Raw genomic sequence first — 128,912 nt, forward strand, 5'->3', positions numbered from 1 at the left:
GAGAAATCTAGCATTTTTACAGTTTTGAGGGCTTGTTTCACAATGTTTGAGCTCGTAGTTATGTGGACTGTCAATAGATTTTTATTGGAGCAAACATAAGTGTAACCATGTTGTGCAAAATTTGCTTATTTTAATAAATATAATAAAACTAAAACAAGTTAGATAATCTGATGTTACCTGTACGAATATGTGAATAGGTAAAAGTTATTTACACTGTAAAAGATATTAATATGTATATATATTTTTAAAGGTGAAGGTGCTTTAGGGAATTGCGCTTGGGTTGCGCAAGACCAAACACTTCACAAATGTTTTAGGCCCATACATTGTTGGGCAGTTCACTTTTTTCGATAGGTAAATTACGTATATATACATAGTAAGGAGAAATATTTACGAAACGTGACGATAGTTTTCTATTTACAAAGTCTAACATTACAAACCCTATAACAAACATACTTTTTAAAAAAATATTTTATTTTTTTTTAATTTTTTTTTTATTATTTTTTTAGCTCAAAAATTTATGTATGAAAGTTATATGAAGTGTGTATATCTTGCTCAACACTTAAAAAAGTTCGCTTAAAATTTAGTGTATGAAAATGGTATGAAAACTGTATAAAATGTGTATATCTCGTTCAAGGCTTAAAAAATCACCTCAAAATTACATGTATGAAAACGGTATGAAATTTGTATCTCGCTCAAGGATTAGAATTCCGTTCACATTTTCGTGTATAAAGTTCATGTTAGATTTCTCTACAATTAATACAACTACAACAACATTATATACAACTTTGATACAACATTCAAGACTTAAAATAATCGCTTAAATTTTTGTGTATGAAATGTGTATATCTTGCTCAAGGCTTAAAAAATTCGCTCAAATTTTGTGTATGAAAAACGTATGAAATGTCTATATCTCGATCAAGGCTTAAACATTAAACTCAAAATTTTATGTATGAGAGTGGTATGAAATGTGTATATTTCGCTCAAGACTTAGAATTTCATTCACATTTTGTGTATGAAAAATTATAATAAAAATATCGCTGACACATCTAATTTCATACATTTTTCATACACAAAAATTTGAGGTCCTTTGAGCAAAAAAAAAAAAAATCTTTTTTTTTAAAGTTTAAAATAATTTTTAAAATAATTTTTTTTTAAAAGAAATATTTTTAAAAAAATGAAAAATATATGAAAATCCGTCATGTTTCGTAAAATATCGTTATGTTTTGTAAATAAGGAAAACCATCGTCACGTTTTGTAAATATTTCTCCTTAACATGTATATATATATATTAAAATTTACTTGGCATAGCTTACATTATTACCTATTTATGAAACATAACTAAACTTTACAATAATTATATTTAGTAGCTAAAATATAGCATATTTACTTCTTATAGCTACTACTTTCTTACCACTCATCTGATAACTTCCCACACCCCTAAATTTAAGCAAAAAAAAAAAAAAAACGTCCCTCTCTCCTATCCCCCTAAATACATGCCATTATGCCCAATATCCCTTAATTTCCTCCAATTTCAAATCAGTTTTATAATAGTTCAACTTCCTTGTTTATCTCTAATTAACTACTCATTAATTTCACTCATAATTAAAATCTAAATCCCAAAAAAAAGATAAGATTCTATACTGATTTTTATGTTTCACCGTGTATTAACTTATATTTTCGTTTTTCTTTCCACTTTGGATTGATATTTTAATAGTTGTTTTTCATATATATTTTGGCTATATTTTTAATTGTATTTTGATTATTATGTTCAATATTACTTATTCTGGTTTCTGTTGACTATATTTCAGATATATTTTGACTATATTTAGAAAAATTTCAGAAAAAAAAAGTTGTAGTGAAAACATTGTTACCTCAATTATGACTATATTTTGGCTATATTTTAATTGTATTTTTTATTATTACGTTGAATATTACTTATTCTGGTTTCTGTTAACTATATTTTTCAAAATTTCAGAAAAATAAAAAAAATAAAAAAGTTACAGTGAAAACGTTGTTACTTCAATTATGAACTCAACTTGAATTCGATATTTCAACAGATGAATTCAAATATATATTCGTCGTTTAAAACGAGCTATGTTCACTGGTTTGATAATGTTATTTTTCAAAGTTTTTTGATGAACTAGTTTTTGAACTTTTTTTTTTTGGGGGGGGGGGGGGGGGGGGGGGTTAAAAATATGAATGTACTTTTTGAATTCAATTTTTTTTTGAATTTATTAGCTGTTTGAATGAGATATGACATCAGATATGGAATGGGAGGATATTTGCGTGAATCAGGGAATATTAAAAACTGATTTTAATTTAAATTGGAATAGATTTTGTTTCCATAAATATAGCACTTTCAGTTTTCTCAGCGTGTGTATTTCCATTATATTTATCCTATATTTAAGTCGACGCATCTACTAGCTAAATATAGGTCCTCTAGCTACGAATTGTAAATGTAGAACATATAGTTATAGATTGTTAGAAAGAGCTAAAAGGTAGTTGTTTGTGAATTTTTTTACATATATATATATATATGTATGCAGTTTCCCCTTTTTCGAATTGAACCACAATAACTGACACTGGGCCTTCATATGGAATGGACTAGGCCCAAGAGGAACAGAATTATACGGGCTAAGAGTAATTTGGACCCAATTCATGTTCATAGAAAAGTCCCAAGTCTCAAGTCAAAGGAGAAGCAAGACCCAAATCAAGAGAAAATTGTACAGTTGGTAAAACCCAATTAGTTACTCCTTCCATCCCAAAACATTTTTTTGCGCGGATTGTCCTCTTTTTGGGGTGATCTTTAATTTTGTCCCTCAAATTGATGGTCTTTAATATTTGTCCTTCGCTTAACACCCATAGGTCCTAGGTTCGAACTCAGACTCAGTAAAAAAAAAAAAATCGCAAGGCATAAGTTGGATTCGCAGGGCAGAAGTTGGAATGCGCAAGGTATAAGTTGGATTCGTAGGGCAGAAGTTGGGATTCACAAGGCATAAGTTGGATTCGCAGGGCAGAAGTTGGGATTCACAAGGCATAAGTTGGATTCGCAGGGCAGAAGTTGGGATTCGCAACGCATAAGTTGGACCCTAACTTATGCCTTAAGGCAAACCTCTGCCTTCAGGCCTAACTTTTGCACTTTTTCTCAAAGTTAGGCCTTAAGGCAGAGGTTTGTAAAATTCCAACAATTTTTTTTTTGCCTTAAGGCAAAGTTTGAAACCCAGCTTATGTCTTATGCCTCCAACTTATGCCTTGCAAATCCCAACTTATGCCTTGCGATTTTTTTAAAATATTTTTGACTGAGCGGGGGTTCGAACCTGAAACCGAGGGGCTTTTAGCGAAGGGCAAAAATTAAAGACCACTGATTTGAGGGAAAAAATTAAAGACAACCCCAGCGAAGGACAATCCTGCAAATTGCCAGTCCTAAAATAAGTATCACCTTGGCAAAAATAAATGGGCTGTGAATTCAATAAACGTGGTTGAATAGGAGATAAGACGGCTTTGCCAAAAAGATAATGAGATAATCCATAAATGAGAGACAGTTTAAGAGCCCGTTTGGCTTAGCTTAAAAAAAGTGGCTTATAAGCTGGTTTGACAAAAAACAGCTTATAAGCTAAAAAAATAAGTTGGGCTACCCAACTTATTTTTTTTGGCTTATTCTAAGCACTTTTTTTAACTTATAAGCTGGTTTGCCAAACACCTAAAAAATTAAAAAACAGCTTATAAGCTGATTTGATCACTTATAAGCCAATCCAAACGGGCTCTAAGTCTTGAAAATAAACTTCTTTTACTCAAAGCAATGGTCTAAGTCAACTCAAAATATTTTGGGTGAAATGGGCGGTGAATTAAAAAACACACAATCGGTTAGTCAACGGCAAATATTTTAGGTGAAATGGGCAAATAGGCGTTTTAAGTCGTTTTTGTTATGGAGCGTTTTATTCTCAATGTTGAATTATTTGGCGCAAATTCAAATTTAACCGATCCCAAATGCGAGTACCAGACGAATTGCGTGGCAAATCACCAAAACATGGTAGCCATTTTTGGACCGCTAATTAAAATTTCTGCCTCCGTTTCGAAACAATTCAACATTTAACCACATTTTAAAACAAAAATAAAATTCCAAAGAAAATACTCTTAGTTAAAACACGAAAAATGCTCCAACAGGTTAGAAATTTTTGCAAGTAAAATTCTAGCAAAATATGTTCGAAAACTCCAACATTTTATGTTGCAGTTTCAATTTTTTACAACTGAAACTCGAGCACACTGTGCTGAAATTCTATACCAATCCTAGCTAGAACATATATTGCATGTTGCAAATTCACTTCTTTCAACTCTAAGAACTTTCAAATTTAAACAAATTGGCAAGTTTTTGTTTCTTCTAAAGGATAGTTGATGATGGATGACAAGTATGCATGCTCGTCATGTGAAGCCTCCGAGAGAAATCCACAGTGTGTGGCATCTTTGTCATGATTGAGTCATGAGGAAATTAGTACACAAATAAATACCAAAAACCACAACTGTCTTTTACGTGTACATCACATTTGATGTTGTCATAGCATAAAACAAAGACACCTTGCATACTAAATGCCAAAAAACTAATTGTAACGTAAAAAATAAAGTCCATATGTCAGCAAAACAAAATCGTCTCATATAAGGAAAAAGACCCAAAGGACAAGTGTATATGAGACCTTGTGAACCCAACTTTATATTTGGAAGTGGTGTTAGATTCATAAAATGTCACATACTACTAGAGCCTACTAGCTCATTGTTTCCTTTAACTTAATACTCTCTTCGTCTCGGTTATGTGACACTGTTTAATTGAATACGAATTTTTTCTAGAAAAATAATAATTTTAAAATTTGTAAACTTGAGCACAAATTTTTTCACTAGTTGTCCCAAAAAATAAATGTCCAGTCTTTTTATTTTTCTTTTAACTTATAGATCTTTTAAATCAAGTTTTAAAATTTTATTATAAGCAAATTGAAAATTTTTTGAGAGAGCAGAAATAACATAGACTAAAACTTTATAGACGTTGGACAACACTATAATGTTTTGTCAGTTTCAATTACTGTATTTGTACAACTTTTGAAAACACGGACAAAATTTAAATGGTAGCCTAAAAAAATGACATTTGTGTAAATCAACTTAAAACAAGCAATAGACATTTGTATGATCATTAATCAACTCATTAAGAATAAAATGACAAGTTAAAAATTAAATTATTTTGAATATGAATGTGACTATTTTTTCGCGACAGATTAAAAAAACAAGTTCTTTTATTAAAAAGAATGGGACAGAGGAAGTAATCGACAACTATTGATGACGTTTCATAAAATTCTACCAATATTTTCTGACTTTTGCTAATTCTGGAAAACCCTTATAACTTCATCAACACATTTTTTTTTTTTTTTGGAAGAAAAGCTAAAAAGTATGACAAGGAGAAAGAAAATTCTTCAGAACTAAAGTCATCGAAGTGGCTCGTTCCCGTTTAATGGCATTTAATTAGGAGTGTCAAATGGAGATTGCGTCTTTAATTAAGTACTGGATTGGATCAAATATTTTATAGAGGAACTGTCACACTCAATTAGTCAAATTCAAAACTATTGCTTAGAATATTTTTATTACAACATGTGTCGAGAAGTTCTCTATTAATTTATTTAACTTTTAATGTTTTTAGTTAGAAAAGTAAATAACTTGTTGAGTACTTCTTAGACCTTTGGATAATTAGGATTAAAAATCAACTTATTAGGTTGTGCGCATGAACATTAGCAGATGAATTTAGGTACAAACATTTTGTGCTTTTTTATTTAAATATACCTCTAAGAAGAATTTCATAATATTTGCTACTACTTGAATATGTTCATTTCCAATAGTCATTTCAATGTCTCTGCCTTTTTCCTTTTGCACCACATCTAATTTGGTAAAATCGATCATGAATTTGGTCATTAGACCAATGTTATTTTTTTTTAATTAGATTTTCTCACACATAAGCAAGCAATCTACGATAAACTAGGATCGGAACAACTATAAATTTGGTTCTACTAAATATATGATTTATTATAACTACGATATCCCTAAAGAATACTCTTACAGAACCCGTGTTAAAATCGCCTACTAAGGACCTTCGTGACACTCTTTGTTTCTGAGTTTTTTTATTTATTTCTTATTCGGTGTCCGATATTTGTATTAAAATCGCATAATTCAGATTCTCGCTGTGTAGGACCCAATAGGGAGAAGTGTTGCTGAGTTAAATGAAGATCATATATACTTAAAAAATTTATTGTGGCCGTTTAAATTTTAAATCGGAAGTCGTTAAATTAAAATGTTAAATTAAAATATTATAAACGATTACATTTCCTTGAGTCGAGGGTTCCGGAGATAGCCTCTCTATCTTCGAGATAGAGGTAAGGTCTGTTACATTTCCTTGAGTCGAGGGTTCCGGCGACAACCTCTCTATCTTCGAGATAGAGGTAAGGTCTGTTATGGCACTGGTATGTTGTTGTCATGACGACCACTTTATTTGTGTACTTTGCCCACGAGTTATGGCACAGGATCTAAATACATTCTATCATTCTAAAATTTAATTTTTAGGACTACACTGAATATGTTGTTATTGTACATTGCTCAAATAAAAAGGATAAAATGAAACACCTCACTTGTGCGACTACACTATAATGTTGTTAGTTGTACTTTGCCAAAATAAGAAAGGATAAAATGAAACATCTTCTAGTTTAGATTTAAGGAAAAAAACAATTAAGGGAACAAGGGACTCAAAACTTTACAACAGCACAATATTGGCTAGAAACCTCTTAATTTGTATTCTACATCACAAAAGTCTTAACACAATACATCCCCTGCTATATTTGACTACAACATTCAACAGTGTGTACAACAAATATATTATATATGTGCATAGTTGCATGAACAAAATCAGGTCAATTGTTTTGTTTTTTTCTTCACCAACCAAAGAATAAATGCCGCCCTTACCACCTACATAATCAGCACAATATTACCAAATTGGCTGAATTACATTCACATTTTTAGCCCCTTGACCAATGCTTCTACAGTTTTTCTAACCTTTCAATATTTACCCAATAAACCCCATATTTACTGCTTGGGTCGGGTACCGAATCCCAAACGGGTCGGGCACCGAATCCCAACCGGGTCGGGTTGAATTCTCTTGGAAGAAACCCGATTTGTTAACTCGTTGAGCTCTAATCCTGCTGTCGACTTCTTCAGCAACCCGTCCTTCAAACTTCACATCTCCGTGAAAATTTAACGGCGTTTGGTGGACAAAAAAGTCATTGTAACTATTCTGGTTGCTGTTCACATGTTGCACTGGTTCTTGATTTCCCGGTACAGTAGCTTGGCTTCCAGTTGCCATTTCAGGAACCGAATTAAATCCAATTAGAGTAGCCCAATCAAAGTTACCAGAACCCAATTGTTGAAGATTGAGCTTATCATCTTGTTGAAAATTCCTAATAGAGTTCATTCTTGGTAAGCTGAAATCCTGGTCTTCAATTTCTGGTAGCGATTCGAGCATATCGTCGAATTGAGATGACGATGATGGTGATGAACCATGACTTATTTCCTTGTTCTGGAAATCAGAAATATTCGGTTTTGGACCACTCGAATTCTTCTTGTAAATTCGACAAAGCACCCAATCATCCAACTGAAAAATCCCAAAAAAATAAAGCTATTAATGTCACAATTCTGAAAAGAAAAATAATTGTAAGTAAGAGCTCGTTTGGATTAAGCTTTATCCTAAATAGCTGAAAAACATTTTTATTCAAATGAAATAAGAGGTTATGTACATATATACCCTAAAACTTCCATTTTTTCTAGCTGATAAAGAGCTGGGAAAACATTTTTAAGTGCTGAAACAAATTAAATAAACCGTTACGAATGAGAATTAAAAAAGAGGCTATGTGAATAAACCGCAAAACTTCCTTTTTTCTTGATGACTGAAAAACATTTTATAAATAAAAAGTTACACGTGTGGACATACCCTGGAACTTCCAATTTTTCTTGAAGGTTCACTGAGTCTGTATTCGTGCATAATCCAATTGGTCTTTGCTCCTTTAGGTGCTTTACCAATGTAAAACACTAAAGCTTTTTTTATTCCAACTTTTCTTCCTTCAGTAGTAATTACTTTATCAGTTCCAGTTGCTTTCCAATATCCAGAACCAGCTACTCTGTTTGGTCTTGATCCATTTGGATACTTCCTATCTCTTGGACTAAAAAAGTACCATTCTTTTTCTCCAAATATCGCCTTGCCTTTACAAAATCAAGAATAAAACAGTTAATTACTTAATCAAGAATAAAACAGTTAATTACTTAATCAATCAAGACAACACTAAAATTACCCTTTCTATACTACTAATAAAATTCGAATTTCAAGAGCTAAACTTCTTTATTAGCACAGATAAATTGTCCAAATCTGCTCTAAGCTAATTTTTTTTCTTCTGAAAACTACTAAAAAGTAGTGTATAAGTCACAAAAATTATCCTGTTTGACTCTTGAAATCTGAACTGTATCAATTTGAGACAGAGTGAGTAATTAATTTGAAAGAAAAAAAGAAACTTACTAGGAAGATCCCAAGGATTAAATTTGTACAAATCAATATCACCAATGATTCGTAAAGAGAAATCATGACCAGCAACTTTGCGGCATAAGTATTGAACTAAAAGTTCTTCATCAGTCGGGTAAAACCGAAACCCGGGTGGTAAACTTAGCTGTGAAAGAGGATCCATTTCTTGAAGACCCATTTTCACTGGTTATAAAATGCAGAGAGAGAACTGTAGCAAGTATAAAATAGAAAATTGGAGAGAAAAAATTGATATTCTTGATTTTGTTTTTCTAATTTTCTTGAATTGTGGGCTATGGTGGGTGCTTATATAGGCAGAGACTCAGTAAAAAAAAAGTGACTAGAGATAAGTACTGTCGTCCTTTTCGATGGGTCAACAAATATTCACCATGGCGTTTAAAAGTTGACACGTTGAAAAGGTTCTGCATTATCAAGCTGCCGACCTTATCTAATGGACTGGTAAAAGCCATGAGGCAAAGTGCATGAACCCATAGCACTGGAGAAAAAGATTCACATTTTTGAGGTTATTATCATGGACAAAATTTCACTGCTTCGTTATCCCTCCTGATAAAATTTTACTAGTGTTCTAGAAGCTTACGTGATATGGAGGCACGTGGCAGGATGACTCGGTGACATAATAATATATTTGTTGAATTCCTTTTTTCCTCTTATAACCATCAAATATTCAAAATTTGCTTCGCGAACTATTTAGACTTGTTTTTAACCCACACATGAAAAATCCTTATTTAATATAAACTCACCTATGTTTATCATTTGGTGATTCGCCCGACTAAATGGATTCGCTATCCAATTTTTTATAACAAAATACTAAGGACTGAAATTTTATATTACTAGTAATTTTTACTTGTAACGTGGCTGGATTCTCCTCCCTATTCGGGCCTTAAAATTTTGCCTCAAGTTCATCTGGTTAATATGACACTACTGTTAAGCTATTTGCAAGTAGTAACAGTTCTTCAAGGAAATTTATATATTCTATTGACAAAATATTACACAAATCAACCGAGTCTAGTTGTACCTCTGTTCTTCTTTTCATGTATGATGTACTCAGAATACAATTCCCTTAAGCAAACAACTTGATTTTTACAAAGAATACCATAAGAAGTTGGTAGTGATTGCAGGGAAAGTACTTGCCACATCGATAATCAACGTTTCAATCACTTAGTTAATGCAGAGCCAGGATGTGATGATTTTGTTCAAAATTAACTATATTAATCCTCTGCTCAACAAAATTTACACTACTGATCAGTTCTCAGACATTTTCATCAAGACCTACACTAAATTCATTGGAGAGCGGGTCAGGTTAGTAGGGCGAGTCGTAAAAATGGCTAAGTTTATAAATAAGGATTTAACTTTTAAAAAAATTGTCACGTCAGCAAAAGCTGACTAAAATGAGTTGAATGACTTTTGTGTTACAAAAATGAAAGTTGAGTGACTTTCCAGTTACGAAATAAAGTGAAGTGACTTTTGCGTTACAAAAATGAAAGTTGAATGACTTTCCAATTACAAAACAAAGTTAAGTGACTTTTGTGTTACAATGAGAATAGTTGAGTGACCTTTTGAGAAATCAACTCCAAAAATTCTATACCAAATCCCAGTACCTATATTGCATGTTGCAAATTCACTTCTTTCAACACTAAGAGCTTTCAAATTTAACCAAGTTGGCAAGTTTTTATTTCTTCTGAAGGATAGTTGATGATAGATGAAAAGTATGCATGCTCGTCATGGGAAGCCTCCGAGAGAAATCCAGGGTGTGTGGCATCTTTGTCATGATGAGTCATGACGAAATTAGTAGACCCAAATAAATACCAAAAAGCATACTTGTCTTTTATGTGTAAAATCACATTTAATGTTGTATGGTGAAATAAATACCAAAAAACATACTTCGTTATCCTTCCGGTAAAATTTCGCCGCAATGTTTTAGAAGCTTCATTATCTCTCTGGACAAAATTTCACCGTAGTGTTCTATGAACTTAAGTGATATAGAGGCACGTGGCAGGACGACTTGGTGATGATAAGATATTTGTTGAATTCCTTTTTTCCTCTTTTAACCATCAAGTATTTTTAATTATAAAACGAAACCTACATCGAAAAAAGGAGAAAATAAGCATTTTTTAATGCGTGGATTAAAAACACGTCGGCAGAGAATAGGAAAAAAGTAGAGAAGAGTGTAGGACACGTGTGGACAAATGTACACAAGAAAAGGGCTAGTAGTTAACGCTGTTATTACAGATAGAATTTCACCGCTCCTTATGTCTCCGGACAAAATTTCACCGTAGTATTCTAGAAGCTCAAGTGATATAGAGACACGTGACTTGCACATGGCAGGACAAGTCGGTGACTTAATAAGATATTTGTTGAATTCATGTTTTCCTCTTTTAATTATCAAATATTTTTAACTATACAAGGAAACTTAAAGCGAAAAAAGGAAAAAAGAAGAGGCATTTTTCACGCGTGGGTTAAAAACACGTCGGCAGAAATAGGGAAAAAAGAGAGTAGAGTGTAGGACATGTGCGGACACATGGACACAAGAAAAGGGACTGACGTTTTGGAGTTTGGGGATGTTTGCTTTCATTAGAAGGGAATGAGGAAAACGAGTGCAGACAAAATGTGTTGTAACGGCGTCACAATTGATTGACACGTCCCCATTCTTTCCTTTTCTTTTTTCCTTTTTTTCTTCCAACTTGTTTGGTCCCTTTCTTCTTCTTTTTTGGGTGTATTTTGTCCTCTTTTGGTTATTTGTTCTTTCTGATCTCTCTCTATTTGTAATTCCTTTTTATTTATTTTTTAATTTGAAGTTTGGTGGTTGTCCCGTTTATTCTAAATTCGTGTTGTGTAAGCGAATTAAAAAGGAAGTACTCCTCGTCAAATATTTTTTATTTTCGTGGTTTGAAGTCGAGATTTTTAATCGGGAATAGAGATAACATAGAAGGAACGGTTTTGACATAATCCAACAATTTTAGTCAAAATTCTGTATTGTCTTAAATTTTTATTAATATGTGCATATTATTAATTTTAGTTTTGGACACGTGTATACTTAGCATCTTATTACTTAACTTATAGCAGAAAAAATTATTACCTAAACTGCATACATATTCTTGCATATTAAAGATTAATCATTATATCTCAGTTAATATTTTTGAATTTTTCAGTAATCATTTTTTCGTCTGTAAACGTATATGAAGAAAAAAGGAAAGGAAGAATCAATTATCCCTACTGTGAAAACTTTCGAAGCATTTCGGTTATAATTTTCTTAAGCATTTTAGCAACAATTTCTATTATTTTTATATTCTTTTAAGTCAATTAATCAACTAGTAAAAACATTATAAGAGTATTAATTGGTTGAGGGGTAAAAAGGTCTTTCAACATTTCATGGACATTTTGGTAATCTAACTTTAAACTTTGTGGTTTTCCAATTTTAGAATAGTATGATGATGAAAGAACCAAGTAACTCTAGAGAGCTTTAATTCATAATTCATTACTTTAATATCCGAATTCAATTGCCTTTAGAAAAAATAGATGGATCATATTAATCTCATCACGTTTGATGACTTTTCTCCTCTTATGAAGTTCCAGTGAGGAGAAAAATATATTTTGATGGAAATATTTCTAATGCATTTAAAACAATCAAAACATAAAAGTTTTATAACATTTTCCTCTATATATACCGAGTGAAAATTATACCCCTAAGGTAATGTATCAACGCTATAGTGCGTGCAAGTGCATTTGGAAAGATCTCATGGGAATTAAGGCGGAGACTGAAGCTTTCATTCTGTGGGAGTTGAATGAAACTCAAGTATCTTTCTGGTGGGACATTGGTCTGGTATTGGTCCCCTAGCATTATAAATCCTAAAGAGAACAAACCTTTGAACTTTTACTGTTGCAGATTGTTTACAAGGAGATGAGTGGGACACGGAGTACATATTAAAGCTTCTGCATGGGAACATCTGTAAACTCATTCAAAGGGTGGAAATTGGCCCCAGAAACTTAAAGTATCAAGCAATATGGACCATCAACACCACTAGCAAATTTCGTTGTGTCACTGCATTCCAAACTCCCAGAAAAATCATGCTAGAAATGCCTATTTGGAACTACATATGGAACAAAGGAATGTCTATCAAAATGGCTTACATCATTTGGAGAGCCATTAGAAAGAAATTGCCTATGTATGACAAAATCAAGATCTTTACAGGAAACTCTGATCCTATGTGTTGCTGTGGTGAGCAGTCCAAAGAAGAATCTATCTTTCATGTCTTTATTCAGGGGGATATGGCTAATAAAATATGGAAGTTTTTTGAGAATTCAATGGGTATTAATATGCAAGATCAGAGTATCCAACACATGATTATGTCTTGGTGCAACCACATCACCAGGAACTCAATATTTAAATTGGCATTGCCAAAGTATTCCCAGCTTTATTTGCTATGAACTTTAGAAAGCTTGGAGTGCAATTAAGTATGGAAACAAAAGATACTCCGTTTCCAAGATATGTTATGAAGTTAATCAGCATTTGAAGAGTTTCATGGACAAAGTTGAATATATTTTGGTGTAATGACCCAACAAAGTGGGTATCTTGTATTTATAGTACAATTACAATACACAGAATGGAAATGTAATAAATACAAGGCTACATATATGGTAATACAATCAATCATAGTAAATACTAAATATCCTATGAATCTGCTAAATGATTGCAGAATATTTGCAGAATATTTCCTAACACCCTCCCTCAATCTGAGCGGAAGGTTCGAACGTTCAGATTGCTAACCAAATCGGTGAATCTGGTAGAAGGTAATGACTTAGTAAATATATCTGCAAGTTGCTGGGAAGATGAGACATGATGAACTAGAAGATTTCCTGAGGCAACTTTCTCACGAACAAAATGATAGTCTATAGATACATGCTTTGTTCGAGAATACAACACTGGATTTTAAGCAAGATATAATGCGCCAATGTTATCACAGTAAGCTCGAACAGGCTCTTTCAAGAAAATGTGTAAATCACACAATAGTTGTTGAATCCATGTGACTTCAGCCGCAGCAGAGGCTAGAGCACGATATTCCGCTTTAGTACTTGAACGTGCTACTGTGGGCTGCTTTTTAGCTGACCAAGAAATAAGATTCTTTCCAAAGAACACACAATAACCAGAGGTTGAGCGTCGACTAGATTGACATCCCGCCCAATCGGCATCAGAATAAACAAGAAGATTAGGTGATGAATCGCAGTAGAGTTGTAGACCAAAATCAACAGTACCTCGAAGGTAGCGAAAAATTCTCTTGACGTTATGCAGATGAGCATGGCGAGGTTGATGGAGAAACTGTGACGCTAAGTTCACAGCAAACTGGATATCGGGTCGTGTGAAAGCCAAATATTGTAATCCTCCAACCATTTTCTGATATTCAGTCGGATCCTTCAAAAGGGGAGAATCAAGAGTGTGCCAATTTTGCTTACTATGTAAGGGAGTACTCACTGGCTTTGATTCAGACAAATTATGTCAAACCAACAAATCTGAAATATACTTTCTTTGGAGCAGCATTATTCCATCAGAATTAGGAGTGATTTCAACCCCTAAGAAAAATCTCAATGGACCTAAATCCTTCAGGGAGAACTCAGATTTCATAGCATCAATTATCTTCTGAATAAGATGAGGAGAAGAACCAAAGATAGCAATGTCATCAACGTATAAGAGAATAATAATATGAGTACCTGCAGATGAGTATAGAAACATGCTATGATCTGAACGACTTTGGTTGAAACCCAAATCAGAAAGAAATGTGGTAAGACGTTCAAACCAAGCACGAAGAGATTTCTTTAACCCATATAATGCCTTATTAATCTTGCAAACATAATTTGGATAATCTGGATGGATGAAACCACGAGGTTGGCGTATATAAACTGTTTCTGCTAAATTTCCATGCAAGAAGGCATTAGATATGTCTAGTTGGCGCATAGTCCAATTCTGAGAGAGTGCAAGAGAAAGGACCAAGCGTACAGTACAAGGTTTGACAACTGGAGAAAACGTTTGATCATAATCAATTCCAGGTTGTTGGGAAAAACCTTGGGCGACTAAATGAGCCTTGTAGCGCTCAATTTGTCCATCAGCTTTTCTTTTAATCTTGAATACCCATTTATTACCAATCAAATTGTGATGAGGAGAAGGAGGAACTAATGTCCAAGTCTTATTCAAAATGAGAGTGTTATATTCGGCGCTCATGGCATCTCTCCAAGATGGATCTTTTACAGCTAAAGAGTAACAAGAAGGCTCACATGGAATATGAGAGGACACTGCTAGTAAGGAAGGTAAGACTTTTGGCTTCAAAGAACCCGTCATAGAGCGAGTTGTCATCCCATGAATTTTAGAGTGTTGAGCAGCAACCACTCAAGAAGAAGAGGATGATTGGGACGAGTGAGCAGAATTACTAGAGAGAGATGAGTTTAGGGAATTACTTGTGGGAGATGAATTATGAGAATTATTAGTTGAAGAAGAATTTGGACAATTATTAGCGGTAGAACTATTTGGAGAATTAGGAGTATTATTAGAGGCAGAAGAGTTAGAAGAATTATTAGGTGGAGAAGAATTAGGAGAGTTATTAGATGGAGAAGAATTAGGAGAATTATGTAAATCAGAAAGTCTGTTGGCATGAGAATTGGTTGATATTAAAGGAAAAGTAGAATTTGAGTTGGGAAGGGACTTTATATTGGAAGGTGGCATATGAATCCCATAATTTGAGGGGAGAAATACATGGGTAGGTGAAGGAGAAATATTAGGAGATGACGTAGGAAAAGTTGAGTTGTGGAAAAAATCAAAGTTGGCAGGAAATGTAGCAGAACTAGATTCAGGAAACATAGCGGGATAAGGAAACATATCTTCTACAAATTTTACATGCCTAGAAATTAGAACTTTATTAGTTGAGGGATCAAGGCATCTATATCCCTTGTGATCTGGTGAAATCCCCAAAAATAAGCAAGGAGTAGAACGAGGATTGAGTTTCTGGACATGACCATAGGCAGTATGTGGCTAACAAAGACACCCAAATTTTTTTACAAGGGATAAATCTGGTTCTTTTTGGAATAAACATTTAAATGGTGAGGAGAACTTCAAATTTTGACGTGGTAGCCTGTTAATAATATAAGTAGCATAAAGTAGAGCGTCAGGCCAAAACGACGCAGGGACATTAGCTTGAAAAAGTAGGCAACGAATGACATCATTGAGGTGGTGGTGTTTGCGCTCGGCATGACCATTTTGTTGGGGAGTATATGGACAAGAAAATTGGTGAATAATACCCTTATCACGGAAAAAGGATTTAAATTGAGTATTATCGTATTCTTTACCCCCATCAGATTGGAAATATGAAATTAATGAATCAAAGACATTAGATATCATATTATAAAATTCAAGAAATTTGCTATAAGTTTCAGATTTTTGCCGCATGAGATAGGTCCAAGAGAATTTGGTATAATCATCCATAAAAAGCACATAATAACGATAACCAGAGTTGGACACAGTAGGGGAAGTCCAAACATCAGAGTGAACTAGAAAGAATGCTTTATTGGTTGTACTTGTAGAACTTGAAAATGGGAGCCTAGATTGTTTGCCCAAATGACAAACATTACACATAGAAGGATTAAAACATGAAGAACTAGAAATAACTTTATTTCGCGATAATACATCAAGCACAAGTTTTCCAGGATGCCCAAGGTGCTTGTGCCACAATGAACATTGCGAAGCAGATCCAAAGAAAGCAGTGGGACTTGTTGACAGAATGAAGCTTGAAGAAGATGAAAACGGATAGAGAGATCCTGAGTTCCTACATTGGAGCAGTGTGTGGTTGGTCCTCGGATCCTTAACGGAAAAAAGAAGAGTCAGTGAATTTAGCATAACAATTATTGTCGACACAAAGGCGATGAATAGATAATAAATTTTTCTTGAGTTGAGGAATAAGAAGAATATTTTTAAGAAGCAAAGGCTGTTTAGAAGTAGGAAGAAAAGAATAACCAACATGAGAGATAGGAAGTAGATTACCGTTACCAACCATCACTTGCACATTACCCTGATATGGAATGGGATCAGAAAGAACATTCGGATTTCCAGTCATGTGTGAGGAAGCCCTTGTATCAGGATACCAGATTGTTGAAGGTACTTCTTCGAGGCTCAACGCTGCCAAACCTTTGGGAAAATTTTGTGGAAAAAAAGAATGGTTAAAGCGATTGCGACATTCCAAAGCTGTATGATTGTAGTGAAAACAAATCTGACATTGTGTCATCGATTTAGTCGCATTTGGAGTCGGCGGAGGACCAAGTATGCTTGGAGCAACACGAGTAGAATTATTAAAATTTGTATGATAATTGTTCTGGCCAGATTCGCGACCACGATTCTTATTATGAAATCTCCCACGACCACGATTTTGATTAGAGCCACGACCTTGATTTTTTTGAATAAAGCGGCCAGCATCGTTAGTATTTTTGGCTGCAGTAAAGAGCACCACTGATTGCTGAGAATCATCAGATAAAATGGCTTTGATGTGTTCCTCTTCAGTAAGAAGACGAGGACGTAGATCAAAAAATGAGGAAAATGGCCTATTTGCATTTAGTCCAGAAACAAATGTTCTGTATGACGGGGGTAAGCCTTGCAAAGTTTGAGCAACAAGGTCCTCGTCTGATATTGGTTTACCGATGGCAGATAGTGCACTTGATAGAGAATGCAACTGTTGTAAATATTCTTCCATTGAAAGAGATCCTTTCTTGAAATTCTGAAATTTATTTTTAAGATGGATCATAGAAGAAGAAACATGGTCAAGAAAAAGTTTCTCTAGCATGCTCTAAGCTTGATGAGAAGTCTCACAATTGTAATTTAGAAGTGTGTCGAGGACAGATGGCGACAACGTCGCATTGATCCAACTATGAGCAGTTGTGTCACATTGAATCCCTAATGTGTATTGTGGATGAGTGAGTTCGGGGCACGGGACAAAACCTTCCACAAGGTTCAAAAGATTTTGGCTACGCAAGAAAAGTTTGAAAACCTTTTTCCAGGTGAGATAGTTCAAGTAAGTAAGTTCAAGAGGTACAAAATTTTTGATATTAGAAATTGAGGGTGGCTGGAGGGGGAGCACCAAAGTGACGGGTGTGGTGTTTTCCGTAGAGGAAGGAGTGGCGGGTGTGGTGTTTTTTGGAGAAGTGGGTGAAGAAGATGCCATCGTAAAGAAAGAAGAGAAAAAGGATCTCTTTTGGCTCTTGATACCAAGTTGAATATATTTTGGTGTAATGACCCAACAAAGTGGGTATCTTGTATTTATAGTACAATTACAATACACAGAATGGAAATGTAATAAATACAAGGCTACATATATGCTAATACAATCAATCATAGTAAATACTAAATATCCTATGAATCTGCTAAATGATTGCAAAATATTTGCAGAATATTTCCTAACAGACAAGAGAGGTTACAAGGTGGACTACAAACACAACTGGAACAACTTATGCATTTCTATGGAGTCCTATAAGGTCAGGTTAAGCCTGTCATTTGGGACAAACCACCTGATTTGTGTCAACATCAATACTGATGGAAGCAGCTATGCCCAAGAAAAGGACGCTGAGATTGGAGAAATTGCCAGAGACTTCAGAGGAGATATTATCACGGCCTTTATCAAACATATTCTGTTTTGTTCTAACAATGGTACAGAGTTCAAGGTTGCTCTCTTTGGGATCAATTGGATTAAGTTCAAAGATGTCAAAGATAATATTTTGGAAGTTGACTCAATAATGGTTGTGAAATGGCTTGAAGGGTCCTATACGATTCCTTGGGAATTTGTCCATGAAGTAGAGCAAATAAGGAAGATTATTACAATAAGGCACATCAAAGTTCAGCACTGTTTCAAGGACGCAAACACAGTTACTAATGTTATAGCTAAGTATGTAGTTTGATAACTAATATATGTTTAATTCTATGCAGGACCTTCCAAGAGAGGCTAGAGGAGCTGTAAGGATATATAGACAATGCTCAAATAGCCAACCTCAGGATCAGATAAGCAAGAGGAAAATGAAGGACAAAAGTATTCGCAAAATAATCTATATAAGTTTAAATAAAGTTTCAGAATGTATAAAACACTTAGTAAAACCAGATTACACAATCTGTAAAAACTTAAAACCAGTAAATTACAGAAACTGGAAAATGAACAAAAACAGTGTTGAAAAAATATTTTCAGAATATAATCGAGCCTACTTAGTTCAAAGTGTGTCCTTAAGGAAATTATTTCCCTTACAGTACTAGAGGTTGATGGAATATCCCCTCCCAGGATAGAACGATTGTCTTACCAGAATAGTAGTACTCCAAATTCTGGTAGCGGTGAATCACTCAATGGCAGTATATCACACAGAAAAGAAAACTTTTAAGAAGAGTAGAAGGATAGAGAATATGAGAAAATTTATAAGTAATAATCTGAATATTAACTGGAATTTATAGCCATTAATGCACTGGTTGGGAAAAGGTTTGCAGCTTTTCACAAAGGTTTGCAAACTTTCAGAAAATATCCGTTTTTTAAAAAATAAAACGGAGGGAAATTTAAATTAATCCGCGAAGAAACGGGTCGCGGGTCAGACACGCAGATTCGGGTCACTAACAGGTCAGGATCTGGAAATAATTAATTAATTAATAATTAATTAAATTAAAATTAAAGGAATTTTTGTCCAAAAAGATTATCAATCAATCAGATCATTTGACCAAATCCAAATCCAAAGCCAAAGCCGAAGCCGAAGCCGAAGCCGAGCCGAGCCGAGCGAGCGACGACGACGGCGCGAGGGGTCCTTTCCCCTCAACCCTTTTAGCAACTAGAGAAGGTGTAATGTAATATATACACCTCTCTTTTTCCTATGTGGGACAGATGCTTTAACCAAAGCACAAGGGACCTTTTACATTCTCCAAAGCAAAAGGGACCTTTTATATTCTCTTCACTTTTTATCCCATCATTTCTCATTTACCAATATCAAAACCCAACAATCCCCCACATGAATGTGGAATGGCCATAATATAAAAGAATGCGCGCACTAGTGTGATATACAAGCGAAGATTGACTGCATCTGGATAAGTAGGTTTCCCTTTGAACTTTCTGTAGTGAACTTATATCGGATATACTCGATCAATCGGTAGATTTGATATCTTTGAACCGTCGAACTTTGTTGTATACCTAGACAACATAAGTCACACAATCAACCTTCAACCATTTATGGTTCTCACGGTTGTGTTCGTTTCAGCCATGAACACCGCCTGGTTTCATAAGTGCATAGAGAATGGGCCTTCACTGTCATTCCCCTTTTAAAGCGGCTTACACTTAACACTCACATAGGTGATTTCTAAACATGTGGTCCCATAGCCACATTACCTGGTCATACACTGCCAGATTTAGATATTCATTAAAAATCTTAATGTTTTATTAACTTATTAACAAGCCATAAAGTTTTATCCTTATTTCTGAACATTGTCTTCATCCGAGAATGGGTTGAGTTGTTTGACACTGTTGAACCGTCAGTCATAACTTTGTTTGATCTCCTTGAACCTAGCTCTTGGGATCTCCAGTCTTCTAGGTAGAGTTACCGCCATGATGACTTGTCCTTGGCCTTAACCCCATTCCCATTGATGATCTACTAACTCCCTCTCTAGATAAGCCTTTTGTAAGCGGATCCGCTACATTATCTCTTGACTTTACATAGTCAATCGTGATAACGCCACTAGAGAGGAGTTGTCTAACGGTATTGTGTCTCCGTCGTATGTGACGAGATTTTCCGTTATACATTACGCTCCCTGCCCTACCTATCGCTGCTTGACTGTCACAATGTATACATATAGGAGCCAAAGGTTTGGGCCAGAATGGAATATCTTCTAAGAAATTCCAGAGTCATTCAGCTTCTTCACCGGCCTTGTCTAAAGCTATGAATTCAGATTCCATAGTGGAACGGGCGATGCAAGTCTGTTTGGATGATTTCGAAGACACTGCTTCACTCCTAATTGTGAAAACATATCCACTCGTGGATTTAACTTCAGACGATCCAGTGATCCAATTTGCATCACTATATCCCTCAATCACTTCGGGATATTTATTATAATGCAAAGCATAGTCTTGAGTATGTTTCAGATACCCCAAAACGCGTTTCATTGCCATCCAATGTGTGTAATTGGGATTACTTGTAAACTGACTCAGTTTGCTAATGGCACGTGCTATATCTGGTCGTGTACAATTCATGATATACATCAGACTTCCCAACACTCTCGCATAGTCCCCTTGTGATTTACTTTCACCTTCATTCTTTTGAAGTGCATAACTCACATCAATTGGAGTTCTGGCAATCTTGAAATCCAAGTAATTGAACTTGTCAAGTAATTTCTCTATGTAGTGAGACTGTGATAATGCTATACCTTGTGGAGTTCTATGAATTCTGATTCCTAGGATTACATCAGCAACTCGTAAGTCTTTTATGTCAAATTTGCTAGCCAGCATGCGCTTTGTAGCATTTATATCTGCCATATCTTTGCTCATTATCAGCATGTCATCAACATACAAACAAACAATGACTTCGTGGCCTGGAGTGTTTTTAATGTAAACACATTTATCACACTCATTGATTTTAAAGCCATTTGCCAACATGGTTTGGTCAAATTTAACATGTCATTGTTTGGGTGCTTGTTTAAGTCCATAAAGTGACTTTACAAGTTTGCACACTTTCTTTTCTTTACCAGGAACCACAAAACCCTCGGGTTGTTCCATGTAAATTTCTTCCTCCAAATCACCATTTAAGAAAGCTGTTTTAACATCCATTTGGTGAATTTCAAGACCATACACGGCGGCCAGAGCCACTAACACCCGAATGGACGTTATTCTTGTTACAGACGAGTATGTGTCAAAATAATCAAGGCCTTCTTTTTGTCTATAACCTTTGAATACAAGTTTTGCCTTATATTTGTCAATAGTGCCATCAGCTTTCATTTTCCTTTTAAAAATCCATTTAGAACCTAAAGGCTAGTTTCCAGGAGGAAGATCAACCACTTCCCATGTGTGGTTATCTAAGATTGATTTTATCTCACTATTGGCTGTCTCTTTCCAAAATGTTGAATCAGAAGAAGACATCGCTGCTTTAAATGTTTGAGGCTCATTTTCAAGCAAGAATGCCACAAAATCTGGTCCAAAAGAAGTAGATGTTCTTTGACGTTTGCTACGCCTTGGATCCTCTTCACTTGGTGTACTTTCCTTTGGTTCTTCCCGCGGTCGTTTGGATCTTTCACTTGACGACTCACATTCAATTTTATACGGATATATATTTTCAAAGAATTCAGCATTATCTGATTCAATTACCGTATTAACATGAATTTCGGGATTGTCGGATTTGTGAACCAAAAATCGACAAGCTTTGTTGTTTGTAGCATATCCAATAAAAACACAATCCACAGTTTTTGGTCCGATTTTTACTCTTTTAAGTAAAGGAACTTGTACCTTTGCTAAACACCCCCACACTTTGAAATATTTCAAGTTGGGTTTTATTCCTTTCCATAGTTCATATGGAATAGATTGTGTTTTGTTGTGGGGCACTCTGTTGAGTATTCGGTTAGCTGTAAGGGTAGCTTCCCCCCACAAGCTCTGCGGTAAACCGGAACTTATTAGTAAAGCATTCATCATTTCTTTCAATGTCCGATTTTTCCTTTTCGCAACTCCATTGGATTGTGGTGTGTAGGGGGCAGTGGTTTGATGAATAATTCCATATTCTAAACATATCTCTGCAAAAGGAGATTCGTATTCTCCACCCCTATCACTTCTAATCATTTTTATCTTTTTATTCAATTGATTTTCGACTTCATTCTTATATTGCTTAAAAGCTTCTATTGCTTCATCCTTACTGTTTAGCAAATAAACATAACAATATCGAGTGCAATCGTCAATAAAAGTTATGAAATACTTTTCCCACCGCGAGATGGTATTGACTTCATATCACAAATGTCAGTGTGGATTAAGTCTAAAGGATTTGAATTCTTTTGAACAGACTTATACGAATGCTTAACAAACTTTGATTCAACACATATTTGACATTTAGATATATTACACTCAAATTTAGGCAATATTTCAAGATTAATCATTTTTCGCAAGGTTTTGTAATTGACATGTCCTAAACGAACATGCCATAAATTATTTGACTCCAATAAGTAAGAAGAAGCAGATTTTCCATTAATACTGGCAACAACCATTACATTAAGTTTGAAAAGGCCCTCGGTAAGGTAGCCCTTTCCTACAAACATATCATTCTTACTAAGTACAAATTTATCACTAACCAGCACGCACTTAAACCCATTTTTCACGAGTAGTGCGGCTGAAACTAGGTTCTTCCTAATTGATTGAACATGCATGACGTTGTTGAGAGTCAGCACCTTGCCGGATGTCATCTTCAACAGAACCTTTCCATATCCCTCAACTTTGGCTGTTGCAGTATTTCCCATGTATAGCTCCTATTCGGGTCCAGCGGGAGTGTAGGTTGTAAATGCTTCCTTAACGGCACACACATGTCGAGTGGTGCCAAAATCAAGCCACCACTCCTTTGGGTTACCAACCAGGTTACACTCAGACAGTATTGCACACAGGTCATCAACATCTTCCACCATGTTTGCCTGACCCTTGTTTTTCTCTTTATCTTTCTTGGGGGCACGACAGTCGGGAGCTTTATGGCCTGCTTTACCACAGTTATAACAGTTGCCCTTGAAATTTTTCTTGTTAGGATACTTCTCCTTTCCAGAATGCCTCTTCCTTTTATTGTTCTTTTTCGGAGCAGCATCTTCAACGACGTTTTCCCTTTCAATCGGTGAACTCTTACGGTACCTCTTATCAACGGTTTTGTTATCTTCCTCGATCTTGAGACGAATCACAAGATCCTCCAACTTCATTTCCTTTCTCTTGTGCTTAAGATAATTCTTGAAATCTTTCCATGAGGACGACAACTTCTCAATCATTGCAGCCACTTGGAACGCTTCATTCACTACCATACCTTCAGCAATAAGGTCATGGAAGATAAGTTGAAGTTCTTGAACTTGGGTTCCAACGGTTTTTCCATCCACCATTTTGTAGTCTAGGAATTTGGCAACCACAAACTTCTTCAAGCAAGCATCTTCTGTTTGTACTTCTTTTCAAGTGCACTCCATAGTTCTTTGGAGGTCTCTACTGCACTGTAGACGTTGTACAAGTCATCTTCTAAGGCATTCAAATGTAGGCTTTGCACAAAAAGTCAGCCTGCTTTCAAGCCTCAGTAACCATGAACTTTTGGTTGTCAGGCATGTCGGCGGCAGGCACGGGAGGATCCTCACTGGTGAACTTTTGCATACCAAGGGTCAGGAGCTGAGCAAGTCTCAGTAATGTAATTAATAATCAGTTACTAGGGTCAGGATCTAGTAGCTGAGCAAGTCTCAGTAATGTAAAAGGGAGTTATTGGAGTAGCCCTCCTTCCATGTATATTTTGGATGTTCAATTAATAAGGCAGGGGGTATTGCCAAACTTCCGATCGCCACATACAAATGTAATATGTGAAATTTGTAAGAAGCCAAGAGATTCTATTTTCTCAGTTTTCTTCTGGTAGGGGCCAAATAGAAGAAAGTAAAAGTAAAGAGAGGAACTGGCAAATGTCAAACATTCGAAGCTTCACATGGAGAATGAAATGGCATAAAGCTAAGAGTCAACATAATAGTTCTGTGTATGATTGGCTCCTTTTTGAACTTTAGTGCACGTGGCAGTGTTTGAGCTACATTGAGCAAAAGCAAAGAGCATATGATTGTCCAAAAGTATATAGCAGATAAGAATTTGCATTTCGCAATTGTTTGGTGGGTCAAAGGGGCACGTCGATTGCTTTTTCGTGATTTATAGTTGTGAAGATGATAATGAGGTTGAGGTTTGTTGAGTTCTTTTATTGCCACGTGCTATAACAAAGTCATGCTCATCTATTCGATCGATTTACTTTTGCTGTTTTCTTACTGGTCCACGATAACATATAACGTTTATATCCTTGTGCGTTCAATTCATTAGGATCACATATCTATAAATAATCGACAAAAATTGATCATGGAGTTTAACTTAGTGAGCTTGTAGAAAGTTGAAATTGATCTCAGACATTCACTGTTTAGTTAAAATAGTCTGTCATCTATTTTTACATGCGAGATGGAGGACAGCTTAGGTATAGAGTTATTTTCATTAGATTGCTTGTTTCCTCGCTTTGTTCGATATAGCGCATCTATAAAGAGAATTTAATTACTCAAGAAATATAGTTCATGAGTTAATTACTCTTTAATCATTTGTGTTGTTTATCCTAAAAAGAGAACAATTAAATTTATTTGTGGTTTAAAGGATATGTGATTTGATTTGTTATAAATAGTGAATAAAAGCCTATGACAATTACAGAAATCAATTGAATAAAATCAATATGAAATAATAAGCAGTAATGAAATAATTAAGCTTGGACTTCTTTGATCCTTAGAATGAATTCTCTGATGGGAATCCCTCCGGTGGAACGGTAGTGTGCAAGAGCCTTGGGAAAATGCAAAGTATTCCGGTGCAAAAGAGAATGACTAAATAAACAAATTGTTAAGGTTGAGCTATGTAAATGAGTATAAGTAATTAGTGAGTGTTATTCGATTGTGCTTTCAAGGGCCGAACATGTTAGGTTCCTTTTATAGTACAGATATATCAGCTCTTAAGCTGTGATTAAATTCTAATAATGAAAAATAATAGATAATAAATGCTATTTTAATTCTGAACTGTAATGCTTGCTTTGAGTCTGGACCGGTCATACAACGTTATTCTTCCATTAATGACCCGATACAATTGCCTTGGTGGGTTTGTTCAAGATGTATCCGGGGTTTCTCATTCTAATTAAATGAAACCACTAGCAACGTTCCACCTTTAACTGTCACGTGTCGAGCTATATCTTGCCATGTATACGTATATGTGTATCTATGTTTTCAACAAAAATCGAATTGAACTTCAATTTTTTGAATCCCTGAATGAGTAACTGAGACGTTATGCCACAACAATTTGAGACCATTATTGTACTTAGAACAACTAAATCCAAACCAGACTGATATTTTATTTATTAATTAAACATCAATTTTTTGGGGGAAAAAACATTTCAGAGACGTAGGTCAAAGATGTAGTTGGAGAATATGACTATCTTTTGCTGCCACGTACGTGATGATGCTACGTAGAATGAAAATAACGTCAGTGGTAGAATAAAGGTGATGTATTTATTGATCATTGACTGTCTTAAAGAATATACATTTATTTATTTATGTCTACGTGATATGTATGTGGCAGCTTTTCTTTTAAAAACTATTTCGTGCACACTTCATTCTGTTATTATACTTTTGATGGTTTAATTGGATTTAATTAGGACTGTTTACTTGTTCGTACACGAAATTTATGAAAGCGCACGTATTCTCAACATCTGATTTGCTGGACAAAAAACGGCATATACATAAAACATTTTTTGAAAAATGTTTTTCAATTTTCTCATATTTGTTTGGTCAAAATTTTTTTTTTTTTTTTTTAAATTAGCTCTTTAAAAATAGAAAAAATGACTTCCCTAATCAAAATAGGGAAAACAAGTCTACAATTGGCATTTCACCAATCACCCTACCAATACCCAACCACCAAACCCTCCGTGCCTCCCCTCCCCCTACCCACCCCACCCGCAATTTTTTTTTGGACCCTTCCCCCCCAACTTCTCCAAAAAAAAAAATATTTTTTTCTTTAAAAAAAGTTTTTTTGTTTGGTTTTTTACACCACCCACCCCCACAACACCCCCTCCAAAAAAGTAATTTTCTTGTTAAAAAAGTTTTAAAAAGCTTTTTTTTTATTTTTTGTTTTCTACGACACCCCTTCCCCCCCCCCCCCCTCCCAAAAAAAAATTCTACTTCATATTTAATTTTATCTTTATAAATAAATTATAAAAATGAAAAATTTGCGCGGTTAAATTATTTGTGGGGTGGGTGGTGGTGCGGTGGATAAGAAATATTTCCATTTTTCATAAAATTTTAAATAAAATATATGAAATAGAAAATTTGGGTGGAGGTGCGTGGGTGGGAGGGTTGGAAAGAGCAGTGGTGTGGGGGTGGGATTAAGGTGGGTGAATGAAGTGGTTGGAGTGTGGTGGTTGGGTGGGGGTGGGATTTCGTTGGGGGGTCAGTGGTGGAGGGTGGGTGCTTGGGGTGGGTGGTGGATGTGAGGGTTGGTGTGGTATGGGGGTGGGGTTGGGGTGGGGTTGGTGGGGCATGGGTGTTATGGCCCGTATTTTGAACGTTTGAATATTTCAAAGTCGTCGCGGAAAGTTAAGGACGAAAACCTTTTCAAATATTGCATTAATGCACAAGTCGTTAAGAATACTATTTATGACCATTATTAGTATGAAAATATTGTGAGAGGCTAAGGGCAAGAAGAGAAATTGCAAAATGATCAATGGAAACAATGTGGAAGGTTAGGGGTAAAATGGTCATATTGAGAAAAGTCGAGGGACGGAACGGGAATTTCACAAAAAAATTCATGAAGGTTCAAAGGGCCACATTGGCCATGTGTTGGAGAACATAGGGGTCAAAGTGCACATGGCAAGACTTAATTCATCTTTTAATTCAAGGAAAATTTCAAGAAAATTAAAGAATCTTCTAGAGAGGGGGGCATGTGCCCCTCACATGCTTGAATTATATGTATATATATATGAGTGCCTAATTAATTCAAGACATGAGAAAAGAAGAGAAAACAAAAAAAAATAGGGTGAGGGTTCGGCTAGGGGCTGGCCGAAACCAGCCCCTCTATTTTGTTCATCAAGGATCATTTTCTTTTGGTTTTTTTGCTAAGTGGAAGGTGCTTGTTAACATGGTGGAGTTGTTGGAAGAAGTAGAACACTTATATGGATGGTTTATGAGCTTTAACCAAGTGGAAAAGTTGAAGAATGAAGGTAAAGAACTAACACTCTTTTATGTGTTATGAATGTTGTTGAAGTGTTGTAGTATGTAAAAATGAGTGAAATTTGTGAAATATGTGTGTGTTGATGTGTGGCCGTGTGTATGGATAGTTGCAAGGCAATGATTCAATTGTTTTATTTAGTATTGTGATTATTGTTTGTGTTATGGGTGATTTGTATATGTTGTAGAATGGAGGAATGGATGGAATGCATGAAAATGTGTATGTAGTGTTGAGGCCGTGTGTGATGTTGTTTATTGAAGGAAGGATGAATTAATTTTATTTAGTATATTAGTTGTGTCGTTGTGGATTTTATAACGCAAAAAGAAGTTTAATGATTCAAAGTTGAGATTATAGTAGTTTATGGTTTGTTGTGGAAACTAATGTGAGCCAAATATAGTTCTTGTAATTTTGATAATAATGTGGTAAAAGTATGGTTTGTGGGTATAGATTGTGAAATTTTGGAGAAAGAAATGTGTTGTGATGGTTCCTATGGAAGTTGGAAGATTTTGGATTCTATGGTGCGTTGTTTGAATTGCTTGACTATTTTGTGGTTTGTCCGAGGCATTTTTGAATCTTGTTCAAATGGTTTATGTTGGTACTTGAACGTATGAGCGTGGGTGTTGGGTCGATCGTATGCGGTTGATTGAATGAAAACGAAATAGCGTCGAATGGTATAATAAAGAGTTATTAATGTTAGAATGAGCTTTGAACCTCTTATTGGTGTTGTTAATATCATTGTTGGTTTGGCCGGGTTACATTCCCGGATGGTTGTTGTTGATTTGGGGCCGAGCCTTATTCTCGGGATTGGTACACTTACAGAGGAAATGCTGCCGAAATTTCGGTAGCAAAGTGTTTCCTTAAGATTTTAACTAAAAGTATACTAATGAAAGTTTTGGTAAAAATGACCAATTCGCAGATTTCGACGAGATTGTGACGTGAATTTGGGATAGCAAAAGGAGCGGAAAGAGGTATGTGAGGCTTCACCCTTCTTTCTATGGCATGTCTTAGTTGTACTAAGTCGGGTACGAGCCTCGGGGACAACCCTATTCCCCGGAACCCGCACCTAAAGTTTTCTACTTTTTGCTCACTAGAATTGAACTAGAAAGGTGCCAAATGATTAAAAGACCTCCTAGACCCCTATAACGTGTATAAATGGGACCCGATTACCCTAAGACCCTCACAAGCAACGCTGTGACACGTGACATGCGTAAATCGTACACGCTACCTCATCCGGCCGGAGGTGGGCCCGTTACCTCCGGATTTTCCTATAATCCTGGTTAATTTAATCGAAGTGAGTCCAAAGGGGACTTTTGATCCCGATCTCCTTACCGAATGATAAGTACTATGACTACTCTTCCGAGAATGTTTCAATGGGGATAATGATAACGACAATGTTAGACAAGAGAATGTGCTCATGATAAGTACGACCGGAATGATCCTATGATTGAGATTTCTAAACTAAGTATCCAATATGAATATGAAATTGATAGACTAATTTCTAAATCGTATTTATATTTCCTAGTTATAACTTTATTTTCTAAGACTCCAAGGCCTATAACTGCCATCCATAATGTCCCCGATTTCATTCCGCGGTTACTGTAACACTATTCTCCGTTGATAGTCTCGCCTTAAAATACTTGTTCCTTCAAGGTGAGACAAAGTTATAACTAGCATTCCATAACGTAATCGGAGGTCACCGACCTTACGTCACTCCGATGGATATATGATTTTCCTTGGCTCTTGTGTGCTTATATGATATATGTATAATAAACAGGTATATGTGTATGGATATGTATATATATAAATAAGATAAGTAATTGTATATGAGACGTGTATATGTATAACAGATAAGCAAATGTATATGTATATGTGTGTGGGGAAAGGGGAAGGGCCACTGTTATATCACCACCTGATTCAGCTGGATTCCATCCTGGACGCGGGATATGGGAGAGCCGTACGCGGCGTCTGTATATATATAATGTATGGTATATGTATGATATGATATGATGGGACACCGTTGGGGAGGGGGTTGGGAGAGCCGATTGTATTCGGCGTCTGTAAATGTGAATAAAAGATACTGTTTACTGAATTGTACTGTTTTCTGTATACGAGAATGAGGGACACCGTGGGGGTGGAGCCGATTGTATTCGGCGTCTGTAAATGTGAGCAAAAGGTACCGTTACAGAAATGTACTGTTTTCTGCACACAAGAATAAGTAATATATAAATGTTAATTCCTATGCTTATGAAAAGAAACGTTTCAAAGACGAAAGGACAAGCCTACATGACAGCCGGCCTGAAAAGGGGCCTTCCTATGTACAGGTTACTTCCTTGCCTCGTTATATGCCCTGTGACTCCGTGATACTATTAATCGTACTCTATGTTACTGCTTGCATTATTTTCCATGCCTTACATACTCGGTACACTATTCGTACTGACGTCCCTTCTTGTGGACGCTGCGTTTCATGCCGCGCAGGTCAGCAGACAGGTGGACTTGATCTTTAGGAGCTTACCAGCAGTACTCTACAGTGCTCCAGCTGTTTCGGAGCCTCACTCCAGCGGTACTATTTTGGGTATGTCTATTGGGGCACGATAGTATTCGGCCCTTTCTATGTATAAGTGAACTATGTCTAGAGGCTCGTAGATAGATATGTACAGTCAGTCAGGTACGGTTAGATATATGGTGTCTTGGCATGGTTGTTGTATAAAGTGATAACGAAGTTACTAGTCTATGTTCATAATGACGCCGCTAATGTTAATGTTAAAAAAAAAATGGCACTGCTTATACGGCTTGCTAAGAGATAAAGGTAATATGATAGACAAGGGGTGCTCGGTACAAGTATCGGGTACTCGTCACGGCCCCTAGTCGGGTCGTGACAGAAGTTGTTATTTTTCAAAAAATATTTTCTACCAATAAACCGAACATGAAAAAATAAGTTAGAAATTCACTTATTTTCCAAGAAACACATTTTTCAAGAAAATATTTTTCGTCATACCGAACGCACCCACAATATAGCCATCAATATTGTTTATGCAAATTAATGATTTTCCTAAGCTAAAGACAAATCAGTGTTATAGTTTTAAAATAACTTATATATATATAACGAAGTTTTCTGTGCTGACTATCCAAAGGTATAAAGGGAAAGAATAGAGTGATATTTCAATTTAGCTCTTGCTCACTGTTTAAGAATGCAGTCTCACGGCCGTATATTTTTCGTGTTGACCAGCAATGATTATAATATCGAATACCCATTTTATATTTATAATCTAGTTCAAACTATGTTTTCAAGCGAGAAAATATCCCCAACAGGAATTAACTTATGAGAACATATATAGAGTTTAAATATGTATTAAGTATTATTTTTCAAAGCTTAGATAAGTATGATAAGTGCATTTATATGAAACTCAAAAACAATTATTTGGGTTCAAATGCACAATCATTGTTTACTGAAAACGCATCATGAATACCAAGGTAAATTTACAGATTATTTTCCAGGATAAAAAGATGAGGCCTAAGTCTTTAAAAAAGAAAAAGAACAGTACTTTATTTTTTTCTGCTTTTTAGTGAAGAAGTTTGGCCTTATCTAGTTACACGTGGAAATTGCATTTCACAGGCACACGTTGATTGTGTTGATTAACTGGAAAAGCATATTCGTAGGATGCGTCAAATTCCGGTTTACGATGCCAGACACTGCGATAAATGATTGTACTAAGAATCACACCGACCAATCAAATTGGCTCAATTATTCAAGAACATAGTCCCCATTGTACTACCGCACGTGCGTTACTGTGGACAGTGTGGACTGTATACTCTTCATCTATTAATTTCACTTTCTATTTTAATTATATTCGTATTAGAGTTTGACTATATTCAGATAGGATCATTCGGTGGTTTCTACCCATTTCATTTCAATACAAGGAAGGAATCTTTTAGCTATACTATTGCCCGCACAATGTTAAGCTATGCTTTTTTATTATTATTATTTTAAAAAATAGAACACCCACAATTTTTTAATTTATCAATAAATTTCATTTAAATACTTAAATTATGACATGTTTAATTAAGCATTTGAACATATAATGGATTGTTTCAAAATTTACAAAAACGTTCCCAGTGAAAACGGCTCATTCTTCGAGAACATAGTCCCCATTGTATTACCGCTCGTGCGTTAAAGGCTATACGCTCTGCAGCTATTAATTTCACTTCACTTCTATTTCAATTTTAGGCCTTACACATCTCATGTCAATACAAATAACAAGACAGAATCTTTAATTTTGAGGTAGCTATACTATTGTCCACTAGAGGTGTGAACTCGATTTTTCGATTTGATTTTACATTGTTTGATTTCAATTTTTAATAAGCACATTTCAATAGAAACCAAAATATCAAATCTCTTAAATATATATATTTTTAATACAAGTCAGGTCTAAAACTCTAAAAACAAAATATCTAAAGGTATATAAACACATGTCAATACCCAAAAGATTGAGACTGAGCTGTTTTATGCTTCGTCAAAAATAGGTCAGTAAGTTAATATTGTTGAAAGTTGATTCAGTGGCAGAGTTAGAATATTCACCTAAGGGGTTCAAAAATATGAATAAGTAAATACACGAAAAAGTCAAGGTGGTTCAACATCTACTATATACACATAAAAATATAATTTAAACCTTATATATATAGTGTAATTTTTATCAAGGGGGTTCGAACCCCCTGGAGCCTACCTAGCTCCGTCCCTGAGTTGAAATACTAAAACTCAAACTCACTTAAATAATAAATGTTAAATTAAATTCAACTTTATTTTTTGATTCAATCCAAATAATGCATCCCCTATTGTCCACGCGGTGTTGTAGCTTGAGGTTGAGATGCAATCTATAATTTGTTCTTCTCCTTGAGGCATTCAGTAGGCTCAATTTATAATTGTTAGCCAATAGTATGGATACTAAAATTAAACTAGTTCGTAGAAACATAACGCATCCTTGTTACGGGTTGCCTTCATTGTGCCTTGGCGCCCGTAACCCTGCATGCCCCGAGCGGGCCAAACGAGTGTCAGCCGCGCTGGCAGTGCCAACCGCACAGGCGCACAGGCAGTGCCAGCCCACAGGCAATGTCAGTCACACAGGCAGTGTCAGCCCCGCAGGCAGTGTCAGTCGTGCGGTGCACCAACATGGGTTCCGAAGGACCGGAGTTCACAATCATCATAGATATGCCCCATTGCATATCCTAAGAGTAGCGAGGAAGTTCAGCAAGGATCTGAGATAAGCCCACGGGTCGTCGACGCACGAGCGACCCCGTGCGAGCCTGAGTGTCAGTCCCGAGCATTTCCGAGCCACAGATGGAATCTTGGGATTTCGGGTGAACACACCCTTCCTAGGATGTTATTGAATATGCTTACCAAGTTTGGCGTCATTTGAACATCATTTACCTAAGGGCTTGACTTAGCCAAGGAGCAGTGTCAGTGTCAAAGCTCCTAAGGCCATATTGCGTTCCACGAGCATGGGAATGAGATGAAACTTCATGGAGGAGTGAAGGAAGTCAATAGAAAGAGTTAGGAACAGACGGCGCTTCATTTGGAGTTCGAATCATCAAGAAAGACCAAGTGTGATTCTCGGGCAGAATCATGTCCAGTGCTAAACCTTGGGCTTTTCTTTTTAAAGCATATATAAGGGGGGCAGAGGTGTTTCAGCTCAGCCAGCCTCCCCCGTACGTGCCACCATCAAGCCGTACTAAGTGAGCATCCTTGGGGGACAACCTCAAGGGCCTGCCTAGGCATCCCCATTGGATCCTAGGTACCCATACGAGTCACGCAACTCTATGGGCGGCGCTCGGCCACAGGCCAGCGTTGGGCGCCCAACGAGGGCCGGAGGCTTGACGTATGGACCGACTATGCCCTGCGGGCTATCCTTGAGAATAAGAAATCCCTCTGTGCCGATTGAACACTCGAGGCATCCATCCTAAGAGCCTCGTGTGTTGACTTGTGAGCTTGGCTCAGGTTCAGCCTAGCGAGCAAGGGTCCGTTGGCCTAGACGTGCAGTCGTAGGGAGACGCTGCACCGTGCAAGATGGAAGTATGTCGCGAGGGCTACATTTAGCAAAGCCGCATCATAGGCATACTACAAAGAACACCCATGACATAGGCCAAGGATTCAAGAGTTGCCCTACTCAGGCGTCGCACCGCTCAGGCGTACAGGCACCCGACCAGTGTCAAGCCAGAGGATTGGACTGTGCGCGCACCCGCGACGCTCAGCTCCTGGCGAGGGACTGTCATGTCCATAGCCAACCCCAAGTGTGAGTGCAGGCAAAGACAGAACATATGAAACCTGCCACAGGGGCATTCTAGCAAGGCAAGGCCAAAGCCTTGACATCGTCTCAGCAGCACCGTTGAAGCTAAGCCTCCAAAGCCATGGACATAAGATCATGCCATGAGTCCTGGGACTATCATTAGGCTGGCTCGTAGTCCGCCTGGACTACGGGCGCCGCACGGGCCATTAGTGTACCACATACACTATAAAGGAGGCGGCCCGTAACAGTTATTTGTCTAAGAGATGGACGAGTTGGGTTGCGTACGTATATTGTTGGCAGAATATTTTAGTTATTGCTAAAACTATCCCATCTAAAAGTTTGAACGAATTGCACTCATATAGCATTAATGGACTTATAAAAGAACCTATCAAAACACATAATGTATTTGATACAACCATAATAAATAGACGAATACTTTTACCAGTTTTGACATGGTAATTAAACATAATACGCCTTCTAAAAGAATAACCGTACAAATGAAAACTAGTATTAAATTGAATCAGTTCAATTATGACTTATTGTTTAGTTCATATTGACAAGCTCACTTAGAAGTTAAGACCTAAGTAAATATCAGATGGATTATAACTCAGCATGTTTAATTAACCCGTCCAAAATAATTCAACTTGTTCAATTGACACCCGTCCCACCAGTGATGAATTTATTGAGGCTTTCGATATCAAATTAAATGCTTCTTGGATGTAAGTTCAGATATTATATTTTAAAGGGTCTAAAATTAGATAAGTCTAAGGCTACTTTCTATAATCGAACTTTACACTTTTGGAAGAGCAAAAACAACTTTAACTTTTGACTAGAGAAATGGATCTCGCGGGACTATTATATTAAGGCACCGTTTTGACATGGTTTGAAACCATTATTTGAAATCATATTTGGACATGTAATTTAAATATTTTAAGAAGTATTTTTTCTTGTAGACATAAAAACTCACAAGTTATGAAAATTATCAAAACATTCTCAATTCTTATACAATCTTACCAAATGAGCAAATCATAATTCATAACAAAATTAATACGCTAATTCATAACAACCGGCTCAAAATTAATACTAGAAGACCCTTCTAAAAATACAACATCAATTGATCAAATTTGAGTTCAATAAATAAAATTGGTAGACATATATAAATTAAAAGGTTGGTAGACATAAATAAAATTTGGTAGAAATTAATGAGATTAGTAAATGATTGATGGGGGTAATTGTTAAAAATATCTACCAACTTATGGGTCTTTTTTTTTTTATAAAATATAAATTTATGAGTTAAATTTTATATTTAAAAAAATTAAATCATGACTGAAAACGCATGTACAAATGCTGATTTGAAACCATAATTTCAAATCATGATTCGAAAATTGATGGTCAAACGCCTACTAAGATAGGGTCCACTGGGCCTGGCCGAACTATATGTACGAGGAAAGATGAATGGATGATATGAAATAGGGACCTATGAAATATCTTAAAAGTTGGGTTGGCTAATTAATTATTCTACCGTCTCAATTTATGTGATATATTTTAATTCGATTACGAAATTTAAGAAAGAAAGAGAGATTTTTAAAATTTATGGTCTAAAATAATTCATAAATATTTATGTAGCTATAAAAGAGTAAGTTTTTAGTTAAATTATTTTTATTTCTAAATATAGAAATGTATCATTATTTTTTGTACAGACTAAAAATGAAAGTGTATCACATAAATTGGAACAGAGGGAGTATCAAATTGGTATTTAAATTTAGTTATCATTTGAAATATTATTAAAAATAGTTAGGTCCCCAGGGATAGTTCCTGGAGTTCTTTAGTATTTAAGCTGGGGTAGTTTTGTTCAAATTTTATTTTTGCATGATAATGCGGCTACACGTTGAATAATTTTTAAAATAGTGATTAAATATTAATTAGTGGTCCAAAAAATGGAAATTCGCCTAATTTTCTAAATGGTAGGGTTGGACCAATGGATGAGTTGTTTTAAACAGCACACGTATCTCATTCTTCAGTAGATAAAGACAGAAGAACTTCAAAATAATTGGTGCAATAAAATACCGATGCTTTTTATGCCTCATTTTGTATATATCTCTTTATTAATAGCCTGTTTGGTCAAGTTTCTAAAAATAATTTATTTTAAAAAGTACTTTTTTCAAAAACACTTTTTAAAAAAGTATTTTTAGCTAAAAACAGTTTGTGTTTGACCAATTAATTTTAAAAAGTACTTTTGAGCAGCAATTAATGTTTGGCCAAACTTTTAAAAAGTTCTTCTAAGTGTAGTTTTCTCAAAAGTACTTTTCAAAAAAAGTGCTTTTGGGCAAAAACTATTTTTTTTAGCTTCTGAAAAACTGCTTCTACTGTTACCCAAAATCACTTATTTTCTCTCAAAAGCTTGGCCAAACACCTTTCTTTTTTTACAATAAGCACTTATTGAAAAAAAAAGTACTTTTGGGGGAAAAATAAACTTGGTCAAACAGGCTATAAGTTAAATAATAGTCAATTAAGACTCGGTAGAATTTAGATTTTGATGCTTTTCTGCTTGATTAATTTATTCAACAAATAAAACCATTGTAGCTTGAACTTTTAAAGAATACTCTGCATGCCTTGTGGAAGACACCGAGATATTTTCTTGTTTAACAAAAATCAACATAAAGTATATGATTGTACTGGACCAAACTACTTTTTGCCCCTTTAAAAGTTAACGAAAAGTGCAAATATACAAAGGAGCGATTCTAACGTAGATTTTTTATTAATAATTCTTCAAAATCACGTTATTTCTTGCTAATATAATGTCAAGATGGATGTGCAACGACACAAGATTGAACAAAATTTATAAATGATTGCATTTGGAGGGTGCCAGTGACACACATAAATGGTAAAATGAATTAAAGTCGCCTGAGATGATTTCATCATATATTGGATAAATATTCAATTGAACTTGAGAGCTTTTCTGCCTCTAATTTCATCGAACTCACTCAAAATAAATGAGTTTTGAATTCTTTCAATCCGCCCCGCCCTGCAACCTCTTGAAGCTTAATTTCTTTCTTCAACTCGCCCGCCCTACCGCACATAGGGTCAACCCACCTGCCCTGTACTCACTTCGCCCCATTTTCATTCCTACCTACAACAAACAACAGCTAATAACATACTCAGTATAATCTCACAAGTGGAGTGTAGGGAAGATAGAATGTACGACAGACCTTACCTCTACCTTTGCGGGTAGATAGGCTGTGACACTCAGCTCTCACAAGTGGAGTGTAGGGAGGATAGAATGTACGACAGATCTTATTTCTACCTTTGCGGGTAGATAGACTGTGACACTCAGCTCAAAAGATATCCCTACAATTTCACTGAAGTAATGTAAATTTAGTTATAAAAATGTATACTAATAGAAACAAACAAATCTTTTTTTAAGAAAGAGCAAGGCAGTAGTGTATATTGATGATGTGGGGACTGGGGAATGATAATGGGAGGTTCAAAAACAGCAAAGAAACAAAACAATTTTTGTGTCGAATTAGGTTAGAAACTTAACATAGTAATTGGTGCAGAGCTTGTGGTCGGATAACTTATGGACATGCCCCAATTATATGAATCTAATAGATCTACCTATGAGTTTGTTAATTAGACGTTATCCTAACTTGTTCCACCTCTTTTGCAACACTCTCCCACGAAACTTTTATTTCTCATGCTTTTTTTTGTGTGTTTCCTTAAAACCAAGAATGTATAAAAGTCTTTCTTTCAATGTACATGATTTTGTATTAGCTTCCATACCGAATTGAGCAATGTTGTGTTAGGTGGGTTTCGTGACACAAGATGATGTGCTTTTTCCATTCACAAGTCTTCTACAGCTGTGTATTAATGATTAGAGGCTGGTTTTGAATTTAAGGGCTTTGAATTCTAGAAAAAGATAATTTACTGCGTTTGAACAAATTACTTTATAAATATTAATGGATTTCTTAATCCAAATATATGATTTTGTCCAAAACTAACGAAACAAATTACTTTTATAGATATTAATGGATTTCTTAATGCAAATATCTGATTTTGTTTAAAACTAACGAGTTCTGCCGAATCCGTAACTAAAATTCTAGCTCAACTTTTGTTAACAACATTGTATGGTGTCTCTATTTGATTAAGGAACAATCCAATGGTTAAGCGAACATAAATTAAGTTGCAGTTTTACGAGTTTAGATTTCAAGTAGTGCTTACTTACAGACAGATTCTCAATCTAAAGTAAATGAGTTCAATCATTACGACTTTTTGTATTTGACTTCAAAATAATGAGTTCGGAATTTAATATTTTTTGAAATTTATATGTTCTTGGAAGAAAATATTGGAATCAGTTTACTGTTATGCATCCGCGTTTGTTCTTAGTGCTGCTTAGTTAAATATTTCATAAAATCCCTTTGCTAACCAAGAGAAAAAAGAAAACATTTTGCTTTATACTGGACCCAAAGTTGTCAAAATAATACTTTTAAAAGATTACCTACAAATAGTTTTGTCCCACCAAATTATAGAAGAAAAAGAAATACAATGTTGTTCTTTGCTTCTAATCTCTCTGATCAGCTGTTCTTAACAAGAGAATAGGTGCTGGCCAGGTACTAAAAACAATATGTTACTACAACAATCATATTGTGGCTGAAAACGAGACACACATACAAAATTTTAATGTCTCAAATATAGATTAAGTGTTTGACAAATCAAAAATTGCAAGTGTATCAGCTTGCATTACTCCTCTTATCAGCTTGTAATTTTTCAATAGTATCTTTATGCCATTCTGCCTTGTACCTAAGTTAGATCCAAGAAAGTAGAACATGAAGATAATATCTTAACTCTTAAATAAATTGGACTTCCAAATATAAAGAAAATTCAATATCTATTTCTTCGTCACACCAAGCCTCATAAGTGCAACATAAGCCAATAACCTGTAACCCACAAGCATTATAGCCAATGCAACAACGGATATTGCTTTATCTCCGAGCCCTACGGACTTTATCGGGGGAATATCTTCGACGTAACAAGTTGCATTTATGCCACAGGGATATGTTTCCCCTGCCTCAAGCTGCGAACCTATCAAGAGCTTGTACGTATACTGACTAATCGATATGTATTTGATCCAGGCAATGAAACTTGGAACACGGCGAACGAAATATCCTCCAACTAGGGTGAATGACAACATGATTACTGACCCGAGTATAGTAGCTGATCTTTGGTTCATGACAAATGCACCAATTGCGAGTCCGAGGCCTTGTGCAACTAGTACACCATAGAGGAGGGTGAATAAGGTAGAGAAAAAATTCGTTGCAAACGGTTTTAGGCCAGTTGTCCAGTATGTTATGATGACAAAGATAGTTGGAAGTACTAGCTCCATGGGAAGATCACCAACGGTTCTTGACATGAAGTATGAAGAGAGTCGATACATGCCTGAAGATCTTTCCTTCTCCAGCATCATCCTTTCTTGCGGGAACGTAAAAATAGCTTGGAAGAGAGGATAGAAGCCCCAGAATGAAGAGTAAAAGAACAAAAGCCCAATCTGCACCAATTGGTAAAATTAGAACTCATAGGGGTCATCTGATTCGAAGACTAGTTATGCAGGGATTGTAACACATACATTAATAACACAAGAATTGTAATGCAGAGATTGTTTCATGTTTGATGTTTTAAGGAAACAGAAGGTATAAATTTGAAGTGTGCGAGAGTATTTTTGTCATTTTCAATTATAATCCATGTATAACTCATAGCTGTATTCTTATTCTACATTCTACCCTGCATAAAATAATACACAAGGTCCTGCATAACTTATGCGTTTATGATTTATGCGGAAAACAAAAAAATAACCAAACAATGTAGCAATATTATATTCAGAGTTTTATGCTATGATAAGCTGTGCTTATTCCACCAACCAAATGGGCTTATGGGCTCTTATTTCTGGTTCATCGGCCCAAAATGGTATCGTGACAACAATAATCACGCCACAAAATTATGGACTCAATTCCCATCGGTTATTTGGTACATTATTAGTTCAAAGGCACAGAAAGAATACCATCTTTTGAGTTAAACTAAGGCGGCTAAACTTTTGTCCGAATTTGGTATGAAAAAGAGGAAGTACCAAGTACCTGATCTTCTATGTCACTAGATTGCCACCATAATAATGCGCATAAGACAGCGACCACTAAGACCTGTCCAATCTTGATGGCCGAGAAAGATTCGTGCTTCCGTTCTTTCATTCCTCTTCTAAACAATACTGAGAATTGCTGCCACCAAGTGTTAGACCATTGACTGAATTTCCCTTTCTGTAGTTTTTCATGAAGTTGACTGTCATCAAATTTTTGCAGTTCTTCCTTCACGCTATCCAACAGATTGGTTTCGAAAGCAGTTACCAAAGTTTGCTTGATTGATGCTTGATCTTCTTTTGGATCATCTAAGACACCTGCACCAATTGAAGATGCACCGGTTCAACTATCATACGAATTTAATTTTCTATAAGACAATGTATGCATGACATTTTTATAAACACGACGAAGAATTTGTCTTGAAAAAGTGAAGGAAATCCCAATCCAAGCGACATTGCCAATAAATGATGGTGTTTGCTGCAACAAAATCCTGTTGAGATTATTCTTATTTGAGAGATGATCATAGTGAACTGATCCATTAGCATAGTTCAATTTTAGGCTAGTGTCTCTGCTATCTTTATGTGCGACTTTCGAAGCCTTAGATCACACAATATTCTAATCCAATAGAAGGTGTAACAAGAGAAAGTTATAAATAAAGTTCAAAACATGTTAATGACGAGAATATAAGCTTAATTAACAAGTGCCCAGCCAGCTAACTATAAAGCTAGCCCCTGCAAGGGCAGAGACATGACAATATCTCAAACTAACGCGAAAATAACTCTTGAGAATACTAGTAAAAGCATAGATGAACATACCATTTGCAAGATCTAACAAGAAGTCGGACGGATTCATAGCGACTAAGGGGGAAAATCCAATACTCGAAAAATATGCCATAACATCTTCGCCTCTCCCAAAGTACAAAGGATTTCCTTCCGATAATAACAACACTTTGTGGAACATGTAAAACAGCCTACTTGAAGGTTGGTGTATTGTCATCACTATTGTTCTCCCACCCTTCACTAATTCCCACAAAGTCGACACAATCTTTTGAGCTGTTGTTGAATCAAGACCGGAAGTTGGTTCATCCAAAAACAACAAACTTGGATTAATAAGCATTTCTTGCCCAATGCTGACTCTTTTCCGCTCCCCTCCAGAAACTCCTCTCAATAGCGGATCTCCAATAATACTATCCTTGCAATTTGTTAATCCCAATTGAGAAATTACAGCCTCAGCGTGCGCGACTTTTTCCCCGTGCGATAAGGTTTTAGGCAATCGAAGCAGGGCAGTGAATACAAGTGTTTCGGTCACTGTGAGGTGAGGGTAAAGAACGTCATCTTGAGTAACAAATCCAGTGTAACGCTTCATGGCATTGGTGAATGGCTTTCCATTGTAAGTTATAGTGCCAGCAAGACACCCACTCAGTCGACCTCCTAATCCAGTTAATAGAGTTGTTTTACCACTGCCCGACGGGCCTAACATGGCCAGCATTTCACCGGGGAACACTATACCCGTTATCCCCTTTAAGATTATTTTCTCTTCGTCCGATGTAGAGGAACCGTAGCACATATCTTCAGTCTTGGGCTTAATCTTGTACACAACATTCTCAAACTGCACATTTTAATCACCCAAAGCATTTTAGCAAGTAACATACTCACTAAATCAAAGTTATGCTAGGATGACTCATGTAAAAATAGAATTTAAAAAAGATTCTGTGGCTTCACGATGGATGATGAGAATCAGTACACAATCATTTCTATTATATATGTGCATATGTTTTTTTCCCCACAAAAGCAAGTACTACTCCCTCTGTCTTATTTAACTTGACTCTTATACTATACATTTTTCTTTTTATTTGTCCATTTTAGCAATTCAAGAGAGATTTATAGTTTTCTTTCAATATTACCCTTATTATTAAGTAATTATATAAAGTAATAGTACTAGTCAAACTTAATTTCCAAGCATAATTAATAAGGATAATTTTAGTAAAACAAACCCCTAAAAAATAATTTCTTAAGGGGAGTGTCAAGTCAACAAGAGCCAAGTAAATTGAAACAGGGGAGTGTTAACTAGGGTGGGGTGCAAACAATGGCGGAAACAAGATTTTCACTGAGAGGATTCGATTCCACATCTACTCTATATAGTTATATAGATATGTAATTTTTTGGCGAACCCCCTTATGGCAGCCTAGCTCCGCGCTGGGATGTAACATAGACTCAACGAATTCAATTGAATATTAAGTTCCAAACCAATAATAATGGCTCGGTAACTAATCCACCATGGTTCATATGAGAGACCGAAGAAGTAAACAAACTACATTAATTGATCAAAAGCAAAACAATGTACTAAAAGAATAATTAAGCGACAATGAAATTGGAGTTTAAAAAAAAATCAAGTATATGCACGATTGGAATTGGAAATTTTTTATATAACAAAACGAATCATCAGACAAAACAAATGTGTTCAAACAAGAATGTTAATTCATTTTTCATTAATTTGAACGAATTTCAGATTCAAACAGATGCATGCATGCAAGTTTTAAGATAATCAATAGAAACTATCATCAGATTATCAGAATAATAATAATTAAATTATACTATAAAATTTAACATGGATCGCATCAATTAATTAATTACCTTGAGAGTGACAGGAAGATTAGTTTTTTTGAAGATGGCGGCGCTTTCAAGCTCCATTTCAATTTAAGCTTTTTCTTTTTCCTCTCTTCCCTGGAGAGGAAAAGAGAGGGAAAAAAAAAGAGAAATGAGATAGACCAGAATTTGATGTCTATATATATCAATTGTAAATGTTGTTGGGTATACGTGAAGTTTGGAAAGTATTGATACGTGTTACAAGATATAAGGAGGAGTAATAAATGATTTAAACTAAAACACTATAGAAGTATGAGAAATTACGCAATTAACGCATAAAACAGGTGTGAATATATATATATATATATATATATATATATATATCATGTAATCTATGTGCATTTTGGGTGAATCCAGGACTGAGAATTAGCTTGACGGAATATAGCACCTTATCTAATGAAAAATCAGTACAGTCAAACCTTTCTAGAACATTACCATTGGATCCGTAATTTTTTGACTGCTTTAGCGAATGACAGTTATACACTAATAATAACATTGACATTTAAATAATATTTTTTTATTATATTCAATTGTAAAGTCGTTAATCTTAATTACAATTTGTATAACAGAGAATTTTTTTAAATGATGAAAATATACATTCATATAATATTCTTTGTCATAAATAATGTATTAAAGTATCAAAATATTTGATCAAAATTTCTAGAGCTATTATTAGTAATCTCTAGACGAAAAGAAGAAGATAGCTGTTGTAGATGAGTAATTTTATAAAAAATGTATTGTTATCAGTGGCGTACGCAGGATATTTCATAAGCGGTGTCGACATTTAAAGAAGTGAACAACTCCCTATCAACATCATATTTAAAAAACACAATTCATTAATACACGCTCCTCGTCGTTTTCTTCTTTTGAAAAAATATTATTAATAGCCTCATTAGAATTATTACTAAATACTTCTTTTTCAATATAAGGTGCCAAACAACTCACTTAGTCTATGCTATTTGGACTCATTGACCCTGTCTTCTAGGTTAGATAAACTTTGTATTGTAACTTAGTTTTCGAAGCTTTCTAATAATATATCTCAATGAAATTTAAGTTAAACTATAAATTAAAATATCATTTTAGAAAAACTTTAAATATAATAAAATTTAGCCCACAAAGAAAACAAAATGTCAGATATCTTTAAAAAAAATCCAATTAAAAAGAAGAAGAAAAAAACTACTAAGAAATGTTGCAATGATAGAAAAGAATGAATAATTTTGTTAAAGTTAGGACTTAATTTTCCTGTATATTCTCAATTCTAGAATGATTCAAATAAGTATTATGAATGTTATAAAATGTTTCAGCTGCTCCTTATTTTGGCAAAAGATCAGTCGTTCGTTGAAGTTGCAACCTAAAGCAGGAGAGAGAGACTAAAAAATTAAAACGCAAGTTATAAGCCAGGTTAAAACCTGGAATCACAAATGCGAGATTTTAAACACATACCAACTAAACTAAAGAACGCTTGTAACGAATTGGTGTCAGTTTATTTTATCTATATATGTAATTCTTTTTTTGGTTATTATCTTGTATACATGTATATTTAATAAAATTTTCCGACGAAGCCGTGTCAGATGACACCCTTGGCCCCATGTGTGTCCGCCCCTGACTGTTATAAAGATCGTTGTTGTCAGTGGCGGAGCCAGGATTTTCACTAAGGGGATTCAAAATATGAAAAAGTAAACACACAAAGATGTCAAAAGGGGTTCAACGTCTACTATATATACATAAAAAATAATTTTAACCATGTATAAATAATGTAATTTTTCGCTGATGAACCCCCTTGGCCCTTCGTTCCTCCGCCCATGGTTGTTGCTATTATAAGTAAAAACTTGTTATAGAGGGGTAAAATATAACATAAAAAATCAGTTTCAAGAAAAACTTGATTATTATAGAGAGATGTTGTTATATGAAGATGACGTTATAAAGAGATCTGACGGTATTTTGGATGCGAAGCATATATACGGTTTTGAATTTATTAGAGACGATAGTAGATTAGCATTGGTATTGCTAGTTTAGTCGATCAGTTATCACATTTTTGTATTCCAAGCCAATCAATTCATGGAATATTTAATTTGCTTGTATTTTTTTCTTTTGGTATTATTATTTTAGTCTTTTTGTTGTATTTCTTTTTTGTCTTTCAAGCATAATTAGAAAGAAGCAATAACATAATGTATTCCAAGCATAATTAGAAAGCAACAATAACATAATTATCTCACGTTACGTTTGACAATGCTGTTGGAGACGCAATAGTCTTTTGGAGGTGCTTAGAATTTTCAATGATAAAGGTTAAATTTTTTTTTTTGGTGAATTACATTTTCAATTTGGTTACTTCCTTTGCAATCATTAGAAATTGGCGGCTTAAAATTCAGTTAAACGGGTCAAGAGGTCGAAAGTCAAAATTTGGCGAATCTTCAACAGGTCAAAAGTCAAAATTTATTAAACTTAAATTCTGTCTATAAAATAAACAAAATAAAAGTTCAAGGCCATTCATCGGACCACCTCCAAAGTCATTCTTGGAAGTAGTTTGATCATGCATGCTAGACTTGCCTATAGACTGGACCAGTCATGTATGGCCTCCATGATGGACTCGAGCCTACTTCGGTTCGGAAAGACAAAATATTAGTAATTCAATCGCTCAAGGATTAGACTTTGAAGATATTGCATGGTTTTCCTTCAAATGGATGCTATTTAATTTTTGCTATAAAATCAAATTCATGTTTAGCGGGGCATAAGTTCCTTAAGGGTGCCGGACATAACTTGTAATATATTATAATGCGGAAATAAAAACATATGTCCTGCCGAAAAGTGTCGTGGGTGGCCAAGAGGGCCCACTTGGAGACTTGGGATCTCAGCAGGAAATGCGAATGTTGCAACAAGTTAATTGTTATGAGGGGTGAAAATTAAAGATCAGCACAAAATAGGGGCCAAAAGTGCAAATGACCCTTTAATTTGCACAATTGTCCTTCGTTGGGGATAGTCTTTAGTTTTTGTCCCTTAATATGCAGGTCTTTAATTTTGGCCCTTCGCCTAAAATATCCTGAGGTTCTGGGTTCGAACCCCCGCTCAGTCATAAAAATAAAAATAAAAAATTGCAAGGCAAGACTTTGCAAATAGTTCTGCCTTATGCGGCATACTTTGCCTTAAGGCATAACTACAAGTCTGTCAGAGAGGGCAAAACTTTGCCTTAAAGTTATGCCTTATGGGGCAGACTTTGCCTTAGGCATCCTATAAGACAGAACGTTTTGTTAAGGCATAACTAAAAGTTGGCCTTATAAGGTAAAGTCTATGCCTTAAGGAAAAGTTTTGCTTTATGGAACAAACTTTTAGTTATGCCTTAAGGCAAAGTCTGTCGTATTAGACAGAACTTTTGCAAAACCTTGTCTTGCGAAATTATTTTTTTTTGACTGAGCGGGAGTTTGAACCTAGAACCTCAGGATATTTTTGGCCACCCTTTCAAGCGAAGGACGAAACTTAAAGACCACCAATTTGAGGGACAGAATTTAAAGACCACCCCAAAAGAAGGTCAATCCGCGCAAAAAAATGTTTCTTTAGACCAGATAAAGCCCAAAGTGAAAATCGATATCTGTTCTTTCCCTGGCCCAATTATTCATCACTTGCATCTGTCGTTTGTTTCCTACGGCGGCCCATCACTGGCCATTGATCAACCAATTTTCCATATTTTTTCCTATTTTTATTGACCTGTTTTCTCATATCATTTGTAGTAAATTAATTAATAAACTGGTCGTTGTGCTTTCAAAATACTAGGTGAAAATAATTGATAGAAAAAGGAACTGGAGAAAGGATAATATATTTGATCCTAGAAAAAATTATTAAGTTGGTAATTAACCTGATTTTGGAATTGAAATGAATTAAGAAGCATTTGTGCATTTGCTTTCTGTTTGAGTAGGTGTTTGGACATTAGAATTGTGAAATTTAGAGAAAAAAAAAGTATTTATTTTTTGACATGAATACAAATTGGAGTTATTTTTAAAATTTTATGAGTAATTTGGAGTGAAAATCGCTTTTTGGAGTTTTTCGAATCCGGAAAATTCTGCAATTCAACTTGTAATAATTCTCTGTCCAAACAGTTTTTGGGTCCTAATAGAGCTCACTAAAATATTTCGAGTTGATTAAAGCTTTAGAGTTTAATTAACATAAATTATCAAAGAACAAGACACTCAATTCAACACTCCTCTGGTTTGTTTAATTATCATTTCACAGTACAAAGATAATACATTTCTTTAAAGTATGGTTGATTATTTAGTGGGATCTTCTAAGTCAGCTTTTATTGAAGGAAGGAGTGTTCTTGACAATGTGATAGTAGCTCATGAACTTATCGAAAGTTACTTTCATAGGTGTCTCTCCTAGATATACATTGAAAATAGATATTAGAAAGGCCTATGACTCATTAGAATCGTGCTTCTTGAATATGTTGTTGCTTGAGTTTGGCTTTCCTATGAAGTTTGTGCAACTAGTGATGGAATGTGTTACCGGTGCTTTTTGGCTATGGAGTACCTTAAAAAATCTCTCAAACAGCTCAGACACATCTCTTATTTCAACTATCATCCTAGGTGTGAGAAAAATTACAACTGGTACATATTCGTTTTGCTGATGATTTGTTGATTTGCTGCAAAGCTGACTAATGGTCTATCCAACTGATGATGAAAGCTTGTAGTCACTTCTCTGAGGTATCAAGCCTTCAATCCAATATGGAGAAGAGTTCTATTTATCTGGCAGGGGCAACTCAAGAAGTGAAGGATCAAATCTTAGCAGAGATGCATTTCACTGTGGGTGAGCTTCCATTCAAGTACTTAGGGGTGTTCCTATCCTCAAGGAAGTTAAATATCCAATAATCCATGCCCTTAGTTGAGAAGATGGTGGCAAGAATCAAATATTGGACCACAAAATTTCTCTTCTGCAGTGGTAGAGTACAACTTATAAAGAGCGTCATCTTTGAGCTGCAAACATACTGGGCTTAAGCGTTCCTGTTACTAAAGAAAATCACTAAACTGATTACTTGTGTTTGTAGAACTTTTTTGTGGACTGGGAGTGCTGACACATCTAAGAGAGCACTAGTGGCATGACAGAAGTTATGCTTGCCAAGGTCAACTGGGGGACTCAACATAATATATGTGTATCAATGAAACTGGGCAGTTATTTGCAAACTACTATGTGCTCTGGCTGCTAAGAAAGTGTCACGACCCAACCAAAGGGCTATGACGGGCACCCGGAATTACTCTACCGAACACCTCTAATCATACGTCTCACAATCATATCTAAGTGGACCACATGGCTAAATCACATTTTCCATAAAATGTACGAGACACGAGTTCAATATATATATGCACGTCCATTTAAACATCATCAACTATACCCAATTGTACAAGCCGGCAAGGCTACCAGAATGATGTATAAAATATGAACCGAAAAGGTTACATAATATCTAACTATAAACATCAATCTACGAGCCTCTACATGGAATATGTAATGTCATAAAGACGGGACAAGACCCCGCCATGCCCATATATACACAAGAGAATAGTACCACTAGACTGCAGCTCCGAGGAAAATGGAGCACTCCTGAGAGATAGCTGATGATGCGCCTAAGGATCTGATCTATCTCCCTACCTACCTGCGGGCATAAACGCAGCGTCCACAAACAAAAGGACGTCAGTATAAATAATGTACTGAGTATGTAAGGCATGAATAGTAACAAAGTGAAATCATGAATATAACATAAGATACAGAGATTAATTTATACCTCTGAGTACCTTTTAAGACGACTGTCATGCGTATTTAACTTTTCTTTAAAGGATATTTTTCATACATATACATATAATAATATCATACCTGGCCATATAGGCTCGGTGTTATACGTACCCAGCTATAATAAGACTCGGTGTCATGCGTACTCGGCCATAACAAGGCTTGGTGTTATCCGTACCCAACTTCAGTGGTGTGCGCGCAATAGATATCATACTCGGCCATATAGGCTCGGTGTCACGACATAGCTTCATACATTTATAACATACATAGGTATCCGAGAGAAACATTACAACACTATCGGGGTGACATAAAGTCTGTAAACCCCCGATTTCTATTATTGAATCACCATCGTCATCAACATCATTATCATCATGACTATTATCGTCATCGTCATCGTCATCATCATTATCATATCACTATTATCATCATCATCATTATCATCATCAATATGAAGAGCTTTCACCAAAAGTATCTCCAGGATCTTGAAAGTCATGAACTTCTAGCATTTCTAGGAATAGGATATTGCGAATATCTTAGATGGCATCTCTAGAATTGAACTTATCATCATAATCGTTATCATTATCGTCACAAAGAACATTGTCAACAATATCATGAAAATCTCAAGAATTATGAACTTATAGCATTTATAGGAGTAGGAATATTGTGGATATCACATACAAGTTCACGATAAGGAAATCATGCCTTTAGAAAGAAGGTTAGCCTTACATACATTTATGTCCTCTTAACTATATAACTTTCTCCTTCAAAGTCCGTAAAATCTACATTCAAGAGGATTTACACTAAGGTTAAGTCTTGAAAACACCCTTAAGTTCAGATTAGCATAATTAACGAGCTAACGAAATTTGGGGAGCACTTCCCCTATTTTATCAACTTCCACCATATTACAGAACAACCCCCAAACAACAATAACAATATCCACAATATCATAATCAAGAAGTTATATTCAATTAAATCTCAAATTTATCCAAAATCCCTTTTCAAGTTCATCTCATAGTCATCTTCTTCACTTCAACACTTTCTGACTTTCCACTTTAATTCTTTTCCTCTCCAAGAGTGATGTGATTCTTTGAGTTAACAAAGAACCAATCGACCAGGATCTTGTTCTTGAAGCGATTGATGGGCAGAATTCAAGAAACAAACGTAAATCAGGCTATACTTCTCGGAATTATGTGATTTCAAGACGAGGAGAAAGACGACGATTTGACTATAAAAATGGCTCTTGAATCATTTAAAACAAGTAAATATTGAGGGTGCAACAATGGAAAGAAAATTAGGGTTCTGGGTATGAAATAGAACAAAATTGTTTTTAAGAAACGTGTTCTTGAATGATCAAGAACCAACAAAGTTCCTAAGTCACCACTTGAAATCAACTTACGTGATGAAGAAACACCACACGCTATTGAAAATAAAATAAAGACTATCACCACCTTGCTTGGAACCAAAAACAAGGATAAAGAAGACCAAATAGAGAAAATAACTCTATTGCAAACTAGGGTTTATGCTAAAAAACATGAGTTTTATATTTACAAGTCATGAGAACCCTTTATATAGGCCTAGGGTCTCTTCTTTTATGACTACAGATCCCTATTCTACTCTAGAAAGAAAATAACTAAAAATAAGGAAATAACTAAAAACAAGGAGAGTAAAATCCCTATTCTATAAGGAAAAGAATAAAGAAAACTGAATCCTACTAGAACTAGGATAAAAGTCCTACTAATAATAGGAAATTAAATCCTACTAAAATATAAATCAAGAAACAAGAAACCTATTTAGAAAAGGATTCTAGAAACAAGAATGGGAAATAATCTTCAAACTTGAGCTTCTTGAACTTTTCTTTTTCTTGAATTTCAGTCTTGTGTTTCTTGATTTTCTTGGATTTCTTGATCTTCTTCATGTTTCATCAAAGAGTTACTAAACCTTTACATCAACTGAGCTATGTAAATAGTATGAAGAACAAACCTTATAATAGAGGAACTTCACCTTTCTCAACTCCTTTCATGGCCAAGTTCATCACAACTTTGAAGAGAAACAAGAACAATCACCTTCCATGGATTACCTTTGATGTTTTGATGTTGATTTTCTCTCTTGATGTTATGGAAAGGTTTGGAGTGTTATGGAACCTTCAAGGACTCCCAAGAACTCTCTAGAAATGTGGGGAAATAAGTGTGGGAGGTTTGATATGAAAATGGGATCTTGTGGGATTTAAAAAGCTGTCAAAATCGCTCCGCCGTACCAATTTGCGGTGGAGATGCGGCTCAGCATATTGGATATGTGGCCGCATCTCCCCTCCTCTCCTTAGGGAGGAGGTTGGGCAGTGAGGGCTGCTAAATTGGTGAGTTTGCGGCTAGTTTGCGGCCGCAAACTCGACCATAAACTCTGACTTTCGCGAAAACGCGTTCTTTTCGATTCGTTTGACCTCCAATCCTTATGGAACCTTCTTGGCACTTATATATAAAACTTCATTAACCATACAAGGGGCCCTATAGCTCCCCTTCGAGGCAATGTTAAGCAATGTATAACTCAAATGACACGAAATCTTCCCAAAACATAACTCAAATTCCAATTCCTTCAACGAACTTGCTTTCACCGATTCATTTAACTCCGAAAACTTAAGGTACACACTTAAAGTTATCAAATACCCTTATTAACCTTATAATGGCTTCATGTACACTTTAGGATAGCGTTAGTTCACTTATAATGCAGACGACACGAAATTTCCAAGGTGTAACAGAAAGGCACTCTATGGATTCATAGTTTCTCTCTTAAGAAGGGGGGGCTGGATGAGATGGTTACATCATCACAAACTAGTTTTCTTGCGAGGAAAGTATTTGATGCAAGGAAATGGTTGAATACAAATAACAGCTTAGTTGTTCTGCAGAGAAACTGTCAGAAGAGCAAGTTCAGCATTAAAAAAGCATATCAGTCTTTTATACCTCACTTCCCCAAGGTGTACTGGAAGGGGATCACTACAAGAGCTAGCACTGTGTCAAGATATCAATTTGTCACATGGCTTGATATTCAGAGAAGACTGGACACTGTTGATAGGCTGAAAAAATGGGTGATTAAAGTGGACAAAGAATGTGTGCTATGTACATCAGGAAGAGCTGAAACACTAGACCTTTTATTAAATGATCGTGCTTATTCAAGTCATATCTGGAGCTCTTTGTTGAGGTGGATGGGTGTTAATAAGCAGATTACAAATTAGGAGGATGAAGTTATCTTGTTGGCAAAACAAGTAACACAATAAAGCTAGAGGAGAGATACTGAAGTTCTTGTTTGATGCAACAGTATACAACGTTTGGATCAAAAGGAACTGCAGAAGGTTTCAAGGGATATCACAACAAGAGAGTTCGAGCACGCTTGAGGGAAATTGCTCTCCAATTACGGGTCAGGGGCAATAAACAGAGGAAGTGGCAGCTTATGCTGCAAAGACTAAGAGCCCGTTTGGATTGGCTTATAAGTTGGCTTATAAGCTGTTTTCAGCTTTTTTGAGTGTTTGGCTGGCCAGCTTAAAGTCATTTTATGCTTAAAATAAGCTCAAAAAAATAATTGGACCCATTTGACTTAGTTTATCTAAAGCAGCTTATAAGCTGAAAACAGCTTATAAGCCAAAAAAAATAAGTTGGACTACCCCAACTTATTTTTTTCAGCTTATAAGCTGCAAACAGCTTTAAGCTGTAAGCCAATCCAAACGGGCTCTAAATAGCTTTCCTGTTTAAAGAACAGCTTAGAGCCTGTTTGGATGGGCTTAAAAAAAGCAGCTTATAAGCTGCTTTATAAGCTGAAAACAACTTATAAGCCAACAAAAAGAAAAGAAAATTAGGGTAGCCCAACTTATTTTTTTGGGCTTATAAGTTGTTTTCAGCTTATAAGCTGTTTTAGATAAGCTAAGCCAAACGGGCCCAATTATTTTTTAGGCTTATTTTAAGCACAAAATTGCTTATAAGCTGGCTAGCCAAACACTCAAAAAAGCTGAAAACAGCTTATACTAATCCAAATGGGCTCTTAGCATGTATAAGATGCAGTTTATTTTCTTAGAACAGTAGAGGTCTTTACTTGTGGTCCGGCTTCTATAGTCCAGAAGGAACTGGCGATTATATATGATTTCACACTTAGTTAAATAAAATTTCCGTATTTGACACGTTTCCTATATTTGTTTCACCAAAATAAAATATCAAAACGTGATCACCATTGTGTATCCATGAAAATATCTTTTCAGTAAGAAATAAAAACACAATAATACTACCTAAAACTACGGTGATTTAATGCCAATGATTGGACCGGCTGTTTATATGATTTGTGATATTAGTAAATGAAATTATTTTATTGATGGCTCACTCACCTACTCCATATTTTATAGTAAGTAATAAATATAATACAGCTACACGCCATTAGTTGCTATACCTGCCTTTGGACCCAACCACTTATTACTTTATTGTTCTATTTTATAAAATATAAAATAATATGTTTAAACAATAATGCATTTATCTTTATTTATAATAATTTCAAAATATTTTTTGTAATAGAAGTGACGTGAATCATTTGAGTATAACACCTTTAATTTAACTATGAGCCCTCTTTGACATAATTTTATTTGTTCAAAAACCCTTTCAATTATACATTGTGTCAATTTTTCACTCTAAACATGAAAAAGAATTACACAAAAAAAAAATAAAAAAATAAGAAAATAAAATTTCTTGGCCTTTTATAATTTGAACAAAAGAAAATGACTTTTTCGGAATTCACTCACATAACTACAATATATTTCAAGTGAAATACTATTCAAACACAACCTTAACTTTTAAATATCTTTAAATACTACTATTTTTTTTTCCAAGCATCATTCAATTTACGTTCAAACACCTACTTAGATTTATTTTTTCTTTTTATATTTTCTAACTTTAGCTCCAGTCAAACACATAAAATTAGATAGGCGAGTAATAATCAAGAGCTGGATCCTGTGGCCCCAGTAGATGTCACGTACCTTAAAAATTCAATATTCTCCAATTGGCTCCTCTGGTAAAAGATGTCTATTTTTTGGTGTTCTTTTTGGATCAATTCACAAAAATAGTACTCTATCCGTTATGTGAACCATTTAATTGAGTATGACATTTAAGAAAAAATGAAGACTTTTAAAATTTGTGATTCAAAATAAATTTTAAATATTTATATGGCCGTAAATAATTTCATAAAGTGAATTTGTTTCCGAATTAGAAAAGAGGTGATTCATTTGATACGCACTAAAAAAAAAAAAAAGGAAATATACGCTAGTAGATTTGGGTCTCTCCAAAAATAGTTAGATTGATAATATTCTGAATGAAATGAAGAGCAGCAATAACTATTTTAGCTGCTTCTTTCTTCTTTGTTTATTGCTATTTGTGTCTGTAAATTCTTTTGAGGAAGAACTGAATGTGAAGAGATCACAATTCCCAGATGGCTTTCTTTTTGGAGCTACCACTTCAGCTTATCAAGTATTTTCTTGCTATTTTTAATATGCCGCTTTGTCATCAAATTATCTTCTTTTTGGAGCTATCACTTCAAATTATCAAGTATATCTGATTCCTATTTTTCAGATTGAAGGGGCAATTCTTGAAGATGGCAAAGGGTTGAGCAATTGGGATGTTTTTAGTCATACTAAAGGTAAATACCCATTTTCATATTATTACATGCTATGTCTGTTGGAGTTTTAAAAATTGGTATATGGTCTCGGTCTCTCGGACAATACTCATATTGGGGAGCCGTTTGAAAGCATGGTTTGAAATCATATTTGGACATGTAATTTGGATATCTTAAGTTGTATTTTTTCTTATAGACATAAAAACTCACAAGTTGTGAAACTATCAAAACATTCCAATTCTTATACAATCTTATCAAATGAGCAAGTCATAATTCATAACAAAATTAATACGCTACTAAAAGACCTTTCTAAAAAATACAACATCAATTGATCAAACTTTAGTTTAATAAAAACGAAAATTTAACATGAATAGTAATGTAACTACTCTTTAATATAATCCTTCCACATGGTAGACATAAATAAAGGTTGGTAAATGGTTGGTGGGAGTGATTTTTAAAAATGTTTACCCACTTATGCGTCAAGTTTTATATTTAAATTTTTTGAAATCATGGTTTGAAACCCCAAATCATGCCTTTTTGGATGATTTGGGGTTTGAAACCATGAGATGAAATGTATGTCCAAACGCTGGTTTCATCTCATGGTTTCAAACCGCATGTCCAAACGCCTACTAGTTCTAGTGAGTTGAGTTACGCCAAAGGTTTGTTTCTTATCATGGTATTAGAGTTCAATTTTGTTCAATTTCTTGGTTTACTCGATGTTAGGTCCCTAGCCCAGGTTTCCTAAAAAATTTCTTGGTTTACTCGATGTTGGATGCCCATGTTATATTTTTGACTCTCCAGATGTCTAGTACTGGGTGTGCGGGTCGTTAGATGCCACATCTCATTTCGGGGTTGAATTAAGCTATGCACACACACTGAGAAAGATTTTCTGATTGTAAATGGTTTTAGGAAGGATAAAGAATGGAGATAATGGAGATATAGCGGATGATCATTACCATCAATTTCAGGTTGTAGCTCTAGATTTTGACTTTTTTTTCTTCTTTTTGTTTTGCCTTATCTTGCCAAAAAAGGAAGGTTATTCCAAAGTTTTATTGAAAAAAATTAGATTTGTTTTCTGATTTTATAAATTATTGCAGGAAGATGTTCAGTTAATGCACTCTACCGGCTTGAATGCGTATCGCTTCTCCATCTCATGGAGCAGAGTCCTTCCTAGTACTTTCTATTATCTTTTTAGGCGTATTTTGTTCCCATCATTACTGTCTTAATCGGATTACTTAATTCGTTTACGTCTTATTAGTCTCTGATGTCTTGAATTGTGATAGGAGGAAGGTTTGGTAAAGTAAATTTTGCTGGTGTTACATTCTACAACAAACTCATTGATTCTCTCTTACACAAAGGTGTAATATTTGCATATAGTAAATATTTTACTTAGTAATTTCTTGGATGTTTGTACGTAGATTACAGAAATTTGGCCTATTAAATTGCAGGAATAACACCATTTGTGACTCTCAATCACCATGACCATCCACAAGAACTTGAGGAAAGATATGGGGGCTGGCTTAATCCTCTCATGCAGTATGTTTCTTTAATGTAAATCTTTATGTTACATTAGGTGGCAATCTTAAGGATGCCCGTTTTAATTGTTTCCCCTTTTTCTCTACAGGGAAGAATTTTTCTATTTTGCTCGAATTTGTTTCGAGAATTTTGGCGATAGAGTGAAGTATTGGACCACGATCAACGAGCCAAATATGTTTGCAGAAATGGCCTATGTAAGAGGAGTTTACCCACCTGCTCACTGTTCCCGGCCTTTTGGCAACTGTTCAGCTGGAAATTCTGATACCGAACCTCTTGTTGCCATGCATAACATGTTATTGGCACATGCCAAGGCTGCAAAAATGTATCGTGAGCATTTCCAGGCAAGTATCTGCTTTCACCTATTCACCTAACTTCTCAAATAGTGTCACATGTGCTAATTACACAAATTTAATGCTACTATATGCAGCCTAAATATGGTGGATTGATAGGAATTGTTGTGCATTCATTTATGTATAAACCTTTGAGGAATAATGACTTTGACCATGACGCTGCTAACAGGGCTATTGCATTTACCGCTGCTTGGTAAGTCTTAAAGACTTGTCAACTTTTCATTGAAATTTTACTTGTCCGTTCCTTGTCCCTCTGCTTATAGTCAAACCGAAGAGTCCATAGGCTTTGTAAAAGGACTTACTACTTGAAGCTTGCGAGTGTGAAGTTTTTCTATTACTAGAACTTGCATTAAAATTATTGATATGCCATTGACTTCTTATGTCAGGGTTTTTGATCCTTTGGTATATGGATATTACCCTCCAGAAATGCGTAAATATCTTGGAAGTGCACTACCGAGGTTCACCTCCGATGAACGAAAACTTATCAAAGATAGTATTGATTTCATGGGAATAAACCACTACGGGACTCTGTATGCTAAGGATTGCATTTATTCTAGTTGTGTTTGCTCCAATTCTAGTTGTATTGCGGGTGGAGATCACCCTATTCATGGATATCTCATTACTCTTGGAGAGAAAGATGGCGTTTCAATTGGAGAACCGGTACAAAATTGCTTCTTAATCCTAAATTATGCTTTCTCCTGACCCGAGCCTTCGCTTTCTCTCCTTGTAATATGTTTTTCTTGTTTTCCGTAGACAGGAATGTCTCGGTTTTTTGTTGTTCCTAAAGGAATGGAGGAGATTGTGGACTATATGAAGAAGAGATATCATAACAAACCTATGTTTCTCACTGAAAATGGTGAATAGTCGAACCTCATTTACCTTACAATATAGTAATTACGTATGATTCATTTGCGTACTTCAGGTGTGCATAGTATCACGATATGAGTTAGTACTGGTGTGGTATCTAAAAATGGAATTCCTGAACCAGTCAAAGTATCAATATGGCTAAAAAGGAAAGATAAATTCCTTATTTTGAGAACGTACCGTGTTTGAGTTAATTTTTATTTTTTTGGGACTTACTTCCTCTGGATTTACTTAGTAATTTTAGTGATGACTTATGAGTGATTGTGGCAGTATTCATAATTTGTTGAAAAGCTAACTTATAATGTGCATTCCAGGCTACTCTTCCCTGAATCCTACCACTGCACAGGCAGAAGAGTTACAGCATGATACTAAGCGAGTCGAATTCCATAAATCATATCTTGCATCATTGGCTCGGGCAATCAGGTAAGTGTACCCCCATCCCATCCTCATGTACTAAAACTACATGCTATGGACAAAACTAGAAGGGGCAAATAAACAGGTTGGGTCAAACTTGGACGGGTCGAGATGTGGAAAAATAATAAACTGAGTCATGACCTAACCAGCCCAAAATTTGCCGCAAAATGAAGAAATGACTGAACTTTGTTGCCTTTGTATGGCACTTACAGGAATGGCGCTGATGTACGCGGTTATTTCATTTGGAGCCTGATGGATAATTTTGAGTGGACGAGTGGATACGAGTTGAAATTTGGTCTATACTACGTTGATCGCTCTACTTTAGGTAGAGTTCCCAAGCTTTCAGCTAAATGGTATAGAGATTTCTTGACTAACAGCAGCATCAATGGTGAAGAAATAGGGAAGGCAATTTTATTCAAGTATACACAAGCAGATCATTTATCAGATAAATAGTCCTGCAAAAAGTATACTATTAATGAGACGACAGCTCTATATTATTGAGAAAAACACAAATTTTTGAGTATTTGTGCATTTGCTTTCTCTTTGAAATTTGAGTAAACAATGTATATACAATAGTTAGAGCCCACTAAAAATATTTTGAAGTTGATTAAAAGTTTTGAGTTTAATTAATATAAATTGTCAAACTCCTCTGGTGCGTTTATCATTTTGCAATACGAAGTTTAACACGTTTCCTCCATTTCTTTCACCAATTAAATATTCAAATGTGATCACCATTGTGTACCCCATGAAAAATACTCCTTCACTTCACTTTTATTTGTTCAGTTTGACTTTGAGCATTCTTTAAAAAACAATAATTGATATGAGTATTATACCATAATTTCATATTAATTAATGTTTAGTATTAAGTCTTTGAAAATAATTTAGGGAATAAGTAATCTATATATATATAAAAGCATGAAAAAGGCCCGCTAACGTGGCATCATAGAAATGCAGGGTTTGTATTTATCCTTTTTTACAATTTTTTGATATTTTCCTATGCAAAAAAAAACCGGTCTGCGCACACAGAAGTGCCGCTTCGGTCGGCAACCCAAACCTTTTCAAAAACTTTCTATTCTACTCCATTCCTTTCCTCTCTCACGGTATTCTTCCATCCATTTCAGTTTCTCTACTCAATTCGCTTCTCCTTCTGTGTCTCTCTGTGTATTCTTCCTCCACTGAACTAAATTAGAATAACGGATACACATCGCTACCGCCTGCAAATTCAACTCCCTGAAAATCCTCATTGGCGGCACAGAAATTCACTCTGTATTATCTATTCGTCGTCGTTTGTATTCCCTAATCGTCATCTGCCTTAGGGTTTTCTAATGACTTTGATCGCCGGCCAACGCTTAACATACTGGAATAACCTTACTCAGAATCATCTTCATTATGAAGGTATAATGCAAGCAAATCTCATTACAAACCACTTTATTTTCCTTTTGTTGCAATGATTCCTCGACCACTCAACTATTCTCTTGAAGATTTTTTTCAAACTACTTTCTTCAAAATAAATTTAGATCTCTCACTCCCATATCTTGAGTATAGCATTATCATTTTCTGGAATTCCCTTTATATTTTACGGGATAAAACTTTTAGACCGTTGATTGTTGGAAAAATTCTCGCTTTAACATTTTCTGGGATTCTCTTTTTTATTCTGCATGATAGACTTTTTAGACCTTTCATTGTTGGAACATCGGTTTCTGAAATCATCTTTAAATTTTGCGGGATATCATTTTTAGACCTTTCATTGTTGGAACATGAATATGTGCAGATTTATTAAGGGATAATTGCGGGTATTAATAGTATCTTTGGAATTTTACTGCAAGTTTTCACTCTGAAGGCTTATCTTCAATGGTCCAATTGTTAACTCAGTAGCTCTAAAGAATTTACATCCATATGAAATGCTGTGAAAATATTTTTCTGTTTTTTTTTTATATCTTTTATCCTTCTAACTGCCTTTTCCTCTTTTCCTATTCTCTGTTTGTATGATAGTATTGTTCGAAAATATCTATTTCTTGTCCTTGGCAAAAGGTTGAAATAAAAGCGTATATTTTCTATGATGGGTGGGAAAGAAGAGTTAACAATGTCGTCAAGAACGTGAGGTTCACACAATGGTTATTGAAGAAATTAGTACAAGCACTCGTGGATATCTTGATAATGGAATCCGGGGACAATCAATGAGGGACAGTCATAATAAGGTTTACAAGTCATTGATGTAATTAAAGGAGGTGAATAGAATCCGATACATAAATCAGTTAACAAAGAATAGAAAAAACTTTTAATGTGTCACTTAAGTTATATAGGAATGCCTGTACCCAAGAGTTCATAAGAATAACATTTGAAAGTTGAATGTCGAGAAATCTTAATTTGCATTTTCTCTTTACTTTCCCCAAGTGTTTAAAATATAACTCCATTTTCCACTTTAGCTTTTCCCCCTACCCATATTTAATAAACACTTTACACATGCCAAGTTAAGTTTGAATATCAAAAGTCGAGTGCTTTTGAGATCCTATAACTTCGTGCTGTGCTCCAATGCAGTCAAGATTCAACAAACTGAGTTGCTTAGTCAATTAATATGAGAAAGAATTTTTTTAATTCCAAGTTCTTGAATTGACAGCATTAGAATGCAATAATTTTATTGAAAAATGTGTCAAAATCTATTTGCTGAGAAAGAGAATGGCTCAGAATGCTGCGATTTAGACCTCACCGAGTAATGCACAAATTTTCCCATACATTCATTTCTGCTTGATGTCAGCTTATGGTTTGAGCACCGTGAGAGTTGACCATTATTGTATTTTGCCAAAGTGTAACTATGAGTGTGTATGATGGTGGTTCAACTTCCTACTACTTCTTATTTTCTTTTTGATTATATAGATTCGTGTGATGTTAGTATTATTATGTCCAGAAAAGTTATGTGATGCATTTTTCATCAACGTTTTCCGAGAAAGTACAAATTGCAGCTTACATATTAATTTATTTTTAAATGAGTATGATTGTTGTTACCTATCTATTCTTCTATTTGACTTACACCCACGTATACATGGTGTTTAGATATATATAGATTTGGAGGAGTCTTTAGACTAAATTTAAGTTTTTGCTATTGTTAAATAGTCAGTTGGGCAATTCATTATGCAAGTTCAAAAAGCTATAATGGCTTGCAACTCAAAACATTAACTAGGATGGATCAAATTGGCTTTTCCTCGAGATTTTTATTGTGCTATCAGATTTAAAGTGCAAAATAGTTGAAGTTAAAGTGTGGGCTTACAATGGTCGAATTGCCTTCCTAACTTATGTGAAGGAAATCCATTGAGGACTCTCAAAAGATTAATAGTACACATGTATGCCGAAGACAATACAGACTTGGAATTCATTTGGCAGATGTAATCGGCAGAACTATCATGAGACAATGAGACAGGTCTACTACTTCAGGATATAAAAAAGACTTAAGAGGGGCATACTCTTGTACAAGTTGGTAGATTATTGCACCAGTTCATTGTGGGCGGTTACATGACAATAGAAGAAGAGAGATTTCGTTATATTTGGAATAATAAAAAAAAAATCTAGATTGATATTTTTTTCTAGACTGATGGATGATTATTAAATGGTAGGAAAAACTATTATTTTGGCTTCGTTACATGTTGGAGGATCTTGATATAAGATACAACATTACCAAGATGCAGTTGCATATGTTAAGCGGTAGGAAAGGTTATTTTCTTGGTTTTGTCACATATTGAGGAACCTTGATATCGGTACGCTGGATATCTGATTGTTACATACTTCCACTTGAGATTGAAAATCTTAACTACATCCATTTCTCTTTCTTTCTAATGTTTTTCGTTTTCATTAAATATTTAACCTGTTTAAGTACTTTAACTGTTCAATTGTACTTTTCGTTGTTGAATTTGTTAATAAGATTTTGAAAAAATAAATTGAAAGAATACATCACGTTTGTTTAGTGAATTTAATTTATTTGTCTTTTTTTGAAACCTGACATTGTCTTCTCTTCCCTTTTTTTTTTTTTTTTTTTTTTTTTTTGCATTTCTTCTTTAGCTAGAGAATTAATACTAAGATTCCAACGATGATTTGAAGAGTCAACTTTACTGGAAAAAAATTGTGCTCAGCAATTTCCAAGTAAGCGTATTGTTAACTTAATTTTTATTTAAACTATAACCCTTGATCTTTATGGTGATGATTTTAGGAAATCTTACGTCATGAAGATTTGAGACAGAGAGTACATAGGTGAGTCATGAAATTGAATATTATATACTTTTCATGGAAATCAATGTTTGATTATTTCATGAAAGATCACTCAAAATTGAGAGCCAATATATCAAGGAACAGATGTTACAATTGGAAAAAATGTAAGTGGAAAGACTTTTGCAATCAAGAGGTTATTGAGATATGTGATAGTGTCAAATCTTGTACTTTTTTGGTGGAATGTCTTCGATGTTTCTAATTTTTTTTTAAAATTACCTTTTTGTTATTTTTAATATTCGGATATTAGGATAGAATTATTCATAAGTTTAATGAGGTCATTCAGGATCGAAGCGCGGGTGAATTACCTAGTTAATGCTAAAGGTACAATATGGAAAAAATTACTCTATGTTTTTCTCTTAATATGTTAAAAGTGACAGGTAAAAATAAAATATATTTTAAGTATAGTGAACAAGTGAAAGTGAACGGAAAGAGTAAATTTTTTGTGAGATATAAAAACATAACTACCTAAAAGTACAGTAATTTAAATGCCAATGATTGGGCCTGCTGTTTTATGTGACTTGTGATATTAGTAAATGATAATTTTATTGATCGTTCACTTACCAACTCCTTATTTAAAATTAATTAACACGTAATATTACTACAGCTTAGGCACCATTCGTTGCTGATACACAAATGTTGGCCAGTTCTCCCTTTTTTTTTTTTTTTTAATAAATTTCACTAGGCTTTTGGGGCCTAGGGCTGCCTTTATAATTTTTTCTCAAAAACAAATCAAATAGTCTTTACAATTGGCCAATTGGCAAATAAACTGCAAAGATGAAATAAGAATTGAACCTAGACTTAAACTAAAACTTGAACCTAAATAACTAAATTCAAAAGTGCTTGAAATGACTCCATGCAGCCTTGTATAATCCATGCACCTTGCATCTAATCTTGAAATTCTGCCAACCATGAAGATTTCAGCTTGCATCAGATGCACCAGCAAGGTGTATATCAGTTGTCCTTTTTTGGGACCATTGTTTAGTAGTAATTTTTTTTTTTGGTAATTTATGGACTTTTTAGATCAAGGTCTATAGATCTAAGAGCCTGTTTGGATGGGCTTAAAAAAACAACTTATAAGCTGCTTTAGATAAAATAAACTAAACAGACTCAATTATTTTTTTAGGCTTATTTTAGGTACAAATGGCTTATAAGTTGGCCAGCCAAACACTCAAAAAAATTATTTTCAGCAACTTATAAATTAATCCAATCGGGCTCTAAGTTATGTTATCACAACTTTTGAAAATAGGAACAAAATCTAAAACGGAGCTAACAGATGGACATTTGCGTCAATCAGTCTGGCTGATACTTATTACTCCATTCATTTAAGTTTATTGGTCTATTTAATAACAATATGTAAAAATGATGTCCTTTTTTATTCAGTAAGTTTTAAATTGTCAACATTCTCATCTTACAAAATGTTTTTTTCAAAAGAAATGACATGATTAGTTGAAGACCACGAGATTAAAATGATAATTTTAATATACTGTACACACCTTTAATTTAAATTTATAGCAAAATTTATTAATTTTTACATTTTTTAATTTTGTGTCCAATCAAATTAAGATGCATAAAATGAAACTGAGTGAGTAATAATCAAGAGTTGGACCCTATGGTCACGGTAATTTCGATTTCTAAAAATACTATATCATTACCGTACCAAATTAATTCAGTATGATTCGGTATTTTAAAGTTCAGTTTCGGAATTTTACGATATAGTAAATCGGTACCATAGTTTATCCGACTTCGACTTACATATACTCATATCGTGGAGAATTATGACTTCTACTTAAGAAATATCTCAATCATTATGTATAAAACACCTTACACATGTAAAAATATTCAAAAGAAAGTACAAGCAATCGCCTTCGTAAATCAATTACACAAAAAAACATAAAAATCAAGATAGAGTAGTTAAAGTTTCAACATTTAAACAATTAATTTTCTAATAATACTAGTTTATATATTTGTTAGTATTATAATACTAAGATATATGAATTGTACATGTATATACTTCGATATTTCGATATTTTCTTTATGAATACCGAACACCATATGGAATACCAAATTTTTAAAAAATGCATACCGAATACCATAATATCAAAACCGCATTATAAAAAAATTCGGTTTCTTCTAGCATATCAAGCCAACCCTAGGTCCCTGTAGATGTTACGTACTTCATTAATATTATCCAATTGTCTCCTCTCCTGTTGTAAGTAATAGTACTATTTTTGGTAGAGAAAACTCAGTAAACTCCATCTAGCTTCAAATTGTTGGTGCTTTTTTTTGGAGCAATTCACATAAATAGTTAATGCTAGTGGATGTGGGTGTCTGCAAAAATAATAAGATTGACAATTATTCTGAGTGAAATGAAAAGTAGAAGCAACTATTTCAGCTGCTTCTTTCTTCTGTGTCTACTCCTATTTGTATCTGTAAATTCTCTTGAGGAACAACAGAATGTGAAGAGTTCACAATTCCCTGATGGGTTTCTTTTTGGAGCTACCACTTCAGCTTATCAAGTATTTTCTGCTCTTTTTATATGTTACTGTTCACCAAAATTATAGTCTTTTATTTTTTATTTTTTATCTCTTATGTTATATCTGATTCCTGTTTTTCAGATTGAAGGAGCATTTCTTGAAGATGGCAAAGGGTTGAGTAATTGGGATGTTTTTAGTCATACTAAAGGTAAATACCCATATCCATATTGTTAGATGCTATATTGGTATGTCGGTTGGGGATTTAAAAATGAGTTTCTTTATATGGTCTCGGACAATCCTCATATTATGAACTAGCTATTGAGTTGAGTTAGGCTAAAGGTTCGTTTTTTATCATAGTATCAGAGTCCAAAGGTTCGTTTTTTATCATAGTATCAGAGTCCAAAGGTTCGTTTTTTATCATAGTATGAAAGTCCAGGTTCAGCCCAATTCCTTGGTTTACTCGTGTTGGGCCCCACCCCAGGTTCATCCCAGTTTCTTGGTTTACTCTGATGTTGGGCGTCCGTGTTATATTGCTGACTCTTGAAATGTCTAGTCCTGGGCGTGTGGGGGGTGTTAGATATGTCACATTTTGGGGATTTAGAGCTGGTTTTCCGAGTTTGAGTTAAGCCAAAGTCCATTTCTCAGATATCTTTTTTGAAGCCTATTTTATTTATTACTATTGTTTTGTTATGCACACACTGACAAGGATTTTCCACTTTTAAATGGTTTTAGGAAGGATAAAGAATGGAGATAATGGAGATATAGCGGATGATCATTACCATAGGTTTCAGGTTTAGTCGCTAGACTTTGACTTCTTGTTTGTTTGTTTTTTTAACCTTCCATAAATAGCAAAGTTATTCAAAAGTTCTCTTAAAAGAAATTAGATTGACTTTCTGATTCGATGGATTATTGCAGGAAGATGTTAAGTTAATGCACTCTATCGGCTTGAATGCCTATCGATTCTCCATCTCATGGAGCAGAGTCCTTCCTAGTACTTTCTGTTATCTTTTTGTTCCGTTGATGGCTGTCTTAATTGGATTGCTTATTTTTGTTTATGTCTTCTAAGTCTCCGTTGTCTTGAATTATGATAGGAGGAAGGTCTGGTAAAGTAAATTTTGCTGGTGTTACGTTCTACAGCAAACTCATTGATTCTCTCTTACTCAAAGGTATAATATTTGCAGATAGTAAGTATTTATTTTTACTTAGTGAATTCTTGGATATTGTACGAAGATTACAGAAATTTGGCCTATAATTGCAGGAATAACACCATTTGTGACTGTCAGTCACCAAGACCATCCACAAGAACTCGAGGAACGATATGGAGGCTGGCTTAATCCTATCATGCAGTATGTTTCTTTGTATAAATATTTATCATTATACATTAGCTGCGATCTCAAGGATGTCCTTTTTAATTGTTTCCCCCTTTTCCCTATAGGGAAGAATTTACCCATTTTGCTCGAATTTGTTTCGAGAGGTTTGGCAATAGAGTGAAGCACTGGACCACAATCAACGAGCCAGACATACTTGCAGAAATGGGCTATGTGAGAGGAAATTACCCGCCTGCTCACTGTTCCCAGCCTTTTGGCAACTGTTCAGCTGGAAATTCTGATACTGAACCTCTTATTGTGATGCACATCATGTTATTGTCACATGCCAAGGCTGCAAAACTATATCGCGACCATTTTCAGGCAAGTATTTGCTTTCACCTGTTCATTCACCTAATCTCTCAAATAGTGTAACATGTGCTTACCCAAATTTGATGCTAATATATGCAGCCTAAACATGGTGGATTGATAGGTATTGTTGCGAATGCATATATGTATAAACCTTTGAGGGATAATGACTTTGACCGTGATGCTGCTAATAGGGCTTTGGTATTTACTACTGCTTGGTAAGTCGTACTGGCTTAAACCTTGGCCTTTAGCAGGCTCGTTCATGTCATTGACAGTATCATATCGTTAACTGCTCCTTAAATGTTGGAAATATAACCAAGGATTTATAAGACATTATCTAGTAGTTGAGTTGTTTTTCTCCATTATAGCACACAAGTTTCCACATCTTTGAGAAAACTCAGGAGATCATTCATATATTGCCTCAGGGCTCAGATGGTGAAGTTTTGTTGGTTGTTTAAAAGATGGCGCAGCACAAAAAAAGGTTAAAAATGATTGGAATTGTCTCTATTTTTTTTAAAACATTGAGGGCTTTAAATTGCCAGCTTCAAACCTGCAGAGAATTTGCAGAATAAAATTCATAAAACCAATCTAACTAAATTTAAATTTAAACAAAGACTCCTCCTGCAACTAAACTACTTATTACTGTCGTAAAGTGGTAGTAACAGAAGCAATTTTAAACAAGTTTAACATATTAACTATCAATTGCCACTATCTCTTGCTAGCACCTAACGTGACTTAGTGTGTTTCTTGCCCTGTTTGTGTTTTGCTTTGATTTTGTTTACTTGGATGATTCCACTATTGGAGGCTTCATTTTCAAATTAAACTCTTTGCTGTAATCGGGCAATAATAACACAAAAATATCAGCATTTCATGCAAATTGTACGTGTCTGTTCTCTTGGTTCCTCTGTGTATAATCAAACCAAAGAGTCCATAGACTTTGTGGAAAGAACTTAGTACTTGAAGCCTGCAAATGTGAAGTTCTTCTATCACTAGAACTTGCACTATAAATTTTGATGTGCCATTACGTCTTATCTCAGGGTTTTTGATCCTTTAGTACTTGGAGATTACCCTCCGGAAATGCGTAAATATCTTGGAAGTTTACTACCGAGGTTCACCTCAGATGAAAGAAATCTTATCAAAAATAGTATTGACTTCATCGGGATAAACCACTATGGGACTCTGTATGCTAAGGATTGCATTTATTCTAGCTGTGTTTGCGCCGATTCTAGTTGTACTGCGGGTGGAGATCACCCTATCCATGGGTATCTCATTACTCTAGGAGAGAAAGATGGTGTTTCTATTGGAGAACCGGTACCTAATTGTTTCTTAATCCTAAATTTTGCTTTCCCTACACTGAAGACCTCGCTTTGTCTCCTAATGAGATGCTTTTCCTACTTCCCATAGACAGGAATGCCTCGATTTTTTGTCGTCCCTAAAGGAATGGAGGAGGTTGTGGACTATATGAAGAAGAGATATCATAACAAACCTATGTTTGTCACTGAAAATGGTGAAGAATTGAGCCTCATTTACCTTGCATTCAATTAATTATGATTCATATTCATACTTCATGTGTGCATAGTATCACGAGATGAGTTAGAACTGGTATCCGGGCTAATAAAAGAATTCCCAAACCAGTCAAAGTATCAACATGACTAAGAGTGTGTTCGGTATGGACGATTTTTTTTTTTTTCACGGAAAATGTTTTCCTAGAAAATGTGTTCTTGGAAAATAAGTGAATTTCTACTTATTTTTTCATGGTCGGTTGGATAGTGGAAAATAAGTGCATTTTTTACTTATGTTCTCATGTTCGGTTGGTTGGTAGAAAACATTTTTCGGAAAATACCCACCCAAACCAGTCATGTTGATAAGAAGGAAGAAAATTCCTAAATTTGAGAATGTGTTATCCTTTAGTCTAATTTTTTATGGGTGCAGATATGATCGATATTTCTTGACATTTCGAAAGCTATGGATTCAGATGAACCCGTAGCTGAAGGGCTACATCCGCTCCTGTCTGGATTTACCTAGTAATTTTAGTTATGACTCGACTGTGGCAGTATTCTTTGTTAGTTGAAATGCTGACTTATGAGGTGCATTTCAGGCTACTCTTCCCTAAATACTACTACTGCACAAGCAGATGAATTGCAACATGATACTAAGCGTGTTGAATTCCATAAAGCATATATTGCAGCATTGGCTAGGGCAATCAGGTAATTCTACTCCCGCCCCCTCCTCATGTACTGAAATGACATGCTATGGGCGAAACTAGAGCCTCTAGTCTAGAGGTGACAAATGACCAAGTTGGGTCAAACTTGGACGGGTCAAAGATGCGGCAAAAGTAATAAACAGAGTCATGACCCAACCAACCCAAATTTTTCCGTGAAATGAAGAAACGACTGAATCTTTGTTGCCTTTGTGTGGCATTTACAGGAATGGTGCTGATGTACGCGGTTATTTTATTTGGAGCCTGATGGATAATTTCGAGTGGGCGAGAGGATACGAGATGAAATTTGGTCTATACTATGTCGATCGCGCTACTTTAGATCGAGTTCCCAAGCTTTCAGCAAAATGGTATAGAGATTTCCTGACTAACAGCAGCCTCAATGGTGAAGAAACAGGGAAGGCAATTTCATCAAGTATACACAAAGCAGACAAATACTATGATGAGATGAGTGCACTATACGATTGAAAAATTTCGATTTTTTTTGTTTAATATTATCTGAGAAACGAGCGCCCTGTACCGCGTACGGTTAAAAAACTTCAATTTTTTTTTTTTATGTATAATATCAGATAATAACACTTCTAAGTAAATGGTGGATTCTGATTATATAATTTACATGATTTTCCTGATTCATAGGTACAAACTTTAGCCACTAGCGTCCATAATATTATATGATAATATGATTGTTAAATGAAAATGATGAATTCGTTCTTGATCATTCATTTTTTACTTTATTGCACCAAAACAATCTCTCTGCCCAACAAAGACAGGAATAAGATCTGGATACATCCTATTCTCCTAGACCTCCTTTTGAGATCATACTGGGTATGTTGTTATTGTATTTTTTTTTTATAACAAAAAAGTTGCACAATTTTACTTAAATATATTGAAATCCATTATACATAATTGCATAATTTTTAATGTTTGTGGCTGACAATTTATCACTATTTCCAAACCTCCATTAGATATGTTTTTTTTTTTAATTGTTGTCTCTGTCACAAGCTAAATATTTTAATGTGGAAAATATCCATAGGATTGTGCATATCCCGTGGAAAATGCGACATGATATGGGAAGTGGATCACCTCAGAACTTTCCATCTAGTAATTAACGTTTAAAGTGTTGATAGATTGTATCTACTGGGTCCGTTTTGCATTAACACTTCTTTATTGCAAGGTGGTTGGACTTTTGAAGGGTAAATACTTATTCATATTAGGTGTTTTTATATCAAATTAATGCAATTTACCGTGGTTAAGTGATTATATGAAGTGAATAAATACACTAATTAATCATGATTAAGTGCTAGTTGAATATATTCAAACACATTTTATTCATACATTAGTTTGGTGTAAACACCCGATTTGAATAAATTTTTACCTTTCTGGAGGGAGATGGGGAAGGAAGTCTATCTCGACGTTTAGGTTAGTCTCTTTAAAACATGTAAAAATAAGTTCTAATATAAAATTTCCTTACATGTGTATGACTTAAATTCTCTAGTTATTATTGTCAATCAACTGATTGACAGAAAATTTTACGAGCGGCCCTTTTGAGGACTGATAGTTAACTTCTCCATGCAATTTTGATTGTTTGGCTGCTGAATTAGGACGGCATTAAAATTAGAGATGGAGTTAGAATTTGGAATTATGTATTTTGAATTTTAGAAAAGTAATTTATTAGGTTCTGGATAAATCATTCTACATATAAAATTAATTTTTAAGCACAGATACAAAGCTTTTACAAAATTTGTTAAATTAAGGACCTACAATACCTTAATTCATCTAAATAATTGACCGCAGATAAGTTTTCACAAACCGTTAAGATTTGTGAATAATTTAATAAGATAGGTGAAATGAAATTAAAATACATACTAGTACTACCAAAGTTTGCCTGTCCAATAAAACTTGTGAACAATTGAACAACACAAACAAATTTAGTCATTAGGTCAAGACTTTTGAACAATATAACAAAATAAGTAAAATGAAGATAGTGTAAAGAATTATCAATCCCGCAAGCACTTTTGTCAATCTAGTAGAATTCGTGAACAATTTGCACTTCAAATTTATGGTCCAATCATAACTTGTGAATAACACAAGTTTTGCCAATTTGACAGAACATTGTAGACAATTTGTGCTAAAATTATGCCGTGAGACTTATTTTGCAAAACAATTCTGAAACGGGTGTAATAGTTAAACCGCGGCAGCAAAGAAGTATCCCATGTGCAAATCTATAAAAGTGAACTGTATCTCATTATCTACATGATGAATTAACGAAATACTAGTAATAGTTTTATCATGAAAATAAAAATATTCGCCATCATGTGTCAAGTTGCCAATGTATTATTTAATATTATCATAATAACAAGTAACAAAAATATATATTAAAAAAAACATGTCATTTAATTTTCTGTCGAGATATAACAGATAGGCACAACCAATCGGATACACTATAAAGATGTTTAAAAAAAATTAAGTCATGATGAATATTGGCCAGATCCCATAAGACCTGCACCAAACTTTTCAAATCCTTTTATCGAAAAAATGAAGAGATGGACCACTAAGATGTACTCTTATTTGATTTGTCTCCTCTTACTATTGCAACATGTTAATTCTGCAAACACTATCATTTATGGCTTGGAACAAGAGGTGAAGAGATCAGAATTCCCAGATGGTTTTCTTTTTGGAACTTCAACTTCTGCCTATCAAGTAATTACATATATATCTCACCTTTAATTTCCTGCTCTTTATTTTGTGTCATATTATAACATCCTAATTTTGCAAATTTTGTTTTGTGTGTGTGTGAGATTGAAGGAGCATACACTGAAGATGGAAGAAGTCTTAGCAACTGGGACGCATATTGTAGTATCAATGGTAACTTTCACATCTTATATTTTAAGAGATATATAGTTGCGCAAGCTACCGAAATCAGCTTATTTTGAGAAATATTTTTTCTCAAAAGTACTTTTGGAGGATAACAAGTTGTATGTAACTAAATCACTTGAAAGGTGCTTTTGTTAGTAGCTTGTGTTAGCCTAATATTTTCAAAACGTGCATTTAAATGTCAAATTACTAAAAAGGGAAGCTACTACTAGTTAATTTGTTTATTGCATAACTAAAACTACAAAATTCTAAGGATGGTGACGAAACACTTTATTTCTTCCTTAAACAACGTGCTTAGTCAAATACTGCTATATAAGCTCAATTTATATCATTTTCGATTTTGTACTTAAATTGGTTTAGGTAGAATACCCAATGGAGGAAGTGGAAACATAGCTGACGACCATTACCATCGTTACTTGGTACTTCACTAAACTAATCATCCAACGTTAATTTGATTTTGACATTTGAAACATATGTTAATTGTGTGTTTAATTTGTTTTAACGAATGATGGCAGGAAGACATTGATACAATGGCCTCTCTTGGAGCAAATGCTTATCGATTCTCCATTTCCTGGAGTAGAATTTTACCTAGTATATATGTTGAATTTTTTTCCCATCTCTTAGTTTTACTTCTTTTACTTGATCTTATTGGATCAGTAAAAAGATACTTTAAATTATGCATATGGTAGTATATGTTTTTGAGTCTTTAATTATGATGGAGATGAACAGGAGGAAAATTTTGGCCTGTGAATCCTGTTGGAATCAAGTTTTACAATAATATCATTGATAGTCTCTTACTCAAAGGTGGTTCTTTACACTTCTTTCTTTCATTAATCTTCTGAGCCAACCCCTTTTTTTTATAATCATTTTTAATTATGGTAGTAATATTATTAGATACATAAAAAAATGCAGGAATAACACCATTTGTGACGATCCACCATTATGACTATCCTCAGGAATTTGAGGACAGATTTGGGGCCTGGCTCAGTCCTCTAATGCAGTAAGTGCATTGTCTAGTTAAACTTAAAGAAATTGTTGTATTGCAAAGTACAAAAACTAATTATATGTTTTAAAAGTGAGTGGTAACAAGAGTAGCACATGTTTATTTATTTTTTCTTTCCATATAAAAGAACAAACTTTTATATCAAGTATGTCCCAACAAGTCATGTCACTATCACGATTAAAGATAAAATAGGCAAAGATTAAATAGTTTGCAAAAAGAGAAAGGTGTTATAAAGAGGAAATTTATTTCATAAATTGAGACGGAGGGAGTATTTCTTTATGGCAAAACTTATATAGAGAGAAGAATATTAACTAATTAGGTGAATATTTAATTATTTATAATAAAGAAATATCATTTTCCATCTTAATTATTTAATTGATCATGTTTGTAGGGAAGAGTTTGTTCACTTTGCTGAAACATGTTTTAAGAGTTTTGGGGACAGAGTGAAATATTGGGCCACTATGAATGAGCCTAATTTATATATGGAAATGGCCTATTTGAAAGGTGTATTCCCACCTTCACATTGTTCTACCCCTTTTGGGGAATGCTCTTCTGGTAATTCAGACATTGAGCCTCTACTTGCTGTCCATAACTCAATATTGGCCCATGCCAAGGCTGTCAATCTCTATCGTCACCAATTTCAGGCAAGTGTGATCATTTTTCAACCTCAATTACTTAGAGGTATTTAATTGTTTCTCTTTCTTTTTTTCAGAATAAATAGCTGAAAATAACAATGCATGCATGATCTGCAGGAAGAACAAGGCGGAATGATAGGAATAGTGGCGAGTGCTTACATGTATAAGCCAATGACGGATAATGAGGCTGACAGGAAAGCTGCAAACAGGGCTTTGGCTTTTCATGTGGCCTGGTAAGTATGTATGTATAGTATTACTTATACCAAGGACTTAATTAGTTATAAGTTTGATAGTGTAAAGATAATTTTAACATGTGATAGTAGGTATTATGTTGGTTATCATTTTTAACCATTTGGTAAATGAATTTTACTGGCCTAACCAATTCAAATTCGTTGTATAGAGAGCCTATCTAGAGGGGATTAAGCGTTTCCTATTAGGAATCTCTTCATACCCGAGGCTCGAATTTGAGACTCTAATTAAAAATAAAGGAATCTCATCCATAAACCACATCGTCTATCTCTCGTGGTCTTTAATTTGACGTCAATATCCGACCTGCTATTTATGTGATTCGTCGTATTAGTATATGAAATTATTTATGGATGGCCCCAGTGTAAATTATTCACCTCGACAATTTTAAATGATCCAACAGGCTTCTAGACCCTCTAGTACATGGAGATTATCCAATAGAAATGCGACAGTACCATGGGAGAAAACTACCAAGATTCAGCTCTGAAGAAGCAATACTTATAAAGAATAGCACCGATTTCATAGGGCTTAATCATTATACAACATGGTTTGCTAAAGATTGCCTTCATTCTAATTGCGCATGCATGGACAGTGATGTTCTTTGTACACATGGTGAAAATCGTGCTATTCGTGGATTTGTGCTCGTCACTGGACAAAAAAATGGTGCCTACATCGGAGATCAAGTATATATTATATTATATTATATTCATGCACACGCCAATTAATTAATTATTTAGATTATTCTTACCAATTACTATGCTATTGTGAAATGACAAATAGCCATATGTTTCAACATCTGTATTTGAAAAATAGCCCTTATCATGAAATTTCACATTCGTCATGACTACAAAAAAAAAAAAAAAAAAGGCAAATTTTCAATGAAAAAATTCTGAACGGAGTCTGTCGAAAACATGTTTCAAATTCGCCACTAATGAAAGCAAGCTAATTTCCAACGGTAAATTCTGAAGGAGGTCCGTTGGAAATCTCATATTTTCAACAGATAATCCATCGAAAAACCAATATTCAGCGGATCTCCCTTGAGAATTTTCGTCGGAAAATATATTTGCTTGTAATAGATTAGTAGTGTTCCACAGTTGAAATTTCAGGACATAGTCCTGAAATTTCACTAGTGGAATTTTTGGATCTCCATGACAATGACTATTTTTTCAAAGACAAGGCTGAAAAGTGGTTCAATTTCATTAGTAATAACACCAAATTAAACGATCGAGCTGATTTTTTTTTTCTTCAGATGGGAATGCCTGGATCGTATGTTGTTCCACTAGGCATGGAAGAGATTGTTGATTATGTAAAGAAGAGATACAATAACATGCCTATATTTGTGACTGAAAATGGTATTGAATAATCTCCTAATTAGTTAAACTCGCGGAATTTCTCACTGATTATATTAATTCTCATGTACTATTGATTTACATAATTGTGGGTAAACTGTGATAATACTTCATGCAGGGTACGCTTCAAATGAGAATAAAGAAGAAGGATATGACTTGGACCAAGACATGAAGCGAATTAAATATCACAAAGCATACTTAGCATCTTTGGCTCGATCAATCAGGTATCCTTAATTTTCCATTAATCTAAAAATTTCTACGTCATTTGAACTGCTCCCTTGCCTATTTCTGTAGTTATAAGTCATTTCATTAAGACTAAAAGGGGATTTTAAAGTTAAGTTATTTCTAATTATAGAAAGATGACATTATTTGACTAAACAGAAAAGCGTGCCACAATAAATTGAGACGAAGGGAGTATAATACAATATATAATGGATCGTAGAATCCAATTATTTTAATATTTGCTGTATGTTTTTTTACATCTTCATATTAAGCTTGATGTTTTTTTTTTTTTTTTTGGTTTAAATATTTGCTCTTTTAACTTGTGGAGTTGTGGTGAGACAGGAATGGTGCTGATGTGCGTGGTTATTTCATTTGGAGCTTGATGGATAATTTCGAGTGGAGATTTGGTTACACTGTCAAATTTGGGCTTTATCATGTGGATCCTCTTACGTTGGATCGAAGCCCAAAACTGTCGGCCCAGTGGTATAGAGATTTTCTCACTAACAGCAGCCTCAACAATATACAAGCAAAGAGCTCAACATAAAACAATTTATTAGACTCACATCAAGTATTAATGATCGATGAGTGCTGATCTGTACGATTGAGAAACTCCAAATTTTATGTGTACTGAATGTCACATAATGATTAATTAATGGCATGTTTAACTAAGTCAATGAGTATTCTGATTTTCTTCTCACAGTCTCACTAGATCGGGAGTTGCATTACCAGTGTCCTTTGTTACATGCAATTTCTTAAACATGAGCGGTACCAGGTATAAGAATACATTATACGAAAAATTAGAATTAGCTACGAATTATATCGTTAATCTATCTTTTATATATATATATATATATATATATAGCTTGTACTTAACAAAATATTTTGATAATGTGTCGCTAAATAGGATAAGCGGCAGATTTTATTGTTTAGCTATAGGATTTATCCGTCGTCAATTTCTGTTTTCTTAGTAGTGATCCTCGCCATGTACTGCAATTCATCACGGTGGCAATTCAAATTTTGTCAATTAAATTAGATTTGGGTTAATTACACAAAACAATCTTGTAATAGGAATCAATTTCGGATGTATCCTTGTATTTTAAAATCAAACACTTATATCTAATATAATACAAAAATTCTACATTTACACCTAGGGGCAGAGCTAGCCCTTCGGGAGTTGGTTCAGCCGAACCCAGTAACTTTGGTCCGAACCATATATTTGTATTAAATATTTTATCAAATATGTACAATATTAATTTAGAACCAAGTCACTTTGAAGAATTAGAATCCCGAACCCACAAACTTCAAATCCTGACTCCGCCTTTGTTTACACCACTTATTAGGTACATTCACAAATATTTATATTATAATAGTTATTAAAAGACAAATTAAAATTATATATATTTTTATGAAATTTAGAAAGAGGATAAACATATTTGTTGAAATCATTATTCACGCCTTTGATTAAAAAGAGAATTAAAACATATTTTTGAAATATGTATCTTTTGAAACTCTTGGATTAGTTTCATACGTGGAGTTTGAAACTCCTTAACAATAGCTATTTTTCAATAACATGAGAACGTTAAAAATCATATATATATATATATATATATATATATATATATATATATATATATATATATATATATATTTTGCTCTAGTTGAAAAAGAAAAGGAAAAGGGACATAAATAAACAATGAAAACATTAAAAAGAATTTTATTGAGGGAACTTTACACATGAACAAACAAACTTGGTAACAAGAGTTAATTAATGACCACAAAGTTAATTCAGTCTCCCCGCCGCATAGTACCAACGGAAACTACTACATGTTGGACATGTTACAACTTACAACAACAACAACAAAAAAATATCTGCTTGTTATACTACAAAGAACAAGATGAATATGTAGTTCACTAAAATCTTTTACTGGAAACGTACAAAATTGATAACTTATTCAAAACAATAATTTCATGTTTGTCATAATTTTAGTACGAATTTGCATGGATCAAAAAACGATAGGAGTAGTCCGTTTTCTGGTTAGCTCAGCTTCTTCAATCTCTATCAAGCTCTCAATGACAACATCAGCTGCTTTTGTCACCACATCCGACCAGTTCCTACAAAATTTAAATGGTAAAAACCATAGTACAATTCCATCCTTAAAATAAGTAAGTGAAATAAAAATCTATTGTCAACATTAGAATTATCGATTCTTCTGCTAGTTAAGGTCATAAGCATCCAATCAGGTGCAAAAGAGTTGATAATGATATTACCGGCACTGGATTAATTCTTACCTTGGATTGTGCAAAACGTATATGAGATATTGATTACCAAAGGAACAACGTGAATGTAGTTAGTTTTATTTAATTAAAACAAATAAAAATAGGTACAATCTTTGCTAGTTTTTTGAAGACTTTAGTACATGAGGTTTTCTTGGGATGAACAATTTTTCACATGCCTTGAACATGAAACTAGTGACTCTTTTGTTTTGCTTATGCATGAATAAGAGACTTGGTGTTTTGTTCGGAAAACAGGTCATATGCATGTGTAACTAATAATTTTACAAAAATATGGATGACAAATAGTTTAAATTCTATATGTACACACACATACTGACATTATAAAAATTTTGTTGCCCTATTAGTTAATTATCTCAAACATAACCATAACTAATAAGTGTGATATATTAGTAATCTAGAAATTAATAAAGCACTTAACCTGCTACATTATGTTAAAATGCATTTATGAGTGTAAAAAGATAATAATCATAACATGAAGACATACCCTTTGTTAGAGCTGAAATCAAGGCCAACGGTGTGTTTAGCTTCTTCAAGTGCCAAATTAAACCTCTCAATTTCATTGGGTCGAAGTGGAAGAATATTTCCCTTGTTTACAACACGAAGCTCAGAGGGCTTAACATCACAAAAAATAGGAATCACTTTTTTCTTTGATTCCACAAATAGAGCCAATTCATGAAGGCAAAAATAAGAATCACAATAACGTGGAGAAAAAACGGCAACACCAACTTTACATTCCTCTATTGCACTGTCGATTTTCTCGAACAATTTGTCACCTGGCTTCATGTTCTTGTTGTCCAAAAATGACCTAATCCTTAAACGTGTCAAATGATCGTATAATAATGAAGCTATTGTTCTCTTTGTGTCGTTTCCTCTGTGGTTAATGAAAACATCACATGCTAATTGTGGTCTAATCATCATTTGTTTTTTGCTAGTCCTATGCCTTTGATGAACTAATTGGCGTTGCACTAAGTTTCTAACAAGCGATGAGCGCTGCATTTTTTTTTTCCTTTTGCTCTTTTATTTAAGAGTAGTTTAATGTTGTTTTGCTAATTTTGTGTGTCGTTGTGCTTGTTATATAGGTTGCTGTATTTCTATAAGAGGGTTATTATTTTTTTAATTTTTTTTTAAAGTCGTAGTTGTGAATAGAACTTATTTGGAGTTTACTATATACTGTAGCTTTGAAAGAGAAAGGAGAATTCCTGAGAAAAGAATTTTGACGAAGAATTGAACTAGAACTTAGGAATATAACCGTGTGATTTGACAGGAGCAATAAAAAGACAAATGATTTAGATAAGTTTGAACTTTTTGACCTCTTCTAAGTTCTTCGTTCTGGTCTAGTCCTTAAGGAAGTTCTTAATTAGGAACCTTCAAATACGTTTAATAGACTCTTTAAACGTGCAATTTAAACAATACGCAGACAACTAGAAGTTAATATGATCACGTTTAATAGACTCTTTAAACGTGCAGTTTAAACAATACGCAGACAACTAGAAGTTAATATGATCAGCACAAATTAGTGACCTTACCGTACTCAAGAATTATATTTACATTAATTTAATGATAATGCATTTGCTAATAGTAAAATACACATTTTAATTCATTTTGCATTATTTTTGGAAAATCAATGCTTACTAGAGACTTGTCTTGAGAATTGAGACTACTCTCAGTGTGATAAAGCTCCGAACGTCCATGGGGTGATGAAACATGTGGCCAAAAGTTTCATGGATATTGTCTTAATATTCTATTTACCTATTTTTGGAATACATAGATACTTATTAGAGATCTTTTCTAAATTGCTGATGTTGGACCAAATCTCTTATGATAATATTAATCACTGGCGTATAAGAGAACTTGTGTTGAAATATAGCTGGTAGAGATGAGTACACAAGTTCGAGATGAAATATAGCTGGTAGAGATGAGTACACAAATTCGAGATGAAATATAGCTGGTAGAGATGAGTACACAAGTTCGAGAGAACTAAATGATTATAAGCGGTCTTGAACAAAACAATTGATTATGTTATTAGAGACATAGCATACAAAGAAGAATACATGCATTGAAGAGAAATAGAAAATAAATAACACAATTTTGTTTTTTCATTTATCTAGCCTTATAACTAAAAGAAGTCTAGAACCCTCTTAAGCTCATGAGATCCTCTTATTCATTGCAGCTCATCATAACTATGACATTTGGTAAATGGATTTCACGACAGGTTTTCTTAACGAAAATCTTAATGAATGTATGTATATATAATAACCAGACATTTTCATGATAAAATGCCAAGAGCATATGTTGTGCAGGCACAATAGGTCTGTTTATGGACTCACAAATGGATCCAAGATAATGTTGGGAGCTCCAGGGAAGAGAATCTAGCTTATTGGTGAGAATTGAATATTCCCAAGGCTTTGACCAAAACATGACTTCAGCTTAATTGAATAATCGCATGGTTACGAAGACATATAGAATGTAAAAGAAGCATTGACATCAAGTGGCTGTAGTTTAGTGGTAAGAATTCCACGTTGTGGCCGTGGAGACCTGGGCTCGAATCCCAGCAGCCACATCAGTTTTATTTCTTAATCTCGTTAAAGTTTGATCAGCAGTTACATAAAAGCCAACTCTACAAGATTATGATTTTCTTATCGCTTTTATTTTTCACTAAACTAAGGCTATACTCAATCATTAACAAATACTTCACCACATTAAACCTTTCACGGCGTCTCCAACTAAATAACTCAATCATTTTCAAGTAAATAATTTAATCGTTAAGTTGTTTCAATTCGGACCAAAATATTAAGAGAACAAATTTTAATCATGTTCTACCTCCATAATTCAAGATGCAATAGTATGAGGTCAAAATAGTCTTCAACAATTGGACTTGTTATTTCCTAATTTCCCGACTATATTTATTTTAGAAGGACATCATACCTGTCAAAAGAAACGAAAAACGAACAAAAACCAGAAGCTGGGCTCATTTGTTTTAATTCTTTCGTCTCCAGTTGAAAATAAAATCTAAAATATCAACTACTCGACCTGCTATTTGGTAATTTCCCAATTCTATAACCTTTAGGAGTATGCCTTATTTGGTTGAATTGGTTATATCTAGTTAAACTTTATTTAAAAATCATCACATTATATTACTATTGATCCACAGTGCGATGATATGAACTGGTAACCTAACGTATTAGCAATTGAAATCAAATGTAACTCGAACCTAACTAAAGTTGCCCATCTATTCATTTTACATGATGGCCGGAATTAAGTTATTTATTTTGACTCGTGTATTATTATCAATAGTGGTAGATCAGAATATCAAAATAATACTAATTGATCTTCTTGTTTGATAGAAAAATATTATATCTAGGCTTAATTTTAAGTACTTTAATAACATGAAAAACTCTGTAAAACTCCTATAAATTAACATTATAATAGTAATATGTTACATTTTCAAAGTAAAAATTATGGGATACAAATTGGTATAAGTTATATGGTATTTTGAGTACTTCTATCTTTTTTTATCCCCTTATGGAAGCCAATATATAGATATTACAAATAGAAATGCGACACTAATATTTCTTTGCATGCCACTTCAATGTATTCTTGAAAACTGAAACTGCAGAGACAAATATTAATTATTGGGCTGTTTGGAGAAGTGATGATGATTACATCATTGTTATCCAGAATATGAAATGAAACTAATTGTCATATGACGACCCAAGATGGTAATAGAATATGGTTACTTAAAATCGCATCAAATTAGTCATAGTAACTTGCTAACTGATTTATGATAGCAACGAAAAAATTAAGATAATCTACGATTAATTCGGCTAAAGATAAATAGATTATAATATGCACTATAAAATAAAATAATAAAAAGTGTACTAACAGATCCAAGGCATGTATATAGACGTTGCTCTCGAAAAAAGACTAAGGGCGTAACGTTTAATCACATGGAGTCCCTTTTAATTTTGCCTTGCCTTTTAATGTTTGTAAATGTAATTTACAAGATTATAAGTCTAGACCAATAAGGATTATGGTGGAGTAATAAGTACATAATTAGAGGTTTTGGGTTTGAATTTCGGATATGGAATAGTCTTTGTTAGGTAGCGTTTTATTCTATAATGTGAGACTATCCGGCACGAATCTGAATTTAGTTGGCCTCAATACGAATACCGAGCAGCGACCAGTGAGAAATTTAAAAAAAAAAAAAAGGTTATAAGTCTAAAACTATCAAGGGAAACATTTTAAGATTCATGTTAGGCAATATTCTAACCTGGGGAAGATGTAGCTGTTAGGTATGATTCCATATTTCAACGCATATCATATATGTATGTGTAAACTTGCTAATATTTCAATAAATACCCATAATTAATAGTGTTGTAACTTTGAAACCCTAAAAGGTAGAACCCATATCAAACTAAAATCTTGGATCCGCTTACCCACCAAATGACGTTAATTGGAATAGAACTCACCTATTATTTTGTTGTCTCTGGTGAAATTTGAATCACTGATATGTATGATGTATCCCATACTTTATGGACCATTAGGCCAATTCTTACTTGCAAATTTCTAATTCATATTATTTGGTCGAGATGCAAGGCATAAAGGGGGATTTTAGCTTGGAAGTTAGTACAAGTGGTGGTGGTTTGCAAATCAAAATCAATGGAACAAAAAAATTAAAATAATCAGGCAGAGTTGAAAATTTGACGAAATTAGAAAGGCATTAGGTCAACATCATCATGGAGAAGGCTGTCCTAATTAATCCAGCTAATTAAAGGGGTAGTTTTTTTTCTATTTCAAACACTCATTCCTTTTTTTTTTTTTTTTTTTTCCATCCACCTTCATGATAAGAGATATTTGTGTTGTTCCATCTTTTCAAATTTCAATAAAAAGGTATGACGTTGCTTGCATAAATTTCATGTCTTTCGCTTTTGTTGGGAAAGTGAAACTTATTGCTAATTAAACTTGCATCTATGAAACTTATTGCTTATTAAACTTGCATTGATTAGATGAAGGCCGTTGATTCTGTCAGTCACAAAAAGTTAGAAATTTCACTGAAGGTGTTCAAAATTTAAATTTATAAAAAGTAATTTTCAATCTATTTATATAATACATAATTTAAAACAAGGAATGTTCTAGTGACTATCCTTCAATTTATGTAACTATGCCATAATATACTATCAAAGGTTTTGTTATTTTGTATTTCTTCTCCTTTTTGTTATTTATTGACAAATTCATCCCCACTTTTAAAAAAAAAAAAACTATCTAATTACACCATTAATACGGTTCTATTTGTCTTCTTTGAGTTAAAGCATAGGACACTAAAAATTTACAAGCAATCCGAAGCAAACAGGAATGGAATTAGCTAGTTATGCCATATTTATTTTTTGGGATAATTGCACTTTTAAATCCCTCAGTTATTCGTAATTCATATTTGAATTTTTGTAAACATAAATCTTGAATTAATTAAAATATGCATTTTTAGTTCTTTTACATAGTAAATGTGTTACACCTTCAAATATAGAGTTAACAAACTAGCAATGCAAGTTTAATATAACAAATAAATAATAACATATTTAGCAGATAATAATTTGATAAATTTGTGAAGATTCATAAGTAGAAGGATAAAAATATGAATACTTCAGTTAGTAAGGATTTAAATATGTTTAACTAAGTATCACCAGGGTCGAGTGGTAATAGTTTACGAGTTTGGCCTAATCCAATAGCTTTTATCCAAATTTAGTAGTGTTTGTCTAACTTTAAAAAATTAGAAGTTTGAACTCATAAACTTTAAAATTTGATTCCACCTCCGTAATATCATAAAGACAAATCAAATTTTATTAAAAGTGCAAATACCCGTTTTAAAGTTTTAGAAGAAATAGTCATAATGATGGGCAAGCGGGAAAGTCTGGTAAATTCGGTAACAGCAGCAATAGTGGGACTATACCCATATGAGTTTTATTATTACACTTGAGAGTGACAGTAAAGCTAAGCAAAATCATATTTTAGAAAAATATCAGAACAAAAATTGAATTACAAGAAGAGCAGAAACTGAAGCAGATGAGGAGCCCGCCATTGTTGCTGTCTTCAACTACAAGAATAAAAGACTTTTGAGACGACCCCTCACCCAACCCCCTACCCCATCCTCACTCAAGCGTTTGGCAGAATTCAATAATTTTGGCTCAATATATTTGTGTTAAATTTTTTGTTTGATATGTATTAAATAATATATCAAGAACCCAACAACAACATCATATACAATGTAATTTCAAAAGTAAGGTCTGGAAAGAGTAGGATATACGTAGATGATTCTGATAGACCCTCGGCTCAAAAAAGTGAAATCAAAGCAATATTGAAAGAAAAATAACGACATCAAAATAAGAAGATGGACAAACCAAAAGAAGCAACATGTTGTAGTAAAAAGTATCAAGAACCTAGTAAACAATAATAATCGTTATTCTGAATCAATAAACTAAAAATCCTGGCTCCGCGCCTATATGCCACTCTCAAGCACCATATTCCAGTATAATATAAGGTATTTTTACTCAAATTTCACAGAGTAATGCTCCAAGATTATATGAATTGTCGGCATTGAAAATGGGAACCCCATTTTTAAATCAACAAATCCCTTTGTGTCTCCGCTTCATTTTTACAGTCTCTCTTTATATTCAGCAATTTTCTTCAAAAAAGACAAGTTTTTTTACTGTTGAAAATAGTGAAATTCTTGTTCTCTCTTTGTGGGTATTCGTTAAGAAGATTCGTTGAAATATCTCTGTACTGAAACAATTATTATAATGGATTCCAGGACCCATCTGGATTATGCTCTGTTTCAGTCTATAAATTCCAATTTTCTTCAAGGAAGACTAGTTTTTTTGTGTTGAAAAGAGTGAAAATCTTGTTCTCTTTTTGCTGATATTTGCTAAGAAGATTCATTGAAGTTATAATGGATTCGAGAACCCGTTTGGATTATGCTCTGTTTCAGCTCACTCCCACAAGAACCAGGTATATTTAATTTGTTTACTGACTCAATAGTCAATTCTTTGTTACAACTGTTCTTGAAATCTCACATTGACGTTGTTTCAATTTTGATTGAATGTTCACAAGATGTGATCTTGTAATCTTTGCTGGTAACAATTCGGAGAAATTAGCTACTGGATTGCTCGACCCATTTCTTGTTCATCTCAAATCAGCTAAAGATCAGATTTCTAAAGGAGGATATTCAATTACTCTTCAACCTTCACCAATTAATGCTTCTTGGTTCACCAAAGCAACTTTACAAAGGTAAATTTACAGCTTCTTCTAAATTTTATTGGGCTTTATAATTACATGGCCAACAAAAAATAGACGTTAATTATGTATAAAATATGTACACTAAGTGTATATTATAATTAGTTTATAAAGAATGTACTTTTGTTGGTGTTATTCTGGTAAGCGGCTATACAATGTAAACTTTTTTATTAGGCTTTCCTGGTTATTTTTCATTTTGTCAAATGATCATGGTTAAAATTGATGAAATCCGGTTCATAGTTTGTAATTTTTGGTTGCTTTGTAAAAGAAAAGACTGATATTTGATGCTCAATGTGCTACTTTTTTTTTAACACTCTCAGGTTTGTGAGGTTTGTTAGTACACCTGAAATTCTCGAGCGATTTGTAACCATTGAAAGAGAAATCACGCAAATTGAGAGTGAACAAGAAAATGCAAGTATCAATGTTGAAGGTATATTTCACCAATATATTCGTATATCAGTCCTTGTTTCTGATGCATATCAGTTGATTCATTGCATTTCTTTTTCTTTTTTTTTTAACACCTGTTGATCTCTATAATGATATACAGGATTTCCAGAATTTTGTAGTCTCTTCCTTTAGGGTGAGAATTGAGATGTATAAGAAACCCGTTGATGCAGCATTTTGAATTTTTATTTTTTTTCAATTGATTCTTGAAATTAGGAGGAAATGCATCAGCTTTTGATGGAGATTCCAAATTCTCCGCTGGTTTTTCAAAGGTAGTATATCAATATCTAGAGTAAATAAAACTACGTTGCATTGCATGTTTACTGGACTTCCTTACTTATTAATAACTGACAATTTGATGCTAAAGTCCAACGGCGGATCTGATGGTATTGGTGATGCTGCACAAGAAGAAAATCCCAAGTAAGCTCGTGTTTTTCTTATCATTACTTATATAATTTATATGGGGTTTTCACTTATATGACTGCATTCTTATTGTTATGGACAGGGTTCGTCTTCAACGCGTTCTAGAAAGCAGAAAAGCAGTTTTAATGAAAGAACAAGCAATGGCTTATGCTCGTGCTTTGGTATCTGGCTTTGATATGGACAACTTGGATGACCTCATATCTTTTTCCAATGCTTTTGGCGCTTTGCGTCTAAGGTACAGTCAAACATCTCTATAACAACATCGTTTGTCCTGGTATCTTTTGATATCTAAATGTTATTATAGGATAACAAATAATATAACATAACATGAAAAGTTGTTCCACAGAAAAGATGGTTGTTTTAAACTTGTAGTGAAATGTTGTTGCCGAGGATGGTTGTTATAGAGAGGTCTAACTGTAGATGCACTATTACAATACCTATTGAAAATATTCTTTGCCTCTATACAGAGAAGCATGCATTAAATTTATGGAGCTGTGCAACAAAAAGAGAGATGACGGAATCTGGATGGACGAAGTGGCAGCCCTTCAAGCCTACTCTCCTTCTGAATTTTCGTATTTTGGGAGATCTGGGATCACGCTTGCTGCTGAACATACTGATGTTACTCAAGATATAATGATGAACAGAAAACAAAATGTTCCTATTGATGCTTCGACGTCTGATACTATTAGTCATGGAAGTTTCGATACTAATCAAGGTACACATGATGATATTCTCCATACTTTTATCATCCTTTGACTTGAATATATTTTGGTGTGATGACCCAACAAAGTGGGTATCTTGTATTTATAGTACAATTACAATACACAGAATGGAAATGTAATAAATACAAGGCTACATATATGGTAATACAATCAATCATAGTAAATACTAAATATCCTATGAATCTGCTAAATGATTGCAGAATATTTCCTAACACCCTCCCTCAATCTGAGCGGAAGGTTCGAACGTTCAGATTGCTAACCAAATCGGTGAATCTGGTAGAAGGTAATGACTTAGTAAATATATTTGCAAGTTGCTGGGAAGATGAGACATGATGAACTAGAAGATTTCCTGAGGCAACTTTCTCACGAACAAAATGATAGTCTATAGATACATGCTTTGTTCGAGAATGCAACACTGGATTTTGAGCAAGATATAATGCGCCAATGTTGTCACAGTAAGCTCGAACAGGCTCTTTCAAGAAAATGTGTAAATCACACAATAGTTGTTGAATCCATGTGACTTCAGCCGCAGCAAAGGCCAGAGCACGATATTCTGCTTCAGTACTTGAACGTGCTACTGTGGGCTGCTTTTTAGCTGACCAAGAAATAAGATTCTTTCCAAAGAACACACAATAACCAGAGGTTGAGCGTCGACTAGATTTACATCCCGCCCAATCGGCATCAGAATAAACAAGAAGATTAGGTGATGAATCGCAGTAGAGTTGTAGACCAAAATCAACAGTAGTTGTCACAGTAAGCTCGAACAGGCTCTTTCAAGAAAATGTGTAAATCACACAATAGTTGTTGAATCCATGTGACTTCAGCCGCAGCAAAGGCCAGAGCACGATATTCTGCTTCAGTACTTGAACGTGCTACTGTGGGCTGCTTTTTAGCTGACCAAGAAATAAGATTCTTTCCAAAGAACACACAATAACCAGAGGTTGAGCGTCGACTAGATTTACATCCCGCCCAATCGGCATCAGAATAAACAAGAAGATTAGGTGATGAATCGCAGTAGAGTTGTAGACCAAAATCAACAGTACCTCGAAGGTAGCGAAAAATTCTCTTGACGTTATGCAGATGAGCATGGCGAGGTTGATGGAGAAACTGTGACGCTAAGTTCACAGCAAACTGGATATCGGGTCGTGTGAAAGCCAAATATTGTAATCCTCCAACCATTTTCCAATATTTAGTCGGATCCTTCAAAAAGGGAGAATCAAGAGTGTGCCAATTTTGCTTACTATGCAAGGGAGTACTCACTGGCTTTGATTCAGACAAATTATGCCGAACCAACAAATCTGAAATATACTTTCTTTGGAGCAGCATTATTCCATCAGAATTAGGAGTGATTTCAACCCCTAAGAAAAATCTCAATGGACCCAAATCCTTCAGGGAGAACTCAGATTTCATAGCATCAATTATCTTTTGAATAAGATGAGAAGAAGAACCAAAGATAGAAATGTCATCAACGTATAAGAGAATAATAATATGAGTACCTGCAGATGAGTATAGAAACATTCTATGATCTGAACGACTTTGTTTGAAACCCAAATCAGAAAGAAATGTGGTAAGGCGCTCAAACCAAGCACGAAGAGATTGCTTTAACCCATATAATGCCTTATTAAGCTTGCAAACATAATTTGGATAATCTGGATGGATGAAACCTCGAGGTTGGCGCATATAAACTGTTTCTGCTAAATTTCCATGCAAGAAGGCATTAGATATGTCTAGTTGGCGCATAGTCCAATTCTGAGAGAGTGCCAGATAAAGGACCAAGCGTACAGTACAAGGTTTGACAACTGGAGAAAAAGTTTGATCATAATCAATTCCAGGTTGTTGGGAGAAACCTTGGGCGACTAAACGAGCCTTGTAGCGCTCAATCTGTCCATCAGCTTTTCTTTTAATCTTGAATACCCATTTATTACCAATCAAATTGTGATGAGGAGAAGGAGGAACTAATGTCCAAGTCTTATTCAAAATGAGAGTGTTATATTCGGCGCTCATGGCATCTCTCCAAGATGGATCTTTTACAGCTAAAGAGTAACAAGAAGGCTCACATGGAATAGGGGAGGACACTGCTAGTAAGGAAGGTAAGACTTTTGGCTTCAAAGAACCCGTCATAGAGCGAGTTGTCATCCCATGAATTTTGGAGTGCTGAGTAGCAACCACTTGAGAAGAAGAGGTTGATTGGGATGAGTGAGCAGAATTACTAGAGGGAGATGAGTTTAGGGAATTACTTGAGGGAGATGAATTATGAGAATTATTAGTTGTAGAAGAATTTGGACAATTATTAGCGGTAGAACTATTTGGAGAATTAGGAGTATTATTAGATGCAGAAGAGTTAGGAGAATTATTAGGTGGAGAAGAATTAGGAGAGTTATTAGATGGAGAAGAATTAGGAGAATTATGTAAATCAGGAAGTCTGTTGGCATGAGAATTGGTTGATATTAAAGGAAAAGTAGAATTTGAGTTGGGAAGGAACTTTATATTGGAAGGTGGCGTATGAATCCCATAATTTGAGGGGAGAAATACATGGGTAGGTGAAGGAGAAATATTAGGAGATGACGTAGGAAAAGTTGAGTTGTGGAAAAAATCAAAGTTGGCAGGAAATGTAGCAGAACTAGATTCAGGAAACATATCTTCTACAAATTTTACATGCCTAGAAATTAGAACTTTATTAGTTGAGGGATCAAGGCATCTATATCCCTTGTGATCTGGTGAAATCCCCAAAAATAAGCAAGGAGTAGAACGAGGATTGAGTTTCTGGACATGACCATAGGCAGTATGTGGATAACAAAGACACCCAAAAATTTTTACAAGGGATAAATCTGGTTCTTTTTGGAATAAACATTTAAATGGTGAGGAGAACTTCAAATTTTGATGTGGTAGCCTATTAATAATATAAGTAGCATAAAGTAGAGCGTCAGGCCAAAACGACGCAGGGACATTAGCTTGAAAAAGTAGGCAACGAATGACATCATTGAGGTGGCGGTGTTTGCGCTCGGCATGACCATTTTGTTGGGGAGTATATGGGCAAGAAAATTGGTGAATAATACCTTTATCACGGAAAAAGGATTTAAATTAAGTATTATCGTATTCTTTACCCCCATCAGATTGGAAATATGAAATTGATAAATCAAAGACATTAGATATCATATTATAAAATTCAAGAAATTTGCTATAAGTTTCAGATTTTTGCCGCATGAGATAGGTCCAAGAGAATTTGGTATAATCATCCATAAAAAGCACATAATAACGATAACCAGAGTTGGACACAGTAGGGGAAGTCCAAACATCAGAGTGAACTAGAAAGAATGCTTTATTGGTTGTACTTGTAGAACTTGAAAATGGGAGCCTAGATTGTTTGCCCAAATGACAAACATTACACATAGAAGGATTAAAACATGAAGAACTAGAAATAACTTTATTTCGCGATAATACATCAAGCACAAGTTTTCCAGGATGCCCAAGGCGCTTGTGCCACAATGAACATTGCGAAGCGGATCCAAAGAAAGCAGTGGGACTTGTTGACGGAATGAAGCTTGAAGAAGATGAAAACGGATAGAGAGATCCTGAGTTCCTACATTGGAGCAGTGTGTGGTTGGTCCTCGGATCCTTAACGGAAAAAGAAGAGTCAGTGAATTTAGCATAACAATTATTGTCGACACAAAGGCGATGAATAGATAATAAATTTTTCTTGAGTTGAGGAACAAGAAGAATATTTTTAAGAAGCAAAGGTTGTTTAGAAGTAGGAAGAAAAGAATGACCAACATGAAAGATAGGAAGTAGATTACCGTTACCAACCATCACTTGCGCATTACCCTGATATGGAATGGGATCAGAAAGAACATTCGGATTTCCAGTCATGTGTGAGGAAGCCCCTGTATCAGGATACCAGATTGTTGAAGGTACTTCTTCGAGGCTCATCGCTGCCAAACCTTTGGGAAAATTTTGTGGAACAAAAGAATGGTTAAAACGATTGCGACGTTCCAAAGCTGTATGATTGTAGTGAAAACAAATCTGACATTGTGTCATCGATTTAGTCGCATTTGGAGTCGGCGGAGGGCCAAGTATGCTTGGAGCAACACGAGTAGAATTATTAAAATTTGTATGATAATTGTTCTGGCCAGATCCGCGACCACGATTCTTATTATGAAATCTCCCACGACCACGATTTTGATTAGAGCCACGACCTTGATTTTGTTGAATAAAGCAGCCAGCATCGTTAGTATTTTTGGCTGCAGTAAAGAGCGCCACTGATTGTTGAGAATCATCAGATGAAATGGCTTTGATGTGTTCCTCTTTAGTAAGAAGACGAGGACGTAGATCAAAAAATGAGGGAAATGGCCTATTTGCATTTAGTCCAGAAACAAATGTTCTGTATGACGGGGGTAAGCCTTGCAAAATTTGAGCAACAAGGTCCTCGTCTGATATTGGTTTACCGATGGCAGATAGTGCACTTGATAGAGAATGCAACTGTTGTAAATATTCTTCCATTGAAAGAGATCCTTTCTTGAAATTCTGAAATTTATTTTTAAGATGGATCATAGAGAAAGAAACATGGTCAAGAAAAAGTTTCTCTAGCATGCTCCAAGCTTGATGAGAAGTCTCACAATTGTAATTTAGAAGTGTGTCGAGGACAGATGGCGACAACGTCGCATTGATCCAACTATGAGCAGTTGTGTCACATTGAATCCATAATGTGTATTGTGGATGAGTGAGTTCAGGGCAGGGGACAGAACCTTCCACAAGGTTCAAAAGATTTTGGCTACGCAAGAAAGGTTTGAAAACCTTTTTCCAAGTGAGATAGTTCAAGTAAGTAAGTTCAAGAGGTACAAAATTTTTGATATTAGAAATTGAGGGTGGCTGGAGGGGGAGCACCAAAGTGACGGGTGTGGTGTTTTCCGTAGAGGAAGGAGTGGCGGGTGTGGTGTTTTCTGGAGAAGTGGGTGAAGAAGATGCCATCGTAAAGAAAGAAGAGAAAAGGATCTGTTTTGGCTCTTGATACCAACTTGAATATATTTTGGTGTGATGACCCAACAAAGTGGGTATCTTGTATTTATAGTACAATTACAATACACAGAATGGAAATGTAATAAATACAAGGCTACATATATGGTAATACAATCAATCATAGTAAATACTAAATATCCTATGAATCTGCAGAATATTTCCTAACACTTTGTTTTCGCTTGAAATTTCGTATTAAGGAGCTTCTATGATGACATCTTTTAGTCATGTTTACCGTGAATAACATTTTAACATTGTTGATATTCATTTTGTGAACCTTCTTAATAATGTGATGGCTAAAATCTGCTGCTTTTGTGTGTGGAATATGCAGAAAATGGTTTACCACCACCCATCAAAATCCACTCTACAGATAGGAAATCACAACCAATATGGCCAAACAATGTACCACCTTACATGCAAAACAATCAAAATCCAGCATTTCAACAAATTCCAACATATCCAGGGTACATGTTTTCAGGCATGCAGGCTAATCCTACTTACTATCCTGGAATGCCATGGCCTCCAAATCCGGAAGATTTTAGTCGAGGTCCTGGTCCTGAATCAGATTATAATTGGAAGAATAAGCCACCTTCCAAGAACAAGAAGAAATATTCAAATAGGGATAGACATGAAAGCAGCAATTCAAGTTCTAACAGTGATTCTGATGACTACGAGGAGGATAAGAAAATGCAGCAGGGGAAGAGTTCATCAAGAAAAGTTGTTATCCGCAACATAAACTACATTGCTTCAAATAGAAATGAACAAAGTGATCACAGCAGCACTGAGGATAGTTCTGGAGATGAGGAGGATGGATCCCTCAGAAAGCATGTAGAAGAAGCAGTTGGATCATGGGAGAAGAGGCAGCATAACTCAACGTCTCGCAACAAGAAGAAACGAGATGGAAGGAAGAGAAACAACAGTGGCACGATATCGAATGGGGCTTCTAAGGAGGATGATAAGGATGAAGTGACCAACATTGGTAAGAACTGGGATATCTTCCAGACCATTCTTATGCAAGATGCAGATTCAAGGTCCAACGACACGGGGTCAAAAAACGTCCAGAAAGAGATCTTGATGACAAAGAGCCTAGTCGAAAATGAAATCCCTCGACAAGTTATTAGCAGAGAGAGCACAGAAGAAGAGTTGTTATTTTCACATAGAACTCAGGAACCAAAAGGCTATCCTAAGTCTATCTTGTCTAATGGTGCCACTGAATCAGTAGTCCGTAAGAGCCAAAAGGAGGAGGATTTGTTAGTAGGCAATCTACTAAATAAATCAACATATCAAGGGGAAATCTCAGATCAAAGTATCTTTGTTGGAGATTATGCTTCAGCTTCTCATGATGATAAGAAAGGTGTTCTATTTGATGAATCCATTTTGGTTCGAGACCATTCAGTTGATACCGCGTCTGATTATCACCAACAGACAGACATATTCATGGATTCAGACATCGTGGGAGCTGAACAAGTTAAGCACAACATGCCTAATCATGTAGAAGAGAAGCTTGATCCTTCTGATACATGTGAACCAAATGACCTTTTCATGGTTCTTGGAAGGAATTCAACTGCTGAGCAAGTTTCCGCCGCATGGAAACCCGAACTGGATTATGAAAACGATGTATTCTTGTCTGAAAATCTAAAGAGTCATACTGATGTTAGACCTAGTTCTGCTGATAAGAAGGTTCACCAAAATGGCGAAGCAACCAACAAAAGGACCAGTAAGGACCTTGGACGAAAGGCAGTTAGCAAGGAACCAAAATCTAAAAATTCAGTTGGATCTCTTGCAAGGACCAAATCCGAGACATCATCAAGAATCAAGAAATCTCCTTCTGCAAGCAGTAGAACCGCATTGCAGAAAAGCAAAGCTGAGAAGGTATGAACAATCTTGTGCTTTCCTGTTGTTTTCATCTATTATTGTTATTATTACTCCATTTAAATCTCTCTAATGTTACTGACAGGACGAGGAGAGTAGAAAGAAATTGGAACAAACATTATTGCAGCGTCAAAAGAGAATTGCAGAAAGAAGTGGTACTACTGGTTTAGCCAAACCAACTTCAAGGAAGAATACAAAAGAGTCAGCCATATCTACAAAAATTGAGAAACCAAAACCTAAGGCTCCAACTGAGGCAACCAATAGATTACATAAACCAGTTTGTAAGAGTTCCACTATAGAACGCCTTGCGTCTACAAGGACAGCTAAGGATCGATCCACTGAGTCAAAAAGCACTCCAAGTAAGAAAGCAAGTCAAAAGGAAAATAAAGCGATTGCTCCATTAAAGAAATCAGATGGAGATGAGAGTAAGCAAGGTCCGCGTAAAGCCAAGCCTTTGGATACCAAAGTTCACGGAAAAGGCCATTCTGCATCTGGTCCTCAGAAGGGAAAAAATAGCAACGATGACTTAAAAAAATTAATGTCAAATGAACGCGGACCTGAACTAAGACCACAGATTTCCAATGAAACTGCTGATGCTAAGAACACGGAGGAGGTACGTAACATATCATCGAGTGAGAAGAAGATAGATATACCTATGCTTTCTGCTGAACAATCAATAGATGACAAGAAGCAATGTTCTAACAAGGCTGTAAAGTTTCTTGATGATGTTATCGGAGTATCCAGTGTGCATTTGGATAGAAACATAAATTTGGAGCCTCCAGTGTGTCAAGGGATCATCTCGAATGAAGTTTCCACGACTCTTCCAAGTGATGAATTGGGACTCGAGACGAATCAAGGAAGAAGGAAATGGACAACCGATGAAAGTTCTCTTAAAGTTACCAAAGGATTCAGAAAGCTTCTCTATTTTGGTCGAAAAAACTGAATCGTTCCTTGTGATCTAGTCATGGCATTTGTTGTATCAAATTCTTGAGTGGCAGTGTAGGCAAACAAGCATTATACGGAAGCTGCAAGTTTTTTAAGGCATAATAAGGCAGCAGGTATATATTACTGCATTAATGGACATTGGTTTTCAGTTGGCAGGTAAAATTCTGTGTGATGAGTGTTATGGTTTTTACTTAATAAAATCTTGTATCCTAAGAGTATAACTCTGTTTTTGTAATATTTCTCAAGCCCCTTCCTTTTTTTGTTTTTTTTTCTGCCTAAAGAAAATTAGAAAAGAAGAAAAGAATCCTTTAATTTTTGGAGTGAATCCTAAATTCATGTAATTCTCTATTGCTGTATAACTTTTGTTGTTTTTATTCATTTTCTTCTTATGAAGTGTCTTTGTGATATTTTATTGCTTGAAAGAAGCTTAAAACGTTGGAAGTGAAAAAGGAAACCTGTCAGCTATCCACATCGCCAGTTTAATGTGCGTATATTTGTTTATATACAATACATAATGTGTTAGCTTATTGTGTTCGTAGAAAGGAGAGATGGTTGGCATCTCCCCCGACAGGGACGGGAACAGCCTTCGGGCTTTACCTGTTATATCAGACACATCCGGTTAAGGCTACCCGCTTCGGCGGATCTTACCCAAATTTTTTTACAATTTTTTTTCCCAATTTGCAATTTTTCACTCTATTTTCCTTTTTATTATGTGTCGAAAGTTTAATATTGCATTGCCTCATTATTATAGAAATAGAAGCAGTATTATTATGAAAGTACATATAAAAACATCAATCACTGAAGAAACTTTAATATATGGATTCAACCAACCAAAAAAGGGTGATGACATTCTCTTTCTTCATAGCTACAATCTACATCATTGTTACACTTTACTGCTTAGAAAAACTGCGCTGTTTTAATTACTGTTACAGTTTAAGCATATATTGACTCCTAGCAGAGAAAAGGACCAAAATCATCCATAATGTTTGAGTTTGGATCAAAATCATACATATTCTTTCACATGGTGCACTAATAGTACATTATGTTTGCATAAGTGGTGCACTTTTAGTCACAATCCCAAATAAATTTAACGAAAAAAAACAAAAATGCCCCTGAACTTTTAGAAAAGGTATAAAAATACCCTTTATTCATCTATTTTGCTAAAACTACCCCTCAATTCAACTTTTTGAGAATTTATTCCCCTTGACTAACGGACAACACTAATTTTTTTTAAAAAAAAAAAAAAAAATTGCACATGACATTTTATTACTGAAAATTTGATTTATTCTTTTAAAAAGAAATCTGAAAAATCGTTATTTGTAGAATAAGGAAAAATAATTTTTCAACATCCATTTCTTTAAAAAAACAAATGTAGTAAGCCTTATATATATATATATATATATATATATATAAAAAAACAGAATTGGATTTTCATTAAAACATGTGGAATTTTTTTAAGTTTGGAAAAAAAAAATTAACGGGTGGAAACCCCATTTCTTTTTTAGAAAATTCAATTTTTAAATCTGAAAAACTGATTGTTTTTTTAAGTAAAATGTGCAAAACTAATACTCCATAATTTTCTTCTAGATTTAAAAAAAGATAGTTTTCTGGTTTTTTTTTTAAACACAGTTTTTCCATAAAAAATTTAATTTTTTCAGATTTTTATAAAAATCCAATTTTTCACATTTTGAAAAGAAAAAAAATTAGTGTTGTCCGTTAGTCAAGGTTTTACTCGTTAAAAAAAAGTTTTCCAAATTTAAAAAAAATTCCAAGGTTTCAAATTTCTTTTTAAAAGAATAAATCAATTTTTCAGTAATAAAATGTCATGTGCAATTTATTTATTTATTTTAAAAAAAAATTAGTGTTGTCCGTTAGTCAAGGGGAATAAATTCTCAAAAAGTTGAATTGAGGGGTAGTTTTAGCAAAATAGATGAATAAATGGTATTTTTATACCTTTTCTAAAAGTTCAGGGGCATTTTTGTTCTTTTCCGTTAAATTTATTTGGGATTGTGACTAAAAGTGCACCACTTATGCAAACATAATGTACTATTAGTGCACCATGTGAAAGAATATGTATGATTTTGATCCAAACCCAAACATTATGGATGATTTTGGTCCTTTTCTCCTCCTAGCATATACAAAATCTTTTACCGCCAAAATACATTTTCAAATGGGTAAGACATGCTTCCTTTTGTAACTAATCTTACACATATCACAAACTTGGAACTGCATCTTTCAAATAAGATCAATGATGATGTTGAAACTATATATAGTCCAAAAAGTAGAGTCCGGAACCAAAATAACCCCAAAAAAAAGGGTATGAACCAAAATACCCCAGGAAAAAAAATGGGTACAAAAGTACCTTTAACGCATGAAAATCATGCGTTAAAGGTGTCCCTTTTTTTGGCAAATTTCTCTCACCTTTAACGCATGATTTTCATGCGTTAAAGGTCTCCCTTTTTAAAAAAAAAAATCTTTCTTTCTTTCTTTTCTTTCTTTCTTTCTTCCTTTCTTTCACACTTTTTTACATACTTTAGACATAGATTAATCATACTTCGAGACTCCAAAATTTGAATATTTTATATAGAACCCTATTTATTTTGGTGCGATTAATAAGGTAGGCTTAACACATCAAGGATACACAAAACTTCGGATTGTCGTTTTAGTGGTTAAAAAGTGCTCAAAGTCCATTTTTGTTTGAAGACTTGTTGTCATTAGCTTTAAGTTATTTATGTTTTAGGGTTACACATTATTTTTATATTAATGCGTAACTTTATTTTTAGTGATTATAACTTTATTTTTATAATCAATTAACAAAATATCAATTCATGATCAATTATTTATGTGTAATTTTTTTTTTTTTTGCGCTATACCCTTCAACCTCCAATTAATTGGAGTCTGCAACTTAAATAACCCAAAAAGTGGATTTGGGTACGAAAATAACTCATTAAAAAACCTTTTGCGCACTAATTTATTTGTAAGTTGGTGAAATTTTAAATGGTCATAAATTTGTGCTCGGATGTCCATTTGATGCGATTTTTTTTTATTTTGGGTTTTTTTTCCAGATCTATGCATCTGAACTGCCGCAAGGCTGTTCGGCCGCCCCGAATTTTCGAAAAACGTCAGTTATCCCATTCAATTTCAATTTTCCCCCAAATTAGTGTGCAATTTTCAATTTTTTTTTAAATCTAATGGCGAAAAATATATTTCAATTCCATAATCCCGTGATAATGATGTTTTCAATGTCAATTTCAAGGTTCCAAATTCAATTTAAGAAAACAAGTTAGATAGCATTAGTGAACATACAAAATAATAAAAAGTGTCTACATTGTTACTTTAACCAACTTGGCATAGTGGTAAAGCCTTTGGCTTTTGACTTTTTTTAATCTCATCCACCATGGATCAAACCTCAGCGGGAGCGTTGAGAAGATATTATTAGTAAAAAAAATGAACTAATTCATTTAACGATTGACATGGGATAAACAAGTAAATAACATGGGAAAAACAATTTCAGAAATAAATATATTAACAATGACATAATTAACAAATAATTAACGGAGATCCATGGAAGTGTCGTATTTGTAAATACTAAATTATTCATTATTCTTGAAATTAACTAAAAAAAATCTCTAATTAGAACTTACTTAACTAGGATAAGTTATGGAGGATTTAATTAGTTATTTTGATTAATCCATGATATTGTATTGTCGATTATAATTTACTTAATTCATCTAGTTAAAGTAATAACGAACAAAATTTTATATTAACTAACTAATCCTTCATCAAAAAATTATGTTAACTAACTAATCCTTTTCGGAAATTCTGTTAATGATGTTCAATCTAAAACTAAGGATTTAGCTTATCGTTTGTTATTCAGGATTTAGTTTATCGTTCGTTATTCGGGATTTAGTTTATTATTCGTTATTCAGGATTTAACTTATTGTTCGTTATTCGTTAATGGATTATTTTGGTACCCAAACCCACTTTTGAAGTTATTTAAGTTGCGGACTCCAATTAGTTGGGTGTTGAAGGGGATAACGCAAAAAAAAAAAATACACAAAAATAATTGATTGTGAATTAATATTTGTTAATTGATTATGGATTATTAATTTGTTAATTTTTTATTTATTGTTAATTTATTTATTTGTGAAATTGTCAAAATAAAGTTACGCATTAATATAAAAATAATGTATAACCCTAAAACATAAATAACTTAAAGCTAATGACAACAAGTCTTCAAACAAAAATGGACTTCGAGCACTTTTCAATCACTAAAACGACAATCCGAAGTTTTGTGTATTCTTGATGTGTTGAGCCTACCTTATTAATCGCACAAAAATAAATAGGTTTCTGTATAAAATATTCAAGTTTTGGAGTCTCGAAGCATGATTAATTTATGTCTAAAGTATGTAAAAAAGTGTGAAAGAAAGAAAGAAAGAAAGAATTTTTTTTTTAAAAAAGGGAGACCTTTAACACATGAAAATCATGCGTTTTTCCTGGGGTATTTTGGTTCATACCCTTTTTTTTTGGGTTATTTTGGTTCCGGACTCCAAAAAGTATAACAATAGAACGAAATGATTGCTTTGAAATAAAACTACCACAAGAAATGTCATTTCGTGATATAACAATAATTTGAGTAATAATTTTTTTTCTTTTTAAAAAAGTAAAAGGTTCCGTTGCCGGGACTTGAACCCGGGTCTCTCGGGTGAGAGCCGAATATCCTAACCAACTAGACTACAACGGAATTTGATCTTAAGTAAGTATACAAATAATTCAGCTTATGGAACAACAGTTCTAAGTTCAAAGCAAATAAGTGCCTCCTCAAAAGGTTACATTATCGCTTATTCATTCTTAATAGCTTACCCGGTGCAATACGCATGTAAACTAATTAAATACATGAGCTGAGCTTAAGTTGTTCGAGTAAACTAACAATAATAACTATACATCAGTCTAAAGTAAATATGGCGAGATGAATCCTCACTTTTCATACTTCTTATCATTTAATATTAAGCCCGGCCTAAAAGTCCAACATTTCTGAAGTAAGCTAAAGTATTTCAACAGTTTACATACAACTGACGATCAAAAAAATACTACCACCTCATCCATTTAGAAAAGGATCGATGATTTAAATTCTTATACATATACTCTCCTTTTAGATCTCTAAATTTGGCAACTAAATAATCATAGTCCGGAAGCTTCGGATGGACATGAGGTGATTGTGATACACGAGGCGATTGTTCTTCTACTTCAAAGCTGATTCCATTTTCCTCAATCACAGCTTTATTGCATCTGGTTCTCTTTGAGGTATAAATCTCACAATTTAAGCTTTCAACCCATGAGTCATCTTTAGGACTTTTATAGCTGCTGAAATTTTCATCCATGATTTGGAGCTTTTTGTGTTCTTTTAGCTTTGTGACATGTGTGAGATACTGCTTGGTCTCTGAGTTAACTGCGTTACCTATAAAAATTACAAAATTAGCCCATGAAAACACGATACGTTCAATCCGTCCAAGTTTAATTGGCCGCCCATTTAGTAATTTAGCACATTTTCACACGTCCATCTATTAACTCACTTCATTTTGATCCGTCCAAATTGATTAGCCAAATATTGCCCATTTGACAACCCTTTACTTACCTGGAAGCAGTTCAACATTGAGTTGATCAAATGCTTGACCAAAATGTTGTTTAAATAGATTCCTGAGTGAATGTAGCTCTGGCAATTCGCCACATCTCGACGCTGCAAATATCATACTAGATAATGCCTCATTAACATCATCAGCCAACTTGCTACAGAAAACACGGAATGTAATAATTAGGAGTAGTAAATTTATGAAAGTGATTAAAAGTGCACATTTCAATTAATTGATAGTCAGATATAGGAATTAAATCAAAATCTATCAATAATTAAAGGACTAAAAGTGCTATTAACACCCTTTGTAAAAACTCACACATATTTTACCGAAATGCAAAAAAAAAAAAAGAATGAAAGGCGGGTCATGTTGGACAGGTTAGATGATGACCCACTATTTAATCCATCTCGATTCAACCCACTTCAATGCAAGCTAATTTTGGACGAGTTGGGGTCGTGACACGAGATTTGCCTACAAAGTTTTACCCAACTTGCCAATTTTCCACCTCAGGCGACACTTTACAAAATAAAAAGTTCAAATAACAGCTAGAAAACAATAATGAATGATTAGTTGTGCATATGTAATTAGAACAACAGTTGTTGCCTTTACCTATTCCTGCTAATATCACGGAGGTTTAGAAAGATACAGTTGCAAAAATTGTCAAGTTTATTGTATGCAGATAACCTGCACTCATCTCCATAAAGTTGATCAACCTGTAATAAGTTTTCTTTATTTCAGTGAAAGTAACAAATTATTAGCAAATTCAACAAATTAAATGTTAACGAGAGAGAATAATATACTCTGGAAAAAGCTAGATGATAGTGCCCATTCTGAAGAAGTTGAGCAATATCTTCACGTATTTGTTTTATAATTGCATTTCTCCTGTTCCTTTGTATCACTAAATGTGCCTTAAGCTGTTTGATTAGCTTCTTGCTGTGGAATGTACAAACTCGTAAGCAATGCTTGTCACTTAAAACATAATTACAAGTAATTATTCAGAATAAGTAGAACTAGAAATCTGCTAAATAAGATAAGTAACCCTTTACGACAAGTTAAATTGCATTGATATAGTGTTAAAATTTTGTTAAACTGTGTGTTACTGGTTCTCGAATACCAACAAGTGGATTTAATGTGTGTAGTGTATGTGGCAAGTATAAATGAGATATGTAAGCACATTTCTGAAAATGCATAGAATTCTTCTTTTTTTTTTTTGCATGAGTCAAAATTGAAAATAAATACTGAATAATTTAACAGGACTAGCTAGATCCAGATCTAGTGACAATCATATACCAGAGAAGACAAATAGATAACGTATAACTCTTTGTTTTCAGCTGACACAGTGCAAATGTCTTCCCTCAGCCAACTCTATGAGATACCTATTACCCGAACACCCTCGACAAAAATTACAGTGTATATATAGGGTAGATTTTTTGTGTTTATGTATATATATTAGCTTTTGAACACACTAAATAAACGTAAAAGGTTAGCTCAAGAGGTCCAGGGTGTTCAAAATTGTCTCTAGTGTTATAAGTTCAATTCCCATCAACAACATTATCTTTTATATTTAGCTTTTGTTATTTTTTTCGAACCCCCTGAGTTAAAATCTTGGATCCGCCACTGCCTATTACCTCCTATCAACACATGTATCGAGTAGCCTTGTCCATCAAGGTTTGAACTAATGAGAAAAAGTTATCTAATGTTTTTTGCTTCCTTTGAAATTTAAACCAGAAACCTCATTATTTTCAAACAATTTCAATATTCATTACCGAGTCCCACCCTTTGATCCTCTCCTTTAACACTTCTGTTACGTTTAAATTTATACTAATGATCTCTATATTTATCAAAATTATCTCAAAGAGGATACAATCAAAACTAGTTCGCAAGACTTTATTATGCCCAATGTAATTTGTTCTTATCCTCAATAATAACTTCGTGAAACAAAAAATTAATATTCAATCAAAATTATTACTCCACAAAGAAAGAAAAGAGAGAGAGATTAGTACCACTTGGAATGGTGTCTCCATCTTGAACCTTTAATAAATCCAGTAAATGAAGAGAGCAAATTCAACCCCATTTTCATGTTTTCTTGTTCCTTTGTGCTTTACTATCGACTTCATTATTATTATAGAGGAAAAATACAAAGGCATCCTTGAAAATCTTTTTGTACGATTTCGACCATTAAAATTAAAATTAGCTAAAAGCGAAGCCCATGACAACGCACTCGAAAAAGGAAAGTAGCATCAATTACAATAGATTTTGTATCTTTCTTTTCCATTTTCTGAAAATTCCTTCCAAACTGACACTGCCCTGGTGCAAAGTACGTACCAAGATTCTTCTTTTTTTCACCAAGTAGATAAACTGAAAATCTTTGAAGACCACATTCAATCAAAGATCTAATTAACAAATCATCAATTAATTTGTTGTTTTATTGTATTACATTTACTTCAACTTACATTGACATACTTATGTTATGTGGTTAGAGGTAACAATTAATTGTGTCACTGTCTTTTTATATAAATCGGCAGATATTATATTTTTTGGGTAATTAAAATTGGCAGAATTAATTGTACTAGAAGTCCATCATCCTACCTCTACGTAATGGTTGAATTGCCCATGTAAAACTTTGCCTTGACTCCTTGAAGAAGCAGGGTGGTGAAATGGCGGATTTAACTAAATTTGAACGGGTGAAAATGAATTGAGTTAATAAATAGACGGATCAAAATCCGTCAAAACGTGACCGGATTTGGACTTTGGGTAAGTCAGGTTTGTATAGGTTAATTTTGTCACGTTTAGACATATATAAGTGGAAATATCAAAATTTGAACAATAATATCACGAGTCCGACTCTTAATACCGTGTTGACTAGGGTTACTCAAGTGGACCTCTTCCTGTTAATTATGTAGAAACAGACTCTACAATTATTCTATTAATATAAGGAATACAGAATCTCAAAATATATTTTTCTGAAATTAGTCCATCTTCCCGCTTGAAGCGGAGAGATATGCTGGTGATCATTTTGATCTGACAAGTTCTATTTATTTATGCCTCTCATTGTGTTATTTTTTGGAGTAATCTACAAAGATCTTTTTAGTAATATATATTATGTACGTGTTTGTGCAAGGCTGGATTTTGAAGTCTTGTCACATGGAAAGTCAATATATAATTAAAATACTGTCTAGAAATTAGAACCAAAGCAATTACGAGACTTTTGACCTATACCCTAATATTTGCCGAATTAAAAATTCAAGACATATTCCTTCAATAATAAACTGTCTATTTTAACTCAGTAAATATCTATTCGCATACAGTATTCATATTATCAGAAAAATGGTACCATCACGATATGTGTCTTTGTATACTTTTTTACACCTAATTATGGTTAATTAATATTCATTTTATAAAGACCAGGTCCAGATAAGCTTTTTCCTGTTAACTCTACGTTCTTTTTTCAAATATACATTCGGTGAACAAAAAGTTATAATTTGAGTTGTAATTACGTGTTTGATTCTCTTTTTCTATTTTACGTGAGAGTTGAAAAAGTAAAACTTTGTGTGTATCACACGGGTTTTATGCCTACACGTAATATACATTTTATTAGTGTGTTCTTGCCAGTGGCCTTTTCTTCAAAATGGAAAGGAAAAGAAAAATAACCCAAAACTGGTCAAGAGTCTCTTTCTTTCGTTCTTAAATTTCCACGCAACTTTTCATTTGTCAAACAAAAAGCTCCATCCTTTTTAATTCATATACTCTTATTATGATTAACTTGTAATAAAAATAAATTATAAAAATTATGCGGTTATAAATTATCGAAATTTTGAAATTAGTTATTCTGAATATAAAATATACTCTTCTTATCCCAATTTATTTGGTACCGTTTAAATATCGAGAGTCAAAATTTTTAATTTTGATCATCAATTAAGATATAATATTTGAAATTTTTTTGGAATAAAATTATATATTAAAAAATTATGTAAAAGATATCATAAGTTATAATAATTGACAATTCAAAAATATTTTTAAATAACGTGAAAAAATTGCGATAAAAACAATCAATTTGTCTCTTCAAATTCAAAATGTAACACCTAAATTGAGACGACAACAATCCAGTGTAATCCCATAATTGGAGTCCAGTAAAGGTGAGAGTCCGGAACCAAAATGCCCCCAAAAAAAATATTTTGAACCAAAATACCCCCAACAAAAAAAAAGTTACCAAAAATGCCTTTAGCGCAGTAAATTACTGCGCTAAAGCACTTAACGGGGACGGCTCCACTAAGTGCTATAGCGCAGTAATTTACTGCGCTATAGTGCCTCCTCTTTTTTTTCGGCCCTTTTGGTTAACCCTTCTTCCATTACACTTTTTAACGTATTTTGACCATAGATTAATCATGTTTCGGGACCCCGAAACTTCAATATTTTATATAGAACCCTACTTATTTTTGTGCGATTAATAAGGTAGGATCAATACATCAAAGATAAGCAAAAGTTCGGATGATCGTTTTAGTGGCTGAAAAGTGCTCGAACGTCATTTTCGTTTGAAGGCTCGGTGACATTAGCTTGAAGTTCTTTACGAATACTTCAACCTGTTCATTAATAATTAATCAAAAGTTAGTCAAAATGGCAGCATTCATACAAAAAAAAAAACTTAATTAAATTGCATCATTCATTCATAACCTTGAGTAGATGAAAATACTTAGCATACTAATTAATGAGAAAGCCAAACTTTTTAAAATACAATCATCAAAGTAAGAAAAAAAACTTAAAAAACATTCATCAATTAATGCCCTTGAGTTGATCTTCCGCCACCACCGCTAGATGTGCCACCACCACTAGAGGTACTTCCACCACGAAAGTTTCCTCTACCACGAGAGGTACTTCCACCGCGAGATGTAGTTTGACCACCATGTCGTAAGGGACACTTGAGCTTATCATGACCAACATAATTGCAAAATGAGCATTTTTGAGTGTATCTCCCCGGTGGAACATCCATTTCATTATGAATACGCGAGTATGCACTCTTTCTGGATTTACGGATAAATGCTTTATTTGCAACCATTGAAAATGGATCCGGTGGCCAATAACTCTCACTGTCAAGTGGGTAGAACCTTCCAGCATACGTTCTTGCATAATTTTCAACTGTATATTCCTCAGTCATGTACGAGGAGGCGTTCTTTCCCATTGTGATAAAACACTTGAAGGCATGAGAACATAGCATGTGATATGATTGTCACTTGCCGCGTGTGCATGTTCTTGGAATCTCACAAATTGTGTGGATGTTACCTCCTTTACCTTGGTGCACACTTGTTGTTAGTTCAAATATGCGCTCTGCAGGGTTGTACTCCATCCGGTCATGTTTCTGAGCCTTATATTTGTGGTACTCGAACAGTTTTAACGGTTTTGGCATCCACCTTAAACCTTCTGCTACATATGCTTTGGCCTCTTTTGATCTAGTGACAAACCGCTCCACAACCTGCTTAAATGTCATTCTCACCATTGCGGTGACGGGTAGTCCGCGTGCAGATTTCAACAAGCCATTGAATGACTTAGAGCTACTTGTTGTCAGCATACCCCATCGCCTACCTTCATCCTGGTGTAATGTCCATTTGTCTTTATCAATTGCATTCAACCAGTGGAAGGCTTCCTCTTCTCCTGATGCTCTGTTGCAGCCGCCCACATCCAATTGCAAAGTGCTGGGATTCGATATGCCTTTTGGAAGTTTGCCTTCAAATGCCTTAAACAATAACGATGGTAGGCAAACGGTGGCTGCCACCCCTGCAAATTGAACATATTGTGCAATATGCCAGCATTTCTGTCTGATATCACACAGATTCCCATGCGATCCTTAATAACGTGTTGTCTTAAGTAGTCCAAAAACATACCCCACGTACTAATGCTCTCATTAGCTGCAATTGCAAAAGCTAGAGGGAATATAGCTCCATTTGCATCCATTCCAACTGCTATTAGCAGCTTTATGTCATACTTCCCGTACACATGTGTTCCATCAATTGATATTACAGGCCGACAATGAGCAAAACCATCAATGCATGGTTTGAATGCCCAAAACACAAAATCAAAAATATTACCGGGCACACCAGGTTTCGATTTGAGCTTCCATTCAACAACAGTACCATGATTGAAGTGTTGTAGAGCCGCCATGTATCTCGGCAACTTCTTGAAAGAGCCCTCCCAATTGCCGTAGACCATCTCATGTGCACGCCTATGCCCAAGATACGCCTTCCTCCTAGTAATAGTTTTGCTATATACTTTCAGGACAGCTGTAATACAATCTTTAATAGGGTACCTGAAAAAGTTGAAATATCAGCATATAGCAACGAGGAACATTATATTAACACCAAAAATAAAATGAACATAGACGAAGGGGATACCTTGGGTTTTTTGCAATGTCGCCAACTAACACACGAGCAATCATATTAGTATCTAGATTGCAATGATCATCTGGAAGGTCACCCATATCACAAGTGTGCTTTGTGTAGAACTTTGAAATAGTCCACATCTTTTCAACAGTTTCCTTACCACGGAGCATCCATTCGCAACCTTGATATTTTCGCTTGCAGACCAATTGCCAAAGTTTTCGTGTGGAATCGTCAACTTTAAACTCCCTCATCCCCTAGATGCAATAAATCTTAACAGCCCTTTGCAATGATTTTTTCAAGCTGAAAATCATCGCTTTTTCAATATGAGTTTTTTGTTTTAAAAGATCCACTGGCTCTTTCCACAAACTTCGCCGAATATGATCATCCTCCATCCTCCCTAGTAAAGACAAAGGCATCTGGGCGATCTTGAAGATGATCAAGATAGGGGATCTCATCGGAATGCCACTGAATCGGCGTCGACTCTTGCTGTTGAAATTGGCTTTGCGGCTGAACTGGAGTCGGCTCTTGTTGTTCAAATGATTGCTGCGAATTCAATTCCTCTTCGTGTGCCGGACTGTCCATCATGTCTTGCAACAGTTCTACTTGATGTTGAGGATTAGTTCCAACCTCAATCTCATCGTCACTTTCATCCGCATTAGGTATTTCCTCACTATTGCTGGATGATGTCACTATATAATTCGGATAATCCGGACCATCCATAGCAGGTCTTTGCCTATAATTTGGTGCAACCACCACATTCTCCCTACATAAGAAATTATGGTGTTTTAACTACTACACATCAAATAACACTAATGATGTTAAAAAAATAGACATACCGATAGTAATCAACTGCACCGAAACTTGAGGAAGGACCGTCGCTTTGAGTTGTTGGATAGGCTGAGGATGTTCCAACCTGATTCCTCTATCCCGATTGAGGAGACCGTCCGATATGATCCATATCAAGTGTATAACCCTTAAATAATATAATCGACATCATTATTAACATTCAAGTGCCACTACACATAATAATATTGTAAAAAATGAATATTTACCACTTCCCGTCAAATTGCTGACTTAAACTATCCAGAGGCATTTGGCTCGTCAAAATGCCTTCATAAGTACTCATGTCAGGGTAATTGTGTTGATAAGTAGGTTCCGCTTGAATGACTTCGGCCTGAATTATAGACGGGGCTTCCCGACGAGGTCTATTTCGGGCTTCCTGAGGAGCCCTAGCCATGAATTCAAGTCGATTAATGGGCACCTTATCTATATACATTTCAAGGACGTTTAAAGTTATGCATTGCCTATAATCATAAGGCGCCTTCAAATAATCAGTCAAAGAATCATCGTCGTGAATGTACCACTGTCCATAACTAGTTACACCTTGCGACGTAAATGAAACTGGATATTTTCCAATTATATTGAAATCAAAATCACTTCTACTAACTTGTAGTCTATTATACAAGGCTTGGAGTAGTTTTGAGAATTTTAAGTCAAGTGGAAACTTAACATGGTATTTTGGGGGAGAATCGTATCGCAAATTATTTTCCTCGAGTATAATTTGTCCGTCCCAGAATAAAGAAACTCTAATTCCTGGAACATCTGCCATATTTTAAATAATTGAGGAGGAATACAAAATGCTAAAACTAGTTGAAACTTAGAATTTTATGCTTTACGAACTCGGTATTAATAGGATTCGAAGTTTGAATATAGAACCAACGCATGCATGCAATTACAGTGTCTTGCAGTGTTACGTCAAATCAAATAAGTGTATAAAGTGTTGCATAACGCATGAAATAAGTGCGTTATGGCAGAATAGCGCAGTAAATTACTGCGTTATTCTATCACAGAAGGCTCACAACGCGATAAAATAATCCGTTATGTCAGAATAACGCATTAATTTAATGTGTTATACCGGTATAACCCAGTATTTTACTACGCTATGCCGCCACATCCTATTGTCACCTCAACTGTCAAACAAAAAAACGTCATGATTCGAATCAAACTTTATATAACGTAATTTGACGAATAACTTACCAACACAACATTCCACACAAAATTGAGTTACAATGTCATTTTTTGACCAATTTAGAGATATTAATCGTGTTATATCGTTCACTCCAGCAAACATCTTTGAAGCAATGGGTAGGGCCTGGGAACTAGGTGATGATGATTTTCATTCTCAAATAACCCTAGCGACAGATTCAATCGAGAATACAATAATAAAATGAGAGAGGAGTGGGATTGGCGTGTTAGGGAAGCTGAAGCACTGGAGCACAAGTTAGCGTCAGTAGGGCTTAAACGCCCAAAAAAATGTGCTATGTCAATGTCTCGCGAAACTCCACAAGAGTTTAATTTGGCTCTTAATCGTTTTCGTGAAGAGAACAATCGGATGCAAATACATTACCATAGGGTAGAATATGGTATACATAGTAGCACAAGATTTACATCCAAGTGGGATTCGGACTGTGAAATGTCCGATGAAGATTAATATTTTTCTTACAATGAGGTAAGTACCTCCCCCTCGCCCCCCCCCCCCCCCCTCAGGGTACTTGGGGATTTGCAACTATATAAGTAGCCCTTTCTTTTGTTATTAGACTACACCGTATTCAATGTCGAGTAGTAGAAACTCACCTTGGTCTTTACTCCTTCCAAAAGAACCAAATAGCAGTGATGATGAGAGTTCAAATCATAGCAGTTTTTCGAGCGATACTAGTGATTTCAAACTAGATGAGCTAAATCCCCACCTTCTTATAGAACGTAATGATGATTTCTGCAGTGTGAAATATTCAGATCCGCGGGAATATTATTGCGATTTACGCCGAGAATGGTCACATCGGCTTGCCAAATCAGAACGTCTTGTTCGTGACTTGGAAAATCTCAACGCTCCAATCCCAACAAGGTACTCCTTAACCATGCCTCAAATAGGTCCAGAAACTTGCGAGCTTGCCGTGCAAAGGATTAGAAAAGAAAACAACAGAATGCTGGCAAGACGATGTAGATTTTACATGCTACAGTTGGCCGAAGAACAAGCATTATCAACCGGTAGAAAACTAACTGCTACTAAAAAAAGATGTGTCCTAAGAAACCGCCAATATTTTTCTGAGGACGATATTGAGGACTTGTACTCTGATGATGATTAAGAATGTTGTGATTTTAGTTTTAAGTTAAATTTATGATTATGCTGTTATTTCTTATTAATTAGTATGTTAAGTATTTTCATCTACTCAAGGTTATGAATGTATGATGCAATTTAATTAAGTTTTTTTTTTTTGTATGAATGTTGCCATTTTGATTAACTTTTGATTAATTATTAATGAATAAGTTTAAGTATTCGTAAAGAACTTCAAGCTAATGTCACCGAGCCTTCAAACGAAAATGGCTTTCGAGCACTTTTCAGCCACTAAAACGGTCATCCGAACTTTTGCGTATCCTTGATGTATTGATCCTACCTTATTAATCGCACAAAAATAAGTAGGGTTCTATATAAAATATTGAAGTTTCGGGGTCCCGAAGCATGATTAATCTATGGTCAAAATACGTTAAAAAGTGTAATGGAAGAAGGGTTAACCAAAAGGGCCGGAAAAAAAAGAGGAGGCACTATAGCGCAGTAAATTATTGCGCTATAGCACTTAACGAAGCCGTCCGCGTTAAGTACTTTAGCGCAGTAATTTACTGCGCTAAAGGCATTTTGGTAACCTTTTTTTTGTTGGGGTATTTTGGTTCAAAATGTTTTTTTTTGGGGGGCATTTTGGTTCCGGACTCTAAAGGTGATATGTACATAGCTTTATCCCTACTCCCTCCATCCCATATTACTTGATGACTTTTCCTTTTGTACGCCCCTTAAGAAATCATAAATAAAAAATGTATTTTACTACCTTACCCCTATCTCTCTCCAATAAATATATTCTAATCAATATTAATTATTTTTAAGAACATTTAATACTAAGGATAAGATGAGAAAGATTTAATCAAGTTTATCTTGATTTTGTAAATAAATAAGTAATTTGGAGCATATATTTTTAATAATGTGGTCAAACAATATGGGACAGAGGGAGTACTTTGTAAGGATAGAAAAGCTATTTCGACAGCAAATAATTGCCATAATATTTTGTTCCGTAGACTAAAAAGGAAAGTGATCATTACTCCCTCCGGGTAAAAAAAAGAGTTCACTTAATAATTTACATATTCCTTAATAAAATACTAATTCTTAAATAAAAATAAATAATTTGACTAAACTACTGCTAATTAAATAGGCATTAGGATTTGATCATATAACACTTAATAGGGGCAAATATGGAAAAACAACATTAATTTTTTTTTTTATTTACCAAGTGAACTCTTTTTTTTATTTAAAAAAAAAAAAGTTAAGTGGACTTTTTTTTTATCCGGAGGGAGTAATATTTTATCGTCACGGTGACGTGCTATAGAACAAGACACGCCTTGTTTAGATCTGAAACCTGTGTTTACCATAATTGTCGCTACCGACACTATAAAAAAACAAACATGAAAACTCAACGAAAAAACAGTGCGGTGTGGTTGGTGCTTAGTGAAGAGTAGTAGCTCAGTTTTTGGTTAGCTGTTGGGACGTCATTATATTTGGTACTACTAAACAGTAGTTTATTATTTTTGCCAGTTGCTAGTGCTTCTTCAGTACTCAAAAGACTTTTTAGTATTGTATATTTTTAGAGAAAGAAATACACAGAGAAGAGTGAAGAAGAAATCTTGATTTTTCTGATCGATTTTAGTACCAATGGCTTCGAAGTTATTAATGATAACTATTTTCGTATTGGATCTAATTGCTTTTGGTTTAGCTGTTGCTGCTGAGCGAAGAAGAAGCACTGTAAGCACTCTAATTTCTCTTCACTACACTTAATTACTCTGTTTCATTACTGCTAGTTTTAAACTCTCAATTTCATGAAAATTTGATTAATTTTTGCTATTTTCTGATGTTGGATCTGTTCGGTTCCTATAAAGTTTGGTTTCTGAAAGAGTTGTAAATTGCTTGCTAAAGTTTTGATTTTTGAAGTTCTAGGATGTTGGTTAGCTGTCTAATTTTAGGATCTTTGAATATTTTCTTCTTGGATGTGGCTATTCTTGAATCAAAATTGAAGTAAATTTTGGATTAAATTTGTTAATAGTATTTGGTTGCAGTAATAGTGATCTGTAATTTTTAGATGATTTCCAACTATGGCAAGAATGCCTTGTTTTTTTTCTGAACGTTGACCTTATTTTTGTTTCTTCAGCCAGTACTCATTTTGCTCCACAGGAGCTCGTACTTCTTAGTGTCTTAGTTTGACTAGAGACAGAGTTTAAAGAACTCAAGAGAACTTTTTAAACTAAGAATTTGTGTAATGTACCAAAATGTCGTTTGAATCCTGTGGTCTTAAACATGTCAGGTGTGACTTTTGAATTAAATGGTGACTAAATATAACCTACCATGTGAAGATCTCAGCTTTAATGTTGTAGTGCCCTAGTTCTATGAATAACTTGGGAAAAGAGGGAAAAGACTGCAATTAGGTTGCAATTCTGTGTTATAGGGTTGTTCAGGGGAATTAAAGACCTATTTTTCCTTAAGTTGTTTTCCAATTGAAATACTCTTTTAAGAATTGCAACCTCTTCAGATTTTGTTCAAGCTAATTAGCATTTTGTCTGATTGAATATGTCCCTTCATTTATAGGCGAAAGTAACAGAAGATAGTGAACAGAAATATAGCTACTGCGTCTATGACTCCGATATATCAACCGGCTACGGTGTTGGTGCCTTCTTGTTTCTCATGGTTAGTCAAATAATTGTAATGGTGGCGAGCCGTTGCTTCTGTTGTGGAAAGGCTTTGAGCCCTGGAGGTTCAAGGGCTTGTGCCGTTCTCTTATTTATCATATGCTGGTAAGTAGTATAACAAGGAAAAGTTCTAGTTTTCCGGTTTCTCTTCCAACGATAAATCGTCTGACTTGTAAGTTACAGCAAGGACATTGTATAAAGGGAAATTAACTTAAATAGACACCCACCCAAAAAAAAAAAAAATAGCCAATAGATCTATATTATATGTATAATTAGTGTATAATATATGTATATTGGCTAGCTAATGTTAATATTTTTTGCCGAGCAGTTAACTGTGTAACTTCCCCTTATATAAAAGCATGCTCCGTGTTTCAGGGTTGCATTTTTAATAGCTGAGGCCTGCTTGTTGGCCGGTTCGGTTAGAAATGCTTATCACACTAAGTATCGATCATCAGTCTTGTTTAGCGATAAGCCTCTATCGTGTGAGACTTTGAGAAAAGGAGTTTTTGCAGCTGGAGCAGCTTTCATTTTCTTCACCAGCATAATCTCCCAGTTCTACTATGTGTCCTACTCCAAGTCCCGGGGCCCAGTGCCATATGGTGGCGAATCCGGTGTCGGCATGGCCTCCTACAAATGAGGGTGATCAAGGTTGTTACGACGTTCATCTTGTTAAAATAGCTGTGATTTTAAAGTTTATGTATAATACAACTTTCTATTGCTTAGTTGCATTTGATTTATTGCTGTTGGAGTCTTATTGGAGAAAGCTTGTTGTAGGGTTCCAAATGTCTTGATTCCTTCCTGCTGCATAAATTTTTGTACTATGTTACACAATGTGAACTTTTGTCTGCCAATATCTGTTAGTTTGGAGATTAACAACGGGGACTATTCTTTTTTCCATCTTTCTTTTTTTAACTAAGGAGAAAACAACCTGACAAGGTCCTCGTTGGTCATTTGATTTGGTTTAAACTAAATGAGTGGAGTAAATTTTACTATATGAATGGTGGAATGATCAGTTGGAAGGAAGTTTTTTTGAACGGAAAAGGGCCAAAATTACCCCTGAACTTTGAAAAATAGTTCATCCATACCCTTCGTTATACTTTAGGGCCAATTATACCCTTACAGTTATACTATGGGGTCAATTATACCCTTATGTTTAACTGTTGCCATGTGACATCATCTCAGCCCTTCAAAATTATTTTACCCTCAAATAATTTTTTACCTACTAAAATAACTCAAAACGACCCGAAATTTTTTTTTACAGCAAATATAATGCGGAATTATTTTTATATTTTTTTCTGGAAAAATTATCCGTATTATTTTTGCTGGAAAAAAAAATTCGGGTCGTTTTGAGTTATTTTAGTGGGTAAAAAATTATTTGAGGGTAAAATAATTTTGAAGGGCTGAGATGATGCCACGTGGCAACAGTTAGACATAAGGGTATAATTGACCCCATAGTATAACTGTAAGGGTATAATTGGCCCTAAAGTATAACGAAGGGTATGGATGAACTATTTTTCAAAGTTCAGGGGTAATTTTGACCCTTTTCCGTTTTTTGAAAGACTTGCTATCTCTTGGAGTCCATGAAGACTTAGGCTCCGTTTGGACATCGTTTGAAACCATGGTTTCAAATCATGTTTGGACATACAATTTGAATATTTTAAGTTGTATTTTCTCTTATAGACATAAAAATCCCCACAAATTGTGAAAACTATCAAAACATTCTCAATTCTTATACAATCTTACCAAATGAGCAAATCATAGTTTATAACAAAATTAGTACACTACTAGAAGGCTTTTCTAAAAAATGCAATATCAATTAATCAAACTTTACTTCAATAGAATCGAAAATTTAACATGAATAGTAATGTAACTACTATTTAATATAATCTTCCCATATAAATTAAAGGTTGGTAGACATAAATAAATATTGGTGGAAGTTAATGAGATTGGTAAATGATTGATGGGGGTAATTATTAAAAATATTTATCAACTTATGATTTTTTTTTGACAAAATATTAACTTATGGGTTAAATTTTGTATTTAAAAAAATTGAAACCATGGTTTCAAACCCAAACCATGCTTTTTTTGGATGATTTGGGTTCAAACCATGGTTTCAAATCACGACTCAAAATTAATGGCCAAACGCTAATTTGAAACCATGGTTTCAAAATTGATGGCCAAACGCCTACTTAGCGAAGATGGGGCATAATGGAAAATAAAATCTATATAGGCTGACTACGTAGTCCAGTGCTTTTTTAGTAGTCTTTCAGTCATGTTATATATATATATATATATAACACAGAAGATATGAAATAGAGTGATACGGTCAATGCGCTCAACTTGTTTGCAATTTGATGTCTAGGATTAATAGTTGTGATAAAAGTACCATCAGATACATGACCCACTTTAATGAAGTCATAGAAATGGTTAGTTATGTGATATGTACTTGAGAAATCACTAGAAACATCAAAATGCATAGAGCTAAAGCAATGACATGATTTGGGAATAGAAAAGCTTCATTCCTGTTATTTTAAGTACGTTTAACTTTTTTAGTGTGTGGTAGATTCATTAAAAATATTGTTTAAGAATGGTTATATACGATTTAGGCAAACACTATGAGAATGAAGTGAGGCGAGTGGTGTGGAGAGGATGAGGGGTGCGGGAGGGGCAGGGGTGAGGGAGACAATTAGCATAAAATGTCACTTATGGAATTTATTTTTCTTAATTTCGCTAAAAAAAAAGTCATTTTTTAAAAAAAGCTTTGACCAACTAAATATGAGAAAATATTTTCCACCATACCAAACACAGTACACATCCTTAAAACGTGTCAAATGGATAGGTTAGATTGGATTTCAAATGGATAAAAATGAAATGAGTTAATAAATAAGTGGGTCATTAACGCTGCCCACAATATACAAAAAAACATCAAAAATTAAGAAACTAAATGAATAGAGTTGTGTGGTTGGTATTGAGTAGTGAAGAGTAGTAGCTCAGTTTTCTGGTTAGCTGTTGGGACGTCAATTTTGGTAATTAATTGTTTTAATTACTCAAAGGCTCTTTAGTATATGTAGATAGAGAACTGCACAGAGAGAAGAGAAGAAGATATCTTGATTTTTCTGATCAATTTCAGTACCGATGGCTTATAAGTTGTCAATAGTAATAACTTTTTTTATGGTAAGTACGACATATATATTATAACAAAAACCAGAAGGTTACATAGGAGCATGTTGTGGTATATCCACAATAATACAAACCGTAGAAACATTAACCAAAATGTCTTTAGCTAAACTACTAGTACTAGCTACATTGGAAGTCATTTGTGCATTCAGCCGTGATGATGCTTGCACCATGCGTACAGACGAGTCGCCGAGAGATCTTGATTCAAAATATTTACAAAAGCAGGTGGTGCATTCCAAAAGACCAAAACAGTTCCATTGAAGGCACTTCAGTACGATCACCTGCCATACTTGCTAATCTATCAGCTACTACATTCTGCTCCCGGTAAACATGCCCCACTAGCGGGCTATGCAGAATCTTGATCAAGTACCTGCATTCATCAACAATGGACGAGCAAGTTTGTGAGTTAGAGTTATTTAAAAGCTGCACTACTTCCTTGGCGTCGATATTGATTTGGAGGGGTTGAAGGTTATAGGTTAGAGCTAGCCGAAGCCCATGTAGGAGGGCGTGAGTTTCAGTGTTGAAAACTGAGGTGGGATAAACAGAACCTGAGAAACCCAAAATCCGTTTACCCTCATGATTTCGAAACACTCCTCCAAGGCCACTGAAAGGGAGTGAAGGATCAACCGTGCCATCAGTGTTAAGCATGATATAAGTCGGTGGAGGTGGATTCCATTTAACTTATAAGGGAATTTTTGGATGCTTTGGGCTGCTCATACCTGTTAAGAACCAGAATTCTTGAGCTTGATTGATTATAAAGGAGTAATCCAAAAGAGTAGTATATGTAGCGTCAAAGACAGTCCTATTACGAGCAGTCCATATAGACCACGAGGTAAAAGGAATTAAAGCATTTCCATGTTTCAAGAGATATGATTTGTTGTAACCAAGTTGGTGAAGAATCAACTGCCTGGAGGATGGAGCTTATTTTGTACCGAGGATTAAGAGATTCCCAAAGAGCAAGCACTCGAGGACAACTGAAAAAGAGATGAGATAAGGTTTCCTCCTTCGAAGAATTGCAAATTTTGCAGAAGTTGTGGGGCACAATGTTAAGGTAATGAAGCCATGAAGGTAACCTTGCACGGTTAAGAAGCCATAAAAAGTGCCTTATTTTTGGAGGGACCTGAAGCTGCCAAATCCAACTAAAAGGTCGATTAGTACAGTGTTGAGTATCCCGAAGGGCGTTGTAACAAGAGTCGAATCTAATTGCTTTTGGTTTAGCAACTTCTGCTGAGCTGCGAAGAAGCAATGTAAGCACTTTAATTTCTCTTCACTGTACTTAGTGGCAGTTTGGCCATGAATATTTTTTACTTTTTTCCCCAAGTTAAATTTTGGAAATCATGTTTGGCCAAAAATTCCAAATATTCCCAAGTTCAACTTTAAAATCATGTTTGGCCAAAAATTCCAAATATTCCCGAGTTCAACTTTAAGTTGAATTCCGCAATTTTCCGGAAGTTGAAAAAAAACACTAAAAAGTTATTTTCATTTTCTTTTTCACTCCAAAATCCAAATCATACAAAAGTTCAAAAGCAACTCCAATTTTCAAATAGAACCACTTTTCACTTTGAAAACAAAAACTATTTTTTTCAAATTTCGAAATTTTCATGACCAAGCGGGCCCTAATAGTTTGCAATGTTCATTTGCTCTGTTACGCATCCGTGTTTCATACTGCTAGCTTTAATGCTTAATTTCATGAGAAATAGATTAATTTTGCTTTTTCTTCTGTTGAATCTGTTTGGTTTCCTGTTCAAATTTAGGATTTTTTAATATTTTCTTCTTGGATGTGGCTATTCGTTGATCCAAAGTGAAGTAATATTGGATTAATCATTGGTCACCTGGTTTATTACTAGTATTCGATTGTAGTATTTTTTTTTTATATATAACTATGGTGTCCGGCTAGCTTGCGCGCACATGGACTAGTTTCAAGGGATACGTGCCACCTCCCATAAACTACAGGTACCAGGTAACTCTATCCACCAAGACTAAAAACAGATGAGAAGAAATCACGTAGTATTTTCTTCTTGGATGTGGCTATTCATTTGATTGCAGTAATTGTGATCAACAATTTTTAGATGATTTCCAGCTTTAGGTAGAATGCCTTGTAATTGTTTTACTTTCAGTTCTCTTCTTTGTTGAACCAATCTTGTCCTTATCCCTTGTCTTTACGACAAGCAAGAATCTTATAGCCTACCCCATCAGAAGGTGGATTCAGAATCGGAACATTTTAGGTTCGAGTACAGAATTCTAACACTATTCATTTGATTTACTTACTGGGTTTGTAAAATATATTTTTCGTACTTATTTAGTAAATTTTTTGATACATATACGAAGTGTGAGCCAAACATCTTAGCTTTAATGCCATCATTTCCTAGTTCTTTCAATAACTTTAAGAAAAGAGGGAAAAGACTGCAATTAGGTTGCAATTCTGTGTTTAGTGTTGTCCATGGGAACTCAAGACCAATTTTTCCTTAAGTTGCCTTCCTATCTGATTTTATTTTTGTATGAATTCTGATCTCAGATTTTGTTCAAGCTAATTAGCAAACTCTGTGTCCCTTCATTTGTAGGCATCAATCAAAGAAGACATGGCAGAATAGATCGGGACCCCCTTGAACTTGTCGATTTTTATTCACTGTACACCTAAACTTTACGTTGCCTAATTACCCTCTAAACTTAGTAATATGATAGCCTCGACCCCCCTAAACGCTGATGTGGCAAAGAGCGTGGATACACTCTCTTTTAGGCGCATGGAAGGGTGAAAAATTGAAAAATTAACTTCCAAATGGGGTATTTTTCTACTATTAATTGCCACATAATCAATATAATGATTTATTTGATCAAATTGTATTTATTTTTGATTTTTCTTAATATATGTTGCATATTTTATCCCAATTGTGTTTTTTTCTTTTTTGATATGATGATTATTTATTTCAGCTATGTATTGTTTTTTCTTTTTTTTCGGATCCAAATCTAAATATCTTAGTTGAAAGTTTCAACTTGAAACTCTATTTATTTTAGCCAAATAAAAATAAGGTTTAGCAAAAGTAATGAAGTTTAGACGGTGTATTTTCTACAAAAATATTGTGTATTTTCCTTTTCATGCAATTACTATTTATTTCAACTGTGCATTATTTTTTTCGGGTCAAATTCGTAAAATATTTGGTTAATATTTTATTTGATTTCTTTTTCAGATGCAATGATTATTTGTTCTAACTGCGTGTTTCTTCTTTTCCTGGCCAAATATATAAAAATAACTTGATTAGAATATCATTATGTTTAGGCGAATAAAAAAAAATATAGTAAAAATATTTTCAAGTTCTTTTTTACTGATTTGACCGAAAAAGATGATTTAAATGTTCATCATATGTTGGTAAGTACTATAACAAGCCAAATTAGTTTAGTTGGCGGGAAATTAGAAGTATTCTTCCGGTTTCTCTTCTAATGATAAATCGGGTGACTTGTAAGTTCGGTCTTATTGTAAAAGCAAGGAAATTAACTTAAATAGCCACCTACCCAAAAAAAATAGCCGACAAATATACAATATATTTATAGCTAGCGGTTGTAAATATTCTCCGAGCGACCAAATGTGTAACTTCCCTTTATATAAAAGCTTGCCCCTTGTGTTTCAGGGTTACATTTTTAATAGCTGAGACCTGCTTGTTGGCTGGTTCAGTTAGGAATGCTTATCACACCAAGTACCGATCATCAATCTTGATTAGTGGTAAGCCTATATCATGTGAAACTCAGAGAAAAGGAGTTTTTGCTACTGCAGCAGCTTTCATTTTCTTCACCAACATAATCTCCCAATTCTACCATGCGTTCTACTTTAAGGCGCGGGATGGCCCCATGCCATATGGTGGTGAACCTGGTGTAGGCATGGCAACCTACAAATGAGGAGCAAGGTTGTTACGACGTTGATTAGATAAAGTTTATGGTTAATACAACTTTCTATTGCTTAATTGCATTTGATTTGTTGTTATATGAATCTCGTTGGAGAAAGCTTGTCGTACCATAGGGTTCCAAATGTCTTGATTCCTTCATTCTGCATAATAATATTTTATTGTGTTACACATAATGTGACTTTTGTCTGCAAGCATTTGTTAGATTTGAGATCAAGAGTGGGACTATTTCCTTCTTTTTTCTGAACTAAGGAGAACTCACTCTGGCAAGGTCCTTTTGGGCTGTGGTTTTGTTTTGTTTTCCTAAATTAGTGGAGGAAATTTTCCAAGAGGAATCATCAGATGGAAGGAAGAAAGGAACTTTACTTGAAGACTCATAATCTCTTGGAATTAATGTAGATGTAGCAAAAATAGAGCAAAGAAAATGATCTATATAGGCTATACTGATATTAGCATAGAGTATGCTTTAGTCATATTACTTACCCTATGCTTTTTAAGAGTCCCTCAGCCCTGTCAAATGTATATAACAGTCGAAAGTATTTAGAATTTTAGTACTTCTGATTATTAATTTGACGTATTACATAAAAAAGGCCTGAGATGAGTTTAAATAGAGTGATCCATGCACTCAACTTGTTTGCGATTGATACACAAAAGTAGAGAGTTGTTGTAATAAAGCAACCATCAGTTACATAACTCTCTTCAATTAAGCCATTGAAATGGTTAGTCATCTGACATGTAGCTACATAGAGCTAAAGAAATGACATGTTTGAGGATGTCACGCAATAGCCAATAATAACAACGCCTGAGTCTCAATAGCCAACCTTTTTCAAATGACAAAGCTGATAACTGTGAGACATTCGGTGAGGCACAAAGTAGAAAGGTTGCTTATAATCAAATCATGCTTTGTTCTATTCACCATGTTGTGTCTTGACATTGATCAATTTTAACAATTTAATTATAACACGAGAGCTTAATCTAATGTGAACTAAAATTAATAAGCAAAAAAGAACATATCTTACATACTCGAACAATTTAAAGTCAAACGGTAATTAAACTATTTGTCTTGCTTGACTTACTTACATAATTGAAACATTCTTTCCCGCTGCTCAACTACTATAAATTAACGAGTTATTCTATTGAACATAGTCTTATTAAATATCTCAAGGGAAAAAAAGCCAACTGTTGCATACCTAGCCTTATTCTGCAGTTTGAATATTCTATGAAAATATGTAGGTATATACTCTCAACCAACTATTTTGCTAATATACATCTGCATGCAGTTAATCTTCATATTCTGTAGTTTGATAGTATAACCATATGTTACGTATGCTCCAAATAACCTTGGGTTGTTTGAACTCTGTCCCTATTTTGTGCTGGTCTTTAATTTTTACCCCTCAAATTGGTTGGTCTTTAATTTTTCCCTTCAAAATCAAACTTATACCTAGAGGGGCATAAGTTACACCTCATAATATCTAAAAATTATGCCAGCCCCGTAAAGAACTTAGGCCCACTAGCCATAAGTTCGATTTTGAAGGACAAAAATTAAAGACCAGTCCATTTGAAGGAAAACCGTGCAATTACTTCAAGGGTAAAATACATATATATACATATTTAGAGTAGATATTTACAAAACGCGATGATACTTTTCAGCTTACAAAATATAACAACAGAATACTTACAAACCTTACACAAATGCAGTAAAAAAATAAAAGACACGGTTAAATTGGAATCCCTTAAACAAGGTAACTAATTTATCAACATCCCCAAATCTCTTTCCCAAAAATTCTCTTCCCAATTTCTCCAGATTTATTGCAGACTCAAATCAAAGCCATAAAGCGTTTTTCTTCTCAAACGGCCAAATTATATTCAAAATCAATACGCAAAAAATACCCCATGTTTCTGTAAAAACAAATCATCAAATCAAGTGTGATTGATGATACGGATGAATTCAACACCGATAAGTTACAAATCTGCAAAATACGCAGCATTAAAGTGTCAGAAATAATCACGGAAGAATTAAAACTACGAAGAGGTATTCTCCCCTGTTTTTTCGTTATACTTTTGTTTAAGAATCCAATTTGATTGAAAATACTAATAATTCAACAGTGATACATAATCTAATGTAAAAAATCAATATCTGCTATTGAAATCCAGAATTTCTAAAACATTCAACTTCAAACAAATTTCAGATCAAAGCTTTCGTATTCTAACAATGACGCACTGCACACAATTAATTCAATATTGATACAATACAGTGCGAGATGGGATGCATCAGGTGACTGTGTTTTGAATTCCGAATACATTATGTGTTTAATCTTATTTAAGACATATGATCTCGTTTATATAAAAGTTGCATCTAAAATATGCATGAAAGTTGTTTAAATGTAATATACAACTAAACTTATGCAATGTGGAAGTAATTTGGTATAAACGTGGTTTATGTACCGTAAAAGTAATTTGGTTCAGACATTAAGTTTTTTCAAAAATATATGTATAAATAGGGTATGAAAGTTGAATGAATTTGGTATAAATGTAGTTTATGTAGTCTAAAAGTGATTTGATACAGATAATAGTTTTTTCCAAAAATATATGTATGAATTGTGTATGAAAGTTGAATGAATGTGATATAAATTGTGTTTATCTAGAGTAAAAGTGATTTAGTTCAGATAATAGATTTTTCCAAAAAATATATGTTTGAATAGTGTATGAAAGTTGAATGAATGTGGTCTAAATATGGTTTATGTAGTGTAGTGTAAAAGTGATTTGGTTCAGACAATAGATTTTTCCAAAAATTATATATATGAATAATGTATGAAAATTGAATGAATGTGGTATTAATTTTGTTTTTGTAGTGTAAAAATGATTTGATTCAGATAATAGTTTATTCGGATAACTTATCTACTCCTTTTATTCTGTCATTTGTATAAAAGTGGTATGATATGTGTATATATGTTGTATGTTTAGTGTGTAATTTCTGAATTACTAGTTCAACTATAATTTTTTATTGCAGGTCCGAGCTTCCACGAATTCCTACATGCAGTGATTGGTGGTATCAAGAGGTTCATAGTGTGCCTTCGAGCTATGACGTGTAGTTGTGGAAGATTTGAACTGGATTAGAAACCTTGTGGGCATGATATGGCTGCCATAGTATATATTCATCAACATGGAGAGGACTGTTCATTGGCCCACTACATCAATAAGTGAGGGAAAATTTAAGAAATCGAAGATGACATGCAGCAGATATGGTAAAGAAAGGCAAAATAAGAAGACTTCTGACGGTATTCCACAGGAAAATTAAAAGTCGAGAATGTTGTTTGTTGTTTAGTGAGAACAGAAACTTATTGCTTGGATACAATTATAATAACGATAATGTTGAAAGTTTATCTAAATTTGGTTATCAGCAATACATGTTTGGTTTAATGGATCTTTATCTGAAAATGTATGATTAGTCTAAATTAGTTCAAATCTTACCCAAAAATCCCCAAATTTTAAATTTGAACTCTCTTCAACGTTCTAGTTCTTTTGACATATCACCCACTCAAAACGAAGTTCATTTGCTGCAAATTGATTTTTCAAACTCGTGCTTCGACCTCCTTTAATGGCTGATAATGGAGTTTTTTTTTTTTAAAAGTTGGTTCTTCTATTTTCAATTTCTTGAAAAAACTTAAAGTGAGAACCGAATGAAATCATGGGTGAAGTTGAGAGAAATTTTTTTAGATTTTTCGCACAACAAATGAAACCCAAAACAGAAATAAACTAGACCACTGTTGAAAGTGGACTCTTACTAAACTGAAAATGGGAGATAACGTAGCAACGAGAAATTCGTGGGTTGACGAAGATGAATTCATCGTGATGTTCAAATCTTTTTAATAAAGATTGGGGGGGGGGGGGGGGGGGATAGAGAGTGAATGAAAGAGAGAAAAAGATCTTTTTGATAAAGATGAGGGGGAGAGAGAGAAAAATCTTTTTTGATAAAGACCTTGAAAGTACAAACTGAATCTTTAAAAAAAAAATCGTACTATGCCATTATTAAACCAACAATTAATATCCAGATTATCTTCCCAAAAAAGGTCCCAAAATCATAGAAAGTCACATTAATCTCAAATCTGATATGTTTAGTAATTAAGTTGTTATGTTTTGTAAATAAGGAAAAATATTTTTATGTTTTGTAATATATAGTATTAAAGTAGTATTATTAGGTCATTTTCCCTTACTTCAATAAGTAACTTAGTAAGTGGGCTTTATGTAATTAAAGACCAGGCCCTGCTGCGTTTACTAATTGTTTAGCCCATTTGTTTCCTTGGATCAATAATCGTACTAATAAATATTTTTCTCAAAAAGTTTAGTCCTTCGAATCACCAATTCTGAGTACTTAAAAGTGGCCAATTTGCACGATTGTCCTTCACACGGACTGGTCTTTAATTTTGCCCCTCAATTAGCTGGTCTTTAATTTTTTCCCTTCGCTTGAAAAGGTTGCCGAAAATATCCCGAGGTTCTGGGTTCGAAATTTAGCAGAGTCAAAAATAATAATAATTTCGAAATGAACCTACGCCTATTCGGGCGAAATTACATTGAACCTATGCCGGAGACGGCAAACTTTATCTTAAGGCAATTAAAAGTCTGCCTTATAAGGAAAGTCTGCCGCCTCCGGCAGACTTTTAATTATGCCTTAAGACAAAGTCTGCCGCATAAAGTAGACTTTTTGTAAAAGCCTTGCCTTGCCAATTTTTTTTTTTTTTGACTGAGAGGGGTTGAAACCCAGAACCTCAGGGTATTTTCGGCCACATTTTTAAGCGAAGGATAAAAATTAAAGATCAACAATTTGGGGGCCAAAAATTAAAGGCCACCCCAAAAAGAAGGGAAATCCGCTCAAAAAAATGTATAAAAGACGTTTAAAGTCTTTAAGCCCGGTCAGCACCATGTTCCTGTTAATTATTTTTGGTTGTTTCTTTTCCTTTTCTTAACATTTCTAATAGGCTAAAAAGATAACCCGTCTAGCCATAGTTGTTTGTTCCCACTAGTAGTTTCTATTTAGTATATACAATAGATATATAGTTAACATATAATAAGTACATAATACATATATAATTACATAATATATATACACCGATTATATCAATAGTATAAGTGAACATCTCAAATGTTTAAGTACATTGTAAATGTTAGTCTTGCTGGTTTAGACAGTAAGGCCCATACAATGATTGTATTGGCTAAGATTTGTAAAAAATTAAATACTCCATTAGAATTATCTTTTATTGGTGAATTTATTGAGTTGTTGTGTGGTGTATCTTTATTTTTTTTTATTTTTTTTTTGGTTCTTCATAAATTGGAATTAAATGAATTGAACATGGTACAAAGCACATGCATGCATGGTTTGATGAAGCCAGAAAAATGCTGCTTCTCTCCACTGATTAATTGGACTTTTTACAAAGCTTCAGCTTCCTATCTGACATTTTTTTTCATGTATTTTCTTGAAAGCTTCATCAATATACTAGTTTGGTTAGTGTCCCTATATGTTATCCAAGGGTCAGATTGGAGTGCTTTACCAGTGGGTAAACTTCGATTTGGACTATGAATATTATACATCAAAAATATATTAAATAACCTGTTACTGTATTAGATTATACCAGCAAAATCCAATTACAGAGAGATCTACTACCAATATAATGCAGGAGACCAATAAATAAAAAACTAAAGATCGGTTTAAAAAACAATGCAAGAGATGTTTGTAGGTTATTCTTTTTATTCAAATGTAATATCTTCAAGTTTAAACTTTAAAGTCTAATATTAACACAATAAGTATCGAGTTCGATTATCATTATTTCCTTTCATTATTTCCCTTCTCTGACCCTTGCGTAATTGAAAAAAATCTTTTCAAAATGTTATAGTGGATCTTAACAATAATACTTGAAGCTCAGTTTACGCTAGATAGCTTAGAGCTATATTTGTAGCATCAAACAACACTGATAGATTGATTGGGATCCCTAATTTTCATTCTTAAATAAATGTCTCGCGTTAAAATCTTCGATATCTATATATAAAGGCGTTTTAGTAGGGACAATTTATTCGCTTAGCAGACCTAACCGACTTATATCTAAATTAATTAAGTTAGTGAAATTTGAATACCAGATTGTAAAAGAAAAAAAGCATAAGAGCTATAATGGGTGCATACATCTCTTTATTTTTTCATCTAGAAATCAAATCCCAAAGGGCAAAGGCTTTTTGTGTACTTTCCCTATAGATGTATTGTTTAACTGTCCTAATTAGTAAAGGGGTTTGTACAACGGTACAAAAATTACACGGTTTCCTATAATTAAAATTATTTATAGAATTTTAGAAGCATGATTTTCAGAGTAGCTGTTGAAAAATGTTCCAACCTATTATGTTGTATAGGTACAGTGATGATAATTAAGTTTAGGGCAATGATAAAACAGGCTGTTTGGAATCAAGCCACGTGTTGGTGTTCTGTCTGTCACTACTAATATCGTGAGCATGTTACCCCATTTGGATCAAAGTTAGCTATTTATTATGCATTATTTAATGCTCATAATTAAACTGAATAATTATGCAAATCTCTGGAAACTCAGCTAATAATCACGACAATGCCGGAGGGCTTCCCTGTTCCATAAAAAAAAATTAGCTTCGAATATTTACACTAATTTAATAATTTAATTATATGAATCACAAATTTAAGAAAGACCACATATCATTAACCATAGTCCATAAGATTACATATCATTAACCAGATTTAAGTGGTAAACTTTTTCTGCAAGACACATGTTTTGCATAGATAAAAGTTTTTTCACTGTCGTTTCTATTCATGAAAGAAGAATTAATAACTAGTCAATTGAGCCCCTAAATTTAATAATTTAACTGTTGCGCTCCAAATTCACCGCAGTTAATTACGTTGCTTAACTGACTAGCGCTCATCTTTAACTATATATGTTTCAACCTTCGCTTTCATTCTCGTATACAAATTTACTTATTTAATCTTGCCATACATCCTAGTTTTCTTTCATCACTAACCGAAAGGGGAACTAAAACTGAAAATAACTAAAAGAACGGTTATATAGATACGATAGAAGGGTACGGTTAAACAGGTAAGTAAGGGCTCATTTTGAGTCGGAAGCAATAGTAATAACTTTTTCTCATAAAATAGAGCACTATAAATTAATTAAAATTAATAAATACAAGGAACTGCATTGTGAATTTGTGATCATTGTACTTTGCTGAACACAACATTGAAGCAACATACATAAACATACTTCATAGATTAGAAACTAAATCATCCGTACGAGTGTCAACGTCATTTTGTATGTCATTGTCTCAAAACACCATGTGTGTCATGTGCTAAATGCAAAAGTTATCATAAACTAATGGAAACACAGTACAGTGAAGAATAATCTTTGGTTAATGTCGTTTTAGGGTAAAATATTCCAATTTTGGCAAGAAAATGGACTGCCCATTCGATCATATTTTCTATAACAAATGGTAACATGGAAATATTTCCATGTTATCCTGTAACAACTTTTAGAGACTAAATTTTCATTTGGATTAAATCTAAGCTTTTTATAGTTCAGAATAACACACACACACAAAAAAAAAAGGCTTGACGTTCTTGAAATTCATTAAAACGAAAGTCGTCACCAAATATATGCGCGCACAAGGACTCAAAACTATATCTAAAAGGACTTAAGTAATATACACTGACTATATTAAGATTTTTGTTTTACACTATTAGAAATTTTTTAAACATGTGATAGTTAGGTATTATTATCGGATTAACGATTGATGCTAACCAATAGATTTAATCTGTAATCAGCTAATAAGTGATCAAAAAGTAACTATCGTATTAACCTAACTCCTTTGACCTTTTCATTGGTTAAATATAATCTAGTCATGCAACTTAGTAGAATTTAACATTAAGTTTAAAATTCAAAATTTACCAGTGTAATTTTTTTCCCACCATCCCAAAAGAATGGCATTAGTACTACTTTCAGTCAAATAATTTTGATTAATTAACTGCAATATTTTTTCAAACATTATTTCACTATAATTAAAAATTACTATGTTTGGTATTACTTGTTACATTGATTTTATATATGAAACTTTTATATAAAAAGATCACGAATTTAAGATCAAGAATTGATCTTAAAAAGATCAAGAATTTACTTAGTAGAATTTAACATTAAGTTTAAAATTCAAAATTTACCAGTGTAATTTTTTTCTCTCCATCCCAAAAGAATGGCATTAGTACTACTTTCAGTCAAATAATTTTGATTAATTAGCTGCAATATTTTTTCAAACATTTAAAAAAATTCACTATAATTAAAAATTACTATGTTTGGTATTACTTGTTAATTGATTTTATATATGAAACTTCTATATAAAAAGATCAAGAAACTAATATCCAAAGTCACATTGAAAAGTGTGTTTAGCCCTTTTATTTTTTAAACCTCCTTTTGAAATGGATCAGGTGAATACTATTTCTACGTTGAAAATACATTATCTTTCTCCCAAAACACAGTACATACGTGAACATGGAAATATGCACTTCTTAAGATATGTAAATCTAAGCATATGGCAAGATCCTTATTAGTACGCAATCTGAAATTTAGATTGACAAAATAGTTCAATCTTATTAGGGTGCATGAATTGACAGCCAATTTAATCAAAATTATATTTATAATTATTTTTCATGGAAAATAGCAACAAGTGCAGCAAATGATCAGTATTGCATTCACAGCGTAAAAGACTATTACACTATCAATATAATTTAATCTAGAACAACGAAGTAATGTTACTATTTCCATATTTATGAATCAATGCTTATAATATAATTTTTCTTATAATATAATTTTACATATAATTACCTTATAAGTGCTCTAGTTCTGTATATAATTTTTATAATGTCAATACATTATGTAGCTCGGAATTGTCAGGGAGGCTTCTCTCTTTCTCACCCTCACTTTTTCAACATTTTATGTAAATAATCTATTTTATTTTATTTTATTTATTTTGTTTTAAAATGGGCATGGAGTCAACCGTAGGACCTATTTGACTTGGTCAGTTGGACTTTTAAAGTTTTATTTCCAAATTTTGGTTTCCAGCCCAAGTTCATGATTTGGTTAGTTGACCAAGAAACCACCCCATTCTCTTCCCTTAATTTCATTTCAAATTTATGAACTTACTTTCAAGTGCATGCTTCATGTCATGCAATGAGATGGCAGTGATTTTTAGTGCAAAACAGAACTACCCTCCGATATATACCTTTTTTACATGAGGAAAGGGATTACATTAATTTGCATTTGAGCTAAGTTGGATTGTCCAAATGGTTCAAATTTGACCACCGTAACAATTGATTCTCGTCACCTTAAAAACACGAAATAGTTGAAGATACGGTTAGTCCACCACCAATTCATCCCCACAACATGCACTTATAGAAAGAAAACACAAAAATATCACACAAAATCACCTCACTTGGTACAATTTCTCTCACATTTATTTTTACCACTTTTCCCAATTATCATTTTACTTCCGCGAGAAAATCATCAATCTTCAACAGCTATAACTCCACCTTGAATGTCACAATATTAATACAAGATTTAAAGGATTTCAGCTTAATTAAGTTTACAATATTGCAGAACTTAGTCAATAAAAAAATGTAAATGTAGGATTTTTGAAGAAAAATACTCATCGTGTGGAAGACGATACATATTCATACAATACAACCCATATTTGAAAAGCATTCACTTAAAAGAAATGAATGCATATATACACTACTGTTTCCTTTGTCTTCAAGCGTTGACGAATTATGATAATCAGCTACACCGCCACCCACCGTCCCCTCCCCTTTTTCAATTTTTAATAATGTCTCTTGTTTTCTTCAACTTTTTGGTGTTACTACTAAATTTTAGAGTTTTTTTTTTTAATGAATTGAACTTGTTTATGAAGTCTCATATACACACACGAGCTCCACTTTTGTGTCATTTTTAGTTAATTGGGTATACAAGAATGAGTTGTTTAAAGAGTTTCCTTGAAATACAACCAAGCAACTCCTTTTTTAGCTGGACCCTTTCTATCTTTCAATATTTAGAATATTATTGGATGCCAATCACGGATCATTAAATTAAACTTCGTGCCGGACAAACTATCATATTTATTACTTTACTTAATCATGGTTAAACGATACATTCTCACTTTAGTTTTCAATTTCTAAAATTAAAATACTTTGGTTTGATGAAAACACCGCAACCAGATAATTACTTAGCATAAAAGAATGATTAGTTTGATGTTTACCATGCCTACCCATATACAATAGTCGTTATGCTTATCGATTGACTTTTATTCGCTAGTACTATTTGTTAAGTTTTCGTGGATGCAAAAACACTATTGTATGTTATCTTTTGATTTGATCATTCATAAATATGATAATTGAGTGATGGTTCACAAGTACGTGGATATATCCTGACTATTTTAATGTACTTTCTTAGTTTTATGGAGAATCCAACAGTGAGGCGATAGTTTTCTTTAAAAGAAATCGTGACAAAATTGTCTCAGGAAAACTTACCGATTCAGACCTCAAAAAAAATACTCCAGCTAAATTAATTAATAGTAACGGTTGGAAACTTCATCAATGAAATTGTCGGTTAGAATTTAAAAGACGAGAGGCAATATCCTCTTCTTGTACTTGCTTTGTACTTTTTCTAGAGGCTATGGCCTTTCGTTTTTAGCCACAGTAACTTCAACACAACGCTCTTTTTTATTCAATAACCAAATAAAGATTCCAATAGACAAAAGTACCTAGGTATGACTACCTTGTCTCTGCTCTTTTTATTTATAAATGGAAATCTTATCTTTATTTTTTGAAAAATAACCAATGATAAAAAAGCAAGCGTATTCGTTTACATTTCAATAATTAAG

At 34.2% G+C, this 128,912-nt stretch overlaps 9 protein-coding genes and 3 non-coding genes across 14 annotated transcripts; 7 read left to right on the forward strand and 5 right to left on the reverse strand.

The window, feature by feature from the left end:
* Positions 1–6,710: 6,710 nt before the first annotated feature.
* Positions 6,711–8,876, reverse strand: LOC132617901 (NAC domain-containing protein JA2L-like). Its single transcript, XM_060332970.1, has 3 exons — positions 8,588–8,876; positions 8,009–8,277; positions 6,711–7,672 (listed from the first exon to the last, which is right to left on the reverse strand). The coding sequence occupies exons 1-3, from the start codon at positions 8,766–8,768 to the stop codon at positions 7,088–7,090; spliced, it is 1,035 nt and encodes a 344-aa protein (XP_060188953.1). The 5' UTR covers positions 8,769–8,876; the 3' UTR covers positions 6,711–7,087.
* A 29,642-nt stretch (positions 8,877–38,518) lies between these two features.
* Positions 38,519–42,729, reverse strand: LOC132617289 (ABC transporter G family member 9-like). Its single transcript, XM_060332260.1, has 4 exons — positions 42,613–42,729; positions 40,795–41,587; positions 39,983–40,296; positions 38,519–39,399 (listed from the first exon to the last, which is right to left on the reverse strand). The coding sequence occupies exons 1-4, from the start codon at positions 42,667–42,669 to the stop codon at positions 38,743–38,745; spliced, it is 1,821 nt and encodes a 606-aa protein (XP_060188243.1). The 5' UTR covers positions 42,670–42,729; the 3' UTR covers positions 38,519–38,742.
* Positions 42,730–53,404: 10,675 nt separating this feature from the next.
* LOC132618272 (beta-glucosidase 18-like) lies at positions 53,405–57,839 on the forward strand. The gene is made up of 12 exons (XM_060333336.1): positions 53,405–53,882; positions 53,985–54,051; positions 54,937–54,995; positions 55,125–55,200; positions 55,311–55,385; positions 55,476–55,563; positions 55,652–55,904; positions 55,991–56,106; positions 56,300–56,573; positions 56,667–56,769; positions 57,092–57,200; positions 57,404–57,839. The coding sequence occupies exons 1-12, from the start codon at positions 53,733–53,735 to the stop codon at positions 57,642–57,644; spliced, it is 1,611 nt and encodes a 536-aa protein (XP_060189319.1). The 5' UTR covers positions 53,405–53,732; the 3' UTR covers positions 57,645–57,839.
* Positions 57,840–63,567: 5,728 nt separating this feature from the next.
* On the forward strand, positions 63,568–68,456 carry LOC132616564 (beta-glucosidase 18-like). Its single transcript, XM_060331063.1, has 12 exons — positions 63,568–63,964; positions 64,064–64,130; positions 64,655–64,713; positions 64,838–64,913; positions 65,014–65,088; positions 65,181–65,268; positions 65,358–65,610; positions 65,698–65,813; positions 66,633–66,906; positions 67,000–67,102; positions 67,694–67,802; positions 68,023–68,456. Exons 1-12 carry the CDS (start codon positions 63,767–63,769, stop codon positions 68,279–68,281), a joined length of 1,677 nt encoding a protein of 558 aa, XP_060187046.1. The 5' UTR covers positions 63,568–63,766; the 3' UTR covers positions 68,282–68,456.
* A 1,521-nt stretch (positions 68,457–69,977) lies between these two features.
* LOC132619234 (beta-glucosidase 18-like) lies at positions 69,978–74,840 on the forward strand. Of its 3 annotated transcripts, none has more exons than XM_060334177.1 (12): positions 69,978–70,513; positions 70,612–70,678; positions 71,048–71,106; positions 71,203–71,263; positions 71,417–71,491; positions 71,600–71,687; positions 72,082–72,338; positions 72,447–72,558; positions 72,975–73,254; positions 73,821–73,923; positions 74,039–74,144; positions 74,485–74,840. In XM_060334177.1, exons 1-12 carry the CDS (start codon positions 70,349–70,351, stop codon positions 74,684–74,686), a joined length of 1,575 nt encoding a protein of 524 aa, XP_060190160.1. In that variant the 5' UTR covers positions 69,978–70,348; the 3' UTR covers positions 74,687–74,840. The 3 variants fall into 3 exon arrangements, with proteins under 3 accessions (XP_060190160.1, XP_060190159.1, XP_060190161.1); XM_060334176.1 differs by having other exon boundaries at positions 69,980–70,513; positions 71,203–71,278; XM_060334178.1 differs by having other exon boundaries at positions 70,376–70,513; positions 70,619–70,678; positions 71,203–71,278.
* A 1,062-nt stretch (positions 74,841–75,902) lies between these two features.
* On the reverse strand, positions 75,903–77,844 carry LOC132619346 (probable 2' cyclic ADP-D-ribose synthase BdTIR). The gene is made up of 2 exons (XM_060334279.1): positions 76,922–77,844; positions 75,903–76,254 (listed from the first exon to the last, which is right to left on the reverse strand). The coding sequence occupies exons 1-2, from the start codon at positions 77,431–77,433 to the stop codon at positions 76,146–76,148; spliced, it is 621 nt and encodes a 206-aa protein (XP_060190262.1). The 5' UTR covers positions 77,434–77,844; the 3' UTR covers positions 75,903–76,145.
* A 1,081-nt stretch (positions 77,845–78,925) lies between these two features.
* TRNAH-GUG (transfer RNA histidin (anticodon GUG)) lies at positions 78,926–78,997 on the forward strand. Its single transcript has one exon. It is a non-coding gene; the product is annotated as a tRNA-His (tRNA).
* A 3,838-nt stretch (positions 78,998–82,835) lies between these two features.
* On the forward strand, positions 82,836–93,530 carry LOC132618749 (COP1-interacting protein 7-like). The gene is made up of 10 exons (XM_060333748.1): positions 82,836–82,969; positions 83,240–83,436; positions 83,539–83,715; positions 84,042–84,151; positions 84,382–84,437; positions 84,533–84,585; positions 84,671–84,823; positions 85,056–85,303; positions 90,652–92,192; positions 92,278–93,530. Exons 2-10 carry the CDS (start codon positions 83,378–83,380, stop codon positions 93,133–93,135), a joined length of 3,255 nt encoding a protein of 1,084 aa, XP_060189731.1. The 5' UTR covers positions 82,836–82,969; positions 83,240–83,377; the 3' UTR covers positions 93,136–93,530.
* Positions 93,531–93,666: 136 nt separating this feature from the next.
* Positions 93,667–93,796, forward strand: LOC132620696 (U6atac minor spliceosomal RNA). Its single transcript, XR_009575133.1, has one exon. It is a non-coding gene; the product is annotated as a U6atac minor spliceosomal RNA (small nuclear RNA).
* A 4,012-nt stretch (positions 93,797–97,808) lies between these two features.
* Positions 97,809–97,881, reverse strand: TRNAE-CUC (transfer RNA glutamic acid (anticodon CUC)). The gene has a single exon. It is a non-coding gene; the product is annotated as a tRNA-Glu (tRNA).
* A 207-nt stretch (positions 97,882–98,088) lies between these two features.
* On the reverse strand, positions 98,089–101,325 carry LOC132617547 (uncharacterized). Its single transcript, XM_060332565.1, has 5 exons — positions 100,771–101,325; positions 99,568–99,700; positions 99,377–99,480; positions 98,773–98,924; positions 98,089–98,595 (listed from the first exon to the last, which is right to left on the reverse strand). Exons 1-5 carry the CDS (start codon positions 100,845–100,847, stop codon positions 98,228–98,230), a joined length of 834 nt encoding a protein of 277 aa, XP_060188548.1. The 5' UTR covers positions 100,848–101,325; the 3' UTR covers positions 98,089–98,227.
* Positions 101,326–109,636: 8,311 nt separating this feature from the next.
* Positions 109,637–111,816, forward strand: LOC132617632 (uncharacterized). Its single transcript, XM_060332681.1, has 3 exons — positions 109,637–109,981; positions 110,819–111,024; positions 111,295–111,816. Exons 1-3 carry the CDS (start codon positions 109,892–109,894, stop codon positions 111,554–111,556), a joined length of 558 nt encoding a protein of 185 aa, XP_060188664.1. The 5' UTR covers positions 109,637–109,891; the 3' UTR covers positions 111,557–111,816.
* The last annotated feature ends 17,096 nt before the right edge of the window (positions 111,817–128,912 follow it).

This window comes from Lycium barbarum, chromosome 11 (assembly GCF_019175385.1).
Source record: "Lycium barbarum isolate Lr01 chromosome 11, ASM1917538v2, whole genome shotgun sequence".
In the NCBI taxonomy this organism is placed as follows: domain Eukaryota; kingdom Viridiplantae; phylum Streptophyta; class Magnoliopsida; order Solanales; family Solanaceae; genus Lycium; species Lycium barbarum.

Coding starts and splice junctions, on each gene's coding strand:
- LOC132617901 (XM_060332970.1), bottom strand. CDS start 8,768: ATGGGTCTTCAAGAAATGGATCCTCTTTCACAGCTAAGTTTACCACCC. Junction 8,278..8,587: donor TAATCCTTGGGATCTTCCTA/GTAAGTTTCTTT, acceptor GATTTTGTAAAG/GCAAGGCGATATTTGGAGAA. Junction 7,673..8,008: donor GAAAAATTGGAAGTTCCAGG/GTATGTCCACAC, acceptor GGGATTTTTCAG/TTGGATGATTGGGTGCTTTG.
- LOC132619346 (XM_060334279.1), bottom strand. CDS start 77,433: ATGCAGCGCTCATCGCTTGTTAGAAACTTAGTGCAACGCCAATTAGTT. Junction 76,255..76,921: donor GATTTCAGCTCTAACAAAGG/GTATGTCTTCAT, acceptor TAAATTTTGTAG/GAACTGGTCGGATGTGGTGA.
- LOC132619234 (XM_060334176.1), top strand. CDS start 70,349: ATGAAGAGATGGACCACTAAGATGTACTCTTATTTGATTTGTCTCCTC. Junction 71,107..71,202: donor ACCATTACCATCGTTACTTG/GTACTTCACTAA, acceptor GAATGATGGCAG/GAAGACATTGATACAATGGC. Junction 73,255..73,820: donor GTGCCTACATCGGAGATCAA/GTATATATTATA, acceptor TTTTTTCTTCAG/ATGGGAATGCCTGGATCGTA.
- LOC132617547 (XM_060332565.1), bottom strand. CDS start 100,847: ATGAAAATGGGGTTGAATTTGCTCTCTTCATTTACTGGATTTATTAAA. Junction 98,925..99,376: donor CGTGATATTAGCAGGAATAG/GTAAAGGCAACA, acceptor TGTTTTCTGTAG/CAAGTTGGCTGATGATGTTA. Junction 98,596..98,772: donor CAATGTTGAACTGCTTCCAG/GTAAGTAAAGGG, acceptor TAATTTTTATAG/GTAACGCAGTTAACTCAGAG.
- LOC132617632 (XM_060332681.1), top strand. CDS start 109,892: ATGGCTTCGAAGTTATTAATGATAACTATTTTCGTATTGGATCTAATT. Junction 109,982..110,818: donor CTGAGCGAAGAAGAAGCACT/GTAAGCACTCTA, acceptor CTTCATTTATAG/GCGAAAGTAACAGAAGATAG. Junction 111,025..111,294: donor CTCTTATTTATCATATGCTG/GTAAGTAGTATA, acceptor TCCGTGTTTCAG/GGTTGCATTTTTAATAGCTG.
- LOC132617289 (XM_060332260.1), bottom strand. CDS start 42,669: ATGGAGCTTGAAAGCGCCGCCATCTTCAAAAAAACTAATCTTCCTGTC. Junction 41,588..42,612: donor ATCTTCCTGTCACTCTCAAG/GTAATTAATTAA, acceptor TAAAATGTGCAG/TTTGAGAATGTTGTGTACAA. Junction 40,297..40,794: donor CTTGTTAGATCTTGCAAATG/GTATGTTCATCT, acceptor CAATTGGTGCAG/GTGTCTTAGATGATCCAAAA.
- LOC132618749 (XM_060333748.1), top strand. CDS start 83,378: ATGGATTCGAGAACCCGTTTGGATTATGCTCTGTTTCAGCTCACTCCC. Junction 84,438..84,532: donor TCTCCGCTGGTTTTTCAAAG/GTAGTATATCAA, acceptor TTGATGCTAAAG/TCCAACGGCGGATCTGATGG. Junction 85,304..90,651: donor AAGTTTCGATACTAATCAAG/GTACACATGATG, acceptor TGGAATATGCAG/AAAATGGTTTACCACCACCC.
- LOC132618272 (XM_060333336.1), top strand. CDS start 53,733: ATGAAGAGCAGCAATAACTATTTTAGCTGCTTCTTTCTTCTTTGTTTA. Junction 53,883..53,984: donor CTACCACTTCAGCTTATCAA/GTATTTTCTTGC, acceptor CCTATTTTTCAG/ATTGAAGGGGCAATTCTTGA. Junction 55,201..55,310: donor ATGGAGCAGAGTCCTTCCTA/GTACTTTCTATT, acceptor GAATTGTGATAG/GAGGAAGGTTTGGTAAAGTA.
- LOC132616564 (XM_060331063.1), top strand. CDS start 63,767: ATGTGGGTGTCTGCAAAAATAATAAGATTGACAATTATTCTGAGTGAA. Junction 64,714..64,837: donor ATCATTACCATAGGTTTCAG/GTTTAGTCGCTA, acceptor GGATTATTGCAG/GAAGATGTTAAGTTAATGCA. Junction 67,103..67,693: donor TATGTTTGTCACTGAAAATG/GTGAAGAATTGA, acceptor GGTGCATTTCAG/GCTACTCTTCCCTAAATACT.